At 46.2% G+C, this 136,240-nt stretch overlaps 4 protein-coding genes across 6 annotated transcripts; 3 read left to right on the top strand and 1 right to left on the bottom strand.

Moving 5' to 3' along the window:
• Positions 1–33,846: 33,846 nt before the first annotated feature.
• LOC139441855 (DNA repair protein XRCC1-like) lies at positions 33,847–99,882 on the bottom strand. 2 transcript variants are annotated; one of them, XM_071222596.1, is made up of 16 exons: positions 99,727–99,882; positions 96,322–96,414; positions 86,030–86,137; positions 81,702–81,860; positions 73,615–73,677; positions 72,081–72,201; positions 71,559–71,671; positions 71,290–71,437; positions 60,785–60,953; positions 57,671–57,784; positions 55,284–55,372; positions 53,156–53,233; positions 45,893–45,950; positions 42,032–42,295; positions 36,579–36,654; positions 33,847–34,660 (listed from the first exon to the last, which is right to left on the bottom strand). In XM_071222596.1, the coding sequence occupies exons 1-16, from the start codon at positions 99,775–99,777 to the stop codon at positions 34,550–34,552; spliced, it is 1,815 nt and encodes a 604-aa protein (XP_071078697.1). In that variant the 5' UTR covers positions 99,778–99,882; the 3' UTR covers positions 33,847–34,549. The 2 variants fall into 2 exon arrangements, with proteins under 2 accessions (XP_071078697.1, XP_071078698.1); XM_071222597.1 differs by lacking the exon at positions 96,322–96,414.
• A 1,168-nt stretch (positions 99,883–101,050) lies between these two features.
• Positions 101,051–106,505, top strand: LOC139441858 (RNA-binding protein 7-like). The gene is made up of 2 exons (XM_071222602.1): positions 101,051–101,138; positions 102,628–106,505. The coding sequence occupies exons 1-2, from the start codon at positions 101,058–101,060 to the stop codon at positions 103,312–103,314; spliced, it is 768 nt and encodes a 255-aa protein (XP_071078703.1). The 5' UTR covers positions 101,051–101,057; the 3' UTR covers positions 103,315–106,505.
• Positions 106,506–111,809: 5,304 nt separating this feature from the next.
• On the top strand, positions 111,810–132,118 carry LOC139441857 (uncharacterized). Of its 2 annotated transcripts, none has more exons than XM_071222600.1 (7): positions 111,810–112,147; positions 113,592–113,741; positions 123,522–123,652; positions 126,045–126,194; positions 126,889–127,044; positions 130,521–130,747; positions 131,639–132,118. In XM_071222600.1, exons 1-7 carry the CDS (start codon positions 112,075–112,077, stop codon positions 131,703–131,705), a joined length of 954 nt encoding a protein of 317 aa, XP_071078701.1. In that variant the 5' UTR covers positions 111,810–112,074; the 3' UTR covers positions 131,706–132,118. The 2 variants fall into 2 exon arrangements, with proteins under 2 accessions (XP_071078701.1, XP_071078702.1); XM_071222601.1 differs by having other exon boundaries at positions 112,123–112,253.
• LOC139441850 (protein draper-like) lies at positions 131,894–133,171 on the top strand. The gene is made up of 3 exons (XM_071222593.1): positions 131,894–131,933; positions 132,031–132,206; positions 132,742–133,171. The coding sequence occupies exons 1-3, from the start codon at positions 131,894–131,896 to the stop codon at positions 133,138–133,140; spliced, it is 615 nt and encodes a 204-aa protein (XP_071078694.1). The 3' UTR covers positions 133,141–133,171.
• The last annotated feature ends 3,069 nt before the right edge of the window (positions 133,172–136,240 follow it).

Raw genomic sequence — 136,240 nt, 5'->3', positions numbered from 1 at the left:
TGTCCACGACGTCACACAAGATGGTCTGGTTGTATTAGCCTACCAGTTGGACGCTTTACATACTCCTATATGACTGCTATTTTACATTTTTAGTAGGTGCAGTTTCTTTTTCTGGTTAGTATTGGAATAATGACTCTCTTTGGAACATTGCTGACATGCAATCAATTTGTCCTGCTGGTGATATTTTTGTTGCATAATAACTGTTGCCTGTGTGCATAATTCATTATGATGGCGGCACAAACTTGCTCAACCTTTGCCAGTCATGCTGGTCGGCTTCCCAGTACTGGAGGTGTGTATTCCCAGTACGGGAGGTCTGCTTTCTGGTTATCGACTTAAATTAGATTTCACCTGTTTGTTGTTTCAGTTGTGCTAGCCTGTAGATACACTTGATATTTATTGTGTGTGACAGTGTGGTGGATGTGTGGGGGCAGTCAGGCTTGTATCATGTGTCTACCAACTGGGTTCATGCACTGCATATAATCGGGGTTGTTCTAAATACCATGGACCCATTTGTGGCACCCACTTCATACTTGACTCAGACATCACCAGAACCAGTCGGGAATAATGTTCCATATCACCAGAACCAGTCGGGAATAATGTTCCATATCTCCAGAACCAGTAGGGAATAATGTTTCATATCACCAGAACCAGTAGGGAATAATGTTCCATATCACCAGAACCAGTCGGGAATAATGTTCCATATCTCCAGAACCAGTAGGGAATAATGTTCCATATCTCCAGAACCAGTCGGGAATAATGTTCCATATCTCCAGAACCAGTAGGGAATAATGTTCCATATCTCCAGAACCAGTAGGGAATAATGTTTCATATCACCAGAACCAGTAGGGAATAATGTTCATACCACAACTGATCCAACAAGGGGAGGCAACTCAAGTATGTTGGAATGATTTCAGGTACCCAGCAGTGTTTGAAATAATTTTATGTTCGAACAAAGACAGTCAGACTTGTGACCCATGAGTGTTGCCTGGCCCATGAGTGTTGCCTGCCCACTTTCAGACACCATAAACTCTGAAAAATTGCGTCTTGATTCAGTTGAAATAATGCAAACAATTTGAGTATCTACAAGGAGTTCTAATAAAGCTGAATATCTAAGTAGGCTAAAAATTATCTGCCAGACAGAAAAGTTATCAGCCACAGTATGACAGGCTCCTCCTGGAGGAACATGCAATGTGGAACTGTCCCTCTTCTAGCCTGTTACAAGGATTTTACTATCCCAGTACAAGCCTGTCAGTAACATATCACAAACCCATTACCAGCCTGCTGCAACAACTCTTGCAGAGTCTACCAGCCTGGGCGTGTCTGCCCCCAGTGTGTGTGCGTGTGAGAGTGTGTGTGAGTGAGTGTGTGATGGGTTACTCCATGTTGCCTGAATTCTGTGACAGCTGTGTCTAAATCATCAGGGTGTGTCTAAATCATCAGGATGTGTCTAACAATCACTTTTCTTCACTTTGTCAGTAGAGCATTAAAATGTCTGTAGCTGGTCTTGTTGTGTCCTAAATCACCAAGGTAGAAAAGGTCTTCAGCAACCCATGCTTGCCATAAAAGGCGACTAACAGGATCGGGTGGTCAGACTCGCTGACTTTGTTGATGCATGTCATCCTCATGATGTCAATCACTGGATAGTCTGGTCCAGACTTGATTATTTACAGACCGCCCGTCATAAAGCTGGAATATTGCTGAGTGCATCGTTAAACAACAAACAAACATCATCACCAGCTGGTCCTTCAGCAGGCAAATTGCGGACCAGGCAACTGTGACCCACTATCAACCAAGTCACACTGTGGCCGACCGATCCATTGACCCACTATCAACCAAGTCACACTGTGGCCGACCGATCCACACTGTCAGGTACGTTGACACACTGTCAACCAAGTCACAATGTAGACAACCGATCCATTGACCCACTATCAACCAAGTCACACTGTGGCCGACCGATCCATTGACCCGCTATCAACCAAGTCACACTGTGGCCGACCGATCCATTGACCCGCTATCAACCAAGTCACACTGTGGCTGACCGATCCACACTGTCAGGTACAATGACCCACTATCAACCAAGTCACAATGTAGACGACCGATCCATTGACCCACTATCAACCAAGTCACACTGAGGCCGACCGATCCATTGACCCACTATCAACCAAGTCACACTGTGGCCGACCGATCCACACTGTCAGGTACAATGACCCACTATCAACTAAGTCATAATGTGGCCTACCGATCCATTGACCCACTATCAACCAAGTCACACTGTGGCCGACCGATCCATTGACCCACTATCAACCAAGTCACACTGTGGCCGACCGATCCACACTGTCAGGTACAATGACCCACTATCAACCAAGTCACAATGTAGACGACCGATCCATTGACCCACTATCAACCAAGTCACACTGTGGCTGACCGTTCCATTGACCCACTATCAACCAAGTCACACTGTGGCCGACCGATCCATTGACCCACTATCAACCAAGTCACACTGTGGCCGACCGATCCATTGACCCACTATCAACCAAGTCACACTGTGGCCGACCGATCCATTGACCCACTATCAACCAAGTCACACTGTGGCTGACCGTTCCATTGACCCACTATCAACCAAGTCACACTGTGGCCGACCGATCCATTGACCCACTATCAACCAAGTCACACTGTGGCCGACCGATCCATTGACCCACTATCAACCAAGTCACACTGTGGCCGACCGAACCATTGACCCACTATCAACCAAGTCACACTGTGGCCGACCGATCCATTGACCCACTATCAACCAAGTAACACTGTGGCCAACCGATCCACACCATCAGGTACAATGACCCACTATCAACCAAGTCACACTGTGGCCGACCGATCCACACCGTCAGGTACAATGACCCACTATCAACCAGTCACACTGTGGCCGACCGATCCATTGACCCACTATCAACCCCTGGTCACGGAGCCTTATCCTTTCAGTTTTCGGGTCTTATTTTCTACTTGGTGTCTTACATTTCACAAAATGCACCATACCAACAGATTATACAATGTAGTTATTCTGTTTAATGGGATTTTTCAGCCAGAAGTTCACAAAAATTGTTTTATTAAGTGTAGTCTCTGACCACGACACATGTACAGTCCACTCAGTGGAGTCCCTGGACACTGACTAATACATATGTACAGTCCACTCAGTGGAGTCCCTGGACAGAGACTACTACATATGTACAGTCCACTCAGTGGAGTCCCTGGACAGAGACTACTACATATGTACAGTCCACTCAGTGGAGTCCCTGGACAGAGACTACTACACATGTACAGTCCACTCAGTGGAGTCCCTGGACAGAGACTACTACACATGTACAGTCCACTCAGTGGAGTCCCTGGACAGAGACTACTACACATGTACAGTCCACTCAGTGGAGTCCCTGGACACTGACTACTACATATGTACAGTCCACTCAGTGGAGTCCCTGGACAGAGACTACTACACATGTACAGTCAACTCAGTGGAGTCGCTGGACAGAGACTACTACATATGTACAGTCCACTCAGTGGAGTCTCTGGACAGAGACTACTACACATGTACAGTCCACTCAGTGGAGTCCCTGGACACTGACTACTACACATGTACAGTCCACTCAGTGGAGTCCCTGGACAGAGACTACTACACATGTACAGTCCACTCAGTGGAGTCCCTGGACACTGACTACTACACATCTACAGTCCACTCAGTGGAGTCCCTGGACACTGACTACTACATATGTACAGTCCACTCAGTGGAGTCCCTGGACACTGACTACTACACATGTACAGTCCACTCAGTGGAGTCCCTGGACAGAGACTACTACACATGTACAGTCCACTCAGTGGAGTCCCTGGACAGAAACTACTACATATGTACAGTCCACTCAGTGGAGTCCCTGGACAGAGACTACTACACATGTACAGTCCACTCAGTGGAGTCCCTGGACAAAGCTACTACATATGTACAGTCCACTCAGTGGAGTCCCTGGACACTGACTACTACATATGTACAGTCCACTCAGTGGAGTCCCTGGACAGAGACTACTACACATGTACAGTCCACTCAGTGGAGTCCCTGGACAGAGACTACTACACATGTACAGTCCACTCAGTGGAGTCCCTGGACAGAGACTACTACATATGTACAGTCCACTCAGTGGAGTCCCTGGACAGAGACTACTACATATGTACAGTCCACTCAGTGGAGTCCCTGGACAGAGACTACTACACATGTACAGTCCACTCAGTGGAGTCCCTGGACAGTGACTACTACACATGTACAGTCCACTCAGTGGAGTCCCTGGACAGAGACTACAACACATGTACAGTACACTCAGTGGAGTCCCTGGACACTGACTACTACATATGTACAGTCCACTCAGTGGAGTCCCTGGACAGAGACTACTACACATGTACAGTCCACTCAGTGGAGTCCCTGGACAGAAACTACTACACATGTACAGTCCACTCAGTGGAGTCCCTGGACAGAGACTACTACATATGTACAGTCCACTCAGTGGAGTCCCTGGACAGAGACTACTACATATGTACAGTCCACTCAGTGGAGTCCCTGGACAGAGACTACTACACATGTACAGTCCACGCAGTGGAGTCCCTGGACAGAAACTACTACACATGTACAGTCCACTCAGTGGAGTCCCTGGAGAGAGACTACTACACATGTACAGTCCACTCAGTGGAGTCCCTGGACACTGACTACTACACATGTACAGTCCACTCAGTGGAGTCCCTAGACAGAAACTACTACACATGTACAGTCCACTCAGTGGAGTCCCTGGACAGAGACTACTACACATGTACAGTCCACTCAGTGGAGTCCCTGGACAGAGACTACTTCATATGTACAGTCCACTCAGTGGAGTCCCTGGATAGAGACTACTACACATGTACAGTCCACTCAGTGGAGTCGCTGGCTACTACACATGTACAGTCCACTCAGTGGAGTCCCTGGACAGAGACTACTACACATGTACAGTCCACTCAGTGGAGTCCCTGGACAGAGACTACTACACATGTACAGTCCACTCAGTGGAGTCCCTGGACAGTGACTACTACAGATGTACAGTCCACTCAGTGGAGTCCCTGGACAGAGACTACTACATATGTACAGTCCACTCAGTGGAGTCGCTGGACAGAGACTACTACACATGTACAGTCCACTCAGTGGAGTCCCTGGACACTGACTACTACATATGTACAGTCCACTCAGTGGAGTCCCTGGACAGAGACTACTACACATGTACAGTCCACTCAGTGGAGTCCCTGGACACTGACTACTACATATGTACAGTCCACTCAGTGGAGTCCCTGGACAGAGACTACTACATATGTACAGTCCACTCAGTGGAGTCCCTGGACACTGACTACTACATATGTACAGTCCACTCAGTGGAGTCCCTGGACAGAGACTTCTACACATGTACAATCCACTCAGTGGAGTCCCTGGACAGTGACTACTACACATGTACAGTCCACTCAGTGGAGTCCCTGGACAGAGACTACAACACATGTACAGTACACTCAGTGGAGTCCCTGGACAGTGACTAATACATATGTACAGTCCACTCAGTGGAGTCCCTGGACAGAGACTACTACACATGTACAGTCCACTCAGTGGAGTCCCTGGACAGAGACTACTACATATGTACAGTCCACTCAGTGGAGTCCCTGGACAGAGACTACTACATATGTACAGTCCACTCAGTGGAGTCCCTGGACAGAGACTACTACACATGTACAGTCCACTCAGTGGAGTCCCTGGACAGTGACTACTACACATGTACAGTCTACTCAGTGGAGTCCCTGGACAGAGACTACAACACATGTACAGTACACTCAGTGGAGTCCCTGGACACTGACTACTACATATGTACAGTCCACTCAGTGGAGTCCCTGGACAGAGACTACTACACATGTACAGTCCACTCAGTGGAGTCCCTGGACAGTGACTACTACAGATGTACAGTCCACTCAGTGGAGTCCCTGGACAGAGACTACAACACATGTACAGTACACTCAGTGGAGTCCCTGGACACTGACTACTACATATGTACAGTCCACTCAGTGGAGTCCCTGGACAGAGACTACTACATATGTACAGTCCACTCAGTGGAGTCCCTGGACAGAAACTACTACACATGTACAGTCCACTCAGTGGAGTCCCTGGACAGAGACTACTACACATGTACAGTCCACTCAGTGGAGTCCCTGGACAGTGACTACTACACATGTACAGTCCACTCAGTGGAGTCCCTAGACAGAAACTACTACACATGTACAGTCCACTCAGTGGAGTCCCTGGACAGAGACTACTACACATGTACAGTCCACTCAGTGGAGTCCCTGGACAGAGACTACTTCATATGTACAGTCCACTCAGTGGAGTCCCTGGACAGAGACTACTACATATGAACATTCCACTCAGTGGAGTCCCTGGACAGAGACTACTACATATGTACAGTCCACTCAGTGGAGTCCTTGGACAGAGACTACTACACATGTACAGTCCACTCAGTGGAGTCGCTGGCTACTACACATGTACAGTCCACTCAGTGGAGTCCCTGGACAGAGACTACTACACATGTACAGTCCACTCAGTGGAGTCCCTGGACAGAGACTACTACACATGTACAGTCCACTCAGTGGAGTCCCTGGACAGTGACTACTACAGATGTACAGTCCACTCAGTGGAGTCCCTGGACAGAGACTACTACATATGTACAGTACACTCAGTGGAGTCGCTGGACAGAGACTACTACACATGTACAGTCCACTCAGTGGAGTCCCTGGACAGAGACTACTACACATGTACAGTCCACTCAGTGGAGTCCCTGGACAGACACTACTACATATGTACAGTCCACTCAGTGGAGTCCCTGGACAGAGACTACTACACATGTACAGTCCACTCAGTGGAGTCCCTGGCTACTACATATGTACAGTCCACTCAGTGGAGTCCCTGGACAGAGACTACTACACATGTACAGTCCACTCAGTGGAGTCCCTGGACAGAGACTACTACATATGTACAGTTCACTCAGTGGAGTCCTTGGAAGGAGAATACTACACATGTACAGTCCACTCAGTGGAGTCCCTGGACACTGACTACTACATATGTACAGTCCACTCAGTGGAGTCCCTGGACAGAGACTACTACACATGTACAGTCCACTCAGTGGAGTCCCTGGACACTGACTACTACACATGTACAGTCCACTCAGTGGAGTCCCTGGACACTGACTACTACATATGTACAGTCCACTCAGTGGAGTCCCTGGACACTGACTACTACATATGTACAGTCCACTCAGTGGAGTCCCTGGACAGAGACTACTACACATGTACAGTCCACTCAGTGGAGTCCCTGGACAGAGACTACAACACATGTACAGTCCACTCAGTGGAGTCCCTGGACAGAGACTACTTCATATGTACAGTCCACTCAGTGGAGTCCCTGGACAGAGACTACTACACATGTACAGTCCACTCAGTGGAGTCCCTGGACACTCACTACTACACATGTACAGTCCACTCAGTGGAGTCCCTGGACAGTGACTACTACACATGTACAGTCCACTCAGTGGAGTCCCTAGACAGAAACTACTACACATGTACAGTCCACTCAGTGGAGTCCCTGGACAGAGACTACTACACATGTACAGTCCACTCAGTGGAGTCCCTGGACAGAGACTACTTCATATGTACAGTCCACTCAGTGGAGTCCCTGGACAGAGACTACTACATATGAACAGTCCACTCAGTGGAGTCCCTGGACAGAGACTACTACATATGTACAGTCCACTCAGTGGAGTCCCTGGACAGAGACTACTACACATGTACAGTCCACTCAGTGGAGTCGCTGGCTACTACACATGTACAGTCCACTCAGTGGAGTCCCTGGACAGAGACTACTACACATGTACAGTCCACTCAGTGGAGTCCCTGGACAGAGACTACTACACATGTACAGTCCACTCAGTGGAGTCCCTGGACAGTGACTACTACAGATGTACAGTCCACTCAGTGGAGTCCCTGGACAGAGACTACTACATATGTACAGTACACTCAGTGGAGTCGCTGGACAGAGACTACTACACATGTACAGTCCACTCAGTGGAGTCCCTGGACAGAGACTACTACACATGTACAGTCCACTCAGTGGAGTCCCTGGACAGACACTACTACATATGTACAGTCCACTCAGTGGAGTCCCTGGACAGAGACTACTACACATGTACAGTCCACTCAGTGGAGTCCCTGGCTACTACATATGTACAGTCCACTCAGTGGAGTCCCTGGACAGAGACTACTACACATGTACAGTACACTCAGTGGAGTCCCTGGACAGAGACTACTACATATGTACAGTTCACTCAGTGGAGTCCTTGGAAGGAGAATACTACACATGTACAGTCCACTCAGTGGAGTCCCTGGACACTGACTACTACATATGTACAGTCCACTCAGTGGAGTCCATGGACAGAGACTACTACACATGTACAGTCCACTCAGTGGAGTCCCTGGACACTGACTACTACACATGTACAGTCCACTCAGTGGAGTCCCTGGACACTGACTACTACATATGTACAGTCCACTCAGTGGAGTCCCTGGACACTGACTACTACATATGTACAGTCCACTCAGTGGAGTCCCTGGACAGAGACTACAACACATGTACAGTCCACTCAGTGGAGTCCCTGGACAGAGACTACTTCATATGTACAGTCCACTCAGTGGAGTCCCTGGACAGAGACTACTACACATGTACAGTCCACTCAGTGGAGTCCCTGGACACTGACTACTACACATGTACAGTCCACTCAGTGGAGTCCCTGGACAGTGACTACTACACATGTACAGTCCACTCAGTGGAGTCCCTGGACACTGAAGACTACATATGTACACTCCACTCAGTGGAGTCCCTGGACAGAGACTACTACACATGTACAGTCCACTCAGTGGAGTCCCTGGACACTGACTACTACATATGTACAGTCCACTCAGTGGAGTCCCTGGACAGAGACTACTACATATGTACAGTCCACTCAGTGGAGTCCCTCGACACTGACTACTACATATGTACAGTCCACTCAGTGGAGTCCCTGGACAGAGACTACTACACATGTACAGTCCACTCAGTGGAGTCCCTGGACAGAGACTACAACACATGTACAGTACACTCAGTGGAGTCCCTGGACACTGACTACTACATATGTACAGTCCACTCAGTGGAGTCGCTGGACAGAGACTACTACACATGTACAGTCCACTCAGTGGAGTCCCTGGACACTGACTACTACATATGTACAGTCCACTCAGTGGAGTCGCTGGCTACTACACATGTACAGTCCACTCAGTGGAGTCCCTGGACAGTGACTACTACAGATGTACAGTCCACTCAGTGGAGTCCCTGGACAGAGACTACAACACATGTACAGTACACTCAGTGGAGTCCCTGGACACTGACTACTACATATGTACAGTCCACTCAGTGGAGTCGCTGGACAGAGACTACTACACATGTACAGTCCACTCAGTGGAGTCCCTGGACACTGACTACTACATATGTACAGTCCACTCAGTGGAGTCCCTGGACAGAGACTACTACACATGTACAGTCCACTCAGTGGAGTCCCTGGACACTGACTACTACATATGTACAGTCCACTCAGTGGAGTCCCTGGACAGAGACTACTACACATGTACAGTCCACCCAGTGGAGTCCCTGGACAGAGACTACTACATATGTACAGTCCACTCAGTGGATTCCCTGGACAGAGACTACTACATATGTACAGTCCACTCAGTGGAGTCCCTGGACAGAGACTACTACATATGTACAGTCCACTCAGTGGAGTCCCTGGACAGAGACTACTACACATGTACAGTCCACTCAGTGGAGTAGCTGGCTACTACACATGTACAGTCCACTCAGTGGAGTCCCTGGACAGAGACTACTTCATATGTACAGTCCACTCAGTGGAGTCCCTGGACAGAGACTACTACATATGTACAGTCCACTCTGTGGAGTCCCTGGACAGTGACTACTACACATGTACAGTCCACTCTGTGGAGTCCCTGGACAGTGACTACTACACATGTACAGTCCACTCAGTGGAGTCCCTGGACAGAGACTACTACACATGTACAGTCCACTCAGTGGAGTCCCTGGACAGAGACTACTACATATGTACAGTCCACTCAGTGGAGTCCCTGGACACTGACTACTACACATGTACAGTCCACTCAGTGGAGTCCCTGGACACTGACTACTACATATGTACAGTCCACTCAGTGGAGTCCCTGGACACTGACTACTACATATGTACAGTCCACTCAGTGGAGTCCCTGGACAGAGACTACTACACATGTACAGTCTACTCAGTGGAGTCCCTGGACAGAGACTACAACACATGTACAGTCCACTCAGTGGAGTCCCTGGACAGAGACTACTACATATGTACAGTCCACTCAGTGGAGTCCCTGGACAGAGACTACTACACATGTACAGTCCACTCAGTGGAGTCCCTGGACAGAGACTACTACACATGTACAGTCCACTCAGTGGAGTCCCTGGACAGTGACTACTACACATGTACAGTCCACTCAGTGGAGTCCCTGGACACTGACGACTACATATGTACAGTCCACTCAGTGGAGTCCCTGGACAGAGACTACTACACATGTACAGTCCACTCAGTGGAGTCCCTGGACACTGACTACTACATATGTACAGTCCACTCAGTGGAGTCCCTGGACAGAGACTACTACATATGTACAGTCCACTCAGTGGAGTCCCTGGACACTGACTACTACATATGTACAGTCCACTCAGTGGAGTCCCTGGACAGTGACTACTACACATGTACAGTCCACTCAGTGGAGTCCCTGGACAGAGACTACAACACATGTACAGTACACTCAGTGGAGTCCCTGGACACTGACTACTACATATGTACAGTCCACTCAGTGGAGTCCCTGGACAGAGACTACTACATATGTACAGTCCACTCAGTGGAGTCCCTGGACACTGACTACTACATATGTACAGTCCACTCAGTGGAGTCCCTGGACAGTGACTACTACACATGTACAGTCCACTCAGTGGAGTCCCTGGACAGAGACTACAACACATGTACAGTACACTCAGTGGAGTCCCTGGACAGAGACTACTACACATGTTCAGTCCACTCTGTGGAGTCCCTGGACAGAGACTACTACACATGTACAGTCCACTCAGTGGAGTCCCTGGACAGAGACTACTACATATGTACAGTCCACTCAGTGGAGTCCCTGGACAGAGACTACTACATATGTACAGTCCACTCAGTGGAGTCCCTGGACAGAGACTACTACACATGTACAGTCCACTCAGTGGAGTCCCTGGACAGAGACTACAACACATGTACAGTACACTCAGTGGAGTCCCTGGACACTGACTACTACATATGTACAGTCCACTCAGTGGAGTCGCTGGACAGAGACTACTACACATGTACAGTCCACTCAGTGGAGTCCCTGGACACTGACTACTACATATGTACAGTCCACTCAGTGGAGTCGCTGGCTACTACACATGTACAGTCCACTCAGTGGAGTCCCTGGACAGTGACTACTACAGATGTACAGTCCACTCAGTGGAGTCCCTGGACAGAGACTACAACACATGTACAGTACACTCAGTGGAGTCCCTGGACACTGACTACTACATATGTACAGTCCACTCAGTGGAGTCCCTGGACAGAGACTACTACACATGTACAGTCCACTCAGTGGAGTCCCTGGACAGAGACTACTACACATGTACAGTCCACTCAGTGGAGTCCCTGGACACTGACTACTACATATGTACAGTCCACTCTGTGGAGTCCCTGGACAGTGACTACTACACATGTACAGTCCACTCTGTGGAGTCCCTGGACAGTGACTTCTACACATGTACAGTCCACTCAGTGGAGTCCCTGGACAGAGACTACTACACATGTACAGTCCACTCAGTGGAGTCCCTGGACAGAGACTACTACATATGTACAGTCCACTCAGTGGAGTCCCTGGACACTGACTACTACACATGTACAGTCCACTCAGTGGAGTCCCTGGACACTGACTACTACATATGTACAGTCCACTCAGTGGAGTCCCTGGACACTGACTACTACATATGTACAGTCCACTCAGTGGAGTCCCTGGACAGAGACTACTACACATGTACAGTCTACTCAGTGGAGTCCCTGGACAGAGACTACAACACATGTACAGTCCACTCAGTGGAGTCCCTGGACAGAGACTACTACATATGTACAGTCCACTCAGTGGAGTCCCTGGACAGAGACTACTACACATGTACAGTCCACTCAGTGGAGTCCCTGGACAGAGACTACTACACATGTACAGTCCACTCAGTGGAGTCCCTGGACAGTGACTACTACACATGTACAGTCCACTCAGTGGAGTCCCTGGACACTGACGACTACATATGTACAGTCCACTCAGTGGAGTCCCTGGACAGAGACTACTACACATGTACAGTCCACTCAGTGGAGTCCCTGGACACTGACTACTACATATGTACAGTCCACTCAGTGGAGTCCCTGGACAGAGACTACTACATATGTACAGTCCACTCAGTGGAGTCCCTGGACACTGACTACTACATATGTACAGTCCACTCAGTGGAGTCCCTGGACAGTGACTACTACACATGTACAGTCCACTCAGTGGAGTCCCTGGACAGAGACTACAACACATGTACAGTACACTCAGTGGAGTCCCTGGACAGAGACTACTACACATGTTCAGTCCACTCTGTGGAGTCCCTGGACAGAGACTACTACACATGTACAGTCCACTCAGTGGAGTCCCTGGACAGAGACTACTACATATGTACAGTCCACTCAGTGGAGTCCCTGGACAGAGACTACTACATATGTACAGTCCACTCAGTGGAGTCCCTGGACAGAGACTACTACACATGTACAGTCCACTCAGTGGAGTCCCTGGACAGAGACTACAACACATGTACAGTACACTCAGTGGAGTCCCTGGACACTGACTACTACATATGTACAGTCCACTCAGTGGAGTCGCTGGACAGAGACTACTACACATGTACAGTCCACTCAGTGGAGTCCCTGGACACTGACTACTACATATGTACAGTCCACTCAGTGGAGTCGCTGGCTACTACACATGTACAGTCCACTCAGTGGAGTCCCTGGACAGTGACTACTACAGATGTACAGTCCACTCAGTGGAGTCCCTGGACAGAGACTACAACACATGTACAGTACACTCAGTGGAGTCCCTGGACACTGACTACTACATATGTACAGTCCACTCAGTGGAGTCGCTGGACAGAGACTACTACACATGTACAGTCCACTCAGTGGAGTCCCTGGACACTGACTGCTACATATGTACAGTCCACTCAGTGGAGTCCCTGGACAGAGACTACTACACATGTACAGTCCACTCAGTGGAGTCCCTGGACACTGACTACTACACATGTACAGTCCACTCAGTGGAGTCCCTGGACACTGACTACTACATATGTACAGTACACTCAGTGGAGTCCCTGGACACTGACTACTACATATGTACAGTCCACTCAGTGGAGTCCCTGGACAGAGACTACTACACATGTACAGTCCACTCAGTGGAGTCCCTGGACAGAGACTACAACACATGTACAGTCCACTCAGTGGAGTCCCTGGACAGAGACTACTACATATGTACAGTCCACTCAGTGGAGTCCCTGGACAGAGACTACTACACATGTACAGTCCACTCAGTGGAGTCCCTGGACAGAGACTACTACACATGTACAGTCCACTCAGTGGAGTCCCTGGACAGTGACTACTACACATGTACAGTCCACTCAGTGGAGTCCCTGGACACTGACGACTACATATGTACAGTCCACTCAGTGGAGTCCCTGGACAGAGACTACTACACATGTACAGTCCACTCAGTGGAGTCCCTGGACAGAGACTACTACATATGTACAGTCCACTCAGTGGAGTCCCTGGACACTGACTACTACATATGTACAGTCCACTCAGTGGAGTCCCTGGACAGTGACTACTACACATGTACAGTCCACTCAGTGGAGTCCCTGGACAGAGACTACAACACATGTACAGTACACTCAGTGGAGTCCCTGGACAGAGACTACTACACATGTTCAGTCCACTCTGTGGAGTCCCTGGACAGAGACTACTACACATGTACAGTCCACTCAGTGGAGTCCCTGGACAGAGACTACTTCATATGTACAGTCCACTCAGTGGAGTCCCTGGACAGAGACTACTACATATGTACAGTCCACTCAGTGGAGTCCCTGGACAGAGACTACTACACATGTACAGTCCACTCAGTGGAGTCCCTGGACAGAGACTACAACACATGTACAGTACACTCAGTGGAGTCCCTGGACACTGACTACTACATATGTATAGTCCACTCAGTGGAGTCGCTGGACACTGACTACTACACATGTACAGTCCACTCAGTGGAGTCCCTGGACACTGACTACTACATATGTACAGTCCACTCAGTGGAGTCCCTGGCTACTACACATGTACAGTCCACTCAGTGGAGTCCCTGGACAGTGACTACTACAGATGTACAGTCCACTCAGTGGAGTCCCTGGACAGAGACTACAACACATGTACAGTCCACTCAGTGGAGTCCCTGGACAGAGACTACTACACATATTCAGTACACTCTGTGGAGTCCCTGGACAGAGACTACTACACATGTACAGTCCACTCAGTGGAGTCCCTGGACAGAGACTACTACATATGTACAGTCCACTCAGTGGAGTCCCTGGACAGAGACTACTACATATGTACAGTCCACTCAGTGGAGTCCCTGGACAGAGACTACTACACATGTACAGTCCACTCAGTGGAGTCCCTGGACAGAGACTACAACACATGTACAGTACACTCAGTGGAGTCCCTGGACACTGACTACTACATATGTACAGTCCACTCAGTGGAGTCGCTGGACACTGACTACTACACATGTACAGTCCACTCAGTGGAGTCCCTGGACACTGACTACTACATATGTACAGTCCACTCAGTGGAGTCGCTGGCTACTACACATGTACAGTCCACTCAGTGGAGTCCCTGGACAGTGACTACTACAGATGTACAGTCCACTCAGTGGAGTCCCTGGACAGAGACTACAACACATGTACAGTCCACTCAGTGGAGTCCCTGGACACTGACTACTACATATGTACAGTCCACTCAGTGGAGCCCCTGGACACTGACTACTACATATGTACAGTCCACTCAGTGGAGTCCCTGGACAGAGACTACTACACATGTACAGTCCACTCAGTGGAGTCCCTGGACAGAGACTACAACACATGTACAGTCCACTCAGTGGAGTCCCTGGACAGAGACTACTACATATGTACAGTCCACTCAGTGGAGTCCCTGGACAGAGACTACTACACATGTACAGTCCACTCAGTGGAGTCCCTGGACAGAGACTACTACACATGTACAGTCCACTCAGTGGAGTCCCTGGACAGTGACTACTACACATGTACAGTCCACTCAGTGGAGTCCCTGGACACTGACGACTACATATGTACAGTCCACTCAGTGGAGTCCCTGGACAGAGACTACTACACATGTACAGTCCACTCAGTGGAGTCCCTGGACAGAGACTACTACATATGTACAGTCCACTCAGTGGAGTCCCTGGACACTGACTACTACATATGTACAGTCCACTCAGTGGAGTCCCTGGACAGTGACTACTACACATGTACAGTCCACTCAGTGGAGTCCCTGGACAGAGACTACAACACATGTACAGTACACTCAGTGGAGTCCCTGGACAGAGACTACTACACATGTTCAGTCCACTCTGTGGAGTCCCTGGACAGAGACTACTACACATGTACAGTCCACTCAGTGGAGTCCCTGGACAGAGACTACTACATATGTACAGTCCACTCAGTGGAGTCCCTGGACAGAGACTACTACATATGTACAGTCCACTCAGTGGAGTCCCTGGACAGAGACTACTACACATGTACAGTCCACTCAGTGGAGTCCCTGGACAGAGACTACAACACATGTACAGTACACTCAGTGGAGTCCCTGGACACTGACTACTACATATGTACAGTCCACTCAGTGGAGTCGCTGGACACTGACTACTACACATGTACAGTCCACTCAGTGGAGTCCCTGGACACTGACTACTACATATGTACAGTCCACTCAGTGGAGTCGCTGGCTACTACACATGTACAGTCCACTCAGTGGAGTCCCTGGACAGTGACTACTACAGATGTACAGTCCACTCAGTGGAGTCCCTGGACAGAGACTACAACACATGTACAGTCCACTCAGTGGAGTCCCTGGACACTGACTACTACATATGTACAGTCCACTCAGTGGAGCCCCTGGACACTGACTACTACATATGTACAGTCCACTCAGTGGAGTCCCTGGACAGAGACTACTACACATGTACAGTCCACTCAGTGGAGTCCCTGGACAGAGACTACAACACATGTACAGTCCACTCAGTGGAGTCCCTGGACAGAGACTACTACATATGTACAGTCAACTCAGTGGAGTCCCTGGACAGAGACTACTACACATGTACAGTCCACTCAGTGGAGTCCCTGGACAGAGACTACAACACATGTACAGTCCACTCAGTGGAGTCCCTGGACAGAGACTACTACATATGTACAGTCCACTCAGTGGAGTCCCTGGACAGAGACTACTACACATGTACAGTCCACTCAGTGGAGTCCCTGGACAGAGACTACTACACATGTACAGTCCACTCAGTGGAGTCCCTGGACAGTGACTACTACACATGTACAGTCCACTCAGTGGAGTCCCTGGACACTGACGACTACATAGATAGATAGATCATCTTTATTTCCTCCAGTTGATGAAGATACATTGATATGAGATATAAATGTATACATATATAACAGCTGATATATTGTATGTACAGACAGTTTCACATCGTTATCAAATGATGTTTCTTAGTAGGTTTTTCCACATTTTAACAGTTTTACATACACGAAGCATTATATTTGCCCATAGATTGTATTCAATTGCCATAGTACTTTCTGTTGGCAAACCGCCAAGTAAAAAGGACAGAAAGGTATCGTCATCATCGTTCCAGATACTAGAAAAAGTTGTCACATCTAGTAAATCAATAATAGACTCAACAAGAATATTTCTTTGTTGTTGAGTCTTTTTACAATACATAAACACATGTTTGATAATATCAAAAGCAAATGTGCCGCATAAACATTCATCAGATTGTATACTGTAGGTGCTAAGGCATAATAAATATGCTAAATCATAGAAGTGTTCCGGTCTTTCTACTGTTAGTAACCAAAGTCTGTGTACCTTAGGTGATCGTATAAGAGAGTATCGTTTTAGGTTTTCTCTTGAATGAATCTCTGCATGAATTATGATATGGTCACATACGCTTATTTGTTCTTTAACTCGACTCGCCCATGCATGTTTGGAGGGGAAATGAGAATAAATGGTATATGTGTTTATGTCATTATTGAGTTCATACTTGTTTACAAGTGAAAGCATGTGGTATACGGGTGACATTTTACATTTATCATCTTTTTCTTTAATTGTATCGAGTTCATACTGGACAAGTCTGTGCTGAAATAGTCTTTTAAAGGCAAAGTTAATGTCACTATTACATAGTCTTCCCAGAAATAAGAGAGCTCGTTGATCAATGTACGCCTGGAGAGAAATTAAACCCAGACAATCTCTGGTGACGACGGAAGGAGTGCGTCTAGACAGTCCTTGAATCTTTTTACAAAAATAACGTTGATTAATTTCAAGCATTTCGTATTCCTTCGGTGACAGTTTACCCCATACACTACAAGCAAATAGTCCACATGGTAAAATTACCCTTTCCCATATACGAACAGCTGGGATAGGATTTAAGCCACCAAAGTATAGTCCATGATTATAATTTATATTGACTAACATTCTGAGTTTTTCACATATTAGATGGGTACGTTCTAAGGTTTTCTTTGATGTACTTAGAAGCAATCCAGCATAAGTTACATTTTCCTTTTTAGGAAGTACTTGTGAACCAATGTAGACACATTGACAGACAGATTTGCGAATATTCCCAAACAGTAGAAATGCACTTTTACTGGCATTATATTTCAAATGCCATCTATTAGCATAGGTGTATATATTATTCAGTAGACATTGCAGTCCGTCAGGGGAGCTGCTCAACAGCGTAGTATCGTCTGCTAATAGGATGCCAGGTGTATTACCCCATGGAAGACACAAGCCACGCCCTAGATCATCAAGTGAATACAACAAGTCGTTAATATATAGAGTAAAAAACCATGCCGATAAAACGCGACCTTGACCAACACCTTGCTTAACATGAAACACATTTGAGGTAAAACCTCCAATGCTTACACATGATTGCATTGAGGTATATATTGTGCGTAAAAGTCGCCATAATTTTCCATTAATACCAAAGTTATACAGTTTGAAGAAAAGACCATTAAGCCAGACTCTGTCAAAAGCTTTTTCGTTGTCGAGAAAAGCGCAGTAAACTGGAGACTGTCTTTCGTTATAATAAGCTATGCTTTCCATTAATGTAAACAGGGCAGTTTCTGCCCCAGCCCCTCTCCTAAATCCAAATTGAAAGGGATGGGGGAAGCCTTTAGATTTGTTTGCCCACTCTTCAATTCTATTCAGCAGAAGTCTTTCGAACAGTTTACTTAATACTGGAGTGAGGGTAATACCTCTGTAGTTAGTGGGGTCGTCTTTACGTTTACCATGGCCTTTATGGATAGGTAAAATCTTTCCAACGTTAAACATTTTAGGTACATATTCATGAGAAACAATTTTATTATAGAATATAACAAGGTGATGGATAAGAGATCTACCAGAGTATTTGATATGTTCATTAACTATGCCATCGGGACCAGGCGATTTTCCACTTTTTAGACGTTTTATAGTTGCCAATAACTCATCAGATGTGAAAGGACAAATCAACGTGGAACTAACGTCACTGTTCCCTTGGTTATTATACGAATCATTTTCAATCTGTTCCATGCGAATATTCACATAATCAGTAAAATCTGAGTCAAAATTGATATCATGATTTGGCATTGATAAATCCTTGAAATATTTGGAAAACAGATTACAAATTCCTTCCTGTGTATTACAGGATTCTTCATTATACACAAGCGTCTGGGTTTGTTCCTTCTTTCTTTTATATTTCTTGGTTACTCTAAAGTACTCTGTTACATCGACCTCAGCTGCTTCATATATTTCCTGAAACTTTTCGTCTTTCAGTTTTTGTTTGGAACGGCGATGCTGCTTCCTAAAGATACGTTTTGCTCTTTTATACTCAATGTAATTTGCATCCTCTTTATCATGAGATTTACCATTATAGATCCATTCACTACGGCGTTGTCGCATTGTACGATGCAACGTATTTAAATTATCCTTTTTCCAGTATGGTTTTAAATGAGATTGGAATTTTGAAGATGGTATACTTAGTTTAGCTGCAGCCTGTAACGCTTGTAGGATATAGTCGTGATAACATTCAATGTATTCATGAGGAGATGCGTACTGAGTTTCGTCAAACTGAGCACATCTAAAATAGTTTTCAGTTTCATATCGGTATAACATAAAGTCTACGTCATTAGCTTTACGCCAGTTAAGATGTTCACCGCCATAGGGGCGTGGCTGGGAATCAGTACTCAGACATAGGAATATCGGACTATGGTCTGATACTGAGTATTGAACACCAGTATCTAAAGTATAACCAACAACGTTACTAACATGTTGGAGATTAATGAACACATAATCTATCATACTTCTTATAGTTTTACATTTACTTGTGAAGGTAAAAAAGGCATTATCGTCAAGGGGTACGACAGAGATTAGATTCCGTTCAGTGAGCACTCTTTGCAGATATTTCGCTCTGCGTTTCAATATAATTCCATGCCGCAGGTCTGCATTAAAATCGCCCAGAAGAATTGCCTCCCCTTGATGAGAACATCTATCATAGATCTCCAGTACATTATTAAGTTCTTCTATGTATACACTATCTAATACGTTAGATGAGGGAAGGCGAGCACCAATTATATACATAGGGCATTTATTAATGAAGAGTTTAGCCCCAATGATATGCTCGCTTGAAGGTATACTAATTGCTGACGACCTCCGACATGTACTCTTACGAATAAATATGGCTATACCCCCTGCGCCTCTTTGAGATAAGTGGTCATGCTGACATTTAACATAGACGTTAAAGTCATCATCCAAGTCATAGAGTAGATATTCACGTGTGTCGTCCAGCCAGTGTTCGGTAATAACCAAAATGTCACAGCTCATTAGTTTTGAGCGAATTTCATCTAAGCAATTCAATGCCCCACGCACATTCCACGTAATCATGCGAAGGATTGCCATTAGAACAAGTATATATGTCGCAAGTCTAAAATTGTTCATCAGCATTATTAATGTTCAGCCTTATCGTCATTGTACCACACGTTATTCGGTAGCCACTCACGACAGTTAACGTTTTCGGGCCAGAAGCAGTCATCATCCAAGATGATATCTGCACATTGCTGTGGGACAGTTATTCGAATGGTGAAGGTAGGATTGCGTCGCCCTTCCCAGTGTTTCATGAGTCTCACATTTGTGATAGTTACATCTCGATTCTTAGCATAGTCACATATAGCATCTTTAACAACGTCAAATGGTTCGTCAGCTCTGACATAGCTTAGGACCAGTCTTTTGTTTCTATTTCTATAGACACCGGCAAAAGACTTTTCCCACTGATTGTTGAATGTAACATTTCTTGACTCCTTTACATTGTTTACAGGTTTAGTTTGCTTTTGTCTGTCGACGCCATCATGCTTGACAATGAGCGGCTCGGGGGAAGTGTCTTCAGAGCTTGGGTCTTTACTGCCTGCATTGTCATGAGTCTGAGGTCTGAATGGTAGGCTTGGGAATTGACGAGAGTCTATACTCGTGTAATCGGTCCTTTGAATGGGTGGGGAAAGAGGTCTGTTGGAATTTGGGCTTCCCTTCGTAACAGTCTCCGAATATAAAAGTTTGTTTCTCGTGTTCATGCAATCTATTTTTCCATCGACAACGCGCACATTCTTGTCAATAGATATAATTGTTTCTTTAACATTTCCTCTCAGTTCAAGTAACTCAGTCTCTTTCTGTTTGAGTTGATTACGTAATTGAATTGAGTCCGTCTTCATTGACTGTTCATTTGAACGAAGTGTCTGAATCACAATCGTACACCTTTTCACTTCATCGCTCTTTTCATCATATGCACTGATTAGCTGTAACATATCTCTGTCATATTTGTCTTGAAATTGATCTAGTTGTCTGCGCACACTGTCAAACTTCTTGTTCACATCTTCATGCAAGAACATTAGTTTCGCCAATACACTTGACAATATGTCCTTGTCCTTTTCCATAGCTACCTCAGTAGCAGGCTTCATACAGGCCTGCTTTGGTCTACTTAAAACATCAGTCTGAATCACATGAGCTGGAATAGCACCTTTAACAAACTTATAGAGCAGATACACATCAGATGCATATTTTTCTGCTACGCTTTTAGTTTGACCACTTCTATTGACTCTCTTAATCAAAATGCCCTCTGGAAAGTCTCCACACTCTGCTTTGGCTATATCATAGACAGATTCTCTGATATGATTGAGCCCTGTATCATCATTATCATAGGCGTCAACCAATTTCTGCTCACAAGTCTTTCTATCATTTTCGCCAATTATCTCTTCAAGCTGCTTCAATATACTGTAGTCCAGTTCATCTGGCAGTTGTGTTGAGTACGCTTGAGCACTTTGACTCATTGTCAATATAAAGGTATAAAGAAGGATTGTTTTACCTTACATTGAGATGTCCAGTGGTCAATCACAAAATAGTCCTACTGTCTCAGGGTAATGCATCACGTATCTCCAGTAATTCACAATTATTATCGTCCACTTTCTCACAAGGCTGTAGTATGCATCATACTGTTTCACCCTTGTGGGCTTATGTCATTACATAACCCTTGTCTGGAGGAGCTACAAAAAACACGTCCGTTCAGCTCGGCGTCCAGCTTTAGTACACATGTACAGTCCACTCAGTGGAGTCCCTGGACAGAGACTACTACATATGTACAGTCCACTCAGTGGAGTCCCTGGACACTGACTACTACACATGTACAGTCCACTCAGTGGAGTCCCTGGACACTGACTACTACATATGTACAGTCCACTCAGTGGAGCCCCTGGACACTGACTACTACATATGTACAGTCCACTCAGTGGAGTCCCTGGACAGAGACTACTACACATGTACAGTCCACTCAGTGGAGTCCCTGGACAGAGACTACAACACATGTACAGTCCACTCAGTGGAGTCCCTGGACAGAGACTACTACATATGTACAGTCCACTCAGTGGAGTCCCTGGACAGAGACTACTACACATGTACAGTCCACTCAGTGGAGTCCCTGGACAGAGACTACTACACATGTACAGTCCACTCAGTGGAGTCCCTGGACAGTGACTACTACAGATGTACAGTCCACTCAGTGGAGTCCCTGGACAGAGACTACAACACATGTACAGTACACTCAGTGGAGTCCCTGGACACTGACTACTACATATGTACAGTCCACTCAGTGGAGTCGCTGGACAGAGACTACTACACATGTACAGTCCACTCAGTGGAGTCCCTGGACACTGACTACTACATATGTACAGTCCACTCAGTGGAGTCCCTGGACAGAGACTACTACACATGTACAGTCCACTCAGTGGAGTCCTTGGACACTGACTACTACATATGTACAGTCCACTCAGTGGAGTCCCTGGACAGAGACTACTACACATGTACAGTCCACTCAGTAGAGTCCCTGGACAGAGACTACTACATATGTACAGTCCACTCAGTGGAGTCCCTGGACAGAGACTACAACACATGTACAGTCCACTCAGTGGAGTCCCTGGACAGAGACTACTACATATGTACAGTCCACTCAGTGGAGTCCCTGGACAGAGACTACTACACATGTACAGTCCACTCAGTGGAGTCCCTGGACAGAGACTACTACACATGTACAGTCCACTCAGTGGAGTCCCTGGACAGTGACTACTACACATGTACAGTCCACTCAGTGGAGTCCCTGGACACTGACGACTACATATGTACAGTCCACTCAGTGGAGTCCCTGGACAGAGACTACTACACATGTACAGTCCACTCAGTGGAGTCCCTGGACAGAGACTACTACATATGTACAGTCCACTCAGTGGAGTCCCTGGACACTGACTACTACACATGTACAGTCCACTCAGTGGAGTCCCTGGACACTGACTACTACATATGTACAGTCCACTCAGTGGAGCCCCTGGACACTGACTACTACATATGTACAGTCCACTCAGTGGAGTCCCTGGACAGAGACTACTACACATGTACAGTCCACTCAGTGGAGTCCCTGGACAGAGACTACAACACATGTACAGTCCACTCAGTGGAGTCCCTGGACAGAGACTACTACATATGTACAGTCCACTCAGTGGAGTCCCTGGACAGAGACTACTACACATGTACAGTCCACTCAGTGGAGTCCCTGGACAGAGACTACTACACATGTACAGTCCACTCAGTGGAGTCCCTGGACAGTGACTACTACAGATGTACAGTCCACTCAGTGGAGTCCCTGGACAGAGACTACAACACATGTACAGTACACTCAGTGGAGTCCCTGGACACTGACTACTACATATGTACAGTCCACTCAGTGGAGTCGCTGGACAGAGACTACTACACATGTACAGTCCACTCAGTGGAGTCCCTGGACACTGACTACTACATATGTACAGTCCACTCAGTGGAGTCCCTGGACAGAGACTACTACACATGTACAGTCCACTCAGTGGAGTCCCTGGACAGAGACTACAACACATGTACAGTCCACTCAGTGGAGTCCCTGGACAGAGACTACTACATATGTACAGTCCACTCAGTGGAGTCCCTGGACAGAGACTACAACACATGTACAGTCCACTCAGTGGAGTCCCTGGACAGAGACTACTACATATGTACAGTCCACTCAGTGGAGTCCCTGGACAGAGACTACTACACATGTACAGTCCACTCAGTGGAGTCCCTGGACAGAGACTACTACACATGTACAGTCCACTCAGTGGAGTCCCTGGACAGTGACTACTACACATGTACAGTCCACTCAGTGGAGTCCCTGGACACTGACGACTACATATGTACAGTCCACTCAGTGGAGTCCCTGGACAGAGACTACTACACATGTACAGTCCACTCAGTGGAGTCCCTGGACAGAGACTACTACATATGTACAGTCCACTCAGTGGAGTCCCTGGACACTGACTACTACACATGTACAGTCCACTCAGTGGAGTCCCTGGACACTGACTACTACATATGTACAGTCCACTCAGTGGAGCCCCTGGACACTGACTACTACATATGTACAGTCCACTCAGTGGAGTCCCTGGACAGAGACTACTACACATGTACAGTCCACTCAGTGGAGTCCCTGGACAGAGACTACAACACATGTACAGTCCACTCAGTGGAGTCCCTGGACAGAGACTACTACATATGTACAGTCCACTCAGTGGAGTCCCTGGACAGAGACTACTACACATGTACAGTCCACTCAGTGGAGTCCCTGGACAGAGACTACTACACATGTACAGTCCACTCAGTGGAGTCCCTGGACAGTGACTACTACAGATGTACAGTCCACTCAGTGGAGTCCCTGGACAGAGACTACAACACATGTACAGTACACTCAGTGGAGTCCCTGGACACTGACTACTACATATGTACAGTCCACTCAGTGGAGTCGCTGGACAGAGACTACTCCACATGTACAGTCCACTCAGTGGAGTCCCTGGACACTGACTACTACATATGTACAGTCCACTCAGTGGAGTCCCTGGACAGAGACTACTACACATGTACAGTCCACTCAGTGGAGTCCTTGGACACTGACTACTACATATGTACAGTCCACTCAGTGGAGTCCCTGGACAGAGACTACTACACATGTACAGTCCACTCAGTAGAGTCCCTGGACAGAGACTACTACATATGTACAGTCCACTCAGTGGATTCCCTGAACAGAGACTACTACACATGTACAGTCCACTCAGTGGAGTCCCTGGACAGAGACTACTACATATGTACAGTCCACTCAGTGGAGTCCCTGGACAGAGACTACTACACATGTACAGTCCACTCAGTGGAGTCCCTGGACAGAGACTACTACATATGTACAGTCCACTCAGTGGAGTCCCTGGACAGAGACTACTACATATGTACAGTCCACTCAGTGGAGTCCCTGGACAGAGACTACTACACATGTACAGTCCACTCAGTGGAGTCGCTGGCTACTACACATGTACAGTCCACTCAGTGGAGTCCCTGGACAGTGACTACTACAGATGTACAGTCCACTCAGTGGAGTCCCTGGACAGAGACTACAACACATGTACAGTACACTCAGTGGAGTCCCTGGACAGAGACTACTACACATGTACAGTCCACTCAGTGGAGTCCCTGGCTACTACATATGTACAGTCCACTCAGTGGAGTCCCTGGACAGAGACTACTACACATGTACAGTCCACTCAGTGGAGTCCCTGGACAGAGACTACTACATATGTACAGTCCACTCAGTGGAGTCCTTGGACAGAGACTACTACACATGTACAGTCCACTCAGTGGAGTCCCTGGACACTGACTACTACACATGTACAGTCCACTCAGTGGAGTCCCTGGACAGAGACTACTACACATGTACAGTCCACTCAGTGGAGTCCCTGGACAGAAACTACTACACATGTACAGTCCACTCAGTGGAGTCCCTGGACAGAGACTACTCCATATGTACAGTCCACTCAGTGGAGTCCCTGGACAGAGACTACTCCATATGTACAGTCCACTCAGTGGAGTCCCTGGACAGTGACTACTACATATGTACAGTCCACTCAGTGGAGTCCCTGGACAGAGACTACTACACATGTACAGTCCACTCAGTGGAGTCGCTGGCTACTACACATGTACAGTCCACTCAGTGGAGTCCCTGGACAGTGACTACTACAGATGTACAGTCCACTCAGTGGAGTCCCTGGACAGAGACTACAACACATGTACAGTACACTCAGTGGAGTCCCTGGACAGAGACTACAACACATGTACAGTCCACTCAGTGGAGTCCCTGGCTACTACATATGTACAGTCCACTCAGTGGAGTCCCTGGACAGAGACTACTACACATGTACAGTCCACTCAGTGGAGTCCCTGGACAGAGACTACTACATATGTACAGTCCACTCAGTGGAGTCCTTGGACAGAGACTACTACACATGTACAGTCCACTCAGTGGAGTCCCTGGACACTGACTACTACACATGTACAGTCCACTCAGTGGAGTCCCTGGACAGAGACTACTACACATGTACAGTCCACTCAGTGGAGTCCCTGGACAGAAACTACTACACATGTACAGTCCACTCAGTGGAGTCCCTGGACAGAGACTACTCCATATGTACAGTCCACTCAGTGGAGTCCCTGGACAGAGACTACTCCATATGTACAGTCCACTCAGTGGAGTCCCTGGACAGTGACTACTACATATGTACAGTCCACTCAGTGGAGTCCCTGGACAGAGACTACTACACATGTACAGTCCACTCAGTGGAGTCCCTGGCTACTACATATGTACAGTCCACTCAGTGGAGTCCCTGGACAGAGACTACTACACATGTACAGTCCACTCAAAGGAGTCCCTGGACACTGACTACTACACATGTACAGTCCACTCAGTGGAGTCCCTGGACAGAGACTACTACACATGTACAGTCCACTCAGTGGAGTCCCTGGACAGAAACTACTACACATGTACAGTCCACTCAGTGGAGTCCCTGGACAGAGACTACTCCATATGTACAGTCCACTCAGTGGAGTCCCTGGACAGAGACTACTACATATGTACAGTCCACTCAGTGGAGTCCCTGGACAGAGACTACTACACATGTACAGTCCACTCAGTGGAGTCCCTGGCTACTACATATGTACAGTCCACTCAGTGGAGTCCCTGGACAGAGACTACTACACATGTACAGTCCACTCAGTGGAGTCCCTGGACAGAGACTACTACATATGTACAGTCCACTCAGTGGAGTCCTTGGACAGAGACTACTACACATGTACAGTCCACTCAGTGGAGTCCCTGGACACTGACTACTACACATGTACAGTCCACTCAGTGGAGTCCCTGGACAGAGACTACTACACATGTACAGTCCACTCAGTGGAGTCCCTGGACAGAAACTACTACACATGTACAGTCCACTCAGTGGAGTCCCTGGACAGAGACTACTCCATATGTACAGTCCACTCAGTGGAGTCCCTGGACAGAGACTACTACATATGTACAGTCCACTCAGTGGAGTCCCTGGACAGAGACTACTACACATGTACAGTCCACTCAGTGGAGTCCCTGGTTACTACATATGTACAGTCCACTCAGTGGAGTCCCTGGACAGAGACTACTACACATGTACAGTCCACTCAGTGGAGTCCCTGGACAGAGACTACTACATATGTACAGTCCACTCAGTGGAGTCCTTGGACAGAGACTACTACACATGTACAGTCCACTCAGTGGAGTCCCTGGACACTGACTACTACACATGTACAGTCCACTCAGTGGAGTCCCTGGACAGAGACTACTACACATGTACAGTCCACTCAGTGGAGTCCCTGGACAGAAACTACTACACATGTACAGTCCACTCAGTGGAGTCCCTGGACAGAGACTACTCCATATGTACAGTCCACTCAGTGGAGTCCCTGGACAGAGACTACTCCATATGTACAGTCCACTCAGTGGAGTCCCTGGACAGTGACTACTACATATGTACAGTCCACTCAGTGGAGTCCCTGGACAGAGACTACTACACATGTACAGTCCACTCAGTGGAGTCCCTGGCTACTACATATGTACAGTCCACTCAGTGGAGTCCCTGGACAGAGACTACTACACATGTACAGTCCACTCAAAGGAGTCCCTGGACACTGACTACTACACATGTACAGTCCACTCAGTGGAGTCCCTGGACAGAGACTACTACACATGTACAGTCCACTCAGTGGAGTCCCTGGACAGAAACTACTACACATGTACAGTCCACTCAGTGGAGTCCCTGGACAGAGACTACTCCATATGTACAGTCCACTCAGTGGAGTCCCTGGACAGAGACTACTACATATGTACAGTCCACTCAGTGGAGTCCCTGGACAGAGACTACTACACATGTACAGTCCACTCAGTGGAGTCCCTGGCTACTACATATGTACAGTCCACTCAGTGGAGTCCCTGGACAGAGACTACTACACATGTACAGTCCACTCAGTGGAGTCCCTGGACAGAGACTACTACATATGTACAGTCCACTCAGTGGAGTCCTTGGACAGAGACTACTACACATGTACAGTCCACTCAGTGGAGTCCCTGGACACTGACTACTACACATGTACAGTCCACTCAGTGGAGTCCCTGGACAGAGACTACTACACATGTACAGTCCACTCAGTGGAGTCCCTGGACAGAAACTACTACACATGTACAGTCCACTCAGTGGAGTCCCTGGACAGAGACTACTCCATATGTACAGTCCACTCAGTGGAGTCCCTGGACAGAGACTACTACATATGTACAGTCCACTCAGTGGAGTCCCTGGACAGAGACTACTACACATGTACAGTCCACTCAGTGGAGTCCCTGGTTACTACATATGTACAGTCCACTCAGTGGAGTCCCTGGACACTGACTACTACACATGTACAGTCCACTCAGTGGAGTCCCTGGACAGAGACTACTACACATGTACAGTCCACTCAGTGGAGTCCCTGGACAGAGACTACTACACATGTACAGTCCCCTCAGTGGAGTTGCTGGCTAGTACACGTCTGGTCCACTGCTTGTCTACAAGTGTCGAGAAGGAAGTTCACCTTCCACTGTTCTACTGTACCCATGTCTCTTGTGGGTTTCGGGGCGGTCGGGTAGCCTAGTGGTTAAAGCGTTCGCTCGTCACGCCGAAGACCAGGGTCCGATTCCCGAGAAGGGTACAATGTGTGAAGCCCATTTCTGGTGTCCCCCGCCGTGATATTGCTGGAATATTGCTAAAAACGGGGTAAAACCATACCCACTCACTCACTCACTTGTGGGATTCATTTCACAATGTCCAGGAGTTAGATCAAAGAAACTCAAACTCTCTATGTAAAACTAAACATTAGTTTGGTGGTCATATACTACTCAAAAGAAGTTAAAGAACATTCCCTTCTGTCACATGAGTGAAGTCAGTCTGACCTAACATATGTTGAGTAGTATATGTACCAGGGTAACACCTCAGCCTGCATGAGGATACAAGAATCAATCAGTTATGTGTAGACATGTTAAGCAGTACAAAAACATTGGATACAATATAACAAGCTATGAGAGTGGTGGCTCCAGTTAGCTTGATTGGAGGGGAACCTTACGTAGGTAAGACAATCAGTGTTTGCGTTAACGCAGGAGTGAGTGAGTGAGTATGGTTTTACGCCGCTTTTAGCAATATTCCAGCAATATCACGGCGGGGGACACCAGAAATGGGCTTCACACATTGTACCCATGTCGGGAATCGAACCCGGGTCTACGGCGTGACGAGTTACGCTTTAACCACTAGGCTACCCGACCGCCCCGTTAACGCAGGAACCTGCGTTTTTCACACATTAAAATCATATAAACACGCAAAAAATATTTTGCATGCGTGTTTTGCACGCACGGATTGTGATAAACTTAATTTCTATTAATACCATAAAATAAAAAACTATTCAAAGCTGATAGCCTACTTACGATGTTCAGACGAAAATAAAATCAAAACCTGGAAATTCCCATTGCTAAAAATAGAATGGCCAGATGGTGCTTTGAATCCCGGCCTTGTAACGGGAGCTTTGATTGGTTAACGAATAGTTTGAACGTTGTCGTCTGCTAGAATACAAGTGACACACGTAAACAGGATTCACAATGTCAAAACAGTCCTCTTTGTTACGGTTTGTGTCGCCTAGCACTCTGTCTAGTACCGAAGCAGATCTGAGTGCAGACACCAATTCTGATATTAGAGAGACTACAAGTTGTTCCAAAATCAAAAAAGCTCGCAAATCACAGACACCTGACTATTTACACAAATGGGAAAGGAATTTCTGTGGCTGAGGCAAACATCGTCAAACGATGGCATAGTTATGTTTTGTGGGGCATGTGAAAAGGCTGGTATGTCCAACACTTTCACAAGAGGGTGTAAGACATGCCAGCGAAATGCTCTTGTCAGACACAGTGTTTTGGCTGATCATAGACTTGCAATTAGTTCACAAACATTATCACAAACATTACAAAAAGATGTTGAAAAACAGGCTCAACAAGATTCGACCTCCAAGATGGTTTTGTTACGCACCGTCTATGGTATGGCACAATCTCATTAAAATCAGATCTTAGTTCTCGCTACTGCTAAACAAAGATCTGAGGACATCCCATTTCATCCGACCAATCAGAGTGTCGCTTACCAAATCATGAAAGTGACAGTCGGAATGTGATTTCTCATCATGCAGCCTCGGAAACTTTAAAACGGGTTATTCCGGAAGATAGTTACGGGCTTAACGACTGAATCTATACACTCTAGATGATATATTAGCCATTCGAGAATGTTCTTTTGATCAGGTTTGAAATTTTTAAGCGAGCATTTGTCAGAATATGTTTCGAAGCGTTGTCGCCAATTTGAAATTAGTGCCATAAAGCACGAGAGAGCTGCCTTCTTATTGGCTAATGTCGACTTCTTGTCAGTAATTCCATTGGTCGGTCAGAGTTTGCAAAAGGTCGGTCTGACGTGACCCGTAATAGGATGTCCTCAGATCTTTGTTTAACGGCAGTGAGATCTAAGACCTGATTTTAATGAGATTGTGGTATGGCAAAGGAGGAAATGCCAGAGAAAAAGTTTTCCTTTCTTATGAAATTACAACAAATTAATGGCGTTCCTGCGCTTCCGGGTGGCAAATACTACACACATCATGAGAGTGTTAACCACCAGCAGACAGCGATTGCCGAAACGCTTACTGAAAAACCTTTGTAAGATGTGAATAGCCGCCCATTTGTGGGTGTGATTATTGATGAGGCAGTGAATGTCACAGTTGGTAAAAAGTTGATTGTTTACTTGCTTATTTTGGTGGACGGAAAACCGAAGTCTGTTTTCTTAGCCAACACCACAGTGACAGCAGGAGACACTAAAACGATCACCAAAGCGCTGCTTGACGTGTTTACCTCAAAGGGCATTGATTTCATTAAAGTGGTAGGATTACGTTCTGACGGAGCGTCCGTCATGACAGGTCGTCTCAACGAGGTGGGGGTTAAGCTTAAACGACTAAACCCCTTTCTAGTGCATGTGCACTGCTGTGCACACAGGGTAGGACTAGCGGCAAGCGATTCTGCCAAAATATTTTGGAATGTCAGAGCATACAAACATACAGTCAACAATATCTACAATTACTTTGAATATTCATCAGCACGATATGCACGACTCAGAGGCTTGAATAAAGTATTAAACAATGATGATCTTGTAAGTCTCAAACAACCTTGTTCCACCCGATGTCTTTCCCTGAACAAAGCTGTCAAAGCCATTCACCAAAACTGGCCAGCACTTTGTGTGCAGTTGGAGGAAGATTCTGCAAATGGCAACGCAACAGCCAATGGACTTTACAAAGCTGTCAGCAGATATAGCTTTATAGGGATGACCTGTTTCCTTAAAGATGCACTGCCGATCATGGACAGACTGTCCCTCACGTTTCAAAAGGATGAGATAATTCTTTCTACAATTAAGCCAATGATCGAGTCCACCTCCACTGAACTCCACTCCCTGATTGCAAATGTTGGTGACACTGAGCGTGAGTTCAGAGAAAGCCTAAACAACGATGGAAATTACAAGGACCAATGTCCTAAATATATTGATCAAAACGCTCACACAACTGTCCGAGAAGGATTTCTGAGAAATCTTATTTCAACACTGGATGCGCGTTTTCCTGGTGATCAGCTGTCTGTTCTCACTGGCCTTGACGTCGTACTGAACCCTGGTCACTACCCCGCTGGTGACACTATCCGTCTACATGGTGTCCGAGAACTTGAACTTGTCAGTGATAACTCTTGGACGCTGATAAATTAAAAGCTGAGTTTGGGCAATTCATGGTGGCCTTGCGTGCATCTGGTGCTACCTCCATGTCGGCAGCATGTCGACTATTGATGACCGGCTATGATATGATGTTTCCAGAGTTTGGTAGGTTGGCTGCTATAGCAGTGGTTATACCAGTAACAAGTGTCCCCGCAGAGAGAGGTTTTAGCTGTCAAAACAGGATTAAGGACAAACACCGAAACAAGCTCACAGAAGATCACGCTCAGAGGCTCATGCTAATCTCTATGGAAGGACCAGACAATTATGAAAACTTTGACTTCGATAACGCTCTGAGAAAGTTTAATGCCTCCAAAAAGCGAAGGCTTTAACATGATACATCTTTGGTGATTGACAATACCATTTACTTAGTAGTAAGTTCAATAACCAGTGATCTGTCAGCAGTCATCCGTCTCAAAGGTTTCATTAGAAATTGAATACTTTCCGACTTTAAGATTGACTCAATTTAAAGTTATTTTTTGTTTTTGTTGAAGTTGCAATGTTACCTTTAAAAAAGACTCATTACTGTTGTAGAGTAGAAAGTCTGCAGAGAAGAACGAGTCGACTACTTTTATAATGTTGTCAACTGACTTTGTGTGGCTAATGGACCGACGTCAATGGCTGCTCAGTATCAGACTATTCTTATTGGCAATACTGTGTAAATTTGTTTTTTTCTGAACTGAATATAATTGACAATCAAGTTCTTTGATACGAATGTACACAAAATTTCACAGAAACAACTTGGGTTATCTTTAATTTTAACACAGATAATAATATTACAGTAATATTCGACTCATTGTTAGTCGTTTAAGTTTCTTTTATTTACGTCTTAATAGCAGTCGATGTCAGTAGTATTGTCAGTTGACTAATGCAGTCTGTACATTGTGTCGATATATGGGATGATCTCGCCCAGGTTTATCCTCATGAAACAATGATGTTAACTCTCCTGCAAAAACTTAGTCACTCATATTTCCATATATGGTCTTTGGGCAACGGAATAACTAATCTCAGACACAGGACATCATTCGATGGAATTCCCCAGAAGTCGTTTGTTTCATCCAATCAGGTGAGGTGAAATTGGGTTTAACATCGCGTCCAAGGTTATTGCACTTATATAGCGACGTACATGTACGTGTGTGTTTGTGTGGCTGCTTGTACTAGTCCGGACTGATGTCGATTTATAGTGCTAGCTCACTGAGATACCATGCCGCAGTTTAACATGAATACCCCACTCAGACACAGTATACTGACTCCGAGCCGACCAGTCCTTGTTTTAGCCCCTTAATGCCGAGCGCCAGACAGGGTAACAACATTCTTCCAATAAGAGCCCAGCTTACAAGTAATAGTCGGTAATACAAACGATCATAAACAGAGCGACGGAAGAAAACTTCCACACATGGGCATGTGCTAACAACAGTCATATTTATCTTATCAATGATTGAACGTTCATTATATTCAAACTCACCCGTAAGTTAAAGCTTGGTCATAATTATTAGCTGTACTGATTTTATTGAAATAAAAACTTCACACGCGAAATATTTCAATTGAAAATTTATTGTTTCATTTCTGCACGCACTGTACAAAAACCTACCGCGAACACTGACAATGTAGCGATGACTCATTTAGTTACGACAATGTAGCGATGACACATTTAGTTACGACAATGTAGTGATGGCACATTTAGTTACGACAATGTAGCGATGACACATTTAGTTACGACAATGTAGCGACGACTCATTTAGTTACGACAATGTAGCGATGACACATTTAGTTAAGACAATGTAGCGATGACACATTTAGTTACGACAATGTAGCGCTGACTCATTTAGTTACGACAATGTAGCGATGACTCATTTAGTTACGACAATGTAGCGATGATTCATTTAGTTACGACAATGTAGCGATGACACATTTAGTTACGACAATGTAGCAATAACATTTAGTTACGACAATGTAGCGATGATTCATTTAGTTGAGACAATGTAGAGGTGATTCATTTAGTTAAGACAATGTAGCAATGCCTCACAGGTGGGTAGGGTATCACGTAGGTACGACGATGTAGGGCTGGTAGGGTATCACGTAGGTACGACGATGTAGGGCTGGTAGGAAATCACGTAGGTACGACAATGTAGGGCTGGTAGGAAATCACGTAGGTACGACGATGTAGGGGCTGGTAGGAAATCACGTAGGTACGACAATGTAGGGCTGGTAGGGCATCAGTTTACCCTTGTCATGACACATATGAAGCCACTGCGGCTTCACAAAGACCAGATTCGGGTTGTCACTGAGAGCCTGGAACAGAGAACACCAAATCACCCAGTTTCAGGCAACATACAGTACCCATCTGAGACCTAATCACCCAGTATCAGGCAACATAGAGTACCCATCTCAGACCTAATCACCCAGTATCAGAAAACATACAGTACCATCTGAGACCTAATCACCCAGTATCAGGCAACATAGAGTACCCATCTCAGACCTAATCACCCAGTATCAGGCAATATACAGTACCATCTGAGACCTAATCACCCAGTATCAGGCAACATACAGTACCATCTGAGACCTAATCACCCAGTATCAGGCAACATACAGTACCATCTCAGACCTAATCACCCAGTATCAGGCAATATACAGTACCCATCTCAGACCTAATCACCCAGTTTCAGGCAACATACAGTACCCATCTCAAACCTAATCACACAGTATCAGGCAATATACAGTACCCATCTGAGACCTAATCACCCAGTATCAGAGCAACATACAGTACCCATCTGAGACCTAATCACCCAGTATAAGGCAACATACAGTACCCATCTCAGGCCTAATCACCTAGTATCATACAACATGCAGTACCATCTCAGACCTAATCACCCATTACAGAGGCAATATACAGTACACATCTGAGATTTTATCACCCAGTATCAGACAACATACAGTACCATCTAAGACCTAATCACCCAGTATCAGGAAACATACAGTACCCTTCTGAGACCTAATCACCCAATATCAGGCAACATACAGTACCATCTGAGACCTAATCACACAGTATCAGGCAACATACAGTACCCATTTCAGACTTAATCACCCAGTATCAGGAAACATACAGTACCCATCTCAGACCTAATCACCCAGTATCAGACAACATACAGTACCATCTGAGACCTAATCACCCAGTATCAGGAAACATACAGTACCCTTCTGAGACCTAATCACCCAATATCGGGAACATACAGAACCCATGTCAGACCTAATCACCCATTATCAGGAAACATACAGTACCATCTGAGACCTAATCACCCAGTATCAGGAAACATACAGTACCCTTCTGAGACCTAATCACCCAATATCAGGCAACATACAGAACACATGTCAGACCTAATCACCCATTATCAGGAAACATACAGTACAATCTGAGACCTAATCACCCAGTATCAGGAAACATACAGTACCATCTCAGACCTAATCACCCAGTATCAGACAACATACAGTACCATCTGAGACCTAATCACCCAGTATCAGACAACATACAGTACCATCTCAGACCTAATCACCCAGTATCAGACAACATACAGTACCATCTGAGACCTAATCACCCAGTATCAGACAACATACAGTACCCATCTGAGACCTAAAAACCCAGTATAAGGCAACATACAGTACCTATCTGAGACCTAATCACCCAGTATCAGACAACATACAGTACCTATCTGAGACCTAATCACCCAGTATCAGACAACATACAGTACCCATCTCAGACCTAATCACCCAGTATCAGACAACATACAGTACCTGTCTGAGACCTAATCACCCAGTATCAGACAACATACAGTACCCATCTCAGACCTAATCACCCAGTATCAGACAACATACAGTACCCATCTCAGACCTAATCACCCAGTATCAGACAACATACAGTACCATCTGAGACCTAATCAAACAGTATCAGGCAACATACAGTACCCATCTGAGACCTAATCACCCAGTATCAGACAACATACAGTACCATCTGAGACCTAATCACCCAGTATCAGACAACATACAGTACCCATCTGAGACATAATCACCCAGTATCAGACAACATACAGTACCATCTGAGACCTAATCACCCAGTATCAGGAAACATACAGTACCTACCTGAGACCTAATCACCTAGTATCAGGCAATATACAGTACAAATCTCAGGCCTAATCACCCAGAGCAGGTTCCTCACCTCATTAAAATTGTCATCCCACTTAGCGGCGGTGACCACGTACTTGACTGTGTCCGACATGTATTCCTCAAGACATCTGAAAACAATGTGACAAGTCAGACTTGGTAAAACAGACTTACAACCAAGTAACACATTGTGGCCAAGTCCCTCCCATCCCATGTCCCTCCTACTTTCCTTCCCATGTCCCTCCCCCTCCAATCCCATGTCCCTCCCCTTCCAATCCCATGTCCCTCCCCCTCCAATCCCATGTCCCTCCCCCTCCAATCCCATGTCCCTCCCACTCCAATCCCATGTCCCTCCCACTCCAATCCCATGTCCCTCCCACTCCAATCCCATGTCCCTCCCCATCCCATGTCCCTCCCCCTCCAATACCATGTCCCTCCCACTCCAATCCCATGTCCCTCCCCCTCCAATCCCATGTCCCTCCCCCTCCAATCCCATGTCCCTCCCACTCCAATCCCATGTCCCTCCCCCTCCAATCCCATGTCCCTCCCCCTCCAATACCATGTCCCTCCCACTCCAATCCCATGTCCCTCCCACTCCAATCCCATGTCCCTCCCCATCCGATGTCCCTCCCCCTCCAATCCCATGTCCCTCCCACTCCAATCCCATGTCCCTCCCCCTCCAATCCCATGTCCCTCCCACTCCAATCCCATGTCCCTCCCACTCCAATCCCATGTCCCACCCACTCCAATCCCATGTCCCTCCCCTTCCAATCCCATGTCCCTCCCCCTCCAATCCCATGTCCCTCCCCCTCCAATCCCATGTCCCTCCCCATCCCATGTCCCTCCCCTTCCAATCCCATGTCCCTCCCACTCCAATCCCATGTCCCTCCCCTTCCAATCCCATGTCCCTCCCCCTCCAATCCCATGTCCCTCCCACTCCCATCCCACGTCCCTCCCCCTCCAATCCCATGTCCCTCCCACTCCAATCCCATGTCCCTCCCCCTCCAATCCCATGTCCCTCCCCCTCCAATCCCATGTCCCTCCCACTCCCATCCCACGTCCCTCCCCCTCCAATCCCATGTCCCTCCCACTCCAATCCCATGTCCCTCCCCCTCCAATCCCATGTCCCTCCCACTCCAATCCCATGTCCCTCCCCCTCCAATCCCATGTCCCTCCCCCTCCAATCCCATGTCCCTCCCCCTCCAATCCCATGTCCCTCCCCCTCCAATCCCATGTCCCTCCCCCTCCAATCCCATGTCCCTCCCACTCCAATCCCATGTCCCTCCCACTCCCATCCCATGTCCCTCCCCCTCCAATCCCATGTCCCTCCCCCTCCAATCCCATGTCCCTCCCCATCCCATGTCCCTCCCCTTCCAATCCCATGTCCCTCCCACTCCAATCCCATGTCCCTCCCACTCCAATCCCATGTCCCTCCCCTTCCAATCCCATGTCCCTCCCCCTCCAATACCATGTCCCTCCCACTCCAATACCATGTCCCTCCCACTCCAATCCCATGTCCCTCCCACTCCAATCCCATGTCCCTCCCCCTCCAATCCCATGTCCCTCCCCCTCCAATCCCATGTCCCTCCCCCTCCAATCCCATGTCCCTCCCCCTCCAATCCCATGTCCCTCCCCCTCCAATCCCATGTCCCTCCCCCTCCAATACCATGTCCCTCCCACTCCAATCCCATGTCCCTCCCACTCCAATCCCATGTCCCTCCCCCTCCAATCCCATGTCCCTCCCCCTCCAATCCCATGTCCCTCCCCCTCCAATCCCATGTCCCTCCCCCTCCAATCCCATGTCCCTCCCACTCCAATCCCATGTCCCTCCCACTCCCATCCCATGTCCCTCCCCCTCCAATCCCATGTCCCTCCCCCTCCAATCCCATGTCCCTCCCCATCCCATGTCCCTCCCCTTCCAATCCCATGTCCCTCCCACTCCAATCCCATGTCCCTCCCACTCCAATCCCATGTCCCTCCCCTTCCAATCCCATGTCCCTCCCCCTCCAATACCATGTCCCTCCCACTCCAATACCATGTCCCTCCCACTCCAATCCCATGTCCCTCCCACTCCAATCCCATGTCCCTCCCCCTCCAATCCCATGTCCCTCCCCCTCCAATCCCATGTCCCTCCCCCTCCAATCCCATGTCCCTCCCCCTCCAATCCCATGTCCCTCCCCCTCCAATCCCATGTCCCTCCCCCTCCAATACCATGTCCCTCCCACTCCAATCCCATGTCCCTCCCACTCCAATCCCATGTCCCTCCCCCTCCAATCCCATGTCCCTCCCACTCCAATCCCATGTCCCTCCCACTCCAATCCCATGTCCCTCCCACTCCAATCCCATGTCCCTCCCCTTCCAATCCCATGTCCCTCCCCCTCCAATCCCATGTCCCTCCCCATCCCATGTCCCTCCCCTTCCAATCCCATGTCCCTCCCCCTCCAATCCCATGTCCCTCCCACTCCAATCCCATGTCCCTCCCCCTCCAATCCCATGTCCCTCCCCTTCCAATCCCATGTCCCTCCCCTTCCAATCCCATGTCCCTCCCACTCCAATCCCATGTCCCTCCCACTCCAATCCCATGTCCCTCCCACTCCCATCCCATGTCCCTCCCACTCCCATCCCATGTCCCTCCCCCTCCCATCCCATGTCCCTCCCCCTCCCATCCCATGTCCCTCCCCTTCCCATCCCATGTCCCTCCCCCTCCCATCCCATGTCCCTCCCCCTCCCCATCCCATGTCCCTCCCACTCCAATCCCATGTCCCTCCCCCTCCAATCCCATGTCCCTCCCCTTCCAATACCATGTCCCTCCCCTTCCAATACCATGTCCCTCCCCCTCCCCATCCCATGTCCCTCCCCCTCCCCATCCCATGTCCCTCCCCCTCCCCATCCCATGTCCCTCCCACTCCAATCCCATGTCCCTCCCCTTCCAATCCCATGTCCCTCCCCCTCCAATCCCATGTCCCTCCCACTCCCATCCCATGTCCCTCCCCCTCCAATCCCATGTCCCTCCCCTTCCAATCCCATGTCCCTCCCACTCCAATCCCATGTCCCTCCCACTCACATCCCATGTCCCTCCCCCTCCAATCCCATGTCCCTCCCCATCCCATGTCCCTCCAATCCCATGTCCCTCCCACTCCAATCCCATGTCCCTCCCCCTCCAATCCCATGTCCCTCCCCCTCCAATCCCATGTCCCTCCCACTCCCATCCCATGTCCCTCCCCCTCCAATCCCATGTCCCTCCCCTTCCAATCCCATGTCCCTCCCACTCCAATCCCATGTCCCTCCCACTCACATCCCATGTCCCTCCCCCTCCAATCCCATGTCCCTCCCCATCCCATGTCCCTCCAATCCCATGTCCCTCCCCCTCCAATCCCATGTCCCTCCCCCTCCAATCCCATGTCCCTCCCACTCCAATCCCATGTCCCTCCCACTCCAATCCCATGTCCCTCCCCCTCCAATCCCATGTCCCTCCCCCTCCAATCCCATGTCCCTCCCCCTCCCATCCCATGTCCCTCCCCCTCCCATCCCATGTCCCTCCCCCTCCCCATCCCATGTCCCTCCCACTCCAATCCCATGTCCCTCCCCCTCCAATCCCATGTCCCTCCCCTTCCAATACCATGTCCCTCCCCCTCCCCATCCCATGTCCCTCCCCCTCCCCATCCCATGTCCCTCCCCCTCCCCATCCCATGTCCCTCCCCCTCCCCATCCCATGTCCCTCCCACTCCAATCCCATGTCCCTCCCCTTCCAATCCCATGTCCCTCCCCCTCCAATCCCATGTCCCTCCCCCTCCAATCCCATGTCCCTCCCCCTCCAATCCCATGTCCCTCCCCCTCCAATCCCATGTCCCTCCCACTCCAATCCCATGTCCCTCCCACTCCCATCCCATGTCCCTCCCCCTCCAATCCCATGTCCCTCCCCTTCCAATCCCATGTCCCTCCCCCTCCAATCCCATGTCCCTCCCCATCCCATGTCCCTCCAATCCCATGTCCCTCCCCCTCCAATCCCATGTCCCTCCCCCTCCAATCCCATGTCCCTCCCCCTCCAATCCCATGTCCCTCCCACTCCCATCCCATGTCCCTCCCCCTCCAATCCCATGTCCCTCCCCTTCCAATCCCATGTCCCTCCGCTTCCAATCCCATGTCCCTCCCCATCCCATGTCCCTCCCACTCCCATCCCATGTCCCTCCCCCTCCAATCCCATGTCCCTCCCCCTCCAATCCCATGTCCCTCCCCTTCCAATCCCATGTCCCTCCCCATCCCATGTCCCTCCCCTTCCAATCCCATGTCCCTCCCACTCCAATCCCATGTCCCTCCCCATCCCATGTCCCTCCCCTTCCAATCCCATGTCCCTCCCACTCCAATCCCATGTCCCTCCCCATCCCATGTCCCTCCCCTTCCAATCCCATGTCCCTCCCACTCCAATCCCATGTCCCTCCCCCTCCAATCCCATGTCCCTCCCCCTCCAATCCCATGTCCCTCCCCCTCCAATCCCATGTCCCTCCCCCTCCAATCCCATGTCCCTCCCCTTCCAATCCCATGTCCCTCCGCTTCCAATCCCATGTCCCTCCCCCTCCAATCCCATGTCCCTCCCCCTCCAATCCCATGTCCCTCCCACTCCAATCCCATGTCCCTCCCCCTCCAATCCCATGTCCCTCCCACTCCAATCCCATGTCCCTCCGCTTCCAATCCCATGTCCCTCCGCTTCCAATCCCATGTCCCTCCCACTCCAATCCCATGTCCCTCCCACTCCAATCCCATGTCCCTCCCACTCCAATCCCATGTCCCTCCCCATCCCATGTCCCTCCCCTTCCAATCCCATGTCCCTCCCACTCCAATCCCATGTCCCTCCCACTCCAATCCCATGTCCCTCCCCCTCCAATCCCATGTCCCTCCCCTTCCAATCCCATGTCCCTCCCCTTCCAATCCCATGTCCCTCCCCCTCCAATCCCATGTCCCTCCCCCTCCCATCCCACGTCCCTCCCCATCCCATGTCCCTCCCACTCACATCCCATGTCCCTCCCCATCCCATGTCCCTCCCCATCCCTTGTCCCTCCCCCTCCCATCCCATGTCCCTCCCCCTCCCCATCCCATGTCCCTCCCCCTCCCCATCCCATGTCCCTCCCGCTCCCCATCCCAAGTCCCTCCCGCTCCCCATCCCATGTCCCTCCCGTTCCCCATCCCATGTCCCTCCCGTTCCCCATCCAATGTCCCTCCCGCTCCCCATCCCATGTCCCTCCCGCTCCCCATCCCATGTCCCTCCCGCTCCCCATCCCATGTCCCTCCCGCTCCCCATCCCATGTCCCTCCTGCTCCCCATCCAATGTCCCTCCCGCTCCCCATCCCATGTCCCTCCCGCTCCCCATCCCATGTCCCTCCCACTCCCCATCCCATGTCCCTCCCTCTCCCATGTCCTTCCCCCTCCCACGTCCCTCCCACATCCCCCTCCTTCCAATGTCCCTCCCCATCCCATGTCCCTCCCGCTCCCCATCCCACTCCCCATCCTTACCCGTCATATGCAGCGATGTAGCGGCCAAGGAGCCGTCTCTCGGGGGCGGGTATCTCTCCGTACAGGAAGAAGTGTTTGTCTGACAAGAAGTCCGGGAGGTCAGGCAATCCTGAGTCTGCACTGTCATCACCATCGTCCCTGGCAACAGTTCCTGATGGCGTGTCATCATCTTCATCTGTGGAGCCCCAGTAGGGGTCAACATCATACTTCCTCCCCGGAGACTTGGCAACAGCAGCCTCGTGTCTCGCTACCTTCTCCTTGGCCCTGATCACGGAGTCAACAGTCAAGTGTAACACAGACACTTTGCCTCTACATCCACATATTCAGACACTGTGCCTCTACATCCACATATTCAGAGACCACTGTCTGAACAGACAGTAACTGTCAATCATATATCGCAAAATGTATTGTAATAAGCATTTCCAGTTCACTAAAATAGTCGCTACGAACAATGTCTACAGACAGATTTCCTTTAGATCCTGCTCTGAAATATTTACAGTCAAGAGGTTTCAACGCAATTTAATCTGAATATGCTTGTGAATCATGATACACATTGTATCATGACCTACGTATCATATCATATAATGGCCTATGTATCATATGTCGTATCATGTCCTGTGTATCATATCGTATCGTGGCCTATGTATCGTATCATGGCCTATGTATCATGTCGTATCATAGCCTATCTATAATATTGTATCATGACCTTTGTATCATATCATATCATGGCCTATGTATCATATCATATCATGGCCTATGTATCATATCATATCACGGCGAATGTATCATATCATGTCCTATGTATCATATCATGGCCAATGTATCATATCATATCATGGCCAATGTATCATATCATATCATGGCCAATGTATCATATCATATCTTGGCCTATGTATCATATCTTATCATGGCCTATGTTTCATATCATATCATGGCCTATGTTTCATATCATATCATGGCCTATGTATCATATTGCATCGTGGCCTATGTATCATATCGTATCATGGCCTATGTATCATAACATATCATGGCCTATGTATCATATCGTATCATGGCCTATGTATCATATCGTATCAGGCCTATGTATCATATCATATCATGGCCTATGTATCATATTGCATCGTGGCCAATGTATCATATCATATCATGGCCAATGTATCATATCATATCATGACCTATGTATCATATCGTATCATGGCCTATGTATCATATCGTATCATGGCCTATGTATCATATCATATCATGGCCTATGTATCATATCGTATCATGGCCTATGTATCATATCGTATCATGACCTATGTATCATATTGTATCGTGGCCTATGTATCATATCGTATCATGACCTATGTATCATATCGTATCATGGCCTATATATCATATCGTATCATGGCCTATGTATCATATCGTATCATGGCCTATGTATCACATCGTATCCTGGCCAATGTATCATATTGTATCATGGCCTATGTATCTGTCGTATCATGGCCTATGTATCATATCGTATCATGGCTAATGTATCACATCGTATCATGGCCTATGTATCATGACCAACGTATGATATCCTATCGTGGCCTATGTATCACATATCCTATCATGGCCTATCTATAATATTGTATCATGGCTGATGTATCATATCTTATCATGGCCTTTCTATATCATGACCTATGTATCCTATCGTATCGTGGCCAATGTTTCATATCATATCATGGCCAATATATCATATCTTGTCATGACCTTTCTATATCATGACCTATGTATGACATCGCATCCTGGCCTATGTATCACATCGCATCCTGGCCTATGTATCATATCGCATCCTGGCCTATGTATCACATCGTATCCTGGCCTATGTATCATATCATATCATGACCTATGTATCACATCGCATCCTGGCCTATGTATCACATCGTATCCTGGCCTATGTATGACATCGCATCCTGGCCTATGTATCACATCGCATCCTGGCCTATGTATCACATCGTATCCTGGCCTATGTATCATATCGTATCATGACCTATGTATCACATCGCATCCTGGCCTATGTATCACATCGCATCCTGGCCTATGTATGACATCGTATCCTGGCCTATGTATCACATCGCATCCTGGCCTATGTATCACATCGTATCATGACCTATGTATCACATCGCATCCTGGCCTATGTATCACATCGCATCCTGGCCTATGTATGACATCGTATCATGACCTATGTATCTGTCGTATCCTGGCCTATGTATCTGACGTATCCTGGCCTATGTATCTGTCGTATCATGGCCTATGTATCTGTCGTATCCTGGCCTATGTATCACATCGCATCCTGGCCTATGTATTATATCGTATCATGACCTATGTATGACATCACATCCTGGCCTATGTATCACATCGCATCCTGGCCTATGTATCACATCGCATCATGACCTATGTATCACATCGCATCCTGGCCTATGTATCATATCGTATCATGACCTATGTATGACATCGCATCCTGGCCTATGTATCACATCGCATCCTGGCCTATGTATCATATCGTATCATGACCTATGTATCACATCGCATCATGGCCAATGTATCATATCGCATCCTGGCCTATGTATCATATCGTATCCTGGCCTATGTATCACATCGTATCCTGGCCTATGTATCATATCGCATCCTGGCCTATGTATCATATCGTATCCTGGCCTATGTATCACATCGCATCCTGGCCTATGTATCACATCGTATCCTGGCCAATGTATCACATCGTATCATGACCTATGTATCATATCGCATCCTGGCCTATGTATCACATCGTATCATGACCTATGTATCATATCGCATCCTGGCCTATGTATCACATCGCATCCTGGCCTATGTATCACATCGCATCCTTGCCTATGTATCACATCGTATCCTGGCCTATGTATCATATCGCATCCTGGCCTATGTATCACATCGCATCCTGGCCTATGTATCACATCGTATCCTGGCCTATGTATCATATCGTATCCTGGCCTATGTATCATATCATATCATGACCTATGTATCATATCATATCATGACCTATGTATCATATCGCATCCTGGCCTATGTATCACATCGCATCCTGGCCTATGTATCACATCGTATCCTGGCCTATGTATCATATCGTATCCTGGCCTATGTATCACATCGTATCCTGGCCTATGTATCATATCATATCATGGCCTATGTATCATATCGTATCCTGGCTTATGTATCTGTCGTATCATGGCCTATGTATCTGTCGTATCCTGGCCTATGTATCACATCGCATCCTGGCCTATGTATCACATCGCATCCTGGCCTATGTATCACATCGCATCCTGGCCTATGTATCACATCGTATCCTGGCCTATGTATCTGTCGTATCATGGCCTATGTATCTGTCGTATCCTGGCCTATGTATCTGTCGTATCATGGCCTATGTATCTGTCGTATCATGGCCTATGTATCACATCGCATCCTGGCCTATGTATCACATCGCATCCTGGCCTATGTATCATATCGTATCCTGGCCAATGTATCACATCGTATCCTGGCCTATGTATCACATCGCATCCTGGCCAATGTATCACATCGTATCCTGGCCTATGTATCACATCGTATCCTGGCCTATGTATCATATCATATCATGACCTATGTATGACATCGCATCCTGGCCTATGTATCATATTGCATCGTGGCCTATGTATCATATTGTATCCTGGCCAATGTATCATATCATATCATGACCTATGTATCATATCGTATCCTGGCCTATGTATCACATCGCATCCTGGCCTATGTATCACATCGTATCCTGGCCAATGTATCACATCATATCATTGCCTTGCTGTATTGTACAATCAGACAGGTACGTACCTCCGTATTTCATCGTCTGTGTCCTCGCCTGAGTCGGTGTCTCCTCCATACATGTCGTCTGTAAAGATAACAACATTGTTGTAATCATCAAGTGCTTCCCAACGTCTTCATACTCTAGCAGCTCTCACTGAGCAGTGTAGCAGTTGTCAGTAGACATCTTGTTACACATACCCAAATATCAACATTGCAACAAACACAACAGACACATACCTACATCTGTACACAGACACAGACCTATGTCTGTACACAGAACACAGACACATACCTATGTCTGTACACAGAACACAGACCTACATCTGTACACAGACACATACCTACGTCTGTACACAGAACACAGACACATACCTACGTCTGTACACAGAACACAGACACATAGCTATGTCTGTACACAGACACATACCTACATCTGTACACAGAACACAGACACATACCTTTTTTTTTTTTTTTTGACATTTTTATTCCTTTCGAAGAGTTGTACATCAGGTTCAGAGGTTACACAGTAGGTTTAGTCAATTGTAGTGACAATACGTTACATAGATGTACATTTCTTGTGATATAAATATAGCATGCATAATTGAAACACGCGCGCGCGCGCGCACGCACGCACGCACGCACGCACGCACGCACGCACGCACGCACGCACGCACGCACGCACACACACACACACACACACACATGATATGCCTCAAGAAGAGGGTGAAAAGTTGTATCGATAGTCAGATATAACTAAAACAATTATGGTAGTATTGCTATTTGAGGCATAGCTGATCTATAGCCTTATTGTACAAGGCATGATTATTATATTAATTTGTGTAGGATTTTTCCCCATTGTCGTTCAAATTGTAATAGACCATTGTTTTTGGTGGCAATGAATTTTTCAATCATCGCTGTCTCTTTTAGTATTTTCCTAAAATTATCAAAAATTGGTTTCTCACCCTTAATACTTGATATATATATATATCTTTTACTGGATATTATAATATGATTAAGTAAAAGTTTATTTTTGTCGAATCCAAAAATAACTGAGTATTTGGTAAGTGAGATCCTAGTATTTGTGTCAAGGTTTAAAAAGGTTTCCAGTTTGCTCCAAAAGTGTTTAACATATTCACATTCCCAATATACATGTATAAGGTTTTTCGCCATTTAAGTCACAAAAGGAGCAAATATCATTATCAACTAGTTTTATTCTTAATAATTCCTTTTTGGTGTAAATTATTCTGTGGATAAACTTAAACTGAAAGTCAATCAATTTAGTATCTTTAGTACATTTTCTGAAATTTGAATAAACTTCTTTCCTTTGAATATCATTATCAAAAAGAGATTGCCATTTTCCATTTACTAAGGGTGGTTTTGTTATTGTAATTAGTCTATCATAAAAGTACCTAGATCCTTGAACGGATATAAATATATCCCTCAATTGTGGACTAAAATTTAAGTCATATATTGGTATTTTGATATAGTGATTGACAGTGTCTCTCCATTCTTTAGGTATACTAAGTTTAACCTTATTATAATCTAATATTGTACCCTGTATATCATAACGTACTTTTAATATTTCAAATGGCAAAAATCCATTCTCATTACATAAGTCCTTAATTGTCACTATACCCTTTTTAAACCAATTTTTAATTATGTAGTTTTCATGTTTACATTGGTGATTTAGCCATAGGGGCTGTGATAGAATTTCGGAGATCCTTTCTGAATTTGTTGTAAATTTTCTGCCGTAATTTCCCCAAACATTTAAAACATCTCTCCAAAAAGGGTTTTTCACACATAAATATTTATCAGCATTGACTCCTAAATTTATCATATCAGTGAAAGAAAAAACTGAGGGATTATCACATGTACTCTTTTTTAAATACTTTCTTAAAGTAGATAATTTTAGTGATTCTATAAATATTTTAATGTCCACCATTCTAAGCCCACCATCAGCATAATTATTTTTCAGATTTTGCCTTTTAATTTTATCTGGTTTATTATTCCATAAAAAAACTAAACAAAATTTTATTTAAATTTGTAATAAAATCTTCTGGGGGGTTTGGCAGTGCCATAAAAATATGGACAAGAGTTGCGAGAGCCAATGACTTGATAACAGTAATTTTACCTATAAGAGTCAAGTTTCTTCTTCTCCAGTTTGCCAATAACCTATTTATTGTTTCAAGTCTTTTTCGGGTATTGATAACCAATAGATCTTGCAAATGGGGGTTGAGAATAATTCCCAACACTTCAAAATTGCCTACATGCCAGTCTAACTTTAAGTCTTCACAAATATTTGTTGAGCTCCCTGCTTTCAACCCAATCCATATGGCTTTTGTTTTATCAATATTTATTTTAAGTCCAGACATTTTAAAGAAACAATCAAGTATATTTATTGCTGCATACAGGCAGTCAGCCTCTCCGTTTAAGAATAATTGTGTGTCGTCTGCATACTGACCTAATTTGTACTCTTTCTCATTCAATACAATTCCTATAATGTTTTTATTGTCTCTTATCATACAGCCTAAGATTTCCACAGCAAAAAGAAAAAGATATGGTGATATTGGGTCTCCTTGTCTGCAACCTCTTTCATTTATAAAGAAAGAAGACATATGACCGTTTTGTATTACACAAGAGGATACATTATTAGTTAGTAGGTGTATCCATTTTATCATATAAGGCCCAAAACCATACTTTTCTAATGCCCTGGAAATAAACTGTCTTGATATTGTGTCAAACGCTTTCTCAAAATCAATCAGCAGCAACATTCCTGGTCTATTTAGTCTTTTACATTCAAACATAATGTCATACAAAAGTCTAGTGTTTTCGCTAATACATCTTCCAGGAATAAAGCCAGTTTGATTATCATGAATTAGGTGATCTAAAGTTGTTTTCATTCTATTTGCAATACATGTACTAATTATTTTATAAAGTGCATTCAGCAATGATATTGGACGCCAGTTTTTTAGAAATCTTCTGTCTTTGTTTCCCTTGGGTAGACACGTAATGACTCCCCTTTTCATTGTATATGTCATTTCCTTATTTTCAAAAGTTTCGTTTATGTATCTAAAAACCCATATTTTTAAGTCTTTCCAAAAAAACTTAAAGAATTCTATTGGAAAGCCATCTACTCCTGGGCTTTTGTTATTTTTCATTTGTTTTACTGCCTTTGATATTTCATCTAAAGTGATTTTTTCTTCTAAATTAACCCTTAAGTCTTCATTTAGACTAGGTGTTTTTACATTTTTGAGTGTCTCAGCATTTTCACTATCATTTTCTATTGGTAATGAGTAAAGCTTCTCATAAAATTTTCTTTGTTCATTTATTATTAAGTCCCCGTCAGTAATTTCTTCCCCTTTATTATCAATCAAAGTGTTTATGAGTTTACTTGTATAATTTCTAGATTCCAAAGTACAAAAGTAGCTTGTTGGTTTTTCACCTTCATCATACCATTTTATCCTATTTCTAATATGTATTCCTCTTGTTACTTCTTCATTAATTTTTTCTAATTCTATTTTATATTTGGATAGTTCAGCCAATTTATTTTCACTAATCTGTTGAAAGTTATTCCTAATGTCTTCCTCTACTTCTTCTATTTTATCTTCCAGTTCCTTAGTCTGGTTTTGCCTGTTTTTTTTAACATATGTTGCCAATGATATGGTTTTACCTCTAATTTTCATTAATAAAGTTTCCAGAAATAAACAGTCACCAATGGTTAATTCTAAGTTTTTATCCTCATCACCAATCTTACCTCCTGGCTCTTTACAAGAATATTCTGTTATAGTTTCTTCCATAATTTCCTTCACCATTTTAACATAATCTACATTACACAATAATGAGGTATTAAGCTTCCAATAACCTCGTCCTTTTTCCTGACTTAAACTGTTTGAGAATTCGAGAGTTATTACTGAATGGTCAGATTTATAGCCTGGTAGTATTGAACTCTTTAAAGTCATATCATAAATATCTTGAGAGATCATGAAAAAATCAAGCCTTGCCTGTTGTCTTGGATTTCTTTTCCACCAAGTGTATTTTCTTAAGTCCTGATTGATATCCCTCCAGACATCTATAAGGTTATATTGTTCTACTTTTTCCAATATTGTCTCTCTAGCTTTTGGGTTATTAATGTTTTTATAATTTTCTAAATCAAAAGCTGGATTCAGAACAAGGTTCCAGTCACCGCAAATTACTAGCGATTCATTTTCAAAATTATCAATATCCGTAAATAGTTTTAGATAAAAGCCTGGATCATCTTTATTTGGGCCATATAAGTTAACCATGGTCAACTTAATGCCTTCAATAGTGATATCTGTAAGTATATAGTTACCATTACTATCTGTTTTAGTTCTATGAATTTTTATTTCTAAGTTATTATTGAAAAGTATAGCTACCCCTCTGGCGTTGGACCTAAATGGTGCAATAATACATTGTAGCCCCCATTCATTTCCCATTAAATTTTCATCTTTTTCAGAAATATGAATGTCCTGTAGACAAATGATTGAGAAATTTTTCTTTCGCCAGATATTCATGACTTCCTTTCGCTTATTTTTTTCAGCTAAGCCTCTACAATTTACAGATACAATTTTAATTTTATTTATTTTAGCCATTATCAAAGGGAAAGATTTGACAACTTTTAAACCATGTAAACATGATGAATAGTTTACACCTACTGAGCATATACAGGAGATTTTTAGTTGGAGTACAACCCGAAGAAAGGTTTATTTGATTTTTATAAATCATAACACAAAAATAAAAAAGATAAACCAAAAGAAAAACTTGTGTATAAAAAAACAAAAAAACAAAAACAAACAAAAAAACAAAAAACAAAACAAAAAGGTAGCCTTGGAAAAAACATGGACAAAGACACATACCTACATCTGTACACAGAACACAGACACATACCTACATCTGTACATAGAACGCAGACACATACCTACATCTGTACACAGAACACAGACACATACCTATGTCTGTACACAGAACACAGACACATACCTACCTCTGTACACAGAACACAGACACATACCTACCTCTGTACAGACACATACCTACATCTGTACACAGAACACAGACCTACGTCTCTACACAGAACACAGACACATACCTACATCTGTACACAGAACACAGACACATACCTATGTCTGTACTTAGAACACAGACACATACCTACCTCTGTACACAGACACATACCTACATCTGTACATAGAACGCAGACACATACCTACATCTGTACACAGAACACAGACACATACCTATGTCTGTACACAGAACACAGACACATACCTACCTCTGTACACAGAACACAGACACATACCTACCTCTGTACAGACACATACCTACATCTGTACACAGAACACAGACCTACGTCTCTACACAGAACACAGACACATACCTACATCTGTACACAGAACACAGACCTACGTCTCTACACAGAACACAGACACATACCTACATCTGTACACAGAACACAGACACATACCTACATCTGTACACAGAACACAGACACATACCTATGTCTGTACACAGAACACAGACACAGACCTACATCTGTACACAGAACACAGACACATACCTACATCTGTACACAGAACACAGACACATACCTAGGTCTGTACACAGACACATACCTATGTCTGTACACAGAACACAGACACATACCTACATCTGTACACAGAACACAGACACATACCTACGTCTGTACACAGACACATACCTACGTCTGTACACAGAACACAGACACATACCTACATCTGTACACAGAACACAGACACAGACCTACCTCTGTACACAAAACACAGACACATACCTACGTCTGTACACAGAACACAGACACATACCTACATCTGTACACAGAACACAGACACATACCTATGTCTGTACTTAGAACACAGACACATACCTACCTCTGTACACAGACACATACCTACATCTGTACATAGAACGCAGACACATACCTACATCTGTACACAGAACACAGACACATACCTATGTCTGTACACAGAACACAGACACATACCTACCTCTGTACACAGAACACAGACACATACCTACCTCTGTACAGACACATACCTACATCTGTACACAGAACACAGACCTACGTCTCTACACAGAACACAGACACATACCTACATCTGTACACAGAACACAGACACATACCTACATCTGTACACAGAACACAGACACATACCTATGTCTGTACACAGAACACAGACACAGACCTACATCTGTACACAGAACACAGACACATACCTATATCTGTACACAGAACACAGACACATACCTATGTCTGTACACAGAACATAGACACATACCTACATCTGTACACAGAACACAGACACATACCTACATCTGTACACAGAAAACAGACACATACCTACATCTGTACACAGAACACAGACACATACCTACATCTGTACACAGAACACAGACACATACCTATGTCTGTACACAGAACACAGACACAGACCTACCTCTGTACACAGAACACAGACACATACCTACGTCTGTACACAGAACACAGACACATACCTACATCTGTACACAGAACACAGACACATACCTATGTCTGTACTTAGAACACAGACACATACCTACCTCTGTACACAGACACATACCTACATCTGTACATAGAACGCAGACACATACCTACATCTGTACACAGAACACAGACACATACCTATGTCTGTACACAGAACACAGACACATACCTACCTCTGTACACAGAACACAGACACATACCTACCTCTGTACAGACACATACCTACATCTGTACACAGAACACAGACCTACGTCTCTACACAGAACACAGACACATACCTACATCTGTACACAGAACACAGACACATACCTACATCTGTACACAGAACACAGACACATTCCTATGTCTGTACACAGAACACAGACACATACCTATGTCTGTACACAGACACATACCTACATCTGTACACAGAACACAGACACATACCTACGTCTGTACACAGAACACAGACACATACCTATGTCTGTACACAGAACACAGACACATACCTACATCTGTACACAGAACACAGACACATACCTACGTCTGTACACAGAACACAGACACATACCTATGTCTGTACACAGACACATACCTACATCTGTACACAGAACACAGACACATACCTACGTCTGTACACAGAACACAGACACATACCTACATCTGTACACGGACACATACTACATTTGTACATAGCACAGACACATACCTACACTGTACACAGAACACAGACACATACCTACATCTGTACACAGAACACAGACACATACCTACGTCCATCTTGGTTGACTTCTTCGAGGGAGGGGACTTAGGAGACTTAGGCGTCACTGGCTTCTTGCTGGAGCTGCCTGATCAACAGAAGAACACTCTGTTGACTTAAGACATCTTGACGAGCCTGTTCATTCATTGTTATCCTCCACAGCGACACCCTCCTCCCCTCAACAACCCCAGACTCTCACCTTGTCGGGCCGGGTTGTGTGGCGGTAGAGCAGTGGCCTCATCCTCCCCTCACCCTCCCCTCAACAATCCCAGACTCTCACCTTGTCGGGCTGGTTTGTGTGGCGGTAGAGCACTGGTCTCATCCCCTCAACAACCCCTGACTCTCACCTTGTCGGGCCGGGTTGTGTGGCGGTAGAGCACTGGCCTCACCCTCCTCTCAACAATCCCAGACTCTCAGCTTGTCAGGCTGGTTTGTTTGGCGGTAGAGCACTGGCCTCACCCTCCCCTCAACAACCCCTCAACAACCCCAGACTCTCACCTTGTCAGGCTGGTTTGTGTGGCGGTAGAGCACTGGTCTCATCCCTTCAACAACCCCTGACTCTCACCTTGTCAGGCTGGTTTGTGTGGCGGTAGAGCACTGGCCTCATCCTCCCCTCAACGACCCCTGACTCTCACCTTGTCGGGCTGGTTTGTGTGGCGGTAGAGCAGTGGCCTCATCCTCCCCTCACCCTCCCCTCAACAACCCCAGACTCTCACCTTGTCGGGCTGGTTTGGGTGGCGGTAGAGCACTGGCCTCACCCTCCCCTCAACAACCCCGGACTCTCACCTTGTCGGGCTGGTTTGTGTGGCGGTAGAGCACTGGCCTCACCCTCCCCTCAACAACCCCTGACTCTCACCTTGTCGGGCTGGTTTGTGTGGCGGTAGAGCAGTGGCCTCACCCTCCCCTCACCCTCCCCTCAACAACCCCTGACTCTCACCTTGTCAGGCTGGTTTGTGTGGCGGTAGAGCAGTGGCCTCATCCTCCCCTCACCCTCCCCTCAACAACCCCAGACTCTCACCTTGTCGGGCTGGTTTGGGTGGCGGTAGAGCACTGGCCTCACCCTCCCCTCAACAACCCCTGACTCTCACCTTGTCGGGCTGGTTTGTGTGGGGGTAGAGCACTGGCCTCACCCTCCCCTCAACAACCCCTGACTCTCACCTTGTCAGGTTGGTTTGTGTGGCGGTAGAGCACTGGCCTCACCCTCCCCTCAACAACCCCAGACTCTCACCTTGTCAGGTTGGTTTGTGTGGCGGTAGAGCACTGGCCTCACCCTCCCCTCAACAACCCCTGACTCTCACCTTGTCAGGTTGGTTTGTGTGGCGGTAGAGCACTGGCCTCACCCTCCCCTCAACAACCCCAGACTCTCACCTTGTCGGGCTGGTTTGTGTGGCGGTAGAGCACTGGCCTCACCCTCCCCTCAACAACCCCGGACTCTCACCTTGTCGGGCTGGTTTGTGTGGCGGTAGAGCACTGGCCTCACCCTCCCCTCAACAACCCCGGACTCTCACCTTGTCAGGCTGGTTTGTGTGGCGGTAGAGCACTGGCCTCACCCTCCCCTCAACAACCCCTGACTCTCACCATGTCGGGCTGGTTTGTGTGGCGGTAGAGCACTGGCCTCATCCTCCCCTCAACGACCCCTGACTCTCACCTTGTCAGGCCGGGTTGTGTGGCGGTAGAGCACTGGCCTCACCCTCCCCTCAACAACCCCTGACTCTCACCTTGTCAGGCTGGTTTGTGTGGCGGTAGAGCACTGGCCTCACCCTCCCCTCAACAACCCCGGACTCTCACCTTGTCAGGCTGGTTTGTGTGGCGGTAGAGCACTGGCCTCACCCTCCCCTCAACAACCCCTGACTCTCACCTTGTCAGGCTGGTTTGTGTGGCGGTAGAGCACTGGCCTCACCCTCCCCTCAACAACCCCGGACTCTCACCTTGTCAGGCTGGTTTGTGTGGCGGTAGAGCACTGGCCTCACCCTCCCCTCAACAACCCCTGACTCTCACCTTGTCAGGCTGGTTTGTGTGGCGGTAGAGCACTGGCCTCACCCTCCCCTCAACAACCCCTGACTCTCACCTTGTCAGGCTGGTTTGTGTGGCGGTAGAGCACTGGCCTCACCCTCCCCTCAACAACCCCGGACTCTCACCTTGTCGGGCTGGTTTGTGTGGCGGTAGAGCAGTGGCCTCATCCTCATCAGAACTTTCGTCTGGGGTGTCGGCATCTCCAACTCTGTATCTGGGAAAACAACGCAACACTCTGACATATGTACATATGTATACATGGGGTATTCCCCAACACATGGTGTGTGTATTCCCCAACACATGGTGTATTCCTTAACACATGACCCATGAAGATTGCGGGGTAGAATAGGTCTTCAGCAACCCATGCTTGCCGTAAAAGGTGACTATGCTTGTCGTAAAGGGTGACTAACGGGATCGGGTGGTCAGGCTCACTGACTTGGTTGATGCATGTCATCGATCCAAATTGTGTAGATTGATGCTCATGATATTAATCACTGGATTGTCTGGTCCAGACTTGATTATCTTCAGACCGCCGTCATATAGCTGGAATATTGCTGAGTGAGGCATAAAACAACCAACCAACCAACCAACCCTGACACATGGTGTATTCCCTGACACATGGTATATTCCCTGACACATGGTGTATTCCTAACACATGGTGTATTCCCTGACACATGGTGTATTCCCTGACATATGGTGTATTCCCTGACATATGGTGTATTCCTACCACATGGTGTATTCTTAACACATGGTGTATTCCCTGACACATGGTGTATTCCCTGACACATGGTGTATTCCCTGACATATGGTAAATTCCCTGACACATGGTGCATTCCCTGACACATGGTGTATTCCCTGACACATGGTGTATTCCCTGACACATGGTGTATTCCCTGACACATGGTATATTACCTGACATATGGTGTATTCCTAACACATGGTGTATTCCCTGACACATGGTGTATTCCCTGACATATGGTGCATTCCCTGACACATGGTGCATTCCCTGACACATGGTGTATTCCCTGACACAAGTTTATTCCCTGACACATGGTGTATTCCCTGACATATGGTGCATTCCCTGACACATGGTGTATTCCCTGACACATGGTGTATTCCCTGACACAAGTTTATTCCCTGACACATGGTGTATTCCCTGACATATGGTGCATTCCCTGACACATGGTGTATTCCCTGACACATGGTGTATTCCTAACACATGGTGTATTCCCTGACACATGGTGTATTCCCTGACACATGGTGCATTCCCTGACACATGGTGTATTCCCTGACACATGGTGTATTCCTAACACATGGTGTATTCCCTGACACATGGTGCATTCCCTGACACATGGTGCATTCCCTGACACATGGTGTATTCCCTGACACATGGTGTATTCCCTCACACATGGTGTATTCCTAACACATGGTGTATTCCCTGACATATGGTGCATTCCCTGACACATGGTGCATTCCCTGACACATGGTGTATTCCTTGACACATAGTGTATTCCTAACACATGGTGCATTCCCTGACACATGGTGCATTCCCTGACACATGGTGCATTCCCTGACACATGGTGCATTCCCTGACACATGGTGTATTCCTAACACATGGTGTATTCCTGACATATGGTGTATTCCCCAACACAAGTTTATTCCCGACACATGGTGTATTCCCAGACACATGGTGTATTTACAGACACATGGTGTATTCCCAGACACATGGTGTATTCCCTGACACAGGTTTATTCCCCGACACAGGTTTATTCCCAGACACATGGTTTATTCCCGACACATGGTGTATTCCCAGACACATGGTGTATTCCCTGACACATGGTGTATTCCCTGATATATGGTGTATTCCTCGACACATGGTGTATTCCCGACACATGGTGTATTCCTCGACACATGGTGTATTCCTTGACACATGGTGTATTCCCCGACACATGGTGTATTCCCGACACATGGTGTATTCCTCGACACATGGTGTATTCCCGACAAATGGTGTATTCCTCGACACATGGTGTATTCCTTGACACATGGTGTATTCCCCGACACATGGTGTATTCCCGACAAATGGTGTATTCCTCGACTCATGGTGTATTCCTTGACACATGGTGTATTTCCCGACACATGGTGTATTCCCAACACATGGTGTATTCCTCGACACATGGTGTATTCCTTGACACATGGTGTATTCCCTGACACATGGTGTATTCCCTGACACATAGTGTATTCCCTGACATATGGTGTATTCCCCGACACATGGTGTATTCCCGACACATGGTGTATTCCTCGACACATGGTGTATTCCTTGACACATGGTGTATTCCTCAACACATGGTGTATTCCCTGACATATGGTGTATTCCTCAACACATGGTGTATTCCCGACACATGGTGTATTCCCGACAAATGGTGTATTCCTCGACACATGGTCTATTCCTTGACACATGGTGTATTCCCCGACACATGGTGTATTCCCGACACATGGTGTACTGTATACTTACTTCCTCCAGGGCAAGAGCTTCTTCTGCTTGTAGCTGTCCACGATCCACTGCTTGTTGACAATCCGGCCACGCCCCTCCACCTGCTGGTACTTGGGGGTGTTGTCAAACGCACAGCTGGGAGAGACAAGGAGAGACATGAAGAGACAGAACTGTACAGCTGGGAGAGACATGGAGAGACAGAAATGTACAGCTGGGAGAGACATGTGGAGACATTAAGAGACGGAACTGTACAGCTGGGAGCGACATGAAGAGACAGAACTGTACAGCTGGGAGAGACATGGAGAGACAGAACTGTACAGCTGGGAGAGACATGGAAAGACAGAACTGTACAGCTGGGAGAGACATGAAGAGACAGAACTGTACAGCTGGGAGAGACATGGAGAGACAGAACTGTACAGCTGGGAGAGACATGGAGAGACAACAGTACAGCGGGGAGAGACATGGAGAGACAAATATCCATAGATGGGAGAGACATGGAGAGATAGAACTGTACAGCTGGAAGAGACATGTAGAGACGGGAGAGATGGGAGAAACATTGAGAGACAACTATACAGCTGGGAGAGACATTGAGAGACAACTATACAGCTGGGAGAGACATGGAGAGAAAACTGTACAGCTGGGAGAGACAACAGTACAGCTGGGAGAGACATGGAGAGACAACAGTACAGCTGGGAGAGACATGGAGAGACAGATCTGTACAGCTGGGAGAGACATGGAGAGACAACTGTACAGCTGGGCGAGATATGGAGAGACAACTGTACAGCTGGACAAGACATGGACAGAACTGTACAGCTGGGCAAGACATGGAAAGACAGAACTGTACAGCTGGGCGAGACATGGAGAGACAGAACTGTACAGCTGGGAGAGACATGGAGAGACAACTGTACAGCTGGGAGAGACATGGAGAGACAACTGTACAGCTAGGAAAGACATGGAGGATACAGAACTGTACAGCTGGGAGCGACATGGAGAGACAACTACAGCTGGGCAAGACATGGAGAGAACTGTACAGCTGGGAGAGATATGGAGAGACAGAGCTGTACAGCTGGGAGATATATGGAGAGGCAGAACTACATAGATGGGAGCGACATGTAAAGACAGAACTGTACAGCTGGGAGAGACATGTAGAGACAAATATCCATAGATGGGAGAGACATTGAGAGACAACTATACAGTTCGGAGAAACAGGGAGAGACAGAACTGTACAGCTGGGAGAGACAATGAGAGACAGAACTACAAATATGGGAGAGACATGGAGAGACAGAACTGTACCGCTGGGAGAGACATGGAGAGAATTCTACAGCTGGGAGAGACATGGAGAGACAACTGTACAGCTGGGCAAGACATGGAGAGACAGAACTGTACAGCTGGGAGAGATATGGAGAGACAGATCTGTATAGCTGGGAGATATATGGAGAGACAGAGCTGTACAGCTGGGAGAGACATGAAGAGAGAGAACTGTACAGCTGGGAGAGATATGGAGAGACAGAACTGTACAGCTGGGAGAGACAGGGAGCGACAGAACTACATAGATGGGAGAGACAGGGAGAGATAAAACTACATAGATGGAAGAGACATATAGAGACAGAACTGTACAGCTGGGAGAGACATGGAGAGATAGAACTACATAGATGGGAGAGACATGGAGAGAACTGTACAGCTGGGAGAGACATAAAGAGAACTGTACAGCTGGGAGAGACATGGAGAGACAACTGTACCGCTGGGCAAGACATGGAGAGACAGAGCTGTACAGCTGGGGAAAGACATGGAGAGACAGAACTGTACAGCTGGGAGAGATATGGAGAGACAGAACTGTACAGCTGGGAGAGACATGGGGAGACGGAACTGTACAGCTGGGAGAGATATGGAGAGACTGCTGAACAGCTGGGAGAGACATGGAGAGACAGAACTGTACAGCTGGGAGAGACAGGGAGAGACAGAACTGTACAGCTGGGAGAGATATGGAGAGACAGAACTACATAGATGGGAGAGACATGGAGAGACAGAACTACATAGATGGGAGAGACATGGAGAGACAGAACTACATACATGGGAGAGACAGTACTACATAGATGGGAGAGACATGGAGATCAGTACTACATAGATGGGAGAGATATGGAGAGACAGAACTACATACATGGGAGAGACATGGAGAGACAGAACTACATAGATGGGAGAGACATGGAGAGACAGAACTACATAGATGGGAGAGACATGGAGAGACAGTACTACATAGATGGGAGAGACATGGAGAGACAGAACTACATAGATGGGAGAGACAGTACTACATAGATGGGAGAGACATGGAGATCAGTACTACATAGATGGGAGAGATATGGAGAGACAGAACTACATACATGGGAGAGACATGGAGAGACAGAACTACATAGATGGGAGAGTCATGGAGAGACAGAACTACATAGATGGGAGAGACATGGAGAGACAGAACTACATAGATGGGAGAGACATGGAGAGACAGAACTACATAGATGGGAGAAACATGGAGTGACAGTACTACATAGATGGGAGAGACAGTACTACATAGATGGGAGAGACATGGAGAGACAGTACTATATAGATGGGAGAGACATGGAGAGACAGAACTACATAGATGGGAGAGACATGGAGAGACAGAACTACATAGATGGGAGAGACATGGAGTGACAGTACTACATAGATGGGAGAGACAGTACTACATAGATGGGAGAGACATGGAGAGACAGAACTACATAGATGGGAGAGATATGGAGAGACAGAACTACATACATGGGAGAGACAGTACTACATAGATGGGAGAGACATGGAGAGACAGTACTACATAGATGGGAGAGACATGGAGAGACAGAACTACATAGATGGGAGAGACATGGAGAGACAGAACTACATAGATGGGAGAGACATGGAGAGACAGAACTACATAGATGGGAGAGACATGGAGAGACAGAACTACATAGATGGGAGAGACATGGAGAGACAGAACTATACAGCTGGGAGAGACATGGAGAGACAGAACTGTACAGCTGGGAGAGACAGTACTACATAGATGGGAGAGACAGTACTACATAGATGGGAGAGACATGGAGAGACAGAACTACATAGATGGGAGAGACTCACATGAGATGTGTACATCCCCGCCCCCAATCTGGTCGGTACTTGGCCCCCATCTCCAAGGCCTTCTCTCTCAGTTCCCCACGGTAGGGGTTCTGGTAGCCGCTCATCACAAACACAACCTTCTCCATCACCTTGTGGAATGCCTTGGCCGGCGATGCCTTGGGGGGCTCCGCTGGAAGAATACAGACAAGATAACTGATACAATGCCACACACACATACACACATGCACCTACATACACACACATGCCCACTATCACCTACATACACACACATGCACACACACAGCTACACACACACACACATACACACATACACACACATACACACTATCACCTACATACACACTATCACCTACATACACACCCATACACACATGCACCTACATACACACCCATACATACACACACACACATACACACACATACACACTATCACCTACATACACACACATACACATATACATACACATTCCACACCACACCCTTCACCCCACAGTCAACAACATGCACCTGCTTATGAAGGCACACTGTTAACAACAATCACCTGCTTATGAAGGCACAGTCAACAACAAGCACCTGCTCATGAAGGCACACTGTCAACAACAAGCGTCTGCTTATGAAGGCACACTGTAAACAACAAGCGTCTGCTTAAGAAGGCACACTGTCAACAACAAGCACCTGTGTATGAAGGCAGTCAACAACAAGCACCTGTGTATGAAGGCAGTCAACAACAAGCACCTGTTTATGAAGGGACACTGTCAACAACAAGCACCTGTTTATGAAGGGACACTGTCAACAACAAGCACCTGCTTATGAAGGCACACTGTCAACAACAAGCACCTGCTTATGAAGGCACACTGTCAACAACAAGCACCTGTTTATGAAGGCACACTGTCAACAACAAGCACCTGCTTATGAAGGCACACTGTCAACAACAAGCTACCTGCTTATGTAGGCACACTGTCAACAACAAGCACCTGTTTATGGAGGCACATTGTCAACAACAAGCACCTGTGTATGAAGGCAGTCAACAACAAGCACCTGCTTATGAAGGCACACTGTCAACAAGCACCTGCTTATGTAGGCACACTGTCAACAACAAGCACCTGTTTATGGAGGCACATTGTCAACAACAAGCACCTGTTTATGGAGGCACGCTGTCAACAACAAGCACCTGCTTACGAAGGCATACTGTTAACAACAAGCACCTGTTTATGGAGGCACACTGTCAACAACAAGCACCTACTTATGAAGGCACAGTCAACAACAAGCACATGCTTATGAAGGCACACTGTCAACAACAAGCACCTGCTTATGAAGGCACACTGTCAACAACAAGCACCTGTTTATGGAGGCACACTGTCGACAACAAGCACCTGCTTATGAAGGCACAGTCCACAACAAGCTACCTGCTTATGAAGGCACTCTGTCGACAACAACCACCTGCCAAGATAACTGTACCCAGTAACTATTCAAACAGGATAAACCTCCCCCATTTTAAAAACAACATGTGCACAATATTTAACTTCAGTTGTAAATTGTTGACAGTATTGCCAAACACAATAAGGTCATCAGCAAACTGAAGCAGAAAAATATAAAATAACATTGGAATGAAATGGAACACCTAAACGACAATTTTGTTCAGTTTCACTAAACAATTCGTTGTTGTAAAACTGAAACAGAAAAAAGACTAAACATGCACCCTTGCCTCACACCCATGAAACAATCACATGTAGCAGGTACTGTTGTTTGAACAGACACAAGTCTTTACATTACTGCACACACACACACACACACACACACACACACACACACACACACACACACACACACAATCACACACACAATCACACACACACACACTGAGAGGAGGAACATGTCACATCTACATTTAGTTCTCTTGAGAGGCCCAGAATGTCACATCTACAATTAGTTCTCTTGAGGGGCCCAGAATGTCACATCTACAATTAGTTCTCTTGAGGGGCCCAGCATGTCACATATACAATTAGTTCTCTTGAGAGGCCCAGAATGTCACATCTACAATTAGTTCTCTTGAGGGGCCCAGAATGTCACATCTACAATTAGTTCTCTTGAGGGGCCCAGAATGTCACATCTACAATTAGTTCTCTTGAGGGGCCCAGAGCGTCACATATACAATTAGTTCTCTTGAGGGGCCCAGAATGTCACATCTACAATTAGTTCTCTTGAGAGGCCCAGCATGTCACATCTACAATTAGTTCTCTTGAGGGGCCCAGAGCGTCACATATACAATTAGTTCTCTTGAGGGGCCCAGAATGTCACATCTACAATTAGTTCTCTTGAGAGGTGGGGCATGTCACATCTACAATTAGTTCTCTTGAGGGGCCCAGAATGTCACATCTACAATTAGTTCTCTTGAGAGGCCCAGCATGTCACATCTACAATTAGTTCTCTTGAGAGGCCCAGAATGTCACATCTACAATTAGTTCTCTTGAGAGAATCAGCATGTCACATCTACAATTAGTTCTCTTGAGAGGCCCAGAATGTCACATCTACAATTAGTTCTCTTGAGGGGCTCAGCATGTCACATCTACAATTAGTTCTCTTGAGGGGCCCAGAGCGTCACATATACAATTAGTTCTCTTGAGGGGTGGGGCATGTCACATCTACAATTAGTTCTCTTGAGAGGCCCAGCATGTCACATCTACAATTAGTTCTCTTGAGGGGCCCAGAGCGTCACATATACAATTAGTTCTCTTGAGGGGCCCAGAATGTCACATCTACAATTAGTTCTCTTGAGAGGTGGGGCATGTCACATCTACAATTAGTTCTCTTGAGAGGCCCAGAATGTCACATCTACAATTAGTTCTCTTGAGAGAATCAGCATGTCACATCTACAATTAGTTCTCTTGAGAGAATCAGCATGTCACATCTACAATTAGTTCTCTTGAGAGAATCAGCATGTCACATCTACAATTAGTTCTCTTGAGAGGACCAGAATGTCACATCTACAATTAGTTCTCTTGAGAGAATCAGCATGTCACATCTACAATTAGTTCTCTTGAGAGGCCCAGAATGTCACATCTACAATTAGTTCTCTTGAGAGAATCAGCATGTCACATCTACAATTAGTTCTCTTGAGGGGCCCAGAATGTCACATCTACAATTAGTTCTCTTGAGAGAATCAGCATGTCACATCTACAATTAGTTCTCTTGAGGGGCCCAGAATGTCACATATACAATTAGTTCTCTTGAGGGGTGGGGCATGTCACATCTACAATTAGTTCTCTTGAGAGGCCCAGCATGTCACATCTACAATTAGTTCTCTTCAGGGGCCCAGAGCGTCACATATACAATTAGTTCTCTTGAGGGGCCCAGAATGTCACATCTACAATTAGTTCTCTTGAGAGGCCCAGAATGTCACATCTACAATTAGTTCTCTTGAGGGGCTCAGCATGTCACATCTACAATTAGTTCTCTTGAGGGGCCCAGAGCGTCACATATACAATTAGTTCTCTTGAGGGGTGGGGCATGTCACATCTACAATTAGTTCTCTTGAGAGGCCCAGCATGTCACATCTACAATTAGTTCTCTTGAGGGGCCCAGAGCGTCACATATACAATTAGTTCTCTTGAGGGGCCCAGAATGTCACATCTACAATTAGTTCTCTTGAGAGGTGGGGCATGTCACATCTACAATTAGTTCTCTTGAGAGGCCCAGAATGTCACATCTACAATTAGTTCTCTTGAGAGAATCAGCATGTCACATCTACAATTAGTTCTCTTGAGAGAATCAGCATGTCACATCTACAATTAGTTCTCTTGAGAGAATCAGCATGTCACATCTACAATTAGTTCTCTTGAGAGGACCAGAATGTCACATCTACAATTAGTTCTCTTGAGAGAATCAGCATGTCACATCTACAATTAGTTCTCTTGAGAGGCCCAGAATGTCACATCTACAATTAGTTCTCTTGAGAGAATCAGCATGTCACATCTACAATTAGTTCTCTTGAGGGGCCCAGAATGTCACATCTACAATTAGTTCTCTTGAGAGAATCAGCATGTCACATCTACAATTAGTTCTCTTGAGGGGCCCAGAATGTCACATATACAATTAGTTCTCTTGAGGGGTGGGGCATGTCACATCTACAATTAGTTCTCTTGAGAGGCCCAGCATGTCACATCTACAATTAGTTCTCTTCAGGGGCCCAGAGCGTCACATATACAATTAGTTCTCTTGAGGGGCCCAGAATGTCACATCTACAATTAGTTCTCTTGAGAGGCCCAGAATGTCACATCTACAATTAGTTCTCTTGAGGGGCCCAGAATGTCACATCTACAATTAGTTCTCTTGAGGGGCCCAGAATGTCACATCTACAATTAGTTCTCTTGAGGGGCCCAGAGCGTCACATATACAATTAGTTCTCTTGAGGGGCCCAGAATGTCACATCTACAATTAGTTCTCTTGAGAGGCCCAGCATGTCACATCTACAATTAGTTCTCTTGAGGGGCCCAGAGCGTCACATATACAATTAGTTCTCTTGAGGGGCCCAGAATGTCACATCTACAATTAGTTCTCTTGAGAGGTGGGGCATGTCACATCTACAATTAGTTCTCTTGAGGGGCCAAGCATGTCACATCTACAATTAGTTCTCTTGAGAGGCCCAGCATGTCACATCTACAATTAGTTCTCTTGAGAGGCCCAGAATGTCACATCTACAATTAGTTCTCTTGAGAGAATCAGCATGTCACATCTACAATTAGTTCTCTTGAGAGGCCCAGAATGTCACATCTACAATTAGTTCTCTTGAGGGGCCCAGCATGTCACATCTACAATTAGTTCTCTTGAGGGGCCCAGAGCGTCACATATACAATTAGTTCTCTTGAGGGGTGGGGCATGTCACATCTACAATTAGTTCTCTTGAGAGGCCCAGCATGTCACATCTACAATTAGTTCTCTTGAGGGGCCCAGAGCGTCACATATACAATTAGTTCTCTTGAGGGGCCCAGAATGTCACATCTACAATTAGTTCTCTTGAGAGGTGGGGCATGTCACATCTACAATTAGTTCTCTTGAGAGGCCCAGAATGTCACATCTACAATTAGTTCTCTTGAGAGAATCAGCATGTCACATATACAATTAGTTCTCTTGAGGGGCCCAGAATGTCACATCTACAATTAGTTCTCTTGAGGGGCCCAGAATGTCACATCTACAATTAGTTCTCTTGAGAGAATCAGCATGTCACATCTACAATTAGTTCTCTTGAGGGGCCCAGAATGTCACATATACAATTAGTTCTCTTGAGGGGTGGGGCATGTCACATCTACAATTAGTTCTCTTGAGAGGCCCAGCATGTCACATCTACAATTAGTTCTCTTGAGGGGCCCAGAGCGTCACATATACAATTAGTTCTCTTGAGGGGCCCAGAATGTCACATCTACAATTAGTTCTCTTGAGAGGTGGGGCATATCACATCTACAATTAGTTCTCTTGAGAGAATCAGCATGTCACATCTACAATTAGTTCTCTTGAGGGGCCCAGAATGTCACATCTACAATTAGTTCTCTTGAGGGGCCCAGAATGTCACATCTACAATTAGTTCTCTTGAGAGGTGGGGCATGTCACATCTACAATTAGTTCTCTTGAGAGGCCCAGAATGTCACATCTACAATTAGTTCTCTTTGAGAGGACCAGAATGTCACATCTACAATTAGTTCTCTTGAGGGGCCCAGAATGTCACATCTACAATTAGTTCTCTTGAGAGAATCAGCATGTCACATCTACAATTAGTTCTCTTGAGAGGCCCAGAATGTCACATCTACAATTAGTTCTCTTGAGGGGCCCAGAATGTCACATCTACAATTAGTTCTCTTGAGAGAATCAGCATGTCACATCTACAATTAGTTCTCTTGAGGGGCCCAGAGCGTCACAAATACAATTAGTTCTCTTTGAGAGGACCAGAATGTCACATCTACAATTAGTTCTCTTGAGGGGCCCAGAATGTCACATCTACAATTAGTTCTCTTGAGAGAATCAGCATGTCACATCTACAATTAGTTCTCTTTGAGAGGACCAGCATGTCACATCTACAATTAGTTCTCTTGAGAGAATCAGAATGTCACATCTACAATTAGTTCTCTTGAGAGGTGGGGCATGTCACATCTACAATTAGTTCTCTTGAGAGAATCAGAATGTCACATCTACAATTAGTTCTCTTTGAGAGGACCAGCATGTCACATCTACAATTAGTTCTCTTGAGAGAATCAGCATGTCACATCTACAATTAGTTCTCTTGAGGGGCCCAGAATGTCACATCTACAATTAGTTCTCTTGAGAGGCCCAGAATGTCACATCTACAATTAGTTCTCTTGAGAGAATCAGCATGTCACATCTACAATTAGTTCTCTTGAGGGGCCCAGAATGTCACATATACAATTAGTTCTCTTGAGGGGTGGGGCATGTCACATCTACAATTAGTTCTCTTGAGAGGCCCAGCATGTCACATCTACAATTAGTTCTCTTGAGGGGCCCAGAATGTCACATCTACAATTAGTTCTCTTGAGGGGCCCAGAATGTCACATCTACAATTAGTTCTCTTGAGAGAATCAGTATGTCACATCTACAATTAGTTCTCTTGAGAGGCCCAGAATGTCACATCTACAATTAGTTCTCTTGAGGGGCCCAGAATGTCACATCTACAATTAGTTCTCTTGAGAGAATCAGCATGTCACATCTACAATTAGTTCTCTTGAGGGGCCCAGAATGTCACATCTACAATTAGTTCTCTTGAGAGAATCAGCATGTCACATCTACAATTAGTTCTCTTGAGGGGCCCAGAATGTCACATCTACAATTAGTTCTCTTGAGAGAATCAGCATATCACATCTACAATTAGTTCTCTTGAGAGGCCCAGAATGTCACATCTACAATTAGTTCTCTTGAGGGGCCCAGAATGTCACATCTACAATTAGTTCTCTTGAGAGAATCAGCATGTCACATCTACAATTAGTTCTCTTGAGGGGCCCAGAATGTCACATCTACAATTAGTTCTCTTGAGGGGCCCAGAATGTCACATCTACAATTAGTTCTCTTGAGGGGCCCAGAATGTCACATCTACAATTAGTTCTCTTGAGAGAATCAGCATGTCACATCTACAATTAGTTCTCTTGAGGGGCCCAGAATGTCACATCTACAATTAGTTCTCTTGAGAGAATCAGCATGTCACATCTACAATTAGTTCTCTTTGAGAGGCCCAGAATGTCACATCTACAATTAGTTCTCTTGAGAGGTGGGGCATATCACATCTACAATTAGTTCTCTTGAGAGAATCAGCATGTCACATCTACAATTAGTTCTCTTGAGGGGCCCAGAATGTCACATCTACAATTAGTTCTCTTGAGAGGTGGGGCATATCACATCTACAATTAGTTCTCTTGAGAGGTGGGGCATGTCACATCTACAATTAGTTCTCTTGAGGGGCCCAGAATGTCACATCTACAATTAGTTCTCTTGAGGGGCCCAGCATGTCACATCTACAATTAGTTCTCTTGAGAGAATCAGCATGTCACATCTACAATTAGTTCTCTTGAGGGGCCCAGAATGTCACATCTACAATTAGTTCTCTTGAGGGGCCCAGAATGTCACATCTACAATTAGTTCTCTTGAGAGAATCAGCATGTCACATCTACAATTAGTTCTCTTGAGGGGCCCAGAATGTCAAATCTACAATTAGTTCTCTTGAGGGGCCCAGAATGTCACATCTACAATTAGTTCTCTTGAGAGAATCAGCATGTCACATCTACAATTAGTTCTCTTGAGGGGCCCAGAATGTCACATCTACAATTAGTTCTCTTGAGGGGCCCAGAATGTCACATCTACAATTAGTTCTCTTGAGAGAATCAGCATGTCACATCTACAATTAGTTCTCTTGAGAGGCCCAGAATGTCACATCTACAATTAGTTCTCTTGAGGGGCCCAGAATGTCACATCTACAATTAGTTCTCTTGAGAGAATCAGCATGTCACATCTACAATTAGTTCTCTTGAGGGGCCCAGAATGTCACATCTACAATCAGTTCTCTTTGAGAGGCCCAGCATGTCACATCTACAATTAGTTCTCTTGAGAGGCCCAGAATGTCACATCTACAATTAGTTCTCTTGAGAGGCCCAGCATGTCACATCTACAATTAGTTCTCTTTGAGAGGACCAGAATGTCACATCTACAATTAGTTCTCTTGAGAGAATCAGCATGTCACATCTACAATTAGTTCTCTTGAGGGGCCCAGAATGTCACATCTACAATTAGTTCTCTTGAGAGAATCAGCATGTCACATCTACAATTAGTTCTCTTGAGGGGCCCAGAATGTCACATCTACAATTAGTTCTCTTGAGAGAATCAGCATGTCACATCTACAATTAGTTCTCTTGAGAGGCCCAGAATGTCACATCTACAATTAGTTCTCTTGAGGGGCCCAGAATGTCACATCTACAATTAGTTCTCTTGAGGGGCCCAGAATGTCACATCTACAATTAGTTCTCTTGAGAGAATCAGCATGTCACATCTACAATTAGTTCTCTTGAGAGGCCCAGCATGTCACATCTACAATTAGTTCTCTTGAGGGGCCCAGAATGTCACATCTACAATTAGTTCTCTTGAGAGAATCAGCATGTCACATCTACAATTAGTTCTCTTGAGAGGCCCAGAATGTCACATCTACAATTAGTTCTCTTGAGAGGCCCAGAATGTCACATCTACAATTAGTTCTCTTGAGAGAATCAGCATGTCACATCTACAATTAGTTCTCTTTGAGAGGCCCAGAATGTCACATATACAATTAGTTCTCTTGAGGGGCCCAGAATGTCACATCTACAATTAGTTCTCTTGAGAGGCCCAGAATGTCACATCTACAATTAGTTCTCTTGAGAGAATCAGCATGTCACATCTACAATTAGTTCTCTTTGAGAGGACCAGAATGTCACATCTACAATTAGTTCTCTTTGAGAGGACCAGAATGTCACATCTACAATTAGTTCTCTTGAGGGGCCCAGAATGTCACATCTACAATTAGTTCTCTTTGAGAGGCCCAGCATGTCACATCTACAATTAGTTCTCTTGAGGGGCCCAGAATGTCACATCTACAATTAGTTCTCTTGAGAGGTGGGGCATGTCACATCTACAATTAGTTCTCTTGAGAGAATCAGCATGTCACATCTACAATTAGTTCTCTTGAGGGGCCCAGAATGTCACATCTACAATTAGTTCTCTTGAGGGGCCCAGAATGTCACATCTACAATTAGTTCTCTTGAGAGGTGGGGCATGTCACATCTACAATTAGTTCTCTTGAGAGAATCAGCATGTCACATCTACAATTAGTTCTCTTGAGGGGCCCAGAATGTCACATCTACAATTAGTTCTCTTGAGGGGCCCAGAATGTCACATCTACAATTAGTTCTCTTGAGAGGCCCAGAATGTCACATCTACAATTAGTTCTCTTGAGAGAATCAGCATGTCACATCTACAATCAGTTCTCTTTGAGAGGACCAGAATGTCACATCTACAATTAGTTCTCTTGAGGGGCCCAGAATGTCACATCTACAATTAGTTCTCTTGAGGGGCCCAGAATGTCACATCTACAATTAGTTCTCTTTGAGAGGACCAGAATGTCACATCTACAATTAGTTCTTTTGAGGGGCCCAGCATGTCACATCTACAATTAGTTCTCTTGAGGGGCCCAGAATGTCACATCTACAATTAGTTCTCTTTGAGAGGCCCAGCATGTCACATCTACAATTAGTTCTCTTTGAGAGGACCAGAATGTCACATCTACAATTAGTTCTCTTGAGGGGCCCAGAATGTCACATCTACAATTAGTTCTCTTGAGGGGCCCAGAATGTCACATCTACAATTAGTTCTCTTTGAGAGGACCAGAATGTCACATCTACAATTAGTTCTTTTGAGGGGCCCAGCATGTCACATCTACAATTAGTTCTCTTGAGGGGCCCAGAATGTCACATCTACAATTAGTTCTCTTGAGGGGCCCAGAATGTCACATCTACAATTAGTTCTCTTGAGGGGCCCAGAATGTCACATCTACAATTAGTTCTCTTGAGGGGTGGGGCATGTCACATCTACAATTAGTTCTCTTGAGGGGCCCAGAATGTCACATCTACAATCAGTTCTCTTGAGAGGCCCAGAATGTCACATCTACAATTAGTTCTCTTGAAGGGCCCAGAATGTCACATCTACAATTAGTTCTCTTGAGAGGCCCAGAATGTCACATCTACAATTAGTTCCCTTGAGGGGCCCAGAATGTCACATCTACAATTAGTTTTCTTGAGGGGCGGGGTGGGGCAAGTCACACCTACAATTAGTTCTCTTGAGGGGCAGGGTGGGGCAAGTCACACCTACATTTAGTTCTCTTGAGGGGCGGGGCATGTCACACCTACATTTAGTTCTCTTGAGGGGCGTGGTGGGGCAAGTCACACCTACATTTAGTTCTCTTGAGGGGCGGGGCATGTCACACCTACATTTAGTTCTCTTGAGGGGCGGGGCAGCCTCATCTCGAGAGGAGGAGGAGATGGTTGAGGTAAGACTGCTGGACTGCTTCCTGAGCGGCGTCTTCACCGGCATGACCGGCACTTCCTCGTCACTGCTCAAATCATGCTTCCGCTTTGCCTAAGAATAAACATTGTTACGTACAAATAAACTTGGCTTGAACATTAACACTGCTGCTGATAAAAAAGTTTGAAGTTGATTCTGCTGGTGTTAAGCTGGTGGAGAGGGAGGAGGGCGTTACCGGACTAGATTTAGCAGGTGGGGGTGTCTGGATCTTCTCTTCTCTCTTCGCATCACTACTCGACGTCCGCAACTCATCAGCCATCTTGGAAGCTGCTCTTGCCGCTGCAGCACCTACAGAGAGTGAGTGAGTGAGTGAATGTTAGGACACACATATCTACCAGGTATTCACTACAAATCTACCAGGTATTCACTACATATCTACCAGGTATTCACTACATATCTACCAGGTATTCACTACAAATCAACCAGGTATTCACTACATATCTACCAGGTATTCACTACATATCTACCAGGTATTCACTACATATCAACCAGGTATTCACTACATATCTACCAGGTATTCACTACATATCTACCAGGTATTCACTACATATCAACCAGGTATTCACTACATATCTACCAGGTATTCACTACGTATCTACCAGGTATTCCCTACATATCTACCAGGTATTCCCTACGTATCTACCAGGTATTCACTACATATCTACCAGGTATCTACTACGTATCCCATATGGCCAACCTTTAAGGGGAGGTTGTTCCACTGTTTCATTCCTCTTGGCAAACAGCGCCCCCACTTTCATGTCACCGCCCTCGGCTGTCTTCAGTTTGAAGGCACCCAGTGTCTTCTGTGTGGGAGTCTTCTGAGATAACAGGGTCAGAATTACAGATTACTAATCAGACTTTCTATCTACTCTGTCTGTCTGTCCGGATACAAGGCACCCAGTGTCTTCTGTGTGGGAGTCTTCTGAGATAACAGGGTCAGAATTACAGATTACTGATCAGACTTTCTATCTACTCTGTCTGTCTGTCCGGATACAAGGCACCCAGTGTCTTCTGTGTTGGAGTCTTCTGAGATAACAGGGTCAGAATTACAGATTACTGATCAGACTTTCTATCTACTCTGTCTGTCTGTCCGGATACAAGGCACCCAGTGTCTTCTGTGTTGGAGTCTTCTGAGATAACAGGGTCAGAATTACAGATTACTGATCAGACTTTCTATCTACTCTGTCTGTCTGTCCGGATACAAGGCACCCAGTGTCTTCTGTGTGGGAGTCTTCTGAGATAACAGGGTCAGAATTACAGATTACTAATCAGACTTTCTATCTACTCTGTCTGTCTGTCCGGATACAAGGCACCCAGTGTCTTCTGTGTGGGAGTCTTCTGAGATAACAGGGTCAGAATTACAGATTACTGATCAGACTTTCTATCTACTCTGTCTGTCTGTCCGGATACAAGGCACCCAGTGTCTTCTGTGTTGGAGTCTTCTGAGATAACAGGGTCAGAATTACAGATTACTGATCAGACTTTCTATCTACTCTGTCTGTCTGTCCGGATACAAGGCACCCAGTGTCTTCTGTGTGGGAGTCTTCTGAGATAACAGGGTCAGAATTACAGATTACTGATCAGACTTTCTATCTACTCTGTCTGTCTGTCCGGATACAAGAGTAGTTACTGAGCTACAAAAACAATATCATCAAAATGGGATTCGGAACTTTGTATTTCTATGTCAAGTCCACACCACTATGAACAGAGTCAAAGTCAAACATGTTGCCATGGGAATATGGAAAAACTATCAATTGTAATCACCCAAAAGTAGCAAAAGGCACACTTTGACAAAAGTATACTGGAGTGGAATAAACACAAGTATACTGGAGTGGAATAAACACAAATATACTGGAGTGGAATAAACACAAGTATACTGGAGTGGAATAAACACAAGTACACTGGAGTGGAATAAACACAAGTATACTAGAGTGGAATAAACACAAGCATACTAGAGTGGAATAAACACAAGTGTACTGGAGTGGAATAAACACAAGCATACTAGAGCGGAATAAACACAAGTATACTGGGGTGGAATAAACACAAGTATACTGGAGTGGAATAAACACAAGTATACTGGAGTGGAATAAGCACAAGTATACTGGAGTGGAATAAGCAAAAGTATATTGGAGTGGAATAAACACAAGTATACTGGAGTGGAATAAACACAAGCATGCCAGAGTGGAATAAACACAAGCATACTGGAGTGGAATAAACAAAGTTGTACAAACCTCTGCTTCCTTCCCTTCGGCTGGAGCATGGAGCTTGATGAAGGACAATCCATAGGATGAAGTCTGAAGATAAAGTTGGGATCACAGTACACACTAGAGGGGATAACCCTGACAACATCCTACCTTACAGAAGGGATGAGTACACACTAGAGGGGATAACCCAGACAACATCTTACCTTACAGAAGGTCTGAGTACACACTAGAGGGGATAACCCAGACAACATCTTACCTTACAGAAGGGCTGAGTACACACTAGAGGGGATAACCCAGACAACATCCTACCTTACAGAAGGGCTGAGTACACACTAGAGGGGATAACCCAGACAACATCTTACCTTACAGAAGGGCTGAGTACACACTAGAGGGGATAACCCAGACAACATCTTACCTTACAGAAGCGCTGAGTACACACTAGAGGGGATAACCCAGACAACATCCTACCTTACAGAAGGGCTGAGTACACACTAGAGGGGATAACCCAGACAACATCCTACCTTACAGAAGGGCTGAGTACACACTAGAGGGGATAACCCTGATAACATCCTACCTTACAGAAGGGCTGAGTACACACTAGAGGGGATAACCCAGACAACATCTTACCTTACAGAAGGGCTGAGTACACACTAGAGGGGATAACCCTGATAACATCTTACCTTACAGAAGGGCTGAGTACACACTAGAGGGGATAACCCAGACAGCATCTTACCTTACAGAAGGGCTGAGTACACACTAGAGGGGATAACCCAGACAACATCTTACCTTACAGAAGGGCTGAGTACACACTAGAGGGGATAACCCAGACAACATCCTACCTTACAGAAGAGCTGAGTACACACTAGAGGGGATAACCCAGACAACATCCTACCTTACAGAAGGGCTGAGTACACACTAGAGGGGATAACCCTGATAACATCCTACCTTACAGAAGGGCTGAGTACACACTAGAGGGGATAACCCAGACAACATCTTACCTTACAGAAGGGCTGAGTACACACTAGAGGGGATAACCCAGACAACATCTTACCTTACAGAAGGGCTGAGTACACACTAGAGGGGATAACCCAGACAACATCCTACCTTACAGAAGGGCTGAGTACACACTAGAGGGGATAACCCAGACAACATCCTACCTTACAGAAGGGCTGAGTACACACTAGAGGGGATAACCCTGATAACATCCTACCTTACAGAAGGGCTGAGTACACACTAGAGGGGATAACCCAGACAACATCTTACCTTACAGAAGGGCTGAGTACACACTAGAGGGGATAACCCTGATAACATCTTACCTTACAGAAGGGCTGAGTACACACTAGAGGGGATAACCCAGACAACATCTTACCTTACAGAAGGGCTGAGTACACACTAGAGGGGATAACCCAGACAACATCCTACCTTACAGAAGGGCTGAGTACACACTAGAGGGGATAACCCAGACAACATCCTACATTACAGAAGGGCTGAGTACACACTAGAGGGGATAACCCAGACAACATCCTACCTTACAGAAGGGCTGAGTACACACTTGAGGGGATAACCCAGACAACATCCTACCTTACAGAAGGGCTGAGTACACACTAGAGGGGATAACCCAGATAACATCTTACCTTACAGAAGGGCTGAGTACACACTAGAGGGGATAACCCAGACAACATCTTACCTTACAGAAGGGCTGAGTACACACTTGAGGGGATAACCCAGACAACATCCTACCTTACAGAAGGGCTGAGTACACACTAGAGGGGATAACCCAGACAACATCCTACCTTACAGAAGGGCTGAGTACACACTAGAGAGGGTAACCCTGATAACATCCTACCTTACAGAAGGGCTGAGTACACACTAGAGGGGATAACCCAGACAACATCTTACCTTACAGAAGGGCTGAGTACACACTAGAGGGGATAACCCTGACAACATCTTACCTTACAGAAGGGCTGAGTACACACTAGAGGGGATAACCCAGACAACATCTTACCTTACAGAAGGGCTGAGTACACACTAGAGGGGATAACCCAGACAACATCTTACCTTACAGAAGGGCTGAGTACACACTAGAGGGGATAACCCTGATAACATCCTACCTTACAGAAGGGATGAGTACACACTAGAGGGGATAACCCAGACAACATCTTACCTTACAGAAGGTCTGAGTACACACTAGAGGGGATAACCCAGACAACATCTTACCTTACAGAAGGGCTGAGTACACACTAGAGGGGATAACCCAGACAACATCCTACCTTACAGAAGGGCTGAGTACACACTAGAGGGGATAACCCAGACAACATCTTACCTTACAGAAGGGCTGAGTACACACTAGAGGGGATAACCCAGACAACATCTTACCTTACAGAAGGGCTGAGTACACACTAGAGGGGATAACCCAGACAACATCCTACCTTACAGAAGGGCTGAGTACACACTAGAGGGGATAACCCAGACAACATCCTACCTTACAGAAGGGCTGAGTACACACTAGAGGGGATAACCCTGATAACATCCTACCTTACAGAAGGGCTGAGTACACACTAGAGGGGATAACCCAGACAACATCTTACCTTACAGAAGGGCTGAGTACACACTAGAGGGGATAACCCTGATAACATCTTACCTTACAGAAGGGCTGAGTACACACTAGAGGGGATAACCCAGACAACATCTTACCTTACAGAAGGGCTGAGTACACACTAGAGGGGATAACCCAGACAACATCTTACCTTACAGAAGGGCTGAGTACACACTAGAGGGGATAACCCAGACAACATCCTACCTTACAGAAGAGCTGAGTACACACTAGAGGGGATAACCCAGACAACATCCTACCTTACAGAAGGGCTGAGTACACACTAGAGGGGATAACCCTGATAACATCCTACCTTACAGAAGGGCTGAGTACACACTAGAGGGGATAACGCAGACAACATCTTACCTTACAGAAGGGCTGAGTACACACTAGAGGGGATAACCCAGACAACATCTTACCTTACAGAAGGGCTGAGTACACACTAGAGGGGATAACCCAGACAACATCCTACCTTACAGAAGGGCTGAGTACACACTAGAGGGGATAACCCAGACAACATCCTACCTTACAGAAGGGCTGAGTACACACTAGAGGGGATAACCCTGATAACATCCTACCTTACAGAAGGGCTGAGTACACACTAGAGGGGATAACCCAGACAACATCTTACCTTACAGAAGGGCTGAGTACACACTAGAGGGGATAACCCTGATAACATCTTACCTTACAGAAGGGCTGAGTACACACTAGAGGGGATAACCCAGACAACATCTTACCTTACAGAAGGGCTGAGTACACACTAGAGGGGATAACCCAGACAACATCCTACCTTACAGAAGGGCTGAGTACACACTAGAGGGGATAACCCAGACAACATCCTACATTACAGAAGGGCTGAGTACACACTAGAGGGGATAACCCAGACAACATCCTACCTTACAGAAGGGATGAGTACACACTAGAGGGGATAACCCAGACAACATCTTACCTTACAGAAGGGCTGAGTACACACTAGAGGGGATAACCCAGACAACATCTTACCTTACAGAAGGGCTGAGTACACACTAGAGGGGATAACCCAGACAACATCTTACCTTACAGAAGGGCTGAGTACACACTAGAGGGGATAACCCAGACAACATCTTACCTTACAGAAGGGCTGAGTACACACTAGAGGGGATAACCCTGATAACATCCTACCTTACAGAAGGGATGAGTACACACTAGAGGGGATAACCCAGACAACATCTTACCTTACAGAAGGGCTGAGTACACACTAGAGGGGATAACCCTGATAACATCCTACCTTACAGAAGGGATGAGTACACACTAGAGGGGATAACCCAGACAACATCTTACCTTACAGAAGGGCTGAGTACACACTAGAGGGGATAACCCTGATAACATCCTACCTTACAGAAGGGATGAGTACACACTAGAGGGGATAACCCTGATAACATCCTACCTTACAGAAGGGATGAGTACACACTAGAGGGGATAACCCTGATAACATCCTACCTTACAGAAGGGCTGAGTACACACTAGAGGGGATAACCCAGACAACATCTTACCTTACAGAAGGGCTGAGTACACACTAGAGGGGATAACCCAGACAACATCTTACCTTACAGAAGGGCTGAGTACACACTAGAGGGGATAACCCCGATAACATCCTACCTTACAGAAGGGATGAGTACACACTAGAGGGGATAACCCTGATAACATCCTACCTTACAGAAGGGCTGAGTACACACTAGAGGGGATAACCCTGATAACATCTTACCTTACAGAAGGTCTGAGTACACACTAGAGGGGATAACCCTGATAACATCCTACCTTACAGAAGGGCTGAGTACACACTAGAGGGGATAACCCTGATAACATCCTACCTTACAGAAGGGCTGAGTACACACTAGAGGGGATAACCCTGATAACATCCTACCTTACAGAAGGGCTGAGTACACACTAGAGGGGATAACCCTGATAACATCCTACCTTACAGAAGGGCTGAGTACACACTAGAGGGGATAACCCTGATAACATCTTACCTTACAGAAGGTCTGAGTACACACTAGAGGGGATAACCCTGATAACATCCTACCTTACAGAAGGGCTGAGTACACACTAGAGGGGATAACCCTGATAACATCCTACCTTACAGAAGGGCTGAGTACACACTAGAGGGGATAACCCAGACAACATCCTACCTTACAGAAGAGCTGAGTACACACTAGAGGGGATAACCCTGATAAGATCTTACCTTACAGAAGGTCTGAGTACACACTAGAGGGGATAACCCTGATAACATCTTACCTTACAGAAGGGCTGAGTACACACTAGAGGGGATAACCCTGATAACATCCTACCTTACAGAAGGGCTGAGTACACACTAGAGGGGATAACCCAGACAACATCTTACCTTACAGAAGGGCTGAGTACACACTACAGAGGATAACCCTGATAACATCCTACCTTACAGAAGGGCTGAGTACACACTACAGAGGATAACCCAGACAACATCCTACCTTACAGAAGGGCTGAGTACACACTAGAGGGGATAACCCTGATAACATCTTACCTTACAGAAGGGCTGAGTACACACTTGAGGGGATAACCCAGACAACATCCTACCTTACAGAAGGGCTGAGTACACACTAGAGGGGATAACCCAGATAACATCTTACCTTACAGAAGGGCTGAGTACACACTAGACGGGATAACCCAGACAACATCTTACCTTACAGAAGGGCTGAGTACACACTTGAGGGGATAACCCAGACAACATCCTACCTTACAGAAGGGCTGAGTACACACTAGAGGGGATAACCCAGACAACATCTTACCTTACAGAAGGGCTGAGTACACACTAGAGAGGGTAACCCTGATAACATCCTACCTTACAGAAGGGCTGAGTACACACTAGAGGGGATAACCCAGACAACATCTTACATTACAGAAGGGCTGAGTACACACTAGAGGGGATAACCCTGACAACATCTTACCTTACAGAAGGGATGAGTACACACTAGAGGGGATAACCCAGACAACATCTTACCTTACAGAAGGTCTGAGTACACACTAGAGGGGATAACCCAGACAACATCTTACCTTACAGAAGGGCTGAGTACACACTAGAGGGGAAAACCCAGACAACATCTTACCTTACAGAAGGGCTGAGTACACACTAGAGGGGATAACCCAGACAACATCTTACCTTACAGAAGGGCTGAGTACACACTAGAGGGGATAACCCAGACAACATCTTACCTTACAGAAGGGCTGAGTACACACTAGAGGGGATAACCCAGACAACATCTTACCTTACAGAAGGGCTGAGTACACACTAGAGGGGATAACCCTGATAACATCCTACCTTACAGAAGGGATGAGTACACACTAGAGGGGATAACCCAGACAACATCTTACCTTACAGAAGGGCTGAGTACACACTAGAGGGGATAACCCTGATAACATCCTACCTTACAGAAGGGATGAGTACACACTAGAGGGGATAACCCTGATAACATCCTACCTTACAGAAGGGATGAGTACACACTAGAGGGGATAACCCTGATAACATCCTACCTTACAGAAGGGCTGAGTACACACTAGAGGGGATAACCCAGACAACATCTTACCTTACAGAAGGTCTGAGTACACACTAGAGGGGATAACCCAGACAACATCTTACCTTACAGAAGGGCTGAGTACACACTAGAGGGGATAACCCTGATAACATCCTACCTTACAGAAGGGATGAGTACACACTAGAGGGGATAACCCTGATAACATCCTACCTTACAGAAGGGCTGAGTACACACTAGAGGAGGGTAACCCAGACAACATCCTACCTGAGTAGCTGAGGGCTGAGTAAACACTAATGGGGGACAACCCTGATAACATCTTACCTTACAGAAGGGCTGAGTACACACTAGAGGGGATAACCCTGATAACATCCTACCTTACAGAAGGGCTGAGTACACACTAGAGGGGATAACCCTGATAACATCCTACCTTACAGAAGGGCTGAGTACACACTAGAGGGGATAACCCTGATAACATCCTACCTTACAGAAGGGATGAGTACACACTAGAGGGGATAACCCTGATAACATCCTACCTTACAGAAGGGCTGAGTACACACTAGAGGGGATAACCCTGATAACATCTTACCTTACAGAAGGTCTGAGTACACACTAGAGGGGATAACCCTGATAACATCCTACCTTACAGAAGGGCTGAGTACACACTAGAGGGGATAACCCTGATAACATCCTACCTTACAGAAGGGCTGAGTACACACTAGAGGGGATAACCCAGACAACATCTTACCTTACAGAAGGGCTGAGTACACACTACAGAGGATAACCCTGATAACATCCTACCTTACAGAAGGGCTGAGTACACACTACAGAGGATAACCCTGATAACATCCTACCTTACAGAAGGGCTGAGTACACACTAGAGGGGATAACCCTGATAACATCTTACCTTACAGAAGGGCTGAGTACACACTAGAGGGGATAACCCAGACAACATCCTACCTTACAGAAGGGCTGAGTACACACTAGAGGGGGTAACCCTGACAACATCTTACCTTACAGAAGGGCTGAGTACACACTAGAGGGGATAACCCTGATAACATCCTACCTTACAGAAGGGCTGAGTACACACTAGAGGGGATAACCCTGATAACATCTTACCTGAGTAGCAGAGGGCTGTGTACACACTAATGGGGGATAACCCTGATAACATCCTACCTTACAGAAGGGCTGAGTACACACTAGAGGGGGCAACCCTGATAACATCCTACCTTACAGAAGGGCTGAGTACACACTAGAGGGGATAACCCTGATAACATCCTACCTTACAGAAGGGCTGAGTACACACTAGAGGAGGGTAACCCAGACAACATCCTACCTGAGTAGCTGAGGGCTGAGTAAACACTAATGGGGGACAACCCTGATAACATCTTACCTTAGAGAAGGGATGAGTACACACTAGAGGGGATAACCCTAAAAACATCTTACCTTAGAGAAGGGATGAGTACATACTAGAGGGGATAACCCTGACAACATCTTACCTTACAGAAGGGCTGAGTACACACTAGAGGGGGTAACCCAGACAACATCCTACCTTACAGAAGGGCTGAGTACACACTAGAGGGGATAACCCAGACAACATCCTACCTTACAGAAGGTCTGAGTACACACTAGAGGGGATAACCCTGATAACATCTTACCTTACAGAAGGTCTGAGTACACACTAGAGGGGATAACCCAGATAACATCCTACCTTACAGAAGGGCTGAGTACACACTAGAGGGGATAACCCTGATAACATCCTACCTTACAGAAGGGCTGAGTACACACTAGAGGGGATAACCCTTATAACATCTTACCTTACAGAAGGTCTGAGTACACACTAGAGGGGATAACCCTGATAACATCCTACCTTACAGAAGGGATGAGTACACACTAGAGGGGATAACCCTGATAACATCTTACTTTAGAGAAGGGATGAGTACACACTAGAGGGGATAACCCTGACAACATCTTACCTTACAGAAGGGCTGAGTACACACTATCTTCACTCGATCCCACTTCTTGTCTGTCACTGCCCTGGAGAGTTTGTCAAGTCCGAACATACGGACGCTGTTCCTGTTTGTACCATTGCGGCTCTCCAAGGGGGTCATGAATGACGACGCCACCAGGATCACCTGCAAACATTAAGTAGATATACCACCTTGAACTGACTTGTGAAGGTCCGAGGTAGAATTGCTCTCGGCAACCAATGCACGTCATCAGAGATGACTGCCTGGATAGTGTGGTCAGAGTGTTGATGTATTTCATCATTTCCCAACTGTGTAGATTGATGCTCATCATGTGAGTCACTGAATTGTCTGGTCCAGATTCGATTATTTACAGACCGCCATCATATAGCTGGAATATTGCTGGGCGCTGCGTTAAACAACAAACAATCAAACAAAACACAAAACTTGGAAGTCTGTGTACAGGGTGATCAAGGATATACTACATAGTCTGTGTACAGGGTGATAAGGAATATACTACATAGTCTGTGTACAGGGTGATCAAGGATATACTACTTAGTCTGTGTACAGGGTGATAAGGAATATACTACATAGTCTGTGTACAGGGTGATCAAGGATATACTACTTAGTCTGTGTACAGGGTGATCAAGGATATACTACATAGTCTGTGTACAGGGTGATAAGGAATATACTACATAGTCTGTGTACAGGGTGATCAAGGATATACTACTTAGTCTGTGTACAGGGTGATAAGGAATATACTACATAGTCTGTGTACAGGGTGATCAAGGATATACTACTTAGTCTGTGTACAGGGTGATCAAGGATATACTACATAGTCTGTGTACAGGGTGATAAGGAATATACTACATAGTCTGTGTACAGGGTGATCAAGGATATACTACTTAGTCTGTGTACAGGGTGATCAAGGATATACTACATAGTCTGTGTACAAGGTTATCAAGGATATACTACTTAGTCTGTGTAGAGGGTGATCAAGGATATACTACTTAGTCTGTGTACAGGGTGATCAAGGATATACTACATAGTCTGTGTACAGGGTGATCAAGGATATACTACATCGTCTGTGTACAGGGTGATAGAGGATATACTACTTAGTCTGTGTACAAGGTTATCAAGGATATACTACATAGTCTGTGTACAGGGTGATAGAGGATATACTACTTAGTCTGTGTACAAGGTTATCAAGGATATACTACTTAGTCTGTGTACAGGGTGATAGAGGATATACTACTTAGTCTGTGTACAAGGTTATCAAGGATATACTACTTAGTCTGTGTACAGGGTGATCAAGGATATACTACATAGTCTGTGTACAAGGTTATCAAGGATATACTACATAGTCTGTGTACAGGGTGATCAAGGATATACTACATCGTCTGTGTACAGTGTGATAGAGGATATACTACATCATCATCATCGGACTTAGTAAACCCTAAGTATTTTTTACATTTGTATACTTATCCTGCATTACTCCTGAATGTATTCACTGCTTACCTTACGACAATTGGAAGGACAGCACAATAGTAATGTCCAGGATGAAGAAATAAAGTTGTTGTTCTGAAGTCACTTTTACTGACCTTCGTCACTGTCCTGTGACCTTGAGGTCACTTTCTTTACATCACTGCCTGTTGCCCGAGCTCTTAGAAAAACATACTTTTGAGATTTCTAAAGCCAAAGTGGGAAGGAAAATCGTGTGACAGTGGGCCTGAACGTAGTAATGCAGTAATGTAAAAAAAAATTAGATTTTACTAAATTATTTACTTATCCTGCATTACTCCTTAATGCATCTGTATCGGACGGTTTGGAGGTGGGTAAACCACCAGAATACAGAAACCTCAATAACTCACACCCTGAAATACGACACCAGTTGGTCGATAAACCGTGAAGCGGAAAAGTTAAGCAAAACGCCATAAGGGTAGGATTGTTCAAATATCAAAACGATTGAACATAGGAATTAAAGAGAAATTACCTCTACATATTTAGTAATGAAGAAAATAACAGCTGATCAGCTAATTCTTTACTTACTACATCATAGAGCCGTCGTTGACAATCAAGATTGTCTAATTTCTTCCACTGGCGGCGACTGAGTGACTGCACCTGAAAGTAGGCTGGCTCTGTAAAGGGCGAGTTCACTACCGGTAATTGGTAACCTGCTGGGTAACAACCAGAGGTCCAAAACTTTGCATGCTTTTGACGTCCTCGTGAGCCACAACGACTAGCAAAAACTGAGTCGAACCTCCAGAAATATCCTTCCATGACTGTTCTAAAAGAACTATTGTAGTGTAGGGCCATGTTAAAGGCTAACACCCTGAGATCGTGAGGGTAGTTCGTGTGGAAAATTCAAACTGCTCGCACCAAGCCCAGGAGAAATTCACCTTCGTGTACGGCTCCAACAATAGTCGATCGATCGGTAGTTGAATTTAGCAATAAAATCCCAGCATAACCTGAGATGTACCACTCCGTGCGTCCTGTGCTCAAAGCAGATCCGAGTGGTGCCCATCGCCTGTAGTTTGCTGACCCCTGCCGCCGTGGCTAATGCCAAGAGAAACCATTGTTTCCTTGGTGAGGTCATAAAATGAGGAAACATAGAGGGGCTTGAAGGGGGTCCTCACAAACCTGGAAGTACCACGTTCAAGTCCCAAGCAGGTGGGCGGAACTTGACCTTCTGGTCCTCAAGCCTGTAGTTCCGGGACCTGAAGCACCTTGTGACAGCCAACACTGAGTTCAGTGCAACCAATCACGTAGTAATGGTGCTACCCTCCAAGTGTCTTTGGGTACGCAAATGTAGGAGGCATTCCACTAGGGATTGTTGTGACAGTGCAAAAAGTCTCAAATGATCCCCACTTGTCATCGTATAGTCCTCTGAGAGAGGGACCATGAACTAAAGCTATAGCTTTGCTGCCTGCGCCAAAATAACCCTTCGCACTTAAACGCCTTTTAAAGACGAACCATGCATGCAGACGTTGGGTGAGGCAATTTGTTGTGAGGGTGGATGAGTAGGTTGGACCACTATGGGAGGGGTAGTGGATCATCTTCTGCCAGATTTTTCTCGACAAACGACCTTCTCGCGGCGGACCATAGTCCTAAGGTTGTCTGGTTTTGCAAGTGAGCCCCCCACCCCTGAAGGGAGGCGTCCACGAACAGGTGTATATTCGGGGATAACCCGAAATAAAGAGACTCCTCCTAGGACATTCAACTCCACCAATTGAGGTAAGGCCTTAGTTTAGCCGGTAGAGTGATGGCCTTGAGTGGATCCCCTTCGCTGTTCAGCAATTGTGACATTTCTCTCGTCTCACGACAAGATTCCTGCAAAATATGATTGTGAGTAACCTGCCTTTAAATTGTAAAACTCGTTGGAGAGAGATTTACACAAAAATTACATTTAGAATTTGGCGAGCACATCTACGTGCATGGTGAGGAACGTGGATAAAGATCTTTGGGCTATTTTTCCCACAACAATATGTACAAAGCGCAAACATAAGTTATGCAATTAAACCATTGTTGATGAAATGGTACTTGAAGAATGCCGTAGAATTGAAGAATAATCTATCAGCAAAAATACAAATTGAAAGTGCATACAATATTTGTCTATATACAACTCAGTGTACACCATGGCTATTTACAGTGAGAGTCTGGCAAGCACATCTGTCTGCAAGCCAACAAGCGTGGGTCATCTGGTAAGATTTGTTCCAACACAATAGTACAATGCTCAAGCATAAGTTATGCAATTAAACCATTGTTGATGAGACAGTACTGGAAGAAACGAGTTAAAAGTGTATACAATAATTGATATACAAGCAACTCACTGTTATGCCAAAGCTAGTAGTATTTAAGAACACAAAAATATGTTATACATACGTAGCTGACTACCTTGGCAAACAAATGTAACACAATTCAAAATGGTGGCAAGCAACAAATAAGTGGCAGGCCAAAAAGACATTCTTTATATGCCCAATTAATACACCTAACACTACACAGCATGGTGCAAGTAATATGAGAAGAATACATCACCCATCACAGATCAATTTTAGAATTGTAGATGAAAACTGAAGGTCTTAATTAATCCAAAAGGAGAGCTCTACTGGGACACGTCCTTGCTGTAGTGCGACAAGCAGTGATGTGAAGAAGATGACCTTAGGTGTCACCAAGGTCACACGACAGCAGCGAGGGTCAGTAAAAGGGACTTCAGAACAACAACTTTATTTCTTCACCCAGGACATCGCTGTTGCACTGTCCTTCTAGCTGTCGTAAGGTAAGCAGTGAATGCATTAAGTAAGAATGCAAGATAAGTAAAGAATACAAAGGATACACACCTGGTAGTCTGTGTCAGCTGCAGCAGTTGACTTCCCCACCAACACCTCCACAAAGCCCGAGCCCTCGTTGCCGATGTCGATGCTGCTGATCTGGGATGCTCGGTCCAACTAAGAAAAAGGAAGGTTTGGATTACCCACTGACAACCACTGGGTGTAGGGACATAGATTCAGGGATGTAGGGAAATAGATTCAGGGGAGTAGGGACATAGATTCAGGGATGTAGGGACATAGATTCAGGGGAGTAGGGACATAGATTCAGGGATGTAGGGACATAGATTCAGGGGTGTAGGGACATAGATTCAGGGGTGTAGGGACATAGATTCAGGGGTGTGGGGACATAGATTCAGGGGTGTAAGGACATAGATTCAGGGGTGTAGGGACATAGATTCAGGGATGTAGGGACATAGATACAGGGGTGTAGGGACATAGATTCAGGGGAGTAGGGACATAGATTCAGGGATGTAGGGACATAGATTCAGGGGTGCGGGGACATAGATTCAGGGGTGCGGGGACATAGATTCAGGGGTGCGGGGACATAGATTCAGGGGTGCAGGGACATAGATTCAGAGGTGCAGGGACATAGATTCAGGGGTGCGGGGACATAGATTCAGGGGTGCGGGGACATAGATTCAGGGGTGCAGGGACATAGATTCAGAGGTGCAGGGACATAGATTCAGGGGTGTAGGGACATAGATTCAGGGGTGTAGGGACAGATTCAGGGGTGTAGGGACAGATTCAGGTTCAGGGGTGTAGGGACATAGATTCAGGGATGTAGGGACATAGATTCAGGGGTGTAGGGACATAGATTCAGGGGAGTAGGGACAAAGATTCAGGGGAGTAGGGACATAGATTCAGGGGTGTAGGGACACAGGTTCAGGGGTGCAGGGACATAGATTCAGGGGTGTAGGGACACAGATTCAAGGATGTAGGGACATAGATTCAGGGATGTAGGGACATAGATTCAGGGATGTAGGGACATAGATTCAGGGATGTAGGGACATAGATTCAGGGATGTAGGGTCATAGATTTAGGGATATAGGGACATAGATTCAGGGGAGTAGGGACAAAGATTCAGGGGTGTAGGGACATAGATTCAGGGATGTAGGGACATAGATTCAGGGGTGTAGGGACATAGATTCAGGGGAGTAGGGACAAAGATTCAGGGGTGTAGGGACATAGATTCAGGGATGTAGGGACACAGGTTCAGGGGTGTAGGGACATAGATTCAGGGGTGTATGGACAGATTCAGGGGAGTAGGGACATAGATTCAGGGGTGTAGGGACACAGATTCAGGGGTGCAGGGACACAGATTCAGGGGTGCAGGGACATAGATTCAGGGGTGTAGGGACATAGATTCAGGGGTGTAGGTGCAGGGACATAGATTCAGTGGTGTAGGGACACAGATTCAGGGGTGTAGGGACAGATTTAGGGGTGAAGGGACAGATTCAGGGGTGTAGGGACAGATTCAGGGGTGTAGGGATACAGGTTCAGGGGTGTAGGGACATAGATTCAGGGATGTAGGGACACAGGTTCAGGGGTGTAGGGACATAGATTCAGGGGTGTATGGACAGATTCAGGGGTGTATGGACAGATTCAGGGGTGAAGGGACATAGATTCAGGGGTGTAGGGACACAGATTCAGGGATGTAGGGACATAGATTCAGGGGTGTAGGGACATAGATTCAGGGGTGTAGGGACATAGATTCAGGGGTGTGGGGACATAGATTCAGGGGTGTAGGGACACAGATTCAGGGGTGTAGGGACATAGATTCAGGGATGTAGGGACATAGATTCAGGGGTGTAGGGACATAGATTCAGGGGTGTAGGGACATAGATTCAGGGGTGTAGGGACATAGATTCAGGGGTGTAGGGACACAGATTCAGGGGTGTAGGGACATAGATTCAGGGATGTAGGGACATAGATTCAGGGGTGTAGGGACAGATTCAGGGGTGTGGGGACATAGATTCAGGGGTGTAGGGACATAGATTCAGGGGTGTAGGGACATAGATTCAGGGGTGTAGGGACACAGATTCAGGGGTGTAGGGACATAGATTCAGGGATGTAGGGACATAGATTCAGGGGTGTAGGGACATAGATTCAGGGGTGCGGGGACATAGATTCAGGGGTGCGGGGACATAGATTCAGGGGTGCGGGGACATAGATTCAGGGGTGCAGGGACATAGATTCAGAGGTGCAGGGACATAGATTCAGGGGTGCGGGGACATAGATTCAGGGGTGCGGGGACATAGATTCAGGGGTGCAGGGACATAGATTCAGAGGTGCAGGGACATAGATTCAGGGGTGTAGGGACATAGATTCAGGGGTGTAGGGACAGATTCAGGGGTGTATGGACATATTCAGGGGTGTAGGGACAGATTCAGGTTCAGGGGTGTAGGGACATAGATTCAGGGATGTAGGGACATAGATTCAGGGGTGTAGGGACATAGATTCAGGGGAGTAGGGACAAAGATTCAGGGGAGTAGGGACATAGATTCAGGGGTGTAGGGACACAGGTTCAGGGGTGCAGGGACATAGATTCAGGGGTGTAGGGACACAGATTCAAGGATGTAGGGACATAGATTCAGGGATGTAGGGACATAGATTCAGGGATGTAGGGACATAGATTCAGGGATGTAGGGACATAGATTCAGGGATGTAGGGTCATAGATTTAGGGATATAGGGACATAGATTCAGGGGAGTAGGGACAAAGATTCAGGGGTGTAGGGACATAGATTCAGGGATGTAGGGACATAGATTCAGGGGTGTAGGGACATAGATTCAGGGGAGTAGGGACAAAGATTCAGGGGTGTAGGGACATAGATTCAGGGATGTAGGGACACAGGTTCAGGGGTGTAGGGACATAGATACAGGGGTGTATGGACAGATTCAGGGGAGTAGGGACATAGATTCAGGGGTGTAGGGACACAGATTCAGGGGTGCAGGGACACAGATTCAGGGGTGCAGGGACATAGATTCAGGGGTGTAGGGACATAGATTCAGGGGTGTAGGTGCAGGGACATAGATTCAGGGGTGTAGGGACACAGATTCAGGGGTGTAGGGACAGATTTAGGGGTGAAGGGACAGATTCAGGGGTGTAGGGACAGATTCAGGGGTGTAGGGATACAGGTTCAGGGGTGTAGGGACATAGATTCAGGGATGTAGGGACACAGGTTCAGGGGTGTAGGGACATAGATTCAGGGGTGTATGGACAGATTCAGGGGTGTATGGACAGATTCAGGGGTGAAGGGACATAGATTCAGGGGTGTAGGGACACAGATTCAGGGATGTAGGGACATAGATTCAGGGGTGTAGGGACATAGATTCAGGGGTGTAGGGACATAGATTCAGGGGTGTGGGGACATAGATTCAGGGGTGTAGGGACACAGATTCAGGGGTGTAGGGACATAGATTCAGGGATGTAGGGACATAGATTCAGGGGTGTAGGGACATAGATTCAGGGGTGTAGGGACATAGATTCAGGGGTGTAGGGACATAGATTCAGGGGTGTAGGGACACAGATTCAGGGGTGTAGGGACATAGATTCAGGGATGTAGGGACATAGATTCAGGGGTGTAGGGACAGATTCAGGGGTGTGGGGACATAGATTCAGGGGTGTAGGAACATAGATTCAGGGGTGTAGGGACATAGATTCAGGGGTGTAGGGACACAGATTCAGGGGTGTAGGGACATAGATTCAGGGATGTAGGGACATAGATTCAGGGGTGTAGGGACATAGATTCAGGGGTGTAGGGACACAGATTCAGGGGTGTAGGGACATAGATTCAGGGATGTAGGGACATAGAATCAGGGGTGTAGGGACAGATTCAGGGGTGTGGGGACAGATTCAGGGATGTAGGGACATAGATTCAGGGATGTAGGGACATAGATTCAGGGGTGTGGGGACATAGAATCAGGGGTGTAGGGACAGATTCAGGGGTGTGGGGACAGATTGAGGGATGTAGGGACATAGATTCAGGGGTGTAGGGACATAGATTCAGGGATATAGGGACATAGATTCAGGGGTGTAGGGACATAGATTCAGGGATGTAGGGACATAGATTCAGGGGTGTTTGGACATAGATTCAGGGGTGTAGGGACATAGATTCAGGGGTGTAGGGACATAGATTCAGGGGTGTAGGGACATAGATTCAGGGGTGTAGGTGTAGGGACATAGATTCAGGGGTGTAGGGACATAGATTAAGGGGTGTAGGTGTATGGACATAGATTCAGGGGTGTAGGGACATAGATTCAGGGGTGCGGGGACATAGATTCAGGGGTGTAGGTGCAGGGACATAGATTCAGGGGTGTAGGTGTAGGGACATAGATTCAGGGGTGCAGGGACATAGATTCAGGGGTGTAGGTGCAGGGACATAGATTCAGGGGTGTAGGGACATAGATTCAGGGGTGTAGGTGTAGGGACATAGATTCAGGGGTGTAGGGACATAGATTCAGGGGTGTATGGACATAGATTCAGGGGTGTAGGGACATAGATTCAGGGGTGTAGGTGCAGGGACATAGATTCAGGGGTGTAGGTGTAGGGACATAGATTCAGGGGTGTAGGGACATAGATTCAGGGGTGTAGGGACATAGATTCAGGAGTGAAGGGACATAGATTCAGGGGTGTAGGTGTAGGGACATAGATTCAGGGGTGTAGGGACATAGATTCAGGGGTGTAGGGACATAGATTCAGGGGTGTAGGTGTAGGGACATAGATTCAGGGGTGTAGGGACATAGATTCAGGGGTGTAGGGACATAGATTCAGGGGTGTAGGTGCAGGGACATAGATTCAGGGGTGTAGGTGTAGGGACATAGATTCAGGGGTGTAGGGACATAGATTCAGGGGTGTAGGGACATAGATTCAGGGGTGTAGGGACATAGATTCAGGGGTGTAGGTGTAGGGACATAGATTCAGGGGTGTAGGGACATAGATTCAGGGGTGTAGGTGTATGGACAGATTCAGGGGTGTAGGGACATAGATTCAGGGGTGTAGGGACATAGATTCAGGGGTGTAGGTGTAGGGACATAGATTCAGGGGTGTAGGTGTAGGGACATAGATTCAGGGGTGTAGGTGTAGGGACATAGATTCAGGGGTGTAGGGACATAGATTCAGGGGTGTAGGGACATAGATTCAGGGGTGTAGGTGTAGGGACATAGATTCAGGGGTGTAGGGACATAGATTCAGGGGTGTAGGGACATAGATTCAGGGGTGTAGGTGCAGGGACATAGATTCAGGGGTGTAGGTGTAGGGACATAGATTCAGGGGTGTAGGGACATAGATTCAGGGGTGTAGGGACATAGATTCAGGGGTGTAGGGACATAGATTCAGGGGTGTAGGTGTAGGGACATAGATTCAGGGGTGTAGGGACATAGATTCAGGGGTGTAGGGACATAGATTCAGGGGAGTAGGGACATAGATTCAGGGGTGTAGGTGTATGGACATAGATTCAGGGATGTAGGGACATAGATTCAGGGGTGTAGGTGTAGGGACATAGATTCAGGGGTACAGGGACATAGATTCAGGGGTGTAGGGACATAGATTCAGGGGTGTAGGGACATAAATTCAGGGGTGTAGGGACATAGATTCAGGGGTGTAGGTGTAGGGACATAGATTCAGGGGTGTAGGGACATAGATTCAGGGGTGCAGGGACATAGATTCAGGGGTGTAGGGACATAGATTCAGGGGTGCAGGGACACAGATTCAGGGGTGTAGGGACATAGATTCAGGGGTGTAGGGACATAGATTCAGGGGTGTAGGGACATAGATTCAGGGGTGTAGGGACATAGATTCAGGGGTGTAGGTGTAGGGACATAGATTCAGGGGTGTAGGTGTAGGGACATAGATTCAGGGGTGTAGGTGTAGGGACATAGATTCAGGGGTGTAGGGACATAGATTCAGGGGTGTAGGGACATAGATTCAGGGGTGTAGGTGCAGGGACATAGATTCAGGGGTGTAGGTGTAGGGACATAGATTCAGGGGTGTAGGGACATAGATTCAGGGGTGTAGGGACATAGATTCAGGGGTGTAGGTGCAGGGACATAGATTCAGGGGTGTAGGTGTAGGGACAGATTCAGGGGTGTAGGGACATAGATTCAGGGGTGCAGGGACATAGATTCAGGGGTGTAGGTGTAGGGACATAGATTCAGGGGTGTAGGGACATAGATTCAGGGGTGTAGGGACATAGATTCAGGGGTGTAGGTGTAGGGACATAGATTCAGGGGTGTAGGGACATAGATTCAGGGGTGTAGGGACATAGATTCAGGGGAGTAGGGACATAGATTCAGGGGTGTAGGTGTATGGACATAGATTCAGGGATGTAGGGACATAGATTCAGGGGTGTAGGTGTAGGGACATAGATTCAGGGGTGCAGGGACATAGATTCAGGGGTGTAGGGACATAGATTCAGGGGTGTAGGGACATAGATTCAGGGGTGTAGGTGTAGGGACATAGATTCAGGGGTGTAGGGACATAGATTCAGGGGTGTAGGTGTAGGGACATAGATTCAGGGGTGTAGGGACATAGATTCAGGGGTGCAGGGACACAGATTCAGGGGTGTAGGGACATAGATTCAGGGGTGTAGGGACATAGATTCAGGGGTGTAGGGACATAGATTCAGGGGTGTAGGTGTAGGGACATAGATTCAGGGGTGTAGGTGTAGGGACATAGATTCAGGGGTGTAGGTGTAGGGACATAGATTCAGGGGTGTAGGGACATAGATTCAGGGGTGTAGGTGTATGGACATAGATTCAGGGATGTAGGGACATAGATTCAGGGGTGTAGGTGTAGGGACATAGATTCAGGGGTGCAGGGACATAGATTCAGGGGTGTAGGGACATAGATTCAGGGGTGTAGGGACATAGATTCAGGGGTGTAGGGACATAGATTCAGGGGTGTAGGGACATAGATTCAGGGGTGTAGGTGTAGGGACATAGATTCAGGGATGTAGGGACATAGATTCAGGGGTGCAGGGACATAGATTCAGGGGTGTAGGGACATAGATTCAGGGGTGCAGGGACACAGATTCAGGGGTGTAGGGACATAGATTCAGGGGTGTAGGGACATAGATTCAGGGGTGTAGGGACATAGATTCAGGGGTGTAGGGACATAGATTCAGGGGTGTAGGTGTAGGGACATAGATTCAGGGGTGTAGGTGTAGGGACATAGATTCAGGGGTGTAGGGACATAGATTCAGGGGTGTAGGGACATAGAATCAGGGGTGTATGGACAGATTCAGGGGTGTAGGGACATAGATTCAGGGGTGTAGGTGTAGGGACATAGATTCAGGGGTGTAGGGACATAGATTCAGGGGTGTAGGGACATAGATTCAGGGGTGTATGGACAGATTCAGGGGTGTAGGGACATAGATTCAGGGGTGTAGGGACATAGATTCAGGGGTGTAGGTGTAGGGACATAGATTCAGGGGTGTAAGGACATAGATTCAGGGATGTAGGTGTAGGGACATAGATTCAGGGGAGTAGGTGTAGGGACATAGATTCAGGGGTGCAGGGACATAGATTCAGGGGTGTAGGTGCAGGGACATAGATTCAGGGGTGTAGGGACATAGATTCAGGGGTGTAGGGACATAGATTCAGGGGTGTAGGGACATAGATTCAGGGGTGTAGGTGTAGGGACATAGATTCAGGGGTGCAGGGACATAGATTCAGGGGTGTAGGTGCAGGGACATAGATTCAGGGGTGTAGGGACATAGATTCAGGGGTGTAGGGACATAGATTCAGGGGTGTAGGGACATAGATTCAGGGGTGTAGGGACATAGATTCAGGGGTGAAGGTGTAGGGACATAGATTCAGGGGTGTAGGGACATAGATTCAGGGGTGTAGGTGTAGGGACATAGATTCAGGGGTGTAGGGACATAGATTCAGGGGTGTAGGGACATAGATTCAGGGGTGTAGGGACATAGATTCAGGGGTGTAGGTGTAGGGACATAGATTCAGGGGTGTAGGGACATAGATTCAGGGGTGTAGGGACATAGATTCAGGGGAGTAGGGACATAGATTCAGGGGTGTAGGTGTATGGACATAGATTCAGGGATGTAGGGACATAGATTCAGGGGTGTAGGTGTAGGGACATAGATTCAGGGGTGCAGGGACATAGATTCAGGGGTGTAGGGACATAGATTCAGGGGTGTAGGGACATAGATTCAGGGGTGTAGGGACATAGATTCAGGGGTGTAGGTGTAGGGACATAGATTCAGGGGTGTAGGGACATAGATTCAGGGGTGTAGGGACATAGATTCAGGGGTGTAGGTGTAGGGACATAGATTCAGGGGTGTAGGGACATAGATTCAGGGGTGTAGGGACATAGATTCAGGGGTGTAGGGACATAGATTCAGGGGTGTAGGTGTAGGGACATAGATTCAGGGGTGTAGGGACATAGATTCAGGGGTGTAGGGACATAGATTCAGGGGTGTAGATGTAGGGACATAGATTCAGGGGTGTAGGTGCAGGGACATAGAATCAGGGGTGTATGGACAGATTCAGGGGTGTAGGGACATAGATTCAGGGGTGTAGGGACATAGAATCAGGGGTGTATGGACAGATTCAGGGGTGTAGGGACATAGATTCAGGGGTGTAGGGATACAGGTTCAGGGGTGTATGGACATAGATTCAGGGGTGTAGGTGTAGGGACACAGATTCAGGGGTGTAGGGACATAGATTCAGGGGTGTAGGTGTAGGGACATAGAATCAGGGGTGTAGGGACATAGATTCAGGGGTGTAGGGATACAGGTTCAGGGGTGTAGGGACATAGAATCAGGGGTGTATGGACAGATTCAGGGGTGTAGGGACAGATTCAGGGGTGTAGGGATACAGGTTCAGGGGTGTAGGGACAGATTCAGGGGTGTAGGTGTAGGGACATAGTTTCAGGGGTGCAGGGACATAGATTCAGGGGTGTAGGGACATAGATTCAGGGGTGCAGGGACAGAGATTCAGGGGTGTAGGGACATAGATTCAGGGGTGTAGGGACATAGATTCAGGGGTGTAGGGACATAGATTCAGGGGTGTAGGGACATAGATTCAGGGGTGTAGGTGTAGGGACATAGATTCAGGGGTGTAGGTGTAGGGACATAGATTCAGGGGTGTAGGGACATAGATTCAGGGGTGTAGGGACAGAATCAGGGGTGTATGGACAGATTCAGGGGTGTAGGGACATAGATTCAGGGGTGTAGGTGTAGGGACATAGATTCAGGGGTGTAGGGACATAGATTCAGGGGTGTAGGGACATAGATTCAGGGGTTTATGGACAGATTCAGGGGTGTAGGGACATAGATTCAGGGGTGTGGGGACATAGATTCAGGGGTGTAGGCATATAGATACAGGGTATATAGATACAGGGCGTATAGATACAGGGGTACAGACAGGGTATATAGATACAGGGGTACAGACAGGGTATATAGATACAGGGTATATAGATATAGGGGTACAGACAGGGTATATAGATACAGGGTATATAGATACAGGGGTACAGACAGGGTATATAGATACAGGTGTACAGACAGGGTATATAGATACAGGTGTACAGACAGGGTATAAAGATACAGGGTATATAGATACAGGGGTGCAGACAGGGTATATAGATACAGGGGTACAGACAGGGTATATAGATACAGGGGTAGACAGGGTATATAGATACAGGGTATATAGATACAGGGGTACAGACAGGGTATATAGATACAGGGGTACAGACAGGGTATATAGATACAGGGGTACAGACAGGGTATATAGATACACGGGTACAGACAGGGTATAGAGATACAGGTGTACAGACAGGGTATATAGATACACGGGTACAGACAGGGTATATAGATACAGGGGTACAGACAGGGTATATAGATACACGGGTACAGACAGGGTATATAGATACAGGGGTGCAGACAGGGTATATAGATACAGGGGTACAGACAGGGTATATAGATACAGGGGTACAGACAGGGTATATAGATACAGGGTATATAGATACAGGGGTACAGACAGGGTATATAGATACAGGGGTACAGACAGGGTATATAGATACAGGGGTACAGACAGGGTATATAGATACACGGGTACAGACAGGGTATAGAGATACAGGTGTACAGACAGGGTATATAGATACACGGGTACAGACAGGGTATATAGATACAGGGGTACAGACAGGGTATATAGATACACGGGTACAGACAGGGTATATAGATACAGGGGTACAGACAGGGTATATAGATATAGGGGTACAGACAGGGTATATAGATACACGGGTACAGACAGATCATATAGATACAGGGGTACAGACAGGGTATACCTGCAACACCACCACAGCGGACTTCGCCCCCGGGGCGGCACACTTCCACTTGAACGTCCCCTCTGGTTTCAGCAGGTTCTCAGCTGGGTGGTTCTTTGGGGGAGACAAGGGTACACATGAGACCAGCGAGGACAACAGGTCAGTACTGATTAACTTTTGTATGTTTGTTGTTTAACGCTGCACTCAGCAATATTCCAGCTACCGGTATATGATGGTGGTCTGTATAAATAATTGAGTCTGGACCAGACAATCATGTGATTGACATCATGAGCATCAATCCACGCAATTGGGATACGATGACATGCATCAACCAAGACAGCAAGTCTGACCACCCGATCCCAATAGTTGCCTCTTACGACAAGCAGTCACCTTTTCGGCAAGCATGGGTCTGTATTGTGCCACCACGGTCTTTGTGTCTGTATTACAATATTACTTAGCACAAACAAACCAGAAGTCGTGAAAGCACTCAAAGCTTTCACTACATGAGATGTATCTCGAGATGGTTTCCATGGCTGCAGAGTGCAGAGTGAATACAACATGGCAAAACTCGGGGAACAATGTGTCCACTGAACGTTTCTTTATTTGCTGAACATAATCCACAGTTTCCAGTGAGACAGTGGGTCAGTGAGGGCCAACTGCCCCATGTTGTTCAGTATAGTTCAGTGTTATTATGGACTATTATTAGCCGAGTTTACTAGACCAAACCGACTTTAAGTAGCCTCGGACTTAGGACTAGTGGATAGTCACAGCCAACTGCAGGCACCAACACTCCATGTGGATTGTGAAGCTCGTAGTTTGCAACTCATAGTTCGTAGTATGTAGCGTTTAAACAATTTTTAACATGTTAAAAATGTTTTTAAAAATCTTACTTAACACAGGTCATTTATGAAGAGCATTGCCCAACATTTCAGATGGCTGACAACTAATCTCTAAACAATATCAATAACCAAACTAGAATGTGTTTTTACTCATGAAAGCATTTGTGTCCCTCCTCCCTTTTTCTGATACATTAGTTCAAGTTGTTACCATGGTTACTATGATGTTTTTGAAAATACAAAATAGAATAAAAGCAAAACATACCAGTACAGATTCTGATTACTGCATCAATGAAGCAGCATGACAGTTGATGTCATGTTGACTCTTTATGGGAGACTAAGTTGAAATTGTCTCCATGGAAATATAAAAATTTACAATTTTGAAAAATATTAAAATACCAAAAGGCATCAGTTAAGCTGATGAGCAACACACATACCAAGTTCCATTGAAACATATTGAACGGTTTTCAAGTTACAGCTCGGAATAGGATGGGAACACTGAAGCCAACCCATCCCACTGGAGGTCCAATTCATAGGAACATTAACTCATAGGACCATGTAACTAATAATAATAATAACCAACCTTGCAAGGGAAGGCACAAAATGTCCGATTGGGAATAGTTTGACCGAAGCACTGGCAAATATTCTATTTAGATACACATACAAAAAATTATCTGGTGTTGCATATGGGCAAAGTTACAAAGTCAGAAGTTACACAGGAACGTTTAATATGTTATTCGTAACATTTGGCTATTATTGCATGCTTTTGTTCTTTATTTCAAAATTATTTCTTTTTACCAAATGATGGCCCATACATGAATACACTGAAGTTGACAGATGTTTTATCTTTATTCAAACACATAAGAGTCAGAAGAGGGGCGGTGGGGTAGCCTGGTGGTTGAAGCGTTTGCTCATCACACCGAAGAGCCTGGTTCAACGAGTTATAGTAAAAACGTCACCTCAGCAAAACAGCACCGATTGGCGAAAACAACACCTTCTCTCAAGCGAAAACGGTTATTGCCTGGCGAAAACTGCACCCTATTTTTTTTTACCTTGGTAAAATAAATGAAATTAAACTAACATGGTCGCTTGCAAACACCAATAATAGGGAAATGTTAAAACAAGTTTACATTAGAAATTAGCCCCCTGAGTCAGCTACTATCACAATATTGTAAACTGTGATGAAGATGAAAACTGTGAAGAACGGTATATGTATGTAGTTATCTGTGAACAACTGGAAAACAGGAAATAACATGTAAATACATCAATAATATGTAACAAATAACATAAGTCAGATATACTACTACATAAATCATTCTAATCGTTATTAAAAATAGAGGTGCCGTTTTCATCCGTCACAAAGTTGCCGTTTTCGCCAGAGAAATCGGTGACGTTTTGCTGAGGTGACGTTTTAGCCTGGTTCCGTTTCAACATGGGTACATCGTGTGAAGTCAATTTCTGGTGTTACCCCGCTATGATATTGTTGAATATCGTTAAAAGCGGCGTAAAACCATACTCATTCACTCACTACTGGCACGTCTGATCAAGTGGGATACACCAGACTCGCCTAAAATCTGACTCGCCTAAAAAGATTTTGACCCAAAAATTTGAGCGAACTACAGTCGGTTTTTGTATTTTAGAATCAGTATGTAACTATCAGAAATACATAGTAATGCATTTTATACACATAATGTACCTAAATGTTAGTGTTTTAGTCTTGGTCCCAATAGCGTAACCGACTCGAATGAGTGAACGATGTCATGGTGTTGTTTTGATACAATCGGTGTCACTCTCGATGACATCCCATCACTGATTGATTAGTTTCGGCGATAAAAAATAAATAAACTCAACAGTTCAGCACAGGATTACTGTACTATGATAACAAATAGTTGTCACTTTATCATTATATCTGCGTTGACCAATCAAAGGCGAGAATTCTTCAAAACTCTGGGAAAAAATACAAATGCCAGTTTAGTGAACATGTGGTGGTGCAACTGCAACGTACGTTGTGTTATCTTCAGGATATGAATTATGGATTTATTATTTGATGGATATAACGAACCCATTAGGTATGTAAAGACTTAAGTGATCGTTTAATGTATGTTTTTAGGATGTAAATATGACAGAAGACAAATTTTATGGATGATACGTTGTTGTTTTTAGTATTATTTCCATACTTGTGTATGAATATACTAGTAATTGTGATCATTAGGCCTAACCTAAGTTATATTTGCCAAACGCATACCAAAATATTAAATATATTTTAGGTGAGTCAGGTCAGATTGTTTTAGGCGAGTCGGTTTCAACTCGATCAAGTTCTGCAGCAGACGGCAGCCCACCACTTAACAACTTTCCACTACGATATGATCGACCACAATCACTTAATTACCTATGGCATGTTACCATCATTTGCCTTCAGTTACACATAAAATTGTTTAATGACTTTTATTTTTATCGTTAGTTTGGGTTAGTTTTAGCAAATCTTGTGTTTTACTCCTCAGACTCAAAGTCAGACAAACAGACAAAAACTTCGCATATTTGTCCGTGTTTAGGCCTAGCTTACAACAAAACAATTGCAAACAATTTCTACCTTGTCTTCAGAACTGGAAGAGACGACATGTTGGATTTTAATTTCCGGCATGATGTCAGAGCTCAGGCCTGCTCTCTGCTGTTCCCGAAAATCGCTAACTCAACAAATCCAGAAATCATCACACACAACTCTCAAATCTCGCGGAAAAATAAACAAGATGGCCGCTACGTAACCGGGCAAACGACCGGTTCCCTTGCTCATTGGCTAAAAGTAAAGAGCGAGTTTCCCGAGCACCCACATAATATATTTTAATGCAATAGTTCTTATTATCATCATATCATCTGTCAATCATAATCAAAGCATCGTTGTCCTCATAATTCCCATTAAAAAAAACATATATATGAATTAGCGGTACGAAGTATCGATAGAACTACACGGATTGCCTCCCTTTGCTAAGAATTAATCCAAGTAAACTGGTTCCACTGTTGGTTTAGCGACGCAAGCCCAGCGCTTCTTTGTTACACTCTCGTTGACATCGCTGCCGTCATTGTCGGAGCGGTCATTACAAGAATCCTGAAATTTGCCCTCTAACCCCGAATGTAGTAACGTTTAAACTATTTGTTATGTCTTTGGGAATGCCATCATATCGAATTTTGAAAAGGTTAAACTGACCATATTTCCCAGATGAATGTAACTTTTCGTATGTTTCGAGAGCAGACGAACGGAAAATCACCCAACTTCCCCCTTACGTTTTTACTGTACCTATTACATGAAAGTTGGACCCGTGAAGATCCGGGGTAGAATATATAGGTCTTCACCAACCCATGCTTGCCGTAGAAGGCATGCTTGTAAGAGGCGACAAACGGGATCGAGTATCACAATTGCGTAGATCGATGCTCATGATGTCAGTCACTGGATTGTCTGGTCCAGACTCGATTATTTATACAGACCACCGTCATATAGCTGGAATATTGCTGAGTGCGGCGTTCAACAACAAACAAATTAAACAACCAAAAACATGATAGTTGAAACAGAGACCATATATAAAAGATCTATTATATGGTCTCTGGTTGAAATAGAAATTCAAATTGACAAACAAAGAAAATAATTAAGTTGGGGTAAGAGGAATCGGTGTCACGACAGTCATCACTTGTTTGAAAACATAACTATCCGTCGGTTGTGAGTTGAACACCGTGTTAGTGTAGCCACCTTTCACAGTGGGAGCTCCGCGAACACGCTTTCGCTGCGAGGAGCATGTGTCTACCAGTTTCGGTAGACAGAAACCCAGTCTATAAATCCAAGCTCCTACCCAGCGCGTGACACCTTCTTTATTGCGGTAGCATAGAGAGCACTGCGAACTGGCCATTGTTGTGAGGAGCTTGAGAATAATCATGGCGGACAATTGTGTGTTGTGGGTCGGTGGTTTGGGCGATAAAGTCACGGAAGAATTGTTATATGAACTTTTTCTTCAGGTAATTTAAGTATAATGTACATAAAAGTGCATGCCCTATGTTTATGCTATATCTTCCTCAGAAAATATTGTCCTCTCTCAGAATAAACTGTCTGATGGAAGTTGGGGTTTTCCGGATTAGGATTTTTTGGCACAGTCTGTGATGTGAAGATGTGATAAACAGATGGATGCTATTTAGGCTTAGAGTAGTCGCCCTTGCCATCAATCTTTTAAACCAGGAGCAGCTAATATAGCGCCATTACACGCGGAAAGCGCACGTTAAATCTCAAAGTTAGTTAATATAGCGCTCAGACTGCCGGCTTCACACGTCTCGTGCCTCGTCAATCCTTGGGGGTAGTTGTATCGGGAGTTAATAGGGTGGGTTAGCCCCAACTTTATGCTTAGCCTTTCGGTCCCCTTTCTGATGAAGCCCTTTACCATCATTGGATTGATGTACGGCTTTATGATCAAGCACCCCTTTATGATCAAGCACCCCTTTACAATCAAGCACCCCTTTATGATCAAGGACCCCTTTACAATCAAGCACCCCATTATGATCAAGCACCCCTTTATGATCAAGTACCCCTTTACAATCAAGCACCCCTTTACAATCAAGCACCCCTTTATGATCAAGCACCCCTTTACAATCAAGCACCCCTTTATGATCAAGCACCCCTTTATGATCAAGCACTCCTCTATGATCAAGCACCCCTTTATGATCAAGCACCCCATTATGATCAAGCACCCCATTACGATCAAGCACCCCTTTACGATCTAGCACCCCTTTACAATCAAGCACCCCATTATGATCAAGCACCCCTTTATGATCAAGCACCCCTTTACAATCAAGCACCCCATTATGATCAAGCACCCCTTTATGATCAAGTACCCCCTTACAATCAAGCACCCCTTTACAATCAAGCACCCCTTTATGATCAAGCACCCCTTTACAATCAAGCACCCCTTTATGATCAAGCACCCCTTTATGATCAAGCACTCCTCTATGATCAAGCACCCCTTTACAATTAAGCACCCCATTATGATCAAGCACCCCAATATGATCAAGCACCCCTTTATGATCAAGCACCCCATTATGATCAAGCACCCCATTATGATCAAGCACCCCTTTACGATCTAGCACCCCTTTACAATCAAGCACCCCATTATGATCAAGCACCCCATTATGATCAAGCACCCCTTTATGATCAAGCACCCCTTTATGATCAAGCACCCCTTTACAATCAAGCACCCCTTTACGATCAAGCACCCCTTTATGATCAAGCACCCCATTATGATCAAGCACCCCTTTACGATCAAGCACCCCTTTACGATCAAGCACCCCATTATGATCAAGCACTGCTTTATGATCAAGCACCCCTTTATGATCAAGCACCCCATTATGATCATTGTTTTGTTGATGTTGTCTGTGTTTCAGACGTACTGGTTCTATACGTCATGATACAAGCTTGTTTGTGTCTGAGTACACACTACACATGGTGTGTTTGTTTCAGGCTGGCCCCTTGGACCGTGTCACCATCCCAAAGGACAAGGACGGACGCAACAAGAAGTTTGCCTTCATCAACTTCCGGCACGAGGAATCCGTGGCGTACACCATGCAGCTGTATGAAGGTATCCGACTGTTTGGCCAGTACCTGCGTCTACAGACACGGTCAGGGTCCTCCTCCCTCCCCAGCAGCTCCTCCCCCCACAACAGCCCCTCCCCCTACAGCAGTCCCCAGTACGCCCCAGAGCAGCGGGACGCCTACCCCCGCGACACCGCACACCAACATGGCGGTCGGTCCAACTACCACCGTGCTTCTTCTGGACCAAACACAGAACAGCATGAACCGTTCCGTAGTCCACGGGATCGGGAACACGGGTCAAGGCCGAATGAGCCTCCGTCTCGGTACCAGCGATCCCACACATGGCACGGCGGCGCAGATAAGAATCAAGATGAGCATGGTGATCGACATTCCCGTCACTCGCCACAGTACCGCCCAGAGTCGCCCCAAGTGTACCAGGGTGGGAGCCCCCAGTATCACAACGACAACCTTGAAAGCATCGATGTGCGCAGACAGCGCATACTCCAACAGCAGAATCTCAGCCTGGCCGTTCATAGACAAGATGGCCGTCAGCACCGAGACTACGACCGCATGCAGCCATACCAGCGACCCCACAGCACCAGAAGACGATATTAGTTCTCAGCTGGGACTTGCAATGATTTGTAGGGACTGTATCTGTTGCCATGGTTTGTGGAGACAGTATCTGTTGCCATGGTTTGTGGAGACAGTATCTGTTGCCATGGTTTGTGGAGACACTATCTGTTGCCATGGTTTTTGGAGACAGTATCTGTTGCCATGGTTTGTGGAGACACTATCTGTTGCCATGGTTTGTGGAGACAATATCCATTGCCATGGTCTATAGAGACAGAAGTTTACAGAAGTGTTTCAGACAGTTGTGGTTCTGACTCTCGACTTGATGGACTAGTGACTACCACGTCACTGTGCGTGTTGTTATATGAGTGTGTGTACAGTGAAACAGTACCAGTTGCCATGGAGACAGTATCGTGAGCTAATTTCAAGTATTGGCAAGGTTGAATAACTCTACCAAAATATTATCATCGACCTCTCATTTTGTACTTTGAAGTGTCTGCCTAAAGAATGAGGTGCACATACAGAGCTAAGAATGTTAGCACACCTTACAGGGACGAGGGCATCGCTGACTGGAGGGGATATTCTGGGAGACATGGATTCCATGCAGTTTCCATGACAACCCTTAATAGGTGTCAGGGACAGTTGAAGCTTTGACACACATAGGAGTTATGTCCATCGAGACTCAGCCTTCGGCAAGTAATACACACAAGGGCCATAATCTCTTTGTGATAAAATGTCGTTCTAAAGAAATCAATGATGAAGACGTATTTTCAGTCAAAAGGATAACTTTAGCAGCTGCGTATGAATGCACAAAACTCACACTCACTGATCTTCCCGAGGCTAGAGAGTTCACTGACTTTAAAGTCCAGTTTCCACACTTGCCGAACTAGGCTGGAATTCCTGGGCTCGATCGTAGCGCCACCAGTGGCTATTACGAGTTATTTCCTTTCTATGCCTCTCCTATTGACCAATCAGATTCAACCTCTCGTATCACTTGCATTTGTTTCAAACAAAACGGTGGCGCCCAGTCAAGACGATCTGATCGATAATCAAGATCTATATAAAACGAGCCTTACATTACAAAGTGCATCAAATCACGTGAGCACCTTGATTAAAAACATGAAAAGGTTTAGAAAATATCTGTTGACAACGAGTTAGCAGTGCACATGCTTTGCAAATCCTGCAGTCGACCGTAATCTGCATGACACCTCTACGAAGCGGATTTCGATTTCGGTGCGCGATTTTGATTGGACTAGTGTAGACTCCATAATACCAGCCTAGTTCGGCAAGGGTGGAAACTGGACTTTTATAGTCAGTTAACTCTCTTGTGTCGGGAAGATGACACTCACTTTACTGTCTCCATTCCAACTGATCACATATCAATGTTAGAGTAAACTGCCCCACTGTACAAGCCATGTTCATCAACAGAATCGGGGACCACGACCTCCTTGATTGGGAACATTGGTCCGTGAAGTGGTGATGAGGCAGACATTGTGTTGATGTATGGAGCTGGGTGAAGCTGCTGTCTGTTGCAGTTGGGGATTGGTCCACAGTATCAAACCAATCAGATGCCTCACACAGACACACTGACCAATCAGATGCCTCACACAGACACATTGACCAATCAGAAGCCAGTAAAATGAAAGGACTGCTGGTCGTGATTGAAACCTGCATGAATCTGTTGTTTTTCTATTTGTACAAATTCCTTGGCTAATGAAATTGAAAGTGCGTATTGGTGATCAGTGGTGTCTCTCTAACTCTCTAAATTATTGTGATCCAAGACAGCTGACATGATTATAATATATGAAGTACGTTTCAGTATAGATCCTTCTCCGTTGTCGAGCAAGGCAACGTTTCAGTATAGATCCTTCTCTGTTGTCAAGCCAGACAACGTTTCAGTATAGATCCTTGTACCGGATGTCAAGCAAGGTGACGTTTCAGTATAGATCCTTGTGCCGGATGTCAAGCAAGGTGACGTTTCAGTATAGATCCTTGTACCGTTGTCAAGCAATGTGACGTTTCAGTATAGATCCTTGTACCGTTGTCAAGCAAGGTGACGTTTCAGTATAGATCCTTGTACCGTTGTCAAGCAAGGTGACGTTTCAGTATAGATCCTTGTACGGTTGTCAAGCAAGGTGACGTTTCAGTATAGATCCTTGTACCGTTGTCAAGCAAGGTGACGTTTCAGTATAGATCCTTGTACGGTTGTCAAGCAAGGTGACGTTTCAGTATAGATCCTTGTACCGTTGTCAATCAAGGTGACGTTTCAGTATAGATCCTTGTACCGTTGTCAAGCAAGGTGACGTTTCAGTATAGATCCTTGTACCGTTGTCAAGCAAGGTGACGTTTCAGTATAGATCCTTGTACCGTTGTCAAGCAAGGTGACGTTTCAGTATAGATCCTTGTACCGTTGTCAAGCAAGGTGACGTTTCAGTATAGATCCTTGTACCGTTGTCAAGCAAGGTGACGTTTCAGTATAGATCCTTGTACCGTTGTCAAGCAAGGTGACGTTTCAGTATAGATCCTTGTACCATTGTCAAGCGAGGTGACATTTCAGTATAGATCCTTGTACCGTTTTCAAGCCAGCTGAGTAATGAACATGGTACAGAGAAGATGGAGGATTAACAGGAACAACAAGTGCCTACATGAGGGAGATTAACGTGAGTAGGTTAAACAATGACAACAGAAGGATAACACTGTAACAATGACAACAGAAGGATAACACTGTAACAATGACAACAGAAGGATAACACTGTAACAATGACAACAGAAGGATAACACTGTAACACCAGGGGGGCACGGTTGGCCCAGTCGTCTAAGGCGCCGCGATTCACTGTGCAGAGTTGCGTCCCTTGGGCACGCCAGAAATCTATGATTGTGGGTTCGAATCCCGGTTCGCCCCAATTATGTTTCTAGGTTTGTCAGCACCATATCCGTGCTCGTGGGTTTCACCGAAGTGGTAAACGTCTGAGACCTGCATTACTTCGGGCTTTCCTCCCACATTAGGCTGACACGCCGTGATATAACTGGAATACTGTTAAAAGTGGCGTTAAACCCAACTCATTGACTGTAACACCATGATGGACAGAACACCTGAGGAGGATCCAGTAAGACAGGATTAAGTAAACAATCCATCAGTTGTGTGTACTTTATACGTGATTCTGTGTTGCCATCGTCTGGCCATGTTGTGTGGATGTGTTGTATTCACGTCATCCACACTGTTGTTTTTAATGAAAAATTGCAATAAAATAATGTCTACTTGTTTCATCTTCTTGTTCTTTTGCTGGATATCATGACTTGTCATTGTTGCCGATGTCTGCGTCACTGTTGCCGATGTCTGTGTCACTGTTGCCGATGTCTGCGTCACTGTTGCCGATGTCTGCGTGATGTCTGCGTCACTGTTGCCGATGTCTGTGTCACTGTTGCCGATGTCTGTGTCACTGTTTCCGATGTCTGCGTGATGTCTGTGTCACTGTTGCCTATATCTGCATCACTGTTGCCGATGTCTGTGTCACTGTTGCCGATGTCTGTGTCACTGTTTCCGATGTCTGCGTGATGTCTGTGTCACTGTTGCCTATATCTGCATCACTGTTGCCGATGTCTGCGTCACTGTTGCCAATGTCCACAAATCATACACGCAAAGATATTCAAACGAATTGTTTCGAAATTGTGAAAGAAAATTCCCGCAATAACAAGAAGCCGCGGTTTACATATCAGCATTAAATACAGAAAGTGAAAATAGAAATTTATGTGATGAATAACAGGGGTTTATACAACCTGAATAAGTGACGTACATACATTCTGGCATATCTTGTTGCAAATCGTATAAGAAATGTATGTTAAAATATTCATATTTGAAAAAATTCAAAATCGTAAAGCTTAGTTCGTTTTTGAAAGACTCTGAAATCTGGGGCAGAGGAGTGAGACCTGGTGAAGAGACGACACTGCAGGAGTTATTCCCTTTGGATAGCAATCTGAACAATCACGAAGAAGAACATGATCTCAGTGAGTTTGAAGTTTCATCAAAAGTATGGATGAGAACTTTCACGTGAATGACCCAGTCGTCTAAGGCGCCGCGATTCGCTGTGCAGAGTTGTGTCCCTTGGGCACGCCAGAAACCTATGATTGTGGGTTCGAATCCCGGTTCGCCCCGATTACGTTTCTAGGTTTTTCAGCACCATACCCGTGCTCGTGGGTTTCACCGAAGTGGTAAACGTCTGAGACCTGCATCACTTCGGGCTTTCCTCCCACATTAAGCTGACACGCCGCGATATAACTGTGACTTTGAAGTGTTCTGTAAATACAACACATTAACTGTACCTGTTGATAAGACAAAAGTTGTTGTTTAGATGACTCCAAAAAAATTCCAAATTTGTCTTCACTATGAATGAATCAGTTGTTGGAAATACTAACGAGTGCGAGTAACTAGGACTAATACTATCCAAAAATAACAAGTTTGTCACAAGTAGGAGTGAGTGAGTGAGTGAGTATGGTTTTACGCCGCCTTTAGCAATATTCCAGCAATATCACAGCGGGGGACACCAGAAATGAGCTTCACACATTTTACCCATGTCGGGAATCGAACCCGGGTCTTCGGCGTGACGAGCGAACTCTTACGACTAGGGTACCCGACCGCCCTCACAAGTAAGAAAAAAACTACAAAAGCCATGATTTTGGTACTGAAATAAAGTCGTTTACTCAATATATTATTTTAGCGTCACATTAGATTATTTGAATGTATGGGTGAACAAATATTACATACTTTACGGCTCGGAAGTATGGAGCGGGGGCAACAGTGCATTACTCGAAAATCTGCAATCACGTGTCTTTAAAATGTCGTTGAGCGTTCAAACATGTTTACCACTTCATGTGTTCAAACATGCCCACCACTTCCTGTGTTCAAACATGCCCACCACTTCCTGTGTTCAAACATGCCCACCACTTCCTGGGTTCAAACATGCCCACCACTTCCTGTGTTATAACATGCCCACCACTTCCTGTGTTCAAACATGCCCACCACTTCCTGTGTTCAAACATGCCCACCACTTCCTATGTTCAAACATGCCCACCACATCCTGTGTTCAAACATGCCCACCACTTCCTGTGTTCAAACATGCCCACCACTTCCTGTGTTCAAACATGCCCACCACTACCTGTGTTATAACGTGCCCACCACTTCCTGTGTTCAAACATGCCCACCACTTCCTGTGTTCAAACATGCCCACCACTTCCTGTGTTATAACATGCCCATCACTTCCTGTGTTATAACATGCCCATCACTTCCTGTGTTATAACATGCCCACCACTTCCTGTGTTCAAACATGCCCACCACTTCCTGTGTTATAACATGCTCACCACTTCCTGTGTTCAAACATGTCCACCACTTCCTGTGTTATAACATGCCCACCACTTCCTGTGTTCAAACATGCCCACCACTTCCTGTGTTCAAACATGTCCGCCACTTCCTGTGTTATAACATGCCCATCACTTCCTGTGTTCAAACATGCCCACCACTTCCTGTGTTATAACATGCCCACCACTTCCTGTGTTCAAACATGCCCACCACTTCCTGTGTTATAACATGCCCACCACTTCCTGTGTTATAACATGCCCACCACTTCCTGTGTTATAACATGCCCACCACTTCCTGTGTTATAACATGCCCACCACTTCCTGTGTTCAAACATGTCCACCACTTCCTGTGTTATAACATGCCCACCACTTCCTGTGTTCAAACATGCCCACCACTTCCTGTGTTATAACATGCCCACCACTTCCTGTGTTATAACATGCCCACAACTTCCTGTGTTATAACATGCCCACCACTTCCTGTGTTCAAACATGTCCACCACTTCCTGTGTTATAACATGCCCACCACTTCCTGTGTTCAAACATGCCCACCACTTCCTGTGTTCAAACATGCCCGCCACTTCCTGTGTTATAACATGCCCATCACTTCCTGTGTTCAAACATGCCCACCACCTCCTGTGTTATAACATGCCCACCACTTCCTGTGTTATAACATGCCCACCACTTCCTGTGTTCAAACATGCCCACCACTTCCTGTGTTATAACATGCCCACCACTTCCTGTGTTATTACATGCCCACAACTTCCTGTGTTATAACATGCCCACCACTTCCTGTGTTATAACATGCCCACCACTTCCTGTGTTCAAACATGTCCACCACTTCCTGTGTTATAACATGCCCACCACTTCCTGTGTTATATGGGGAGGCTGGAACGTCCCATTATCTGCATACATTAGATTAGCTGTTCTTTGTTAGTGGTCAAAATTAGGGCAATCAAACTCTGCGAAGTTGTCACATACTGTGTATAAATATTACTTACTTATGTGATATCTGGTATCTGTGAACATAAACGGGTTACTAAGGCAAAATCAATACTAGAAGATCTGGAATTTGGTGATGTTTGGCTGTCACAGTGTAGACTCGATATAAGTGGCCTGAGATCCTGTATATTCAAGGGACTTAAACTAAGTAAAGACCAGTATACAGGTCTGGAACAACACAATCACAAACTCGTCAATATCGTATTATTATAAAAGGCTGTACATAATTTGAGCAATACCTTAAGGTTATGGCTGTGAAATATCAAATAGAGGGGTACACTCAGCAATATTCCAGGTATATGATGGCGGTCTGTAAATAATCGAGTCAGGACCAGACAATCCAGTGATTGTCAAACGTGGGGAGAAAAAGAGTTATCATTTCTTTTACAAGCAGTTCTCGTGTTCATATGTCAATACGGAAACCTGCGAGGGATGCACGTCTTCTCCCGGAATGACACAAGTTCGTCACGAATGAGTCAATAATGTCCGGGCGTGTGCCGGAAACAGACGAAAACCTGAAGAACACATGACTTGGTCATAAAAGGTGCGATTTGAAGTTCAATTACTTCACATAAAATATATAAAGGAATGTGTTACGTACACCGTTAATTGTTTGAGGATGTTGACTATACGTCCCGCGTACAACATTGCCAAGTCCCGCGTACAACACGCCAAGTCCCGCGTACAACACGCCAAGTCCCGCGTACAACACGCCTAGGTTCCCGCGTACAACACGCCAAGTCCTGCGCACAACACCGCCTAGTCCCGCGTACAACACGCCAAGTCCTGCGTACAACACGCCAAGTCCCGCGTACAACACGCCAAGTCCCGCGTACAACACGCCAAGTCCCGCGTACAACACGCCAAGGTTCCCGCGTACAACACGCCAAGTCCTGCGCACAACACCGCCTAGTCCCGCGTACAACACGCCAAGTCCTGCGTACAACACGCCAAGTCCCGCGTACAACACGCCAAGTCCCGCGTACAACACGCCAAGGTTCCCGCGTACAACACGCCAAGTCCCGCGTACAACACGCCAAGTCCCGCGTACAACACTGCCAAGTCCTGCGCACAACACGCCAAGTCCCGCGTACAACACGCCAAGGTTCCCGCGTACAACACTGCCAAGTCCTGCGCACAACACCGCCTAGTCCCGCGTACATTGCCGTACAACACCGCCAAGTCCCGCGTACAACACTGCCAAGTCCCGCGTACAACACGCCAAGTCCCGCGTACAACACGCCGAGTCCCGAAACCCTCGAAATAGAAGCCCAACAACAATTAAGGGGGTTGTTCCCGTCAAAGTACTTGGATATTAATCATTTCTGTACTTAATGGCAGCCTACAAGAATGACGTGGAAGATGTCGGCACATTAAATTAATTGTTGGGACTAAGCCCCGGTTCGATGTCATCCATAATTTGTGTCCCCCTCGGTGATATTGGGTGAACACTACTAAAAGTACGCACGCACGCACCCACCCACCCACACACTCACTCACTCACTCGTGAAGGTCCGGGGTAGGTGGTCACCAACCCATGCTTGTCGTAAGAGGCGACTAACGGGATCACGTGCTTGATGCATGTCATCGACCCCAATTGCGTGGATCGATGCTCATGATGTCAATCACTGGATTGTTTGGTCCAGACTGGATTATTTAGACCACCGTCATATAGCTGGAATATAGCGAATATAGCGGGGATGGGGGCAGTTTAGATAATCGCGTCTGAGCCAGACAAACCAATGACTGACATAATGAGCATCGATCTACAGCAGTTGGGATACCATGACTTGCATCGTCTTTGTCTGTCCAAGAGGTCTTAACGGGAACCAAACATCAATGGATTTATCGTGGTTCCATCATTATTTGACAAATTAAACTGTAAGTTTAAATTAGCCTTGCAGATTTGTATTTCATTTCTATAAAATAAGGTTTGAGAATTTGTTCTTAATAAACATGAAAAGTCATGCAGGGTTTAATTTCTGTCAGTTGCAATCTTGAAAATCTGAAGATATCTGAAACTGATGCATGTATCAGGATATTTCTCCACATAGTCTATTTAACCCTTAAATAAAAGTACGGTTCAATAAAACTATTAAGTGGTATGCAGACTGGAATTATTATTCGAGTTACTTCCCTTATTCCGCGAAACCTGCTCAGTATCCAATCAAAATCGCGAGAGACAAAGCGGCAGCATCAAATGAAAGAAAAGTCCGCGAAATGGCGAAGTTGTAAACAATTTCCAAGACTCATTTATTGCGGTCGCACTGGGTTATATTCCAGCGTGTAGTTTTACAAGTTATGTTCATGAGTTGAATTTTAAGTCTCAACTGACTTTTTGGGAAGTTAAAAAGTTTCTGCAAGCTTGAGGAGTGGCCGGGTGCCGGTGTGGTCGCTCGTTCCGCCTCGTTGGGTCCGTGTGAATGGTGACGCGAGTCCGTCGATCACACCAACATGAACAGCAGATATCCGCTCCGAAATATTCCTGTCCGGGGACAGGATTACGTCAACCCAGCCCTTGCACACGGTAAGTAGGACACGGGGAATATTAAATGTGTACAGCACCCAGCAAATGGGAGACATCGAAATGTGGCGTGACAAAGTTGAAGCCATACGCTCATGATGAGTCGGGAGTACGTTGTATTTTTAAACATTTATTTATTTATAATTATTTTATTTCTTTTCTTTTTTCTTTTTTTTTTGTGGTGGGGGTGAGGGGGGCGGGGAGATATATTTTCTTCAGTTTCAACTTTATCCAAAACAAATAAATATTATTAAATATTTTTAAAAAAAGAGAAGACATTCGCTTTAACTGACCTCACTGACTGACATTGTTTCTGCATCAGCATGACCAACACAATATTCAAGTGTATTTTTTAGCCAATGTTTCAACAACAGAGCTCCAGACGATGACTTTTTGAGCAATTGAATTTTTACTCGACTGTTTCTATTTTACTTTGGGTTAGATCTATTACATTTATTCATCACTCTATTGGGGTTTTCCCAAAATGAGTAGATTCTAAGCATTTTGAGATTTTTAAAAATTGAAATAATGTTTTCGATGTTTATAACTGTTGTAAATATATACATGATACAGGCATGTCTAGGAAAGTAAATAAGCTCATAATTAATTCTGTTGTCCGCATGCTCAAAAAGCTTCATTGGGTATTTACACATGCTGTTTTCAAACAATTGCATGTGATTCTGTACGCAAGTTAATTGAAAGTAATTTGGTTTTGAATAGTTTTGGGGGGTATTTTACACAAATACGCAACTTATCTGTAGCTCTGCAACTTTTTATTATTTTCTTTTTAGTTGTGTGTATCATTGTGTGATGGAATTTATCGCTTCATGTTCCACAGAGATCTAGAATTGTGTAACAGTGGGTGCTTTCTATGCCAGTATACTTGTTATCGGAGGATATATCCTGGATATCAGCTCGGCTTATACCTATGAGTGAGTGAGTTGTGTTTTAACGCCGCTTTTAACAGTATTCCAGTTATATCACGGCGTGTCAGCTTAATGTGGGAGGAAAGCCCGAAGTGATGCAGGTCTCAGACGTTTACCACTTCGGTGAAACCCATGAGCACGGATATGGTGCTGACAAACCTAGAAACACGAACCTGGATTCAAACCCACAATGATAGGTTTCTGGCGTGCCAAACGGACACAACTCTGGGCCACCCATGCCCCCGGAAATAAGTTTAAAAAATAACAACTTAATGAATAATAACGGTGTAAGAATCCACATTGAAACATTGCTGTATGACATCAACCAGAAGTTGTTATACACACAGTTGTACGTTCTTCTTTTTACCTGATACTGGTGACAGTCCATGTGTCACCAGAGGCATTGGCGGACCTGAGGGACTGGAATACTGTTAAAAGCTGCATTTAAATCCAACTCACTCACTCACTCACTCACTCACTCACGGACTTGTTGTCAGTCCCGGATGTTGACCATGTTTCAGTGATGGACTTGTTGAACACCTGGCTACCTCCAACGCCTGTGACGTCGCCAGACGAGATGGTCATACAACAGCGCAGTCGTCGCCGCAGTCCAACCAAACAGCCGTCCAAGTCCCCTGCTACTGTGTTCTGTACGGACTTCCAGTCATTCGGTAGGTAGACGTGATCTCACGGTGTGATGTCCTCGTGTGTCTCATGGTGAGCCTGTTGTTGTAGACCTGGTCGCGACGTCCTTGTACATCTCATGGTGTGTGTGTGTTGTTGTAGACCTGGTCGCGACGTCCTCGTGCGTCTCGTGTGTGTGTTGTTGTAGACCTGGTCGCGACGTCCTCGTGCATCTCATGGTGTGTCTGTTGTTGTAGACCTGGTTGCGACGTCCTCATACATCTCATGGTGTGTGTGTTGTTGTAGACCTGGTCGCGACGTCCTCCTTCATCTCATGGTGTGTGTGTTGTTGTAGACCTGGTCACGACGTCCTCCTTCATCTCATGGTGTGCGTGTTGTTGTAGACCTGGTCGCGACGTCCTCGTGCGTCTCATGGTGTGTGTGTTGTTGTAGACCTGGTTGCGACGTCCTCGTACATCTCATGGTGTGTGTGTTGTTGTAGACCTGGTCGCGACGTCCTCCTTCATCTCATGGTGTGCGTGTTGTTGTAGACCTGGTCGCGACGTCCTCGTGCGTCTCATGGTGTGCGTGTTGTTGTAGACCTGGTTGCGACGTCCTCGTACATCTCATGGTGTGTGTGTTGTAGACCTGGTCGCGACGTCCTCCTTCATCTCAAGGTGTGTGTGTGTTGTTGTAGACCTGGTCGCGACGTTCTCGTACATCTTATGGTGTGTGTGTTGTTGTAGACCTGGTCGAGACGTCCTCGTACATCTCATGGTGTGTGTGTTGTAGTAGACCTGGTCGCGACGTCCTCGTGCGTCTCATGGTGTGTGTGTTGTTGTAGACCTGGTCGCGACGTCCTCCTTCATCTCATGGTGTGTGTGTTGTTGTAGACCTAGTCGCGACACCCTCCTTCATCTCATAGTGTGAGTGTTGTTGTAGACCTGGTCGCGACGTCCTCCTTCATCTCATGGTGTGTGTGTTGTTGTAGACCTGGTCGCGACGTCCTCCTTCATCTCATGGTGTGTGTGTTGTTGTAGACCTAGTCGCGACACCCTCCTTCATCTCATAGTGTGAGTGTTGTTGTAGACCTGGTCGCGACGTCCTCCTTCATCTTATTGTAGACCTGGGGCACAATGCAATACAATGCAGTACACTCATTAAGACCGTCCAGTGATCAGTGAGCAACGCTCCATGTCGGCAGTGTAAGATGGGGCACAATGCAATACACTCATTAAGACAGTCCAGTGATCAGTACTGTGAGCAACGCTTCATGTCGTCAGTGTAAGATGGGGCACAATGCAATACACTCATTAAGACCGTCCAGTGATCAGTGAGCAACGCTCCATACCGGCAGTGTAAGATGGGGCACAATGCAATACACTCATTAAGACTGTCCAGTGATCAGTGAGCAACGCTCCATGTCAGCAGTGTAAGATGGGGCACAATGCAATACACTCATTAAGACGTCCAGTGATCAGTGAGCAACACTCCATACCGGCAGTGTAAGATGGGGCACAATGCAATACACTCATTAAGACCGTCCAGTGATCAGTGAGCAACGCTCCATACCGGCAGTGTAAGATGGGGCACAATGCAATACACTCATTAAGACAGTCCAGTGATCAGTGAGCAACGCTCCATGTCGGCAGTGTAAGATGGGGCACAATGCAATACACTCATTAAGACTGTCCAGTGATCAGTATTGTGAGCAACGCTCCATGTCGGCAGTGTAAGATGGGGCACAATGCAATACACTCATTAAGACAGTCCAGTGATCAGTATTGTGAGCAACTCTCCATGTCGGCAGTGTAAGATGGGGCACAATGCAATACACTCATTAAGACCGTCCAGTGATCAGTATTGTGAGCAACGCTCCATGTCGTCAGTGTAAGATGGGGCACAATGCAATACACTCATTAAGACCGTCCAGTGATCAGTGAGTAACGCTCCATGTCGGCAGTGTAAGATGGGGCACAATGCAATACACTCATTAAGACTGTCCAGTGATCAGTGAGCAACTCTCCATGTCGTCAGTGTAAGATGGGGCACAATGCAATACACTCATTAAGACGTCCAGTGATCAGTATTGTGAGCAACGCTCCATGTCGGCAGTGTAAGATGGGGCACAATGCAATACACTCATTAAGACAGTCCAGTGATCAGTGAGCAACGCTCCATGTCGTCAGTGTAAGATGGGGCACAATGCAATACACTCATTAAGACAGTCCAGTGATCAGTGAGCAACTCTCCATGTCGTCAGTGTAAGATGGGGCACAATGCAATACACTCATTAAGACAGTCCAGTGATCAGTGAGCAACTCTCCATGTCGGCAGTGTAAGATGGGGCACAATGCAATACACTCATTAAGACAGTCCAGTGATCAGTATTGTGAGCAACTCTCCATGTCGTCAGTGTAAGATGGGGCACAATGCAATACACTCATTAAGACGTCCAGTGATCAGTATTGTGAGCAACACTCCATGTCGGCAGTGTAAGATGGGGCACAATGCAATACACTCATTAAGACAGTCCAGTGATCAGTGAGCAACGCTCCATGTCGTCAGTGTAAGATGGGGCACAATGCAATACACTCATTAAGACAGTCCAGTGATCAGTGAGCAACTCTCCATGTCGTCAGTGTAAGATGGGGCACAATGCAATACACTCATTAAGACAGTCCAGTGATCAGTATTGTGAGCAACGCTCCATGTCGGCAGTGTAAGATGGGGCACAATGCAATACACTCATTAAGACAGTCCAGTGATCAGTATTGTGAGCAACGCTCCATGTCGGCAGTGTAAGATGGGGCACAATGCAATACACTCATTAAGACAGTCCAGTGATCAGTGAGCAACTCTCCATGTCGTCAGTGTAAGATGGGGCACAATGCAATACACTCATTAAGACGTCCAGTGATCAGTATTGTGAGCAACGCTCCATGTCGTCAGTGTAAGATGGGGCACAATGCAATACACTCATTAAGACAGTCCAGTGATCAGTATTGTGAGCAACGCTCCATGTCGGCAGTGTAAGATGGGGCACAATGCAATACACTCATTAAGACGTCCAGTGATCAGTGAGCAACGCTCCATGTCGGCAGCGTAAGATGGGGCACAATGCAATACACTCATTAAGACCGTCCAGTGATCAGTGAGCAACGCTCCATACCGGCAGTGTAAGATGGGGCACAATGCAATACACTCATTAAGACAGTCCAGTGATCAGTGAGCAACACTCCATGTCGTCAGTGTAAGATGGGGCACAATGCAATACACTCATTAAGACAGTCCAGTGATCAGTATTGTGAGCAACGCTCCATGTCGGCAGTGTAAGATGGGGCACAATGCAATACACTCATTAAGACAGTCCAGTGATCAGTATTGTGAGCAACGCTCCATGTCGGCAGTGTAAGATGGGGCACAATGCAATACACTCATTAAGACGTCCAGTGATCAGTGAGCAACGCTCCATGTCGGCAGCGTAAGATGGGGCACAATGCAATACACTCATTAAGACCGTCCAGTGATCAGTGAGCAACGCTCCATACCGGCAGTGTAAGATGGGGCACAATGCAATACACTCATTAAGACCGTCCAGTGATCAGTGAGCAACACTCCATGTCGTCAGTGTAAGATGGGGCACAATGCAATACACTCATTAAGACAGTCCAGTGATCAGTATTGTGAGCAACGCTCCATGTCGGCAGTGTAAGATGGGGCACAATGCAATACACTCATTAAGACCGTCCAGTGATCAGTATTGTGAGCAACGCTCCATGTCGGCAGTGTAAGATGGGGCACAATGCAATACACTCATTAAGACGTCCAGTGATCAGTGAGCAACGCTCCATGTCGGCAGCGTAAGATGGGGCACAATGCAATACACTCATTAAGACCGTCCAGTGATCAGTGAGCAACGCTCCATACCGGCAGTGTAAGATGGGGCACAATGCAATACACTCATTAAGACTGTCCAGTGATCAGTGAGCAACACTCCATGTCGTCAGTGTAAGATGGGGCACAATGCAATACACTCATTAAGACAGTCCAGTGATCAGTATTGTGAGCAACGCTCCATGTCGGCAGTGTAAGATGGGGCACAATGCAATACACTCATTAAGACGTCCAGTGATCAGTGAGCAACGCTCCATACCGGCAGTGTAAGATGGGGCACAATGCAATACACTCATTAAGACAGTCCAGTGATCAGTGAGCAACGCTCCATGTCATCAGTGTAAGATGGGGCACAATGCAATACACTCATTAAGACAGTCCAGTGATCAGTGAGCAACGCTCCATGTCGGCAGCGTAAGATGGGGCACAATGCAATACACTCATTAAGACCGTCCAGTGATCAGTGAGCAACGCTCCATACCGGCAGTGTAAGATGGGGCACAATGCAATACACTCATTAAGACCGTCCAGTGATCAGTATTGTGAGCAACGCTCCATACCGGCAGCGTAAGATGGGGCACAATGCAATACACTCATTAAGACAGTCCAGTGATCAGTATTGTGAGCAACGCTCCATGTCGGCAGTGTAAGATGGGGCACAATGCAATACACTCATTAAGACGTCCAGTGATCAGTGAGCAACGCTCCATGTCGGCAGTGTAAGATGGGGCACAATGCAATACACTCATTAAGACGTCCAGTGATCAGTGAGCAACGCTCCATGTCAGCAGTGTAAGATGGGGCACAATGCAATACACTCATTAAGACGTCCAGTGATCAGTGAGCAACGCTCCATACCGGCAGTGTAAGATGGGGCACAATGCAATACACTCATTAAGACAGTCCAGTGATCAGTGAGCAACGCTCCATGTCGGCAGTGTAAGATGGGGCACAATGCAATACACTCATAAAGACCGTCCAGTGATCAGTATTGTGAGCAACGCTCCATGTCGGCAGTGTAAGATGGGGCACAATGCAATACACTCATTAAGACGTCCAGTGATCAGTGAGCAACGCTCCATACCGGCAGTGTAAGATGGGGCACAATGCAATACACTCATTAAGACCGTCCAGTGATCAGTATTGTGAGCAACGCTCCATGTGGTCAGTGTAAGATGGGGCACAATGCAATACACTCATTAAGACGTCCAGTGATCAGTGAGCAACGCTCCATGTCGGCAGCGTAAGATGGGGCACAATGCAATACACTCATTAAGACAGTCCAGTGATCAGTACTGTGAGCAACGCTCCATGTCGGCAGTGTAAGATGGGGCACAATGCAATACACTCATTTAGACAGTCCAGTGATCAGTACTGTGAGCAACACTCCATGTCGTCAGTGTAAGATGGGGCACAATGCAATACACTCATTAAGACAGTCCAGTGATCAGTATTGTGAGCAACGCTCCATGTCGGCAGTGTAAGATGGGGCACAATGCAATACACTCATTAAGACAGTCCAGTGATCAGTACTGTGAGCAACACTCCATGTCGTCAGTGTAAGATGGGGCACAATGCAATACACTCATTAAGACAGTCCAGTGATCAGTACTGTGAGCAACGCTCCATGTCGGCAGTGTAAGATGGGGCACAATGCTATACACTCATTAAGACAGTCCAGTGATCAGTGAGCAACGCTCCATGTCGGCAGTGTAAGATGGGGCACAATGCAATACACTCATTAAGACAGTCCAGTGATCAGTACTGTGAGCAACACTCCATGTCGTCAGTGTAAGATGGGGCACAATGCAATACACTCATTAAGACAGTCCAGTGATCAGTATTGTGAGCAACGCTCCATGTCGGCAGTGTAAGATGGGGCACAATGCAATACACTCATTAAGACGTCCAGTGATCAGTGAGCAACGCTCCATGTCGGCAGTGTAAGATGGGGCACAATGCAATACACTCATTAAGACAGTCCAGTGATCAGTATTGTGAGCAACTCTCCATGTCGGCAGTGTAAGATGGGGCACAATGCAATACACTCATTAAGACAGTCCAGTGATCAGTGAGCAACGCTCCATGTCGGCAGCGTAAGATGGGGCACAATGCAATACACTCATTAAGACAGTCCAGTGATCAGTACTGTGAGCAACGCTCCATGTTGGCAGTGTAAGATGGGGCACAATGCAATACACTCATTAAGACAGTCCAGTGATCAGTACTGTGAGCAACACTCCATGTCGTCAGTGTAAGATGGGGCACAATGCAATACACTCATTAAGACAGTCCAGTGATCAGTACTGTGAGCAACGCTCCATGTCGGCAGTGTAAGATGGGGCACAATGCTATACACTCATTAAGACAGTCCAGTGATCAGTGAGCAACGCTCCATGTCGGCAGTGTAAGATGGGGCACAATGCAATACACTCATTAAGACAGTCCAGTGATCAGTACTGTGAGCAACACTCCATGTCGTCAGTGTAAGATGGGGCACAATGCAATACACTCATTAAGACAGTCCAGTGATCAGTATTGTGAGCAACGCTCCATGTCGGCAGTGTAAGATGGGGCACAATGCAATACACTCATTAAGACGTCCAGTGATCAGTGAGCAACGCTCCATGTCGGCAGTGTAAGATGGGGCACAATGCAATACACTCATTAAGACAGTCCAGTGATCAGTATTGTGAGCAACTCTCCATGTCGGCAGTGTAAGATGGGGCACAATGCAATACACTCATTAAGACAGTCCAGTGATCAGTGAGCAACGCTCCATGTCGGCAGCGTAAGATGGGGCACAATGCAATACACTCATTAAGACAGTCCAGTGATCAGTACTGTGAGCAACGCTCCATGTCGGCAGTGTAAGATGGGGCACAATGCAATACACTCATTAAGATAGTCCAGTGATCAGTACTGTGAGCAACACTCCATGTCGTCAGTGTAAGATGGGGCACAATGCAATACACTCATTAAGACAGTCCAGTGATCAGTATTGTGAGCAACGCTCCATGTCGGCAGTGTAAGATGGGGCACAATGCAATACACTCATTAAGACGTCCAGTGATCAGTATTGTGAGCAACGCTCCATGTCGGCAGTGTAAGATGGGGCACAATGCAATACACTCATTAAGACAGTCCAGTGATCAGTATTGTGAGCAACTCTCCATGTCGGCAGTGTAAGATGGGGCACAATGCAATACACTCATTAAGACCGTCCAGTGATCAGTATTGTGAGCAACGCTCCATGTCGTCAGTGTAAGATGGGGCACAATGCAATACACTCATTAAGACCGTCCAGTGATCAGTATTGTGAGCAACGCTCCATGTCGGCAGTGTAAGATGGGGCACAATGCAATACACTCATTAAGACGTCCAGTGATCAGTGAGCAACGCTCCATGTCGGCAGCGTAAGATGGGGCACAATGCAATACACTCATTAAGACCGTCCAGTGATCAGTATTGTGAGCAACGCTCCATGTCGGCAGTGTAAGATGGGGCACAATGCAATACACTCATTAAGACGTCCAGTGATCAGTGAGCAACGCTCCATGTCGGCAGTGTAAGATGGGGCACAATGCAATACACTCATTAAGACAGTCCAGTGATCAGTATTGTGAGCAACGCTCCATGTCGGCAGTGTAAGATGGGGCACAATGCAATACACTCATTAAGACCGTCCAGTGATCAGTGAGCAACGCTCCATGTCGGCAGTGTAAGATGGGGCACAATGCAATACACTCATTAAGACGTCCAGTGATCAGTGAGCAACGCTCCATGTCGGCAGTGTAAGATGGGGCACAATGCAATACACTCATTAAGACAGTCCAGTGATCAGTACTGTGAGCAACGCTCCATGTCGGCAGTGTAAGATGGGGCACAATGCAATACACTCATTAAGACTGTCCAGTGATCAGTATTGTGAGCAACGCTCCATACCGGCAGTGTAAGATGGGGCACAATGCAATACACTCATTAAGACATCCAGTGATCAGTGAGCAACGCTCCATGTCGGCAGCGTAAGATGGGGCACAATGCAATACACTCATTAAGACGTCCAGTGATCAGTGAGCAACTCTCCATGTCGTCAGTGTAAGATGGGGCACAATGCAATACACTCGTTAAGACGTCCAGTGATCAGTATTGTGAGCAACGCTCCATGTCGTCAGTGTAAGATGGGGCACAATGCAATACACTCATTAAGACAGTCCAGTGATCAGTGAGCAACGCTCCATGTCGGCAGTGTAAGATGGGGCACAATACAATACACTCATTAAGACAGTCCAGTGATCAGTGAGCAACGCTCCATGTCGTCAGTGTAAGATGGGGCACAATGCAATACGCTCATTAAGACCGTCCAGTGATCAGTGAGTAACGCTCCATGTCGGCAGTGTAAGATGGGGCACAATGCAATACACTCATTAAGACGTCCAGTGATCAGTGAGCAACGCTCCATGTCGGCAGTGTAAGATGGGGCACAATGCAATACACTCATTAAGACAGTCCAGTGATCAGTATTGTGAGCAACACTCCATACCGGCAGTGTAAGATGGGGCACAATGCAATACACTCATTAAGACTGTCCAGTGATCAGTATTGTGAGCAACGCTCCATGTCATCAGTGTAAGATGGGGCACAATGCAATACACTCATTAAGACAGTCCAGTGATCAGTGAGCAACACTCCATGTCGGCAGTGTAAGATGGGGCACAATGCAATACACTCATTAAGACCGTCCAGTGATCAGTGAGCAACGCTCCATGTCGTCAGTGTAAGATGGGGCACAATGCAATACACTCATTAAGACTGTCCAGTGATCAGTGAGCAACGCTCCATACCGGCAGTGTAAGATGGGGCACAATGCAATACACTCATTAAGACCGTCCAGTGATCAGTATTGTGAGCAACTCTCCATGTCGTCAGTGTAAGATGGGGCACAATGCAATACACTCATTAAGACTGTCCAGTGATCAGTGAGCAACACTCCATGTCGTCAGTGTAAGATGGGGCACAATGCAATACACTCATTAAGACCGTCCAGTGATCAGTATTGTGAGCAACTCTCCATGTCATCAGTGTAAGATGAGGCACAATGCAATACACACATTAAGACCGTCCAGTGATCAGTATTGTGAGCAACGCTCCATGTCGGCAGTGTAAGATGGGGCACAATGCAATACACTCATTAAGACGTCCAGTGATCAGTGAGCAACGCTCCATACCGGCAGTGTAAGATGGGGCACAATGCAATACACTCATTAAGACCGTCCAGTGATCAGTGAGCAACACTCCATGTCGGCAGTGTAAGATGGGGCACAATGCAATACACTCATTAAGACCGTCCAGTGATCAGTATTGTGAGCAACGCTCCATGTCGGCAGTGTAAGATGGGGCACAATGCAATACACTCATTAAGACCGTCCAGTGATCAGTGAGGAACACTCCATGTCGGCAGTGTAAGATGGGGCACAATGCAATACACTCATTAAGACCGTCCAGTGATCAGTATTGTGAGCAACTCTCCATGTCGGCAGTGTAAGATGGGGCACAATGCAATACACTCATTAAGACGTCCAGTGATCAGTGAGCAACGCTCCATGTCGGCAGTGTAAGATGGGGCACAATGCAATACACTCATGTGGGGCTATCATGACCTAGCCTGACAGGGGCGGTCGGGTAGCCTTGTGGTACAATGTGTGAAGCCCATTTCTGGTTTCTGGAATATTGCTAAAACCAGCGTAGAACCATTACCACCCATCAACCCAAACTCGCCCGACCACCCACCCACCCATACACTCACTCACTTATCCTCCCACCCACCCACCCAATCATGCAAACCCACCCACCCACCCACCCACTCACTCACTCACTCACTCACTCGATCTGAGACCTGCCATTCATCACTGAATCCTGTCTCCCCACAGACTCACCGCCCAGGGACCGCCTCATGACCACGCCCGAGGCAGGAGACACGCCCCTCAGGCACGCCCGGGTCGCGGGTATCAGGAAGAGGCTGTTGATGAGTCCCCCCTCCGACACTGCAGCGCTCTCAAAGGTAGGTGTAGAGTTGTCTCCCCTGTCTCCCCTGTGTCCCCCGTCCGACACCGCAGCGCTCACAAAGGTAGGTGTAGAGTTGTCTCCCCTGTGTCCCCCGGCCGACACAGCAACACTCACAAAGGTAGGTGTAGAGTTGTCTCCCCTGTGTCCCCCGTCCGACACCGCAGCGCTCACAAAGGTAGGTGTAGAGTTGTCTCCCCTGTGTCCCCCGTCCGACACCGCAGCGCTCACAAAGGTAGGTGTAGAGTTGTCTCCCCTGTCTCCCCTGTGTCCCCCGTCAGACACCGCAGCGCTCACAAAGGTAGGTGTAGAGTTGTCTCCCCTGTGTCCCCCGGCCGACACAGCAACACTCACAAAGGTAGGTGTAGAGTTGTCTCCCCTGTGTCCCCCGTCCGACACCGCAGCGCTCACAAAGGTAGGTGTAGAGTTGTCTCCCCTGTGTCCCCCGTCCGACACCGCAGCGCTCACAAAGGTAGGTGTACAGTTGTCTCCCCTGTGTCCCCCGTCAGACACCGCAGCGCTCACAAAGGTAGGTGTAGAGTTGTCTCCCCTGTGTCCCCCGTCCGACACCGCAGCGCTCACAAAGGTAGGTGTAGAGTTGTCTCCCCTGTGTCCCCCGTCCGACACCGCAGCGCTCACAAAGGTAGGTGTAGAGTTGTCTCCCCTGTGTCCCCCGGCCGACACAGCAACACTCACAAAGGTAGGTGTACAGTTGTCTCCCCTGTGTCCCCCGGCCGACACAGCAACACTCACAAAGGTAGGTGTACAGTTGTCTCCCCTGTGTCCCCCGGCCGACACCGCAGCGCTCACAAAGGTAGGTGTAGAGTTGTCTCCCCTGCTTGCTGCTTGCCCATGGCCCGTGTCCAGTTAAAATTACAAAAGGCTTGCTGAGACATTAAGTAGGTGGTCTGTGTTTCACCCTTCTCTGTGTTTGTTAATTGATTTAATTGTACAATACTCTTGTGAATCATGTAATTTTGATGTGAATATATTTTGGGGGAATGAGGTCGTGTACCTCAAAGATCATCTTGATGGTATGACAGAACTGCACTGATGGCCATTTTGTGTTGTTCTGTACGACAACATCTTTATTTGCTCATAATATAGCCACAGAAAAAGCAAACGAATGCCAAGATTTAATCTCCAGAGTGCAGGTGAACACATTCTAGGGACGAGGAGTTCTAAAACAGAGCGCCAGATAAGCTGTGTTTCTGTGTGAAATACGCATCAGAAACGCAGAAATACGCAGTAAAATAAAATCCAAGCGTATCTAATACTCAACAAACATTACAGATACACTACAAAAATAAAACTTGTGCGTATCATCATATTGTGAAGTAACCCTGCGTATTCGATTATCAAATAAGCAACTTATTTTGAAATTATAAACGGGCATTCCGTCAACCTTGCCAAACTCCACGATGACAGTTACATCATGATCATTTGCCATCACACTTTCTTGCGGAAGTATCGTGGTATTTTTTAGTCCTATAAAGCTGTCGAATCCACACAACACCTGTTGGCAGGGACTAGATGAATAGTGTTTTTAAATATTTAACTTAAATACCCACATGTGTAAAAACTAGTGGGTAACAGAAATTTGAATACCCAGAGAGAATTACTGATACCCAATGATTTTAAAATGCATGGGTAAAATACCCACGACACCATTAGCTTATCTGGAGCTCTGGTAAAAGTTTCGCCGCCCCCGGGGTCACTCAGTTAGTTTGGTGAAGTAGCGAGCATGGTGGCTACATGTTCAGTCAACCCATGCCATCTTCCCGAGCCAAGGGAGTTAACTGACTTTAAAGTCCAGTTTCCACCCTTGCCGAACTAGTCTGGAATTCCTGGGCTTGACCTTAGCGCCACCAGTGGTTATTACGAGTTACGTCCCTTCTAAGCCTCTCCTATGGACCAATCAGATTCAACCTCTCGTATCACTTGCATTGGTGCGATGGACATGCTTTGCATATCCTGCAATCGACAGAAATCTGCACGACATTTTACAAACCGGATTCCGATTTCGGTGCGCGATTTTGATTGGACTCGTTAGCCCAGCCAAAATGTAACTCCATAATACCAGCCTAGTTCAGCAAGGATGGAAACTGGACTTTTATAGTCAGTTAACTCCCTTGCCTCAGGAAGATGGCCCATGCAGGCGCGCATTCTACAAAGCAGCTTTAAACACTTCACTCCTTCCCCTGGTGTATCCATCATACTCATGTGTTAAGGGGTACAATGTGTGAAGCCCATTTCTGGTGTCCCCCGCCGTGATATTGCTGGAATATTGCTAAAAGCGGCGTAAAATCATACTCACTCACTCACTCATGTGTTAAGATTCTCTCTCTCTCTGGAAATATTTACCAGTCCATGCCTGCTGTTGTTGGCAGACTCTAGCCCCGCCCTACAAGAAGACGAGGAAACGGGAGAGTGCGCAGTGCGAGATGTCGGACAGCCTCAGACAAGAGTTGTCTGCCTTGAGTAACCAACAGCTGATCCAAGTCATCTCGGACATCGCAAACAGATATTCCCTGCAGAAGGTCAGTCACTGAGTTACCCCCCTTTGTTGAGCACTTGGGCAGAGTTACCCCCCCCCCTTTGTTGAGCACTTGGCAGAGTTATCCACCTTTGTTGTGCACTTGGCAGAGTTACCCCCTTTTATTTAGCACTTGGGCAGTTATCCACCTTTGTTGTGCAATTGGCAAAGATATTCTTTGTTGTGCACTAGACCGCCTCCGTGGTCTTGTGGTTGAGCATCCGCCCAGAGAGTGGGAGGTCCGGGGTTTTAATCCCCGGCCACATCACACCAAAGGCTAAAACAAGGACTGGTCGGCTCGGAGTCACTATACTGTGTCAGAGTGAGGTATTCATGTTAAACTACAGCATGGTATCTCAGTGTGCTAGCACTATAAATGGGCAGAGTCTGGACTAGTACACGCAGCCACACACATACATACACATGCATGCATGTCGCTATATATAAGTACAATAATCTTGGACGCGACGATAAACCCCATTTCACCTCACCTCACCCTTACCTTTGTTGACTGGAAGTGAGGTCTACATTACCCACCCCTGAGTTGTCTCCCCTACCTTTGTTGACAGGAAGTGAGGTCTACATTACCACCACCCCCCCCCCCCCCCCCCCCCCGAGTTGTCTCCCCTACCTTTGTTGACAGGTAGTGAGGTCTACATTACCCACCCCTGAGTTGTCTCCCCTACCTTTGTTGACAGGAAGTGAGGTCTACATTACCCACCCCTGATGTGTCTCCCCTGGTGCGGAATCTGGAGTTCTTCTGCCGGAATATTCTGCGGTCACTGCCGACATCGAGGCTAATGAAGGATGCCGGATGCTACCACAGAGCGCGCACGCACATCGACAACTTCAAGGTACAGGACCAGTTTGTGACGAGTAGACGAATAGACAAGACTGGTATATGACAAGTAGACGAGACTGGTATGTGACGAGTAGACGAATAGACAAGACTGGTATATGACAAGTAGACGAGACTGGTATGTGACGAGTAGACGAGACTGGTAAGTGAGGAGTAGACGAGACTGGTGCGTGAGGAGTAGACGAGACTGGTAAGTGAGGAGTAGACGAGACTGGTAAGTGAGGAGTAGACGAGACTGGTATGTGACAAGGTAGACGAGACTGGTAAGTGACGAGTAGACGAGACTGGTATGTGACCAGGTAGATGAGACTGGTATGTGACGAGTAGACGAGACTTGTATGTGACGAGTAGACGAGACTGGTAAGTGAGGAGTAGACGAGACTGGTATGTGACAAGGTAGACGAGACTGGTATGTGACGAGTAGACGAGACTGGTATGTGACGAGTAGACGAGACTCTTAAGTGACTTGTAGACGAGACTGGTATGTGACAAGTAGACGAGACTGGTAAGTGAAGAGTAGATGAGACTGGTAAGTGAGGAGTAGACGAGACTGGTATGTGACGAGTAGACGAGACTGTTATGTGACGAGTAGACGAGACTGGTTAAGTGACTTGTAGACGAGACTGGTAAGTGACGAGTAGACGAGACTGTTAAGTGACTGGTAGACGAGACTGGTATGTGACGAGTAGATGAGACTGGTATGTGACGAGTAGACGAGACTGGTATGTGACGAGTAGACGAGACTGGTATGTGACAGGTAGACGAGACTGGTATGTGAGGAGTAGACGAGACTGGTATGTGAGGAGTAGATGAGACTGGTATGTGACAAGTAGACGAGACTGGTATGTGAGGAGAAGACGAGACTGGTAAGTGAAGAGTAGACGAGACTGGTATGTGACTAGTAGACAAGACTGGTATGTAAGGAGTAGACGAGACTGGTATGTGAGGAGTAGATGAGACTGGTAAGTGAAGAGTAGACGAGACTGGTATGTGACGAGAAGACGATACTGGTATGTGAGGAGAAGACGAGACTGGTATGTGACGAGTAGACGAGACTGGTATGTGACGAGAAGAAGAGACTGGTATGTGACGAGTAGACGAGACTGGTATGTGACGAGTAGAGGAGACTGGTATGTGACGAGAAGAAGAGACTGGTATGTAGGGAGAAGACAAGACTGGTATGTGACGAGAAGAAGAGACTGGTATGTGACGAGAAGAAGAGACTGGTATGTGACGAGTAGACGAGACTGGTATGTGACGAGAAGACGAGACTGGTAAGTGACGAGTAGACGAGACTGGTATGTGACGAGAAGACGAGACTGGTAAGTGAGGAGAAGACAAGACTGGTATGTGACGAGTAGACGAGACTGGTATGTGACGAGAAGAAGAGACTGGTATGTGGGGAGAAGATGAGACTGGTATGTGACGAGAAGAAGAGACTGGTATGTGACGAGTAGACGAGACTGGTATGTGACGAGAAGAAGAGACTGGTATGTGGGGAGAAGATGAGACTGGTATGTGACGAGTAGACGAGACTGGTATGTGACGAGAAGAAGAGACTGGTATGTGACTAGTAGACGAGACTGGTAAGTGACTAGTAGATGAGACTGGTAAGTGAGGAGTAGACGAGACTGGTATGTGACGAGTAGACGAGACTGGTAAGTGACGTGTAGACGAGACTGGTTAAGTGACAGGTAGACGAGACTGGTATGTGACGAGTAGATGAGACTGGTATGTGACGAGTAGACGAGACTGATAAGTGAGGAGTAGACGAGACTGGTATGTGACGAGTAGACGAGACTGGTATGTGACGAGTAGACGAGACTGGTAAGTGAGGAGAAGACGAGACTGGTATGTGACGAGTAGACGAGACTGGTATGTGACGAGAAGAAGAGACTGGTACGTAGGGAGAAGACAAGACTGGTATGTGACGAGAAGAAGAGACTGGTATGTGACGAGTAGACGAGACTGGTATGTGACGAGAAGAAGAGACTGGTATGTGACGAGTAGACGAGACTGGTATGTGACGAGTAGACGAGACTGGTAAGTGAGGAGAAGACAAGACTGGTATGTGACGAGAAGAAGAGACTGGTATGTGACGAGTAGACGAGACTGGTATGTGACGAGAAGACGAGACTGGTAAGTGAAGAGTAGACGAGACTGGTATGTGACGAGAAGACGAGACTGGTATGTGACGAGTAGACGAGACTGGTATGTGACGAGTAGACGAGACTGGTATGTGACGAGAAGAAGAGACTGGTATGTGGGGAGAAGATGAGACTGGTATGTGACGAGTAGACGAGACTGGTAAGTGAGGAGTAGACGAGACTGGTATGTGACGAGTAGACGAGACTGGTAAGTGACGTGTAGACGAGACTGGTTAAGTGACAGGTAGACGAGACTGGTATGTGACGAGTAGATGAGACTGGTATGTGACGAGTAGACGAGACTGATAAGTGAGGAGTAGACGAGACTGGTATGTGACGAGTAGACGAGACTGGTATGTGACGAGTAGACGAGACTGGTATGTGACAGGTAGACGAGACTGGTATGTGAGGAGAAGACGAGACTGGTATGTGACGAGTAGACGAGACTGGTATGTGACGAGAAGAAGAGACTGGTACGTAGGGAGAAGACAAGACTGGTATGTGACGAGAAGAAGAGACTGGTATGTGACGAGTAGACGAGACTGGTATGTGACGAGTAGACAAGACTGGTAAGTGAGGAGTAGACGAGACTGGTATGTGACGAGTAGACGAGACTGGTATGTGACGAGTAGACGAGACTGGTAAGTGAGGAGAAGACAAGACTGGTATGTGACGAGAAGACGAGACTGGTATGTGAGGAGAAGACGAGACTGGTATGTGACGAGTAGACGAGACTGGTATGTGACGAGAAGACGAGACTGGTAAGTGAGGAGAAGACAAGACTGGTATGTGACAAGAAGAAGAGACTGGTATGTGACGAGTAGACGAGACTGGTATGTGACGAGTAGACGAGACTGGTAAGTGAGGAGAAGACAAGACTGGTATGTGACGAGAAGACGAGACTGGTATGTGATGAGTAGACGAGACTGGTATGTGACGAGAAGAAGAGACTGGTATGTGACAAGAAGACGAGACTGGTAAGTGACGAGAAGACGAGACTGGTATGTGACGAGAAGAGACTGGTATGTGACGAGTAGACGAAACCAGCAGAAAGGCAAGGAATCCATGTCTCAACACTGAGGCTAATAGTCAAAGATTATAGTTTTTGTTTGGTGTTAAATGCCACTTTCGGCAATATTCCAGCTATATGACGGCGGTCTGTAAATAATTGCGTATGGACCAGACAAGCCAGTGATTGACATCATGAGCATTGATCTACACATGAGGCATACAATGACATCAACCAAGTCAAGCTAGCTAGCGGAAGTTCTGACAAGTGAAGGTGTTTCCTGGTGTCAAATCTGACCATTGTTTTGTTTTCCAGCAAGCCTGCATCAGTCAGGGGAGACAACTCCAGCAGTGCAGGGCGTGGCAGGCCCTGTGGGACTATGTGAGGGCCGCCTGGGACGTGGTAGACAAGCTTCCTGTCTGGTGCCATGGTAACCAGAACAAGGCCAGATTTGCATGTCAAAGGTCACTGGCAACAATGGTGAAGATGGTGGCCAAAAGTGGCGGACTTCACCAGTCCGATCTCACCCAACTCCTCAAGTGGTGAGTCACCATGGCTACAAAATCTTTTGAGCCTTGGTATCAAGTCTAGGGCTGGCTATCGATACAGATCATGGAGATTGATAATCGTTGACTGAATATCGATCAATTATCAGTAAATATCGAAGAAGTAACTTTGAGCAAGTACCCCAAAATGATTCCGAAAGAAACCAACATATTTCCCTCCACTGGTGAGTGGTAGCACATTTATTCGGGGATTACTTTGTGGACATTTGAGATCTAACAAAAACAGTTGCTTTACATCTTCCGCAGCTGACATGGTTGACAATAACAATTTTTTTTTAGGAAATCTAAACTTTATTTCATGACAATGGTTAATGTAAGATGTTATAAATGACACAATTTTCATATTGATAATCATAAATATTTTTTCCCATTGCCGATAATTTCGATTATCAATCTTTTTTGCCAGCCCTGATCAAGTCACTAGTATTGATAGTTTAAACAATGAAGGATGCTGGCTACCCCCCTCCCCATCCTCTCGAACACTCCCTCCCCCTCTCTCTCTCTGTCTCTCTCTGTGTTTCAGGGGCACGGGTAGCCCAGTCGTCTAAGGCGCCACGATTCTCTGTCTTTCAGCGGCACGGGTAGCCCAGTCGTCTAAGGCGCCACGATTCTCTGTGCACAGTTGCATCCCTTGGGCACGCCAGAAACCTATGATTATGGGTTCGAATCCCCGTTCGCCCCGATTATGTTGCAAGGTTTGTCAACACCAAACCCGTGCTCATTGGTTTCACCGAAGTGGTAAACGTCCAAGACCTGCATCACTTCGAGCTTTCCTCCCACATTTAGCTGACACGCCGTGATATAACTGGAATAATGTTAAAAGCGGGGTTAAACCCAACTCACTCACTCACTCACTCTCTGTTGCAGGTGTAAGGAGAGGCAGGGAGACTGTTCCGCCCTCGCTGTGTGTGCTCAGATGTTGGAACAGACGTGACTCTCGTGCAGACGACCCAGTCCCCGAGAACTTCTCACAGACCTGGGCTCCACAAGGCTCCACATTAACATGTGGGGGACATCTTGACCACATAGCATAGACTTCACTGTTCTATCTTGTGTCAGTGTTCCTAACAGTTCAAGGAATATTAACAGATTAAGAAACATTTAATTAGTTATGTTGTTACCATGGTTACTGCCAGTTCAGATGGAGTTGCTTTTCCCACACGTTCTGTGGTTGTTTTATAATTTGACTGGTTGCCATGGTTACTGATGTTGTTGTTAATGGATAGTGGTCATGAATTGAATTTATACCTGATGTTAAGGACTTTTCACGTCATGTTTTAATGTAGCAGTTACCTCCCCTGAATCCTGTCAGTGCTGGTGGTCAGGGGTGTGTCAGATAGGAGTTACCTCCCCTGAATCCTGTCAGTGCTGGAAGGGAGTAGTGTATCAGATAGGAGTTACCTCCCCTGAATCCTGTCAGTGCTGGAAGGGAGGGGTGTTTCCAAGCTCCCCACAGCGATAGTACGTTCCCGGAGCTCTCTATACTATCGCTGCCGCTAGTCAAAACTCCCCACTGTGAATAGGTGGCCACAACTATGCTTGGAGTTGAACTCGCAACCGAATGACCGTTATGTTTACAAACAAGTGACGTCTGTCGTGACGCCGAATACACTTATCGCTGCTAAATTACTTTCTTCATTCGTCAATTTGAATTTCTGTTTCATTAAAACTATCATGTTATTGATATAGTAAGAATGTAAGGGAGAAGTTAGTTGATTTTCCGTTAGTCTGCAATCTCGAACCAATCTGATTATCAAAACAATAAAGTAAATTCATCTGGAAAACATGGTCAGTCGTAAACCTTTTCAAATTGAAATATGATGGCATTCCCAAAGACATAAACAAAAGTATAAACGTTACTACATATGGGGTTGGAGGGCAAATTTCAAGATTCTTGTAATGGCCGCGCCCACACTGGTGGCAGCGATGTTACCGAGAGTGTAACGAAGGTGTCATGCGCTGGGAAGGAGCTTGGGGTGTTTCAGATAGGAGTTACCTCCCCTGAATCCTGTCAGCCCTGGAAGGGAGTAGTGTATCAGATAGGAGTTACCTCCCCTGAATCCTGTCAGCCCTGGAAGGGAGGAGTGTGTCAGATAGGAGTTACCTCCCCTGAATCCTGTCAGTGCTGGAAGGGAGGAGTGTGTCAGATAGGAGTTACCTCCCCTGAATCCTGTCAGTGCTGGAAGGGAGGGGTGTATCAGATAGGAGTTACCTCCCCTGAATCCTGTCAGTGCTGGAAGGGAGGGGTGTTTCAGATAGGAGTTACCTCCCCTGAATCCTGTCAGTGCTGGAAGGGAGGGGTGTGTCAGATAGGAGTTACCTCCCCTGAATCCTGTCAGCCCTGGAAGGGAGGAGTGTGCCTACAGTGACATCTTTACATTGTTACCTTTGCAAATACGATTGTGACGATTGTGAATAAATATTTTTATGAGGTCAGAGTTCAGTGCTTTCTCCAAACATGGTACTGAATCCAGACATTCTGCCGAATATTCACAGGAAATGTAGATGGTTAATGTTCATGCGGATTGCACCCTTAGCCAGCCACGATTCTATGACAATAGGTTTGATTCCAAGATTTCCACTACTTAAGATTCTTAGCTGGTTGAGGGACCAGTGTCTAAGGTGCCACAACTCTCTGTGCAGAGTTGCATCCCTTGAATGTGGGTTCGAATCTCGGTTCCGCGATTGTGTACCTAGGTTTGTCAGCACCATAACTGCAGTCCTGTTTTAAAGTGGAAACACAAGGAAGAGTCCATCTCACTTTCTCAGTGGGGGCGTTCGGGTAGCCTAGTGGTTAAAGCGTTCGCTCATCACGCCGAAGACCCAGGTTCGATTCCCGGCATGGGTACAATGTGTGAAGCCTAATTTTGTTGTCCCTCGCCGTGATATTCCTGAAAGTGGCGTAAAACAATACTCTCTCACTCACGCTTTCTCAGTGTAAACGCAAGGGAGAGTCCATCTCGCTTTCTCAGTGAAAACGCAAGGGAGAGTCCATCTCGCTTTCTCAGTGTAAACGCAAGGGAGAGTCCATCTCGCTTTCTCAGTGAAAACGCAAGGGAGAGTCCATCTCGCTTTCTCAGTGTAAACGCAAGGGAGAGTCCATCTCGCTTTCTCAGTGTAAACGCAAGGGAGAGTCCATCTCATTTTCTCAGTGTAAACGCAAGGGAGAGACCATCTCGATTTCTCAGTGTAAACCCCAGGGAGAATCCATCTCGCTTTCTCCGTGTAAACGCAAGGAAGAGTCCATCTCGCTTTCTCAGTGTAAACGCAAGGGAGAGTCCATCTCGCTTTCTCAGTGTAAACACAAGGGAGAGTCCATCTCACTTTCCCAGTGTAAATGCAAGGGAGAGTCCATCTCACTTTCCCAGTGTTAACGCAAGGGAGAGTCCATCTCACTTTCTCAGTGTTAATGCAAGGGAGAGTCCATCTCACTTTCCCAGTGTAAATGCAAGGGAGAGTCCATCTCACTTTCCCAGTGTTAACGCAAGGGAGAGTCCATCTCACTTTCCCAGTGTATTTGTCTGTTTGCTTAATATATATCTGTTGGGCAAATGTATGAAGTTTATCATCGTTGTCTGTATTTACTTTATACATTGCCTCAAATGAGCAGTAGGACGTTTGAAGAGCTATTGACATACCACATCTGGGCGACGTTTTCGATAAAATCCATGACTTGAACTATTGGATAATGATAACTTTGACCGGGCCCAAAATTCAGTTTATCTATCTTGCACAATCGAAATGACGACTCTGTTTCTCTGAAAATGTCAGCTCCGTCTTCTGCTAAAATCATCCAGTTTTGTAGAGCTGATTTGTTTGCATGTCAGACTCTAGCAGAGAGATATTAACAATACCTCAGGATTGTTCTATCAAGGAATGTTAAACGTGTAAAGTATTTCGTAAAAAACCCATACAAATGATTGAACAATCAATAACAAAGCAGTATATTTCGGAAATTTATTAATTTTTATACAGAACTTTATTTACTGCCCAAAGTTTGCCGAGGAGAAAGTTTTGATGATATAAAACAAAATCATGCAGCAAATAAAGATTGTAATATCCCAATATTAAATGATTGGACGCATGCACGCACGCACGCACATCCATTTAAACTTGTGTGTGGATAATATTAAATTCACAATCTCATTAAAATCAGATCTTAGTTCTCACTACCGCTAAACAAAGATCTGAGAACATCCCATGACGGGTCACGCCAGACCGACCTTGCGCGAACTTTGACAGACCAATGAAATGACAAATCAGAAGGCAGCTTTCTCGTTCTTTACGGCACAAATTTCAAATTGGCGACTACGCTTCGAAACATATTTTGACAAATTCTTGATTACAAATTTGAAACCTGAACAAAAAAAATCTGGAATGGCTAATAGATGGTCTAGATTGTAAGGATTCAGTCGTTAAAACCGTACCTATCGTTCGGAGTACCCCATGTTAATGTTTTCGAGATGCCTAATTAGAAATCACATTCCGACTGTCACTTTCATAATCTGGTAAGCGACGCACTGATTGGTCGGATGAAAGGTCATTCTGACGTAACCCCTAACGGGATGTCTTCAGATCTATCTCGGTAGCGAGAACTAAGGTCTGATTTTAATGAGATTGTTAAGTTCACGGATAGTTCAAGCATCGAAATAGTATACAGTTTTATAGTTACAATCACTGTTTAACAATAAACAGAAACAATGTTAGACAGTTACAATCACTGTTTAACAATAAACAGAAACAATGTTAGACAGTTACAATCACTGTTTAACAATAAACAGAAACAATGTTAGACAGTTACAATCGCTGTTTAACAATAAACAGAAACAATGTTATACAGTTACAACCGCTGTTTAACAATAAACAGAAACAATGTTAGACAGTTACAATCGCTGTTTAACAATAAATTCCACTGCCATGTGACAGTGGTATCCTCCCAAAACGCAGACCCGTTAAAACAACACTCGTTATGGCTGGTTGCATCAGTATTTAGTACCCTGTACCCTTAAGAAAAATGGTATCACCCATGTAACAAGAAAGAAAGCTGGGTAGAATTCAGTGACAGTATGAGAGACGGTTGCTGGCGCAACTGGTCTTCATCCTCATGGGCGATAACGCACCACCCACCTCATCGTGCCAGTGTCATGGGCGATAACGCACGACCCACCTCATCGTGCCAGTGTCATGGGCGATAACTCACGACCAACCTCATCGTGCCAGTGTCATGGGCGATAACGCACGACCCACCTCACCGTGCCAGTGTCATGGGCGATAACGCACGACCCACCTCACCGTGCCAGTGTCATGGGCGATAACGCACGACCCACCTCACCGTGCCAGTGTCATGGGCGATAACGCACGACCCACCTCATCGTGCCAGTGTCATGGGCGATAACGCACGACCCACCTCGTCGTGCCAGTGTCAGTCATGTTCACAAGGGCAGGTGGCAAATTGTCCGCATGGAGTGA

Source organism: Haliotis cracherodii, unplaced genomic scaffold, assembly GCF_022045235.1.
Source record: "Haliotis cracherodii isolate W230 unplaced genomic scaffold, xgHalCrac1.p SCAF_46, whole genome shotgun sequence".
Lineage (NCBI taxonomy): Eukaryota > Metazoa > Mollusca > Gastropoda > Lepetellida > Haliotidae > Haliotis > Haliotis cracherodii.
Note: the sequence above shows the minus strand (reverse complement) of the source record. Positions and strands in the feature narration are given on the sequence as shown.

Coding starts and splice junctions, on each gene's coding strand:
- LOC139441855 (XM_071222596.1), bottom strand. CDS start 99,777: ATGCCGGAAATTAAAATCCAACATGTCGTCTCTTCCAGTTCTGAAGAC. Junction 96,415..99,726: donor CTTCCAGTTCTGAAGACAAG/GTAGAAATTGTT, acceptor TCTCCCCCAAAG/AACCACCCAGCTGAGAACCT. Junction 42,296..45,892: donor ACAGACGATGAAATACGGAG/GTACGTACCTGT, acceptor CTCCGTGATCAG/GGCCAAGGAGAAGGTAGCGA.
- LOC139441850 (XM_071222593.1), top strand. CDS start 131,894: ATGGTTACTGCCAGTTCAGATGGAGTTGCTTTTCCCACAC. Junction 131,934..132,030: donor TGGAGTTGCTTTTCCCACAC/GTTCTGTGGTTG, acceptor CCTGATGTTAAG/GACTTTTCACGTCATGTTTT. Junction 132,207..132,741: donor GTCAGTGCTGGAAGGGAGGG/GTGTTTCCAAGC, acceptor GCTGGGAAGGAG/CTTGGGGTGTTTCAGATAGG.
- LOC139441857 (XM_071222600.1), top strand. CDS start 112,075: ATGAACAGCAGATATCCGCTCCGAAATATTCCTGTCCGGGGACAGGAT. Junction 113,742..123,521: donor TACGGACTTCCAGTCATTCG/GTAGGTAGACGT, acceptor GTCTCCCCACAG/ACTCACCGCCCAGGGACCGC. Junction 127,045..130,520: donor CGCACATCGACAACTTCAAG/GTACAGGACCAG, acceptor TTTGTTTTCCAG/CAAGCCTGCATCAGTCAGGG.
- LOC139441858 (XM_071222602.1), top strand. CDS start 101,058: ATGGCGGACAATTGTGTGTTGTGGGTCGGTGGTTTGGGCGATAAAGTC. Junction 101,139..102,627: donor TATATGAACTTTTTCTTCAG/GTAATTTAAGTA, acceptor TGTTTGTTTCAG/GCTGGCCCCTTGGACCGTGT.